Below are 103,756 nucleotides of genomic sequence, written 5' to 3'. Positions count from 1 at the left end.
CACATCCCACATAGCCAACACCTTTGTTCTCTACTGACTCAGGACAACTCTGCACAGACACACACTCATTCTAACTGTATTCTTTTCACCCAACACACAACGTCTCTATACCATTCTTCAAGGTGATTTTCCCCACTACATCTGTGAAAGCTGGCTCGTAGCAGTTAGCATGACAGCAGATGAATCATGCATAGATCACGTTCAGATTGTTAAAACTGGTAATCATATGCCCTCCTTGGAACTGTGATTTGAATGATTATAGTTAATGAGTTCATAAGGGTGACATAGCTTTTCTTTGCCTTGGTGATAGCTTAAGTAGTTGCTGTATCACCTGGGAAATGAACTTCAACACTCTCCTTATCTGGGCAATCCACAGGTGATCTGTGTGGGTTACCTCAATATGCCATATATCACCTACTGGTTTTATAGCCACGTCCAAAATTAAGCCTTGTTGGAAAAAAAACATTATACAAAATAATCTGATGGTAGTGGGTCTTCAGCCAGTAGACTGTTCCGTTTGAAATGAAGCTCTTAGACCAAGTTCAATCAGGAAGACTCTGCTCTTCATCATTATTTAAAACCATCATTCACCAATTATCTCTCTATCCATCTCCTGATCTCTCCCTCTTCACCCTCTCACTCTCCCACTTTCTCTCTCTTATTCCCTTGCTCTCCCAGTCACCCGAGTCTCTCCTGATTGAAATGGTTTAAAAGTCTTGCAGATGGATGTGCAGCAATAGCTGCTTCTCTAACACCATTGTTCATGTCTTTCTCTCTTGTCATTGTGTTAACACACACCTGAACGTTTCAGAGCAGCAAACTGTCAAAACGTCTCTTTATTGAGGTCTGTACACCTGCTGATCATCAGTTCATCAAGGACTGATGATCAGCAGCACCTGCTGCAGCTCAACTAATTAAATCATATGGAAGCAGTAAAAGGGGACACAGCATTTAAAATGTTTAAAACATTTTTGACATTACCTAAAATAAATAATAGCACAATGAAAAATGTGTTGTTCATCTGAGGTTGTATTTCAACATCAACAACCTGTCATGTTTGTTCTCTGTAATGTTTGATTCTTCTTCTCCTCTACCCGGCCGACTGTCAGCAGGAAGGTTCTCCTTATGAGTCAGGTCCTGCTCAAGGTTTCTAACTGTTAAAAGAGAGTTTTTCTTGCCACTATTGCTCTTAAGAGGGTTCAGGCTCTGGGTCTCTGTGAAGCAATTTGAGCCCATTTCTGACTGTAAAATGTGCTATATAAATAAAACCAAATTGAAATTGAATTGAATTGAATTTGCCTAATACGTGATCAGATGGTTTTTACATACCTATTGTTAACAATCCCTCACTACCAATAAGATACAAATACTTCATAATAATATATAATGAGATAGCCCTGTAAATGATTAAATGATGAATAATAAATGTTCCCAGAAGGACAATGCTTCCTTGCTACCATCAGCCCATCAGCAACTGTTTTTTGTACATCACTGTGCTCAGGTCCTAAACAAACCAGATAAGAAATAAAAGAAGGCCATAAAACATACAGCAGCATACAGTCAGATTATAACAAGAATTAAAACATACACTGTTTTTTATTTTCATTTTTATGTACTTGTCTTTTATTTATTTTTCCTGATTGAAATGTATTTTAAGGTCATAATTTGTCATTCATCACATTACATGGCATGATGCACCAGGTCTATTACACCCATTTACAGGAGGAATACACGGAAGCATACACAAGGGTTTACAATGGGGAAACAGGAAGTTTAGCTCATTGCACTTACAACAGTGAATGGAACACTTTGTGGTCATTTTTGTCCTCTCGACCTTTTTAATTATTTTATTTTTCACCCTTTTCTTTTTTCTTTGGGTTATTTTGATTATTTGTACATGTCATTGGCCAATTTATCCACTCTTCATCTCCAAAATTTCATGGAAGCCTGAATATTTGAACTTTTTTGTCATTTTACAAACACAACATGTATAGAAACTCTACACAGACCAATGTTTTTTTTAGTTTTTTTTTTATATCCGAATACACCTTTTTTTTATGACTTTTTTAAACAGTCCTCACGAGCCAGCCACATACATACACAATGCAATTTGTTTGTTTGTTTATTAGTCAAATCAACAACTGCTCTTGTTCGTTTGTGATTTTTGTGGTTGTTTTTAACACAAAAAGCACAAGTTTGGGCAGGGAGTTATAGGCTTGCATACACTCCAGCTTGGTGTGCAAACGCCACTCTCATGCCGCTCGTGCATGTGTGTGTGTATGTATTGTATTGTAATTGTAATGTTATTATGTTTTACATGTTGTACATGATATGTTCTTAATGGCAGTTGTTGATGTTTGTTTGAGGCGGACTCCAGTTGGTTCTCATCTGGTATTTACAATGAAAAATAAAAAGATCCAAATACAGCCCGTGAGGTGGGAGGTCAAAGAGGTTTGGAAGGCCAAAGGGACTGGCGGGGGCAGGAAGGGTAGTTATGATGGGTGGGGGTAGGGAGTGGGGGGTGTCCAGGTCATGCACTTGTCATTTTTACTTTGATGATTCATTACAGGTGAAAACATGTAGTGTTTATGTACAAGTAAACACTCCCTAATGAATTTAAAGTGAAAGATGGATTTGGTAACTTTCCTGTCTTTGTTTTATTAATTTCATTTGTATCCATTCTTGTTTCTAGCTTTATATAGTCCTGCTATACATGGACTGTTTTCAACAAGAGCAGTGGTTCTTTACTCTTTACTCTGTACAAGCACACACACACACACAGTCTGGATTTCCCAAAGGCATTTTAAGCTTAAAAACAACATTGGTTCAGTAAAAAACTAATAAAAATCTGATGTAATAAATGCAATGAACATCCTTAACATACTTAACTTTAACAGCGTTTCAATGTCACAAAAAAAAAATCCAGATAGACAGACTGTGCCTTATTGCTGAGATGCATTGTGTTAGGTCCAAGACATTTCAAGCCTGGAGATACTACCTCTCTTGGTTTCATGTCTGTAAATCTGTTTGTATTGCAAAATAATAAACATAGGATGTTGGTTCCAAAGGGTCATACGAATTTCAGCTCTTAATATTGATATCTATTATTTTTTAGGGAAGCCTCTTGAATGGAATCGATTCTTGATTTATCTTTATTTATTTATTTATTGTCTACAGTTGTGCTTCAAACACTTTAGAAAAACCAGGCTGTGGCTTGTTAATTTTGCCCACTGGTGATTGATGTGGTCTGAATATTAGTACATTGCTTTCCTGGGTAATAGACAAAACACCATGCAGAGTATAGACAGAGACCACGACTGGCTAGAGGGCAGTAACAGGATGGCTTTCTTCAGTGAGTGTAGTATAAAAGCCCTTTCTGCTATGCATATTTTAGTGACCTTCAGTGGCTGTATCCACGCAGTGGCAAACAAATGTGATAGGAACACATTTTCACACAGTTCTTGTGGGAATACATCTGTGTCATAAAGTGGTTATAATCTGTACCTGCACAAATGAAGCTTGCTTGTTGTCTTTCTGCGTCACAATTCTGCATTTAGTGTGTGCTTTCCTGAGGCAAAAGTAATTGCAGATTATTTTATCGAACATTTTATATTTTTTACAAACTTCCAAAGACATACGACACACAATAGAGGAAATTGGTATTATTTTGGGCAACACTCATAGTTTTGTTACTACTTTGACACCTAATTTTAAGCTTTCATGGTGAAGTCACTGATCTGCTGGCAGTGGAGCATGAGCACAAAATTAATTTCATTTAATTATTAATTTGAATTAATTTAGCAGCCTCCAAAACATTTTGTGATGTATGTTTTAGAAGACAGATCCAGAGAAAATTATAGATGCATTTGAGTTTTTGAAATTTATTTTGTTTTTAAATATCATTGACACAATTTGGTATTTTTTGCCGAATTAATAATTTTTCTCATGATTGTACATTGATGGCAAGCATAAATAATTATATAATTATATAAACTATATCTCTATAAACATAAATTATTAATCCATAATGTATATTAATTTTAACTCTAGATCTCTTCTTTCTTTCTTTTTTTCTTAATCTTAATCTTTATTCTTAAGCTTTCTGTCACCTCTCAGTGTGATAAAATAAATTCATACATAGATGAGTCATCTGATAAATGTTTCACAAAAAATAAATATATATATATGTCTATATACTCTAAATTTGTTTACCCCTCCTCAGATTAGTTATTAGGAGTTATTTTCACATTCTGCATATTCCAATCTGATAACTAAATTAAACTGGTAAATGTGCAGAAAATAATGTTTCACAGAGCTCATAAATGTATATCTTTTTCTTTTTTATCCTGGCAGTGCACCTTTACCAACACAGATTCTTACACTAGTACATTTCATTTAGGAACGCCTTGAATAGTTTGTCACTAGACAGATTATGTATATTTTTATAGCTTTGTGTTAAACGTCAACATTCTTTCTGCATCTTTCTCCATGAAAACCAACTAATTCTTCACAAAGAGCTTTTCTTCAGCCCTGAGAGAGCACCTAACAACATAGGCGACCAATAGCTGCGTGGATACGTTCATGACAGCTAGGATATTTCACTTTTGTTTGTACAAAAGCCTTCTATATTAACCATAAAAATAACATTAAATGGTGCTATCAATATTGAGTGACATTTTTTTTGTTTAATTCTCATTAATAAACTTTTATGTTTATCTTTATACGTTTTCATTTCAAATAATTTGGTAATTTGGGAATTACTGATTTTCCAAAATGTCATGAACAAATCCTTACACATGGAAACTTTTCACAGGAGAAGGGACCCTGAACACACCAGGTTAACATGAGCAAATCCCGAACCTTCTTATCATACTAACCCACATATAGCTTTCTTTACACATAGATATTTCATAAACTGTTTGACCTAGAACAAAAAAAAATCAAACATGATATTGAAAAAACTTTGGTGTGACAGATAATGACTGTGACTTTTTCCCATTTGTGTTTTTTGTTTTCCTCTTTATAGTTTCCTTTTCAAACATGATTCATTGCATAGAACGACTGGAGATGAGAGGTCGCCTCTTCTGCCCACCGAATTGGTCGTGGTTGAACTCATGTTTGTTTTTTTGTTTTTTTTTTTCCTACATTGAATGATACATACATACAGAACCCCCACATACATACATACATACATACATACATACATACATACAAACATTAGGAACAGAACAATATAGAGGTGACTTTGAGGTTTTCTGTGCTGGGCAGCATGCGAAGGTTTCCCAGCGAGTGTTCACACAGACAATATACAGCAGTATAGTTGGTTGGTTGGTTGGTTGGTTTGCTGAAGGCCTTGCAAACTTTGGCCAGACAATGTTTAGAGTGCTGAACTGCAGATCCCACAATGGACTGCAGGAACAACAGCAGGGAGAACACTGACCTGAGAAGTTTCCATGACAACTGACAGTCTGAGAGAGGTTTTTTTGGGGGTTGGTTTACAGGTCTGGATGCCACCACAATATAAAATTTAAAAGTAAAAAAAAATGGTGAGTGACTTTGTGACACAGCCAAGTGTGTTTTTAGTTCCTCAGTCACATGAGCGCTTGTTTTTTTCTTTCTGACACCATTTCAAGTGTGCTTTCACGTGGGCTGTGTACATTTGACATGCTGATACACACTCATGTAAGGAGCTTGGCTGAGCTTTTTTTTCCCAATAAACATCCATCTTGTAGGGTCAGAAGAATGACATCAAAGTCAAGTCCAGTTCTGTCACAATGTGTGACTTGTCTGCTTTTCAGTGCCTCTCTGCTGCCCTGCAGTGCTTGCAGATCAGACTCCAGCTGGCTAATGTAAGCAGTGTATCGCTCCGATCACTGATCACATGGTTGAGCAGTGTCTTACTATTGTTTGGACCTAAAGATCTAAACAAGATCATTATGTGTCAGTGAACTTGTTTTTCTGATATATTAATACAGCAGTAGTCAAATATCTTAGTTCATTTTGTGGTTCGTGCAAGTCAGACTTGAGTGATACGTTAGTGGTAAGTTAGACAGACGGAGGCAACACACTTCTAACCCACCAACTTTTAACTGTGCTGTTTACTTTCTTACCTCTTACTCTATTGCTTTTATAATTATTGATATTAAATAAGAATCAGAAGAATTGACAGGGGCTTAGTGATAAAGTATAACAAAATAAATAAATAAAATAAATATAAATAACACATAATATAATTATTAAAAACAACATTAATTTAAAAATATAAATTAATCTCTCTGTGGCCGCTTTTCCACTGATATTACTACATAAAAAAAGGTTGTAATTGAAACAATGTGTATAGGATGTATTAAAAAAATTGCCACTTTTACTTCAAAATAAAACATTTAAAATGATTAAGGCGATATTGGTAACCTGCAACATAGAAACCAGGCAAACATTAACTAAAATAGAACAAATAAAAAAAAATGACAACCACTGACATAACATGAGAAATATCAGCGAGACAAATTTAGCAGAGCGATTGGAGATACATCACTGCAGGTAAATGTTGTCTTAATGGCTTTGTAATGGCTGAAAAACACCACAACTGTAATCACTCTGTGTTTCAATTAAATATTTCTCAAAAAAAACAACCAAAATAACAACTGTTAAAAACAAAAACAAAAGAAAACACAAAAGACTCCTCTTATTCTGACGGTTAGATCCCTGTGTGTTGCTTAACAGTAATCTCTCTTCTTTGTTTGTAATTACATTGTCTAACTAAGATGTGTTTTCCAGTGTCTTTATGGCCTCTCTCAAGTTATGATGAACAGTGTAAGGTCTTGGATATAAAGTTCCATGCATTCCAAATTCCTACATTTTTTTTTTAAATCCACTATACACTTTTAAAGACATGGCAAGTTGTGGATTTTTAAACGGGGATTAGAAAGAAATAAGAAACAGCATTCAAGAAACACAGAGAGGTGAGGAGAAGGGGAACAGTTCCAATCTGGAATGTAGATAGAAACAGAGCAAACTGTGGAAAGAAATGCATGCTAACACTCCTTCTGTGTCAGCTACATTGTTAGCATTGTCTTATTCATTCAATGTGACATTTCAATAACTCAAATCACATCTAGACTAATCTAAAAAGAGGTCTTTAGTACCAGAAAAAACATTTTTTAGGGTTTTATTACAGTTCCCTCATTCATTCCTTTCGTGGAGAGGAGATAAGAAAAGAGGAGAGAGGCACGTTTGCTGCTATAATCGCAGCAGATCCTGAAGACAGGACTGTGAAACCAAAGACTCCTCCTGAGTGCCACCACACCTAAAATAAAGCTACCGTTTCCTGTACACTGTTAGCAGGAAAAAGTAGCTCTTGTATAAATCATGGAGTTATCAGCATATGGGAGTATCTACTTCCTTCCTTTGAAAACTGAGGCATGAAGGACTACAGCGGCATACGGCCTCCGTTGGTTCAGCTTATCTTACAAAGCTGTGTAGATCCTTAGTAGAAGTAGAGCTGCCTCTACTAGCGTGAAGGAAGAACATCCAAATTATTGTTGGGGTCATTTTTCAGACATGCTGCAGGGTGTTTCTGGGGTTTTCCCAATAGCCAGATATCACGCTTTGGCTGGGGTGGTTGACTGAACAAGGAGTCCTTCTGAAGATGGCTGTTGGCTTTCCTATTGGAATGATCTAAAAAAAACAAAACAAATGTCAACATAATATACCTGTATGGTACAAAGAGTGGAGAGGGTGATCTCTTTCCGAGTCCCTTATCAGAAGCAGCTATGTTATTTTTATGGACTAATGCCAGGCCGAAACTCAGGGACCAATGTTTTCATAAAAAAACAAAGGTTTAGAAATGTCCCTCTGTGCCTACACTTACACTCATGATCAAAAATTAGTACCCCTATTTTCTGTTAATAAACAAATACACGTCATCTGATTGTGGTGGGAATAAAAACAATAAAACATTGAGGACATCAAGATACACTTTTTGGTCCAGAATAAAACCTTCTCCTTTTAACAGTTTTACATATAAAAAGCATCAATGTAGAGATAAAACAATGTAGAGATTGTTGTTCTTATTGGCCCTGGACCTGTTGTATATAATGCTGCATGTAGCATCTCACATGCATTTTTGTTACCATTATTTCTGATAGACTATCTGCAAAGTGTCCAAACTTTGTTGATGTTAAACAACAGCTTCCAGTATAAATACAATTGTGAAATTTCCCAGCCTGGGATGAATAAAGTATTTTCTATTCTATTCTATTCTATTCTATTCTATTGTAAAAGATTTAAGAGCATTAAGACAATACTCACGTGTAAGCTTGGCTCTCCTCTCTGTTTCCCTCTCTCTCTTCCTCTCTCCTCTCTCCCATCTTTTACATGGAACTTCAGGTTTTTCTGGTACAAGGCCCCTTGACTTCTTTTTTTTTAAATGTTTGTAGTCCTACAGATGCATGGTTATAAAACAATAAAAATTAAAAAACAGAATAAAAATGTCTATACACTACAATACATTTTAAACATTCTGTTTCTAACCATGTTATATATGATGTTCATTCAGAAGATGTTGTTTTGTATGTGTGTATTTTATAAATGCAAATAATTAAACCAATATATTTTCTCGCCAGCCTGTTTGACTGAAGCTTGCTGTGAAGAATAAATAAACTGTAGAAAAATACATGAATAGTCCAGTTTTATGTTTACAGGGTTTATTCTGTTTATTTTGTCTCACTTTGCTTACAACTTTCCAAACAAAAATGTTTTTAAAAAATGCACAACTTTGATCTGTGTACCTTAGAAGAAAGAGGTGAACTTCTTGCCAAAACCAGAGATAGCTGAAACAAAAGGGAAGAGAGTTATGTGTATGATCTAGATAAAGAAAATATGACTACAGCTACCACAGGGCCACAGACAAAATGTATCATATCGCAGCCCTGTCAACAAAAATGTGTTTTGTTGTACTGGTGCGAGCACACATCTGAGTGTCTTGTCTCGTGTGGTGCTTATTCTTTCTTCTATATTAAATTTTTGGCACATTTCTCTCACTAGACTCAACTGCTTACAGATGTATCCATTCATAAAAATAATTTTATATATGCACAGCAGGAATGTCCACATGTGTAAAGTCAACACATCATACAAGCTACTATGGCTTGTGTTAAGCCAAAGTCAGTGCCAAATGTCTGCTTGCTGGTTGTCCAGGATATTATTACACTGTGCCAGACACTAATCAATACAGACTACTGCTGCAGTATTTGTTAACTCATCCTCTGTACACTGGACACAGAGCAGAGGCTACAGCACGTACACACCAGTTTATTCCTTTTTATGCTGTGGAGATGTTCATCTTGTGGTTACATTTTTTGCAGTATGCAGTTGTCAGTTCTAATCAATTTATGCCTTTATATAGAACAAACAAGTAAGATCTAACTAAAAGCATCTCCTATTATCATGGTGATTATCAAACACTTACTTCTATTCTATGTGATTTAAGGCACACACACTGTTTATGTGCACAGACTGTTTTTTGTGTTTGTTGTACCTTCTCCCAGTTTGCCGGCCTGCTCAGCAGCTCCTCCAGGCAGGATCTTGGATAACATGCTGTCTCCCTCCATGCCAGGCTGACCTGCTGCGCTGCCAATGCCTCCGGGTCTAGGAGCGGCTTTGGAGCCTGGACAGAAAAACAGAGAGAGGGAGAGGAGGTGCTGCTGCTATTTATTTACATAATATTTATTTCTGTGATGACAGTGCAGTGTTGTTATTGTTGTTCGCTGATATATACACTACATTACCAAAAGTATTCGCTCACGCATCCAAATGATCAGAATCAGGTGTCCTAATCACTTGGTCTGGCCACAGGTGGACAAAATCAAGCACTTGGGCATGCAGACTGTTTTTACAAACATTTGTGAAAGAATGGGCTGTTCTCAGGAGCTCAGTGAATTCCAGCGTGGAACTGTCATAGGATGCCACCTGTGCAACAAATCCAGACATGAAATTTCCTTGCTCCTAAATATTCCACAGTTAACTGTCAGCTCTATCATAACAAAATGATAGAGTTTGGGAACAACAACAACTCAGCCACGAAGTGGTACGCCACGTAAACTGACGGAGAGTGGTCAGCGGATGCTGAAGCGCATAGTGCAAAGAGGTCTCCGACTTTCTTCACAGTCAAGTGAAGTTGCTACAGAGCTCCACTTCATGTGACCTTCAGATTAGGCCAAGTACAGTATGCAGGGAGCTTCATGGAATAGGTTTCCATGGCTGCGCAGCTGCATCCAAGCCACACATCACCAAGTGCAATGCAAAGCATCTGATGCAGTGGTCTAAAGCACGCTGCCACTGGACTCTAGAGCAGTGGAGATACGCTCTCTGGAGTGATGAAGCACGCTTTTCCATCTGGCAATCTGACGAGTCTGGGTTTGGAGGTTGCCAGGGGAACAATACATTTCGGACTGCATTGTGCCGACTATGAAATTTGGTGGAGGAGGAATTATGGTGTGGGTTGTTTTTCAGGAGTTGGGCTTGGCCCCTTAGTTCCAGTGAAAGGGACTTTGAAGGGACTTGTGGGACCAGTTTGGAGCAGGTCCCTTCCTCTTCCAACATGACTGTGCACAAGTGCACAAAGCAAGGTCCATAAAGACATGGATGACAGAGTCCTGACCTGAACCCAATAGAACACCTTTGGGATGAATTGGAGCGGAGACTGAATGCCAGGCCTTCTTGACCAACATCAGTGTGTGACCTCACCAATGCGCCTTTGGGCTTTATTCATTTGCTTGCTTGCAGTTTTGTCAATAGATTTCCTTAGATCCAGGCTTCCACTAGTTGTGTTCATCCTGACAAAATCTAGCAAAATGTGGTGCATTGAATACCCTGGTGTGTTACATGATAAGGCCATATAACACATGTATAATGCAAAATACAAATGAGCAGGTATGAACCTTTTACTGCCAAATTGTGAAGAACTATATTATAACTTATACCTACTCCACCACTCGCATTGGACCAACAACTTGTGGACTGATTTATGTGTAAAGGAATTTACAGTTAATGCTATCAATTAATAAATAAATAAATCACATACAGTAAGTGGTCTGTATTTATATCTACATCTCCTCCCTGCTCAAAGCCTTTGCACAACTTTTACCCTATTATGCACACAAGCACACATCAATTATGCAACCACTGAGGGGCAACCACCAGCAGACAACCTCTCCACCGCATGAGCCACAGCCGCCCTAATTAGCTTGATGTATGGAATAGTATGTCAGCATGCATGTAAGTGCAAGCAGCTGGGTGGAAACTGTGGTTCACAGAGCAGCCACAGCTGGCATTATTACCTAGAGTTATATGATTCATACATCTAGAACCTTTAACAGGCTGTCCAGCTAATTAGTATAAAAAATTCACTTTGTTGGTATGTTGTCCTAATAACTTAAACATCAAAGGGCTTGATGCTGGATGTGTGTGTATGTGTGCCAATTTGAGCTTTAGACCATTAAATTGTGGACATTTTTGTACAATGAGGACATTCTTCACACAATGACTGTCCTTACAAATATAGCTGTACAAGTATGTGTGTGTGTGTGATGGATATACAGTACCTATGCCTGTAAGTGGGGGCTGAGCAGCTTTTGAGGCCAAGATGGGAGCAGCTTTTGCTCCAATAGCTGTAGCTGGAGGTGTGTCGATCTTAGGCTAGAAAGAGAGAGAGCAAAGGGGGAGAAAACGCTCATCATTTAGAGTAGAAAATGGCAGACAAAAAGAGAACAAGACACCAGAACAAAAACATCAGTGAAAGGTGTATTTTGTTGTGATTTATAATGATGATTGTTAGCATTTTATATCAAGTGCCAAATATTTTTGTCATCAATTACTTTTACTGAGCTAAAGCTGTCTAGTGATGAGGAAGGTGAATCCAAAAATTCCCAGTGGCTGATTTGTGTTGATATCTGCTGTCATTTTAAAGGAATGTTTCAGAGAAAATACGCAAACCAAAATGTTTCTGATAACAATACCCATATTTTATCAATCTCTCTTCAAATAGTCCAACATATTCCAACAGTTCTGCTATTCTGCATTTGATTCCACCTGACATCAGTTTAGCTGCTGCTAAACACAGATGATGCATAGTGATGTATAATGTCACATTGCATTATTTACAGTGTTTTTAATTACACAATGGACCGCAAAAGTGAATGAGATTGCAGACTGAATGAGAAGTCACATTCAATTTCCTGTTCATTGCTTACTGCTACTGTATTTACAGTCCTGTTGGAGCTTTTAGAATAATTGGCTGCATAATTTAAAATGAAACATATAAATCATTTCACATTTCAGCTGATCAGTCTATGCACAATATAAAATTTAGCTAGCTGAACTGCAAATATGTTACACAAAAGTTGAGATTCAATAATTGAATGATTGTTCTAATTCTACTAGCATTATAATAATAATAATAATAATTATTATTATTATTATTATTATTATTATTATTATTATTATTATTATTATTAACTATGTAACTCGTATTTTTCTCGCTTCTGTTGCATAGTGTGCTTACTATGCTGGATGGTGTTGTTCCTGCTGGACCTGTCTGCCTGGCCTGGCCCATGGGTCCACCTGTTGGTCCCATCTGTCCTGGCTTTGCCTGGCCCTGCCCCATACCCATACCCATGCCCATGCCCATGCCCATGCCCTGTCCTGTAGCTGGGGGCTGCTGCTGAGGGCCAGTTGTTGCTGTGGTGCTCGGCTGCCCTGGCCTGGCAGCTGATGTCTGGGCTTGTTGCTGGAGCTGGGTCCTCTGTCCTGGAGCCCCATCTGTCTGGGAACCTAGGACACCCTGTCGCCCTGACCCTGTAGGTCCACCAGCAGAACCCTGAGCACGGGTAGAGCTGCTGCCAGACCTGGAGGAGCCTGGGTTGGGAAAAGGAAAAGTGGCTGGAGTTGTCCTTATTCCAAAACTGACTTAATATTAAAGTGTATTAAACTTATTAAACTTAAGTGTAATAAGTTTAATATTGTATTAAACTTAACATTATTATTAAAATGTAATAAACTTAATACAATATATTAAATATTAATAATAATATATAATATATAATATATAAATAATAATAATATTAAAACTAATGTATTAAACTTAACATTATATAGAAATTCCTAGAGGTTTTTTTAATCCTTTATAACAAAATTAAATGATTATTTAAATTGTGGTGATTTAAATACATACTTAAATGAGATTCAATGTCAGATGTAAAAGTCTATTGTACATACCTGGTCCTTGACCCTGCATGTCCACTGGCCCCTGAGACTTGCTGCGTGAAGACCTGTGTGGGTCCCCCTGTCTGGAGGAGCGCTGGCTGTGATGGTGTCCAGATGGGTCCCTGGAGTAGTCTGAAGAGTGGTACCCTCCAGATCGGGATTCTCCACGCCTTCCTGTAGATGAAGATCGTCCTGAAGGGTCATGGCGTACAGCTGAATCTTTTGGGTGCCCCTTTGATGACCTGGAGGACCTCTGCTCATCTGAATGACGTGACGTAGATGAGTGGCGGGTAGTACTGCCATGATGTCTGTGGTCACGGGAAGATGAGTGTCGACCTCCATGGCTGTACTCATCCTGGTGCCACAGGTCCTCCTCTGGAGGCTCATCATAGTCATGGTAGGTGTGTTTGACACCATGCCTGCTCCTCCCAGATGAGTGGCCGTAGTGCCGAGAACTGGAACGTGGCTTCTCAAACCAGTCAGTTTCTTCTTGGCCCAGATGGTAGGCTTGGGAAACCGAGAGCAGATCACAGTCAATCTCCAAGTCTTTTGGAGACAGCAGCATGCAGGCTGAAAGAAGGAAGAGGATGGGAGAAGACCAACCGCATGCAAAATAAAAGCAGGTGGGGGAAGACAAAAAAAGAAAGGCAAGAAATGAAAATAAGTTTACATTCATGCAGAATTTACTACACATATCAACTTCACACAATACCAGATAATACACGGCAAAACTGTCTTGAACGGCAGCTGTGTGATTAATTTTTAAAAGTAACTATAAACAACTGATTTCCTTGAATCTTATGCTTCTTTATTTTTGTTTTAAGTTTTATATATTAAATAGCACTTACGCAATAAGTTTTAATACATAGACAGTTTTGCAGTGTAGACAAATATTTCATAAATTAAAACATGTAAACAAAACACCAATGCCAAAGACACTCTTGGAAAAAAAAAACACCCCATTCGTGTCGTGCATAGACCTTTCAAGTGAATAAGAGTGTAGTGTGACGAAAATGACCACGCTGAAGAACCATGCGACTGAACAGACAACTGGACGTACAGGCAGAGGAACGGACAGGCAGGCAGGCAGACAGACAGCAGTTCACTGATAAGAGAGCTCCATGTGACTCTCAGGTAGAATAAACATCAGCATGCAACGACTATCTCTGTCTCTCTTTCTCTTTCTCTTTGGTAAGCATAGCCTCTAGTTGGGTGGGGGACATTTAGATAAACGGTGGGGGCAGTATTAGGTAGTGAGACTGTGTGGGAATTCAGGTCCCACAATTACCTTCGCTGTCTGACACAGCGCAATGATAATCGTCTATAAAGTATGTATCATCCGATTTGTAGACATGCGTCCGGGGAAGGTCCCTTATGTGGTCTTGAACGTCTGGCAACGAGTGGCTGGAACCGTACTGGCCATAATAATAATATCTACTGCTGCGATTGTCATACAGGTCGGGACCTAAGCTGGATGACCTCTTAGAAACCATGAACCTCCCCAAGGGGCTGAGTGGGCTTTCCTCTTCCGAATACTGCCGGGTTGGGTGGCGCCCCCTGCTGTGGCCAGATCGATAGGAGCGCTCGTCCCTCTCATAGGATCGGCTGCGATACCCATGGTAGTCTCTGGCTGATATCTTGTCCATGCCATAGCCAGTGGAACGGGATCGGCCAGTGGAGATGTAGTAAATCCAATCGTCCTCCTCCACCGCATTACCACTGTATTGACTACCATGAGCTGCGCTCTCGTACGCACTCCTTTTAAAGCCATAATCCTCGATCAGCTGGCGCCCCCGAATGTGGGAGGTGGGGTAAGACCCACCTGTCACTGAGGAATAGGAGCCCAGATCTGCCTCCACATCCCGAGCCTCCTCGATGGGAGAAAACTTGGAAATTTTTTGCTCCAGATTCACCAGTTTCCTGTGCTTGCTTCGCTTGGAAGACATGACAGCAGGAGCCAGAAGGCTTCTGGAGGATGACAAAGGTTTCTGTACCCCAGAGCGGATGCTGCCATGTTTGTAGTCGTAGTCATAGTAATAGGGGGATCCCCCACCTATGCTAGCACTCACGCTGTTGCTGCCCCCTAGTGGTCCGTGCCTGTAGCTGCTCTTACCCCTGCCATGGTGGTCGTACAGCTCTTCCTGCATCGCTGCTTCCTCCTCGGGTGCCCTGCCATAAGGGGAGCTGCCAGTTCCCCCACGCGTCGTGCTGCCAGTGGTGCTGCTATGGCTGTGGATGTCGCCCGGGTAACGCCCGCTGCCGCCATGATGAATCATGTCCCCTGTCGTCGTGCCCAGCCCGTCTTTTGCCGTCAGCTCGCTTACATCATCAATCATCATATAGTTCCTTGGAGTGTTTTGTTCTAAGCCTGGAGCCCCATACACCCCCTCTGCTGTGCTGTAGGTGGAGGGAGTATCTACAGAGTGGCCATAGGAAACTGTGGATGTGTATTGTCCATAAGAACTGGCTGTGGTGGCAGTGTAGCCATAAGTATTAGCAGTGGTTGTTGTGTAATGGTTATAGGAAACAGCTGAGCTTGATGTGTACTGGCCATAAGTGCTGGGAGGCACTGTAAAGTACCCACCGTAGCTGCTGGACACTGGTGCTGAGCCATAGGGCCCATAGGAGCTTGCCATGGTTGTTGATCCAGTGTACTGACCATAGGAAGGGGCTGCACTGGAATAAGTAGCATCCTGGGCCGTTGTAGTAACCACAACTGTGGGGTTGCTGATCGTTTCATAGTTGGTGGGCATCTTGTGCTCCAAATCGCTAAGTGAAGTCTGTCTAGGTCTTCCTCGATGAACTGTCAGGATATCAGCTTGCGGCTGCCCAGGGTATGGAGTGGTTTGGCTGGGGTAGGACGACACAGCACTGGGATAGGCTGAGCTGTGAGTTGGGTATGGGGGTGGACCAGGTGGTGCAGGCGCAAAACCTGTATGCCCTGGCGGGGGCTGAGGTGCAGCGGGTATCCCCAGGTCTGTCTGGGGGTATGGGGGCTGAGTCTGAGGGTAGGTGTGGGAAGGATAAGAGCCTTGAGACTGATAGGAAGGTCCAGGAGGAGGGGCATGACTCTGAAGAGGTGTGGGCTGTGGTAATGCCTGTGACTGTGACACTGTTGGGTATGGAGGCTGGTTAAATGTTGTAGACTGGTATGGCACACTTGATTGTTGGGAAGGTGCCATTGGTTGACTTTGGGGGTACTGACAGGAGAGAAAGGATGAGGTGGGTGGATACTGGGCCGCTGTGTTGATGTCACTGGTAAACTGGCTGAGAGGGGCAGTGCTTGGTCTGGTTGTTAGTAGCCCATTGGTCTCATGAGATGAAGCTGCAGCTGCTAAACGTAGATTATTTAACTCACTATCAGACATATAGTCCCTAGTGTCACCCATACACCTCAGGTAGGCAATGTCTCTTCTCTCCCTCTCCTTGACTAGTGTCTCTTTGCGTTGATGTATCCCCAGCTCTAGGTATCTCAGCTTTGCATCGATCTCTTTCTCTTCTTCCTCCAGTTCAGCTTGCTGCTTTCTCAGTTTCGTTGATTCTTGCTCCACAGCCTTCAGCTCATAGGTAAGATCTTTGAGGAGGCTTGCTTTAGCAGCCAAGCCGGACCTGGAGCTGGGCTTGAGGCTGGGCACGGAAGGCAGGTAGACCTGTTGGAGGGCGGGCGTCATCATGGGCAGATGAGCTGTTGTTGTAGACTCCTCTGGAGGAGGGCTGGGCAGGGTTCGCTTGACCTTGCGTAGCAGTGAGCTCTGCTGTAGAGCTGCCAGCTGGGGGAGAGAGAGAGAGAGGAAGGGAAGGATGGAAGAATTGGAACATATAGGGAGGCCATGGAAGAACAAAAGAACAGACGAGTGTGGAGAGCAGATTTGGATAGGAGATGTAAAGGGTAGGCAGAAGACAAAATAGGAGGGCACGTGATGAATATACAAAATATGAAAAAAGAACAGAGAAGAAAGGGATAAAGAAGATTCAGAACAAGTATGTTGAAAGAGAATAAAACAGGGACAAAAGCATAGAGTTGAAGGGTATGGTTGTCAGAGGTACAGTGTGAGGTGAAAGATGAAGTGGAATGAGGACAATCATGCAAAATGTATGAATTGGACAGGAGGAAGAAAAACTCAAAAGAAAGGAAAATAGTAAAGGAACAGCATAAACAAGGAAACAATGCAACAACAGGGACATACAAAAGACATACAGACGAAGAGACAAGGACAACAGGAAACAAGAGCGGAGTTTGTATTAGAAGACATACAAACATTAAATTAGAGACAACTGTGATGCAGTATTCTGGTTATTACAAAAATAATGCAAATTGCTTTCAAGAAACTTTTTTCATGGTTATAGCACTGGTCTACCTAAAGCTATAATAAACTACAAAAAAACAAAGTATGTTTTGTTTTTTAAAAACTGAACCAACACACCCTCAGCTTCATTGATCTAGACATTGCAGAAAGGATGCCCAGACTTTAATCTATGAGGCAATCAAGCCTATGTTCTTTTTAAAGTCAGAAAAGGATTTGGCAAGTTGAAGAGGAAGCTGAGAGAACTCTGAATCCAGTGCTCCATGCTCCATTGTCACTCACTTTGTTGTGTTTACCTCTTTTGGAACTGCTTGGCCCACCTTTATTGATTTCCTTGTATTTACTGTATAGTCCGGTGCTTCCCCTTGTCAACTGTCACTTGTTTACTTGTCTCTATAATATTCGACACTCTCATCACTTTTTCGCCTTCAGTTTCCTAGTTTAGATTTGTATTTATTCTATTTTATTTGATTTTTTGCAAGTTTCTAATTTTTGTCTAATATCGAATACTTCAGCTTCATTCAAACTTTGAATTTAAATTAAGCCTTTTGCACTGAATAGTTGAAATGTTTTGCATTGAGGGCCCTCCTATTATTTCCAGTCATGACATTCATAATGTTTTCTGTCCCCAAGCTCATCCTCCCAAATTTCAATAGATGCATTTTCTAAACATACACACTTTTTGGTAGAAAGCATCATTATTGCTGGGGATTTTAATTGTCATATTGACCTAACAAGCTTTAGGTTGTTGGTTTTTGTGAAGGGCTGGGGCCTGTAGATGTCTGCAAGGTGTTACACCCTTTAGACATAAATGTTGAAAATATTGCTGACCATGGAGCAGGATATTCAATTAAGTTTGATTGATTGTTTGGATGTAATTTAGATGTTTGTTAGAAAACACTGTCACCCTCATTCTCACTGTTCTCTCAGATGTCACTGAGTCTGCTATTTTTTAGGATATGCCCCATACTCTGCTCAAAGCTTTTGTGTAACAAATGCTTGTGTGACTTTATCCAAAGGACACTGGCTGTTGTAGACTGACTGCACCATTTGTCACTGCCCTACTATAAGTTGTTGTGCACCAGTTTTGCAGTATTGTCAGTGGTTTGTGACTGTAGTGATGCATGAAAAAAAGTTTGATTTTTTTATGCCCTAATGAGAGATTGTTTATTTAATGCATACTACCATATCTGTAGAACAATATATCTATACATTTGTGTATCTGTATATAAATGGAGTGGTGTCTGTTACTTCTTAAAGGAAATAATCTGAGCACTTGTTTGTGTTCTTATTATGTGCTCGTTAAGTTTATGTGGATGACTGTACCCTTAAACAATCCACATTAATTCTAATTCTTGTGTGACTTTACCTGGCTCTGGAGTGCTTGTTGTTGATACAGGGACAGCCTAGCTTTGGTGTGTTCATCTGTGGTGGGGCTGAGGGGCTTGGGATCTGACATAGACCTTTGGGTGCTCTTGATTGGGCGGGGCACAGAGGGGTGTCGCTGGGGAGACTCGGCTGTGTAGGACTTCTGCTGAGGTGTGACATGGGCTTTGTTCAGCCTCTCACTTGACAGAGAAGTCTCTAGCAGACGGTGAGGGGACACTGGGGACACAGGAGAGTAGAGAACTTGTGGAGATTTTGGAGCTGTCTGCTGCTGCCGGATGAGGCTGGAGATAGATTCGTTGTGGAGGTGGTTGTGAGGCTGATAGTTGATGTCAAGTGGGTCAGGGCGCCGGCGATCAAACTTGGCTGCATTTGCTGCAATGTGCTGCTGCTGGCCTAGAAGGTCAGAACCGGATTGATGTGTTCCGGTACTGGTAGAGGAAGAATATGGACTGACTGTGGTTGGTACACTCAGCTGGGGAGCTACAGCAATATGTGAATGGGCTTCTGAGTCAGTCTGACATGCTAGAGATTGACCCTTTTGGGTTCTCTCTGGTCCAGAGATGTAGTGCAAAATCTCTACTTTGTTAGGGTCTGGTACTGTTACATGGATTGCTGGGGAGACTCTTCCTAGATGCTCCATTTCTGTCTGGCAGGACATATCACTGATGGTCTGGATAGCGATGCTTGAGGAAAGCATCTTGTGTGTGTCAGTTTTGGTGTCTGCTGCAGATGTGGCAGTGCCGCTGCTAGCTGCACTGGACTCAGAATGTCGTGAAAAACGTGAACGTCTTCGGCGGACTGGGTGCTCTGTCTCAGCCTTGTCCTCATCATCATCTGTCTGGACAGAGCAGTCAACACTGCGACCACGCCTCCTGGTGCGATGACGCATCATGTACCTGGTGATGGAGAGTTAAGTTGTTCTTAGTCTGATTTCCAATGACTTATTCCTTTCTTTCTATTCTTTTTTCATTTTTTGGACATTTATGAAAACTGTGTAACTGTTTTTGGTAGCTTCTACAAATTTAACTCTGAAAACAAACTGTATACATCAAAATGGAGGTATTTTGTTTTCTATTTAATAAAGTAGATAAATACAGAATGGGTGTCCCGGATTACTTGCTTAGAGAAGAGGTGCAACAACCTACATCAGTTAATGAAAGAATCATCTATAGCATAACTGAACTGAAAACTAGATGATCAAGATTACCATTGCCACGAACCAGACATACACACATACAAACACACACATGTTTTGTTACCTCTCCCCTCCGTCTTCATCATCAGTCTGCACGCAGCTATCAACAATCCTGCGAGAAGACCCATAGAACACCACACCATCTCCATCTAAACCATCCCTGCTCAATCTGCTCATGGAGCTGTGTTTCCTCATGTTGGTCCTGGCCTCCATTTGATCCTCTTGGGTCCTCAGACACATTTCTGATGAGGAGTTGGGGAGGGAACGGGAGCCTATATGAGCGTCTGTGTAGGGGTGTAGAGGCTGCCCATTCATGTCCAGCTGTAGAAACAAAAATAGTTTTAAGAATGTTGGTCCTTGAAGTTCAACACAATCTAACAAAAGGTCAACTTTCACTGACACCAAAGCATCGTCTTTGTTGCATTTTTGCAAGATTGGTAGGATGACAAACTGCCCACTTGGCAGTTAAACCTGATTTCTTCTACCCTAAAAAGAATTCCAGTTCCCAATGCACTGAATCATCCTCACAGCATTATACTGCCACCACGGTCTGAATGTGGAAACCATGTGCTTTGTGTTATACATCTCTGTATATCTCTGCATGTTTTTGGCTTATTAAACATTGAATCTGAGGGACCAGTAGTTGAGGTGAACTGAACTTCAGCATGACTCTGACCTTTTGTCTGTTTGTTTTCTCTCCCTGGTGTATCTAAATCATGGCAACTGAACCATCGTACTGGACGTAAAAACATGAATCCAGGACAAGAAAAGAAAAAATTACTCAGTCTGAATTTGATGTTCTGGATGCAGATGACGATGGACTCATTGACAGTTTTCCAAGTGATAAGAGACAGAAAAAACTCTGTCTCTTCATTGGTGAAACATAGCTAAGGGTAAGATTTTGACATAGCTTAAACCAAACAAGGATTTTGATGTAGCTTAAAAACAAAGATAAGACCTAATACTATAACGCCATGATCCATGATCCGACATGAGCGGCGAAAGCATTCAGACGCCTTGCTCCCTTTGACTTGACTTTGGAAAGCATGCCAGGGTGTGTCCGGGGTGCTTCCGGCACCAGCCAAGTTAATGGGAGAGTGAGGCGTCCAAGCGCTTTCCTCGCTGTAGTGGGAGCTAATTTGTTGTCAGTGTCTGTGACCAAATAGTTCTAGTTTTATCTGACCAAATGAGACACTTCTAGTTTGTGTAATCCGTCTCTATGTTGTCTCTAGCATACTTGTCTGGCTTGGAGTTCAGAGTTCAGAGTTCCTTTTGGTGCAGGACTCTACTCTGTCTTCTCTGACACTTCAGTTCCAGATTTGTCTAAATCCTTCGCTAGTGTCTCTGCTGTTGTTCTTGGCTGTTGAGACTCATCTCTCACTAGTTTCTTTCAAGAACCTTAAAAATGTGTGTCTCTCTGCCAGTCTTGTTCTGTTTGACTCTATTTGAACTGTTTGATAAAACCTATCACAGTGGTTCTTGAAACTTGGAAGCTCTTTGATAAACTTGTAACTCCTTCTCCTGCCAAAGTGTTATTGCATATTTACAGTGATTTGTACTATGGGTAAACTAATAGTTGTGATTTAAAAAATAAGGTAGAAAGATTGTAAACCAAAAATGTGCAAGTCACTTCCATGCCATGCCATAGTTAGAAGATATCCCAAAACCCCTGCCTTCTACCCCCCCCCCCCCCCCCACACCTCACCTGTGTGCCCTGAGCTGTCTTCTGTCTCTTTTGCTCTTCAAGCTGCTGTTGAAGCTGCTGCTGTAAAGACTGGATCTGGTCCAGCTGGGACTTCTGCTGGGCTAACTGCTCCCGCTGAAGAACTAGTTGATTCTCACGTTCTTGTTGCTGCTGCTGTAGAACCTAAAAATATATATATATATATATATATATATATATATATATATATATATATATATATATATAAGAGGGAAGAAGGACAAAAAACACACAATATACAAAAACACAAAGAAGAATTAGAGAGAAGATAAAATAGAGGATGGAAAATTGAGGAACTATTGACAATAAAGAGAAAAGGGATAGAAAGGAACAAGGTTGTTGACTTTAATAGGCAGAGCAACAGCCAGTCTACTATCAACAACAGACATCCAATGACATGCAATGGAGTAGGTACACCAATGAATGACTGTTGGATTTGCTACAAAAACATCCAGATAAATCGAGGGTGTTATCAGCAATTCTGCAAATATTTCTGAACAAGGCAAACAAAAAGTCATCACATAAAATCCACACAGTTACAATAACTATAATAGTGTTTGTAACAAATGAAACCAGCTGTGAAGAGGCTGGATTGCAGAATTTGACAGAGAAAATTGTGGTGGAGTGACTGGGTATGGCTGGCTAGGATAGCTGGTCTTTGCGCAGTCTTTGTAGTGTGAAAGTAAAAGCTGGGGCAACTAAGACCCAATTCAGACTGAGGAAAGTTAACCCAGCTAGAGTGGGATCAAAACAAATCCGGATTAGGCCGGATACGTTCAAACCTATTTTCAAATTCGGCTATTGCACACACACTGCTCAATCCGGTTTTATCCGGTGTCTTCCAAACCGCTAGGCGTCACATCGTAAAATCCAGACCCATTTCAGACCACATTAAGACTGGCTGCAGACATGCATCTGTTTCTTTCGTTTCCTTTGCTCGTTTTTTTTTGTTTGTTTGTTTTCTCTCCAAAACACAGTATATTTTGTAGCCATGTTAAAAAATAAACTCCAGGCAAAGCTTTCATAGTTCAATGTAGTTCGTACTATGAATTATTAGTTACACACAGCTTTTGTACACAACCCAGATACTGTGAACCTGGAAATATGATGTCGCTAGCCGGATTTGCTAATTGCATTTGCATTCAGACCTTAGCCAGATTTTTTCAAATCCGGCTGGATCCACCTCTTGGAGGTGGATCTGAAATCAATCCAGCCCCTAACCCTAACTGTATTTGCGCTGTTCAGATTGAGAAAAAAAAACAATTGATTACACAAGTCTAAGTCTAAGGAGAATTTTGTTCCAGGTTTTGGGATACATACTGAAGACTCCTCATTCATTGATTCTGTTCATTTAACAATGTCACGATGGAAGGATATTTTTTTTCTGCCCTTGTATTATTTGCTTACAATTACTTACTATAGATTATAGAGTTTTACCATGACTGAATCCTATATAAATCCCAAGAGAAAAAAATGAGACGATCTAAAATCAGACAATTTGACAACAATCCCATACATTCACGCACATGCATATTACATGCATATTCATGCATGTATCATATTTATGATTATGATGTTCAAAACATAGCATGCAATCTATAGACATGCATTTTTGATTTTTGAATACAATAAATACATTTTTTGAACCAATAAATCATTACATGAGACTGCATTTTCTAGATATTTAATGTTAAAAAAAAAAAAAAAAAAAAAATCAGTTTGGTACACAAATCTGATAGGAAGGAAGAACTGATAGGATGCATTAAAATGCATGCATATATTTTTTAAAAATTAGTTTTTGGATTATTTGGGAGAAATAATGCACATTACAACACAACACAAAAGCAATTTAAATAAATAATGGATAAACCAATATCAAGTGCAAAAACTATAACCACAAAACCTGAAACAAAGCTGTAAAATATCAGCTCCTTTTTCCTCCATCTACCTGTTCCTTGATGTTCTGCAGCTCCTGTAACTCCCTCTGTACAAGCATTTGCTCCTTCTCCCTGTGATGCTTCAGCTCCATCCTTTCCCGTTCCAGCTCTTCTTGCAGGCGCAGTTGCCGGAGTTTCTCCAGTTCTACACGCTCCCTCTCCATCTGTAAGAGCTGCTCCTGTTGTCGATGCAGCCTCTCTGCTTCAGTTTCGCCTTCCCTGTGCATGGCACCAGCTGGAGGGAAGGGTGGAAGACCACCTTGTATGGGTAAGCCACTGGAGGGGACAGATGGGCCTACTGGAGGTTGGGTGTAGTCCTGGGTGTATGAAGTACCTGAGGGTGGGTAGGCATGGGCTGCAGGGGGAGGCTGCTGTGGCATTTGTTTCTCTTGTTGTTGGCTGTGCAGGTGTGCCTGGGACAGGTTTATTGGCTGATGTTGTGGCTCAGTTGGAATGACAACAGCTCCTACTGAGGAGACTTCTACTGATGAGGACGTTACTGTAGCACCCTTCCCAAGGTATACTGGTTCATCTTGAACTGTTGAGCTAGTTGTTGATAAGGAAACAGAGACTACTGTTGCTGAGGTTGTTGCAGAAGCAAAAGTAGTAGTAGTGGTTGATGTTGTTTGGAGAATGCCTGGAGCTGGGTAACAGACTGGTGGTTGTCCAGATAAGGGCATTCTAGGGTTCAGTGGTAGTCTGGTAAGACTGGATAGGGGCACTGGTGTCATGTTGGCAGAGGGGTAAGGTCTGTAGACTCCTCTTAGTATTGGGCGGAGAACAGAGGCGGGCTGGGTTGTAATAGGAAGTGTAGAAGCAATTGGGGTTTGAATAGTCGAATAGATCATTCCGTCAGAGGACCTAATAGCAGCAGGGTACATAGCCCTCAGACTGGCCTGCCTGGCATTAATAAGGTTAGTAAGCGCTTGACTGTGAGAAATTGGTTTCCCATCTAGTCCAAAGAGTAGGTTTTGTCTCATGCCAAGTCTGGATGCCGCAGGACTGACTCCTCTCCCCAAGCTGCCAAACTGCATCAGGTCTGGGTTGCTTCCATATCGATCCATAGAATTGAGTGCTGCACACATGCGGCTGATTTCCCTAGCAGTTGTAGCACTGTACTGAGCTAAGTTAGCTTCTTGGAAGCCAGCAATGTCACGAGCAGAATAGCCATAATCTGAACTGATGTTTGACAAGGAATTATATTTTCTCATACACAGTGCTTGGGCAGCAATGTCTCCTCCATGACGTAAATCTGTATAGGAACCATACTGCAACCCTGCATAGCTCCCATAGCTCTTTTTTATATCACTTAGATCTGTGGGAAGTTCACCTGAGGCTTGGAGGTGTGGATCTTGTTTTGAGTGGAAGGACTGTAACCCAAAATCAGCAAGGTTTGTATCAGACATTGAAGGCTGGAGCCTACCAGGAAAAGGTAATGTGTAGCTACTGCGTACATCCATTGGATATTCATAGTATCGTCCAGGTTGTCTTTTTTGGTCAGTTTCATAGGAGGGAGGTGGAGCAGATGGAGGCCTTGTACCTTCTTTCTCTGGACCACCAACACAGGTTCCTCCAAATGGAAGTCTGTAAACAACATCACAGCAAGCCGTCTGGTTCTCAGGTTTGATCTGGCCTCCTGTTAGATCCACAGCATCTTGTCCTTCTTCTACCTTCACTAGCTGAGTCACTGCCCTGCCTGGCTCTGGCCCACCATCCATCTGCACTACCATACTATGAGGTGTTTGAACTGCTGACACCACACCAGGAGGACTAGGTTTACCTTTCACTTCAATGGGGCCAGTGCCATACAGCTCAGGGTTAATGACAGGAGAAACAACACTGACCACAGCTGAGGCACTGCTAGTCTGGTTGACCAGCAAGTCTTTTTTCAGTAAAGGCGCGATTTGGCCCGTTAGGTTATACCTGGCCAAGGCAGATGCTTGTTGCTGGTGCTGCATCTGATGGTGCTGCTGTAACTGTTGTTCAAGGAGCTCCTGTTGTTTCTGCAGCTTTTCCTGCTGTTTTTGTAGCTCTCTCTGTTGGACACTGAGGTCTTCTAGTTTAGCATCAATTTTAGGTATTGATGGGTCAAGTGGAGGCGATATTGGTGGTTTGTTTTGGGATAGGCACACTGCCGAACCCATGCCCTGACCTAGATCTACTCGATTTTGATGCGGATCACCATACACCATTGGCTGTTTTGGCTGGTTCATGAACATTGAAGCAGCCACAGTGACACTCACTGTGGTTGGTGTAGTGATCCCCTGGGTGTTCAAGTTCATAACCAGTGGCTGTATTGTTGAATGTCTGCCACTTTCTGATCCAGTATGATATTTCCTACTTTCTGTGGCAAAGGAGGTGAGATCCATTCCCTCATCAGTCATGATAATAGGAGGTTGTTTGGCGAGTGTTCTGAGGTCCACAACACTTCCACCTTGAATTATATGGCCTTGCTCTACCCTTGAAGTGCCTGGGACTGTAGATATTCTACAGAGGGAGATATTATCCATTGACATAGACCCTCTGGTGTATGTGCTAACTGTAGTGACCATACTTGTCCCCACGTTTACCTTCTCCACTCTTTGTGTTCGATAAAAACTACGTGTAGGAGAGTGTTGGTAAGGTGGTGTGTCTGGAGGGCTGCCACATGGAGAGTAACTTTCAAATGTTGATTGTCGGCTAAATCGTGTAGGTGAAGACAAGGGGGAAGTAGCAGTGTTGACTGTCATAGGCCGAGCTTGACTTGAAGGTGGGGAATATGGGGCATCTTGAGAAGACTGCTGTCTATATAGTCGTGGAGAAGCTGGATGATGTGACGTTTGAGTTCCCTGAGCCATCACTGGAGAGATAGCCCCAGTGCCAGCTGACTCCATTCGCAATGCTGAACTGAAAGTCTGTGTAGAGAACTCAGCTGTCGCCCTTCTTGAGGGAGAGCGAATGGGACTTTGCGGTGGAGGTGATGGAGAAAGAGGAGGACTGGTGCTTCTGTAATAGGTGGTATATTTGGGAGAACGTGGCTCAGTAATTCTTTCAGTAGAAGATGTTGAGCCATCTCGAACTTGGACCCCCCTTGTCTCCCCCACCCTCCTGGTGATCACTTCTCTTTGACTGTATGCCTGGGTAATCTCTGCAATCTTGCTGCATACACTGGAAACTGTAGCTGAGGATGAGGCACTACTTCCTGTTTGTTGGCGACATATATCAGACTGAGTGGATGACACAGTATGGCTTGAACCAGTCTGAGAAATAGTTACTGCATCTCTGGCATAAACCCCATACGCTGCAATAGTGGTGGCGGCCACTGTTGGGGTGATTCCATTCTTCCCTGCTTGACTTTTGATCCTGTCCTTGTGTCCGTCCTTTGCATAGAAGTGCTGGGTTACTCGGACATCAGGTACCCGTCCTCCAGTCTCAGCAAAGGAGACAGGAGCTGAGATCTGGGTGGGGCTGGTTCCTGGAGTCAAGAGGGCATTGCTTTGCTCCAACAGCTTAGCAAAGGCTGAGCCTGTGTCTAAGAATTGTTTGTCTGGGTAAGTGCTCTCAATCTCAATCTCTACTTGCTCATCTGTGGCCTGCTGCATTTTGGTGATGTTTTGAGATGTTTGTCGGATCTCCTCATAAATATCAGTTTCTGTCTCTGCAGCCTCATTATCATATCCTGCTTGATCTTGTTCATATTCATATTCATCATCATAACCTTGTCCATTTATGTCTTCCTCATAGTATTGCCCATGTCTTCCATGTGGCTGTTGCTGCTGCTGTATTTTCTGAAGCATTTCAGCTTTCCGCATCATCTCCTCATAGACCTCCTCAGCACTCTTTAGTGGTTTGGAAGTGGAAGATGGTGCTGTGGTAGTTGTAGTTGATGATTTCTCTACTGGTGAGTAGAGAGACATAAAAGTGGGCAGGTTGTACTCACTGCCTGATTTGTAAAGTTTAGACTCATATCCCTCAGCCTCTGAATCCAGACTTTGAGGGGAATATTCTGAAGCAGAGGAACGATGGAGCTCTTCCATTTCTGCTGCTTGTCTGAGCTCTTCAGTTGGAGAAGCATCTTCGATTGGTGAGAGATTGCTGGGTGGTGTTTTGGACCTTTCTCTTCGTCTTTGAGCCCTCAGCTCCTCCTTATCTCTTTTGGTCTTCCGTGCAGTGCTTCTTATTCTCTGTTGCTCCACCTCTCTCATCTTCTCTTGTTCTCTAAGAAGTTCTTCTTCTTCTCTCAGTTCATCTTCTTCTGAAGAGTCTTCTATGGTGGGGAGGAGAGGGCCATGGGAGCGATGGCGTGCTTTCCTCTGCTGTTTGGCCTCTTCCAGTCTTTGCCTTCTGCTAGGACTACTATCACTGTCTTCTTCCATTGATGAGATAGAAGTAGGAGACTGTCCTGAGCCATATGAGGATGAAGTGGGCGGCAGAGTGGAGGAGTAGTCACCCCTGGAACGCTCTTCAGGAGATCCTGTCAGGCTCTCCATCTCTAGCTCTGGCTCCCGATCAAGGCTCAAGTCATTTTCATTACTCAGCTCTATGTCTCGACTGTAGCTGTTTGTATTATTGAGCTCAATGGTTTTAAAGCGCCTCAGGCCTCCTTGTGATGCCATCACATCTTCTTCACCCTCTTCCACTGAGCCTTTGTAGACATCAGTAGAGCTTTTGGTTTCCTCCTCAAAACTGCTGGAGTGGTGCTGTAGACGTCTCTTCTCTTTCCCTGAGTCAGAGATGATGTGCTTATGATGGCTTTTCTTGGGTTTCTGATAGCCATATCCTTCATCTTCCTCATCTTCATCTTCCTCCATCTCTTCTTCCTCATTGTCTTCATCAGCACTCATCTCCATTATTTGTCTCCTCATGAACTCTTCATCCGTCATCTCTGTGGGTTCTACCTCTTTTTCAGCCTTTTTCTTCTCCCTTTCCTCCTTTATCTCTTTTCGTTTCCCCTCCCTGTCTCCGCCATTTTCTTCTTCCTCCATTATATCCTCTAGTTCCTCATCAGAGTCATATGCATCTGGTGGGATTGACAGAGAACGTGGACGCTGCTTCCCTCTGTTATCCAGGTCTCTTTCCCTATGCTTCCTTCCCCTTCTGTCTGCTTTATCTTCAGAGTGGCTCTTCTCCAGCAATGGCCTCATGGAGCTTTCAAGCTTAGTTATTTCAGATGGGCTTGGTGGCGAACCCCGTGCACTAATTCCTCTCTCACTCAGCTTCATCTCCTCTTCTAGGATTAGGCCTGTAATTTCACTGTGGGAGCTGGAAATGCCATCAGACGAGTAGCCAGTGTCACTGAGGCTCTGTGGGCTGCGTGACAAGTCATGGGTGCTGTTGTTTTTTGTATCCTAAAGAGATAAGAAAGGAATAAAAATACATTAGATTTATGGGAGGGGGCACATTCAAATTAAGCAAGTCTGATTTTGTAAAAACATATTGACATGCAAAATATTTTGGCTGAATAACATTAATATTCTGATTTTTGATGTATAGTAATTAAGTTTATAAAATAAAATAAAATAAAATGAAATAAAATAACACAGGCAAATACATCTGGAAAACCAAAATCTAATAATAATCCCATTCCATGAAACCAGAATATATTATACTCTGTACAAATTAAAAAATATTTAAATGTACCTTTAAATAATAAAATTTGTAATATGTGTCAGTTTAAAAGAGATGAACGACACTGATGTTGTGAACAGTAGGCTGGTTGAGGGAAAAAGAGTGAGTTTAAATAACAGAGAGGTGCAAGACAACCAAATTGGGCAAACAAAAACAAAATGAGCAGTTGAGGCTTACACAAATCCTGAGGGTAGTACTATAAAGCCTAATAGTTTTGTAAGGTTGTTTTGGTTTTTGCACTCAGCACTCAGTTAGGTGGTTGTCTTCAGTCTAGCCAGATCACCATTGTATCTGTGTTAAAAACAGCTTAAGCCAAAGCTGCTGTTGTTCCAACAATAAGCACTGCCTCTTCACCTCCTTGGAAAATGCACAACTGCATTTTTGAACACTCACCTGAACCTCAGTGTCCAAGCTAAGATAGGGTTCTGTTCAGAGGAATAGTGTGAGTAGTGATGTCAGTTATCTTTGTAAGATTGTTGAGCTAGCCGACATAAAGAAAGCTGCCTGGGTTTGACTTGCTTTGTAGTGCAACCCTCAGGAAGGCAATCAATATGTACAACAAACAACCTGAGGCAGAAAAAATGAATGAAGAGGGTGAGAAAAGGAATGGTACCATGAACAAGGATCACATGCTGGCATACAGGGAAGCTAGCCTGCACTGAAATGAGGAAAAGCTGGATTATAAATACCCTATGAGTATTCGCTAATCACAAACACAATAAAATGTAAGATTATTGCTACTGGCCCGTATCGCTTTTTCGGAAGTGTACTCCACACCTTGTTTCGTGGGCTTCACAGTATCATCTAAAAATAATTTTGTAAATGTAATAACATTCATTATGTATATTAAAATATATAGAGCGGAAGGAAGGCCTAGAGATTTACAAGTGTTCCTCCCCTGTTTGTTTATTTGTATAAAGCAAGGCCTAGTCATACATTACAGGGTCGATCCAGTATGACAAGTAAAAACACACTCTCGCTCCAAAACACACTATAAGCTCTCCCTGGTCAGTCATTATACTGTGTATTGATAGACCACACAAACCCATGTAAAACCTACAGCCTAGCAGAAGAAAAAATGATACTCCGTGAGGGGATACAGCTGGGACCACTGAAAACCTTTTGCAGTGTGGAGTGGAGATTGCGATAACAATCCAACAAAGAGCAGTCTGTCCACATACGAACACACAGGAAGGAGAGAGTGCCTGACAAAATGTCATCAAAAATCAACCTTGACTGAACACTTGTAGAGGGAGTCGTGGTGAAACAGGAGGCATCCCAGATAAAGATGGTGGTGCATAAGTGAGGAGGGTGGCACTTCCTTTATAGAATATGACCTAAAACTGGAAAAGCAGGATCTGCTCCACATGAAGGAAATGAAATGGCCTCTCACACAGCCAGCATGACAAGTGCTCTGCAGACACGGTAAACCCCTTAGATTGCACCCTGTGCTATGCTGTGCTGTAAACAATGCAGTATAGCCATATGTGCAACATAGCATGGCAGTGTGCAGAGTGATACTTTTAGCTGTAACAGAGAGGATGCAAAGTCGCAGAGCTGCCATTACTCTGAATTCTGAACAGTACAGCTGCACTGACTGACAGAAACTTCAGAGGAATCTGATCCAGAAGCTCATAAGGGGCTTTAGTCAGCATGCATAAAGCCAGTGCAAAATCCCATTGAGGAGTGTGATAATGGCCTAGACTTTTCAAAACACATTCTGTCAGGGGATGACTAAACACTCACCTGCCACCAAGAGGGCTAAAAGCTGCTCCTCCTGCACTCGGTCCAAAAACCGAGGGATTCAAGAAACCAGAGAAACATCTCGGAAATTGCAAATGTGTCCACAGCCTAGCAGACGAGTGTCCCCTGCACTTAGTAACAACCAGAAAGCACACCATGCAGACCCGGTCATGGCAAGCACATCCACTTCCGCTTTTCCAAAACTAGTTGCAAACCTGAAGGGCTAGTTCAAGGTGGACTCTTATTGGACCTGTTTTAATATTAGTGGGTGTGAAGAGCAATCTCTATTAAAAATGAGACCGAGAATGCTGCAGTTTCTGCAGCTCTTGGAATGATGACTCAGACACTAATCCAGGGAATATAGGATTGTTTCCACAATCCGGCTGCACAGCCGGAGAGCTGAGATGACTAGGCTGCTCTGACTCAAAGGGCCAAGCAGAAGTCTTGAGAGAGGGCATTATTCATGGATTTGCTGGGGAAAATGGTGCATCTGCATCAAGATGTCACCATATTGGAGATGGAGGCAAGGTAGAAATGCATAGTGACCTTAGGCTCATCATTACAAGCATCCGAAAAAAATTAGAAACAATGTGAAACAGAACATGTGCTGCTTTGATGACATGAGGATGAGCTGCCTATTCATCAAAGGGTTTTAGACACAGACATACAGTTTTATTAGAAAAGCTCATACATCCATACATCAATAAATTCTTAATTCTTGTTTTGTGTATTCTGACATGCCCTGGGTGGGGGGATTATAGCTGGAACAGGCCACTAGGCAGTGCTTTTGCAGCTTCAGTGGCTGACAGGGAGTTTGTTTATGGCGATGATCCCACTAGTGACCAAAACTGCTCTGCCACAGCTTTCTGTCTGTGATCCACAGAACAAAAACTCAAATCAAACCATTGTAAAATATATGCAACAACTACGTATGAAGACAAGAATTTCCACGTCCTCACCTACAAGTCACTTTCTAGTCTTTTCTTCTTTTAATTGTTTTAATATCTATACTAAGGAAGGCCAAATGTATAGCCTTATAGAGAGGTATCCGAGTTGTCCAGCCTGCTGTTAGATCCATGCATCCTATCAGAGTGTGGTGCTTTCCTGGAAGGCTGCAGAAGGAGAACCAGAACCAGCAACAACTTCTGGTCAAACTCAAGGTGATTATAAAGAGCTGATTTTAAGTTTCTCACATGGACAGTTTACTCTACTTGTGTCTGTTTTAATAGCCTATTTTCTATCAGAAGAGTTGATGCCAGACACTTTAGCATTCTAAATATCACTTTTCTTCTAAAAGCCTTTAACTAATTACCTAATTACTAGAAGTACTTTATCACCAGTGTGATGATGAGTATATGATGTTTTGAATCATTCTTTATTGTCTTCTGTAGTACACAAACTTCAGTTCTAAGACCTCTCATTTTCTCATAGTTTGACAAAGTATGACACTGGTGTACAGACTAATTAAAAAAGTGGACTTACGTCATACTGCCGGGACTTCTTAATTTCCTTGATGGGTGTGATTTGGTCCCCTTTCTTCTGGGAGGGTTTGGTCTCTTTGGCAGTTCTGGTGTCAGACTCTGTCTTGAGCTTCTCCTCTGTTGGTTTTGGCTGTTTCTGATTCTCTATGGTTGGTGCTGGAACTGTAGCCGGTAGTGCGGTCTTGGTGTCAGAAGGTTGTTGTTTAGCAGCCGTAGGTGCAGGCGGTCCGCTGCTGCTGGTTCCTGACAGTGGTTTCTGTGTTTGTGGCCTTGTCCCCTGCTGAGTGCTGGGTTTGTGGAAAGGACTTTGCTCATTGGCTCCTGTTTGGTGATGAGGTGAACCAGTGGGCTGGTGTTTAGGAGATGGATGAGCAACAGGAAGTGGAATATCATCGAGACCACCTCCAGACATCAGCCGCTGGGTTTGGCAGTTGAGACATAACCACTCCTTTTTCTGAAAGAGAGACAGGACAAAAATGGTAACTTCACTTTAATAGATGTCATAGTAGTCCATTGAAAGTTTCCCATTATCTCTGAAGGGTTTTTGGCATAACAATTTAAATGGTATATATAACCATATAAATATGGAATTTGTACGATATAAAGTTATATGAAATCATATTTTTTCATGTTTTGTCAAAGTTCAGCTTCCATGAGCAACCATATTGTAACACCTTGTACAGATACACATCAGAAAATCCTTGTGTCGTCCATCTTGCCTGTCTATCAGTGACAGAAGCAGTCACTCTGTTTGTCCACCCACAAACCCACTAACACAGCAATGTCATCACGAGAAAGTGGAACATCGTGGTATTGTACAATCTTTTTTTAGCAACAAGTAATATCACATGGCTTTTATTGTATGCAACTCAAGAAAAAACGCCAATGCCCAGACATCAGGGACCTCCATGGTAGATTTGATGACTGGCTTGAAAAGAGCAGAGTTGTTGTTAAATTAGTGCATAAATAATGGACCAACAACTCCATAACCACCCTCGATTACTTCTCTGCCTGTGTCTCTGTCTCTGTGCTGTTTGGGCCTGAGGATTACTCATGTAATGAATAATTGACAGTGCTTTATCTTCAACTATTATTTGCCATATTTTTTACCTGCTTTTTTCTATCCACTTATCAAGTCCTCAGTGTTTGTCACACCTCTCATCTAGCCACCTACTCTTCCTCCGCTCCTCTGGCTCATTCTGTCCCCTCCATTACGAGCCTCCTTTATCTGCTTCATCTCCCTGTTTTTCTAAATCATTCATTAGCGGGCTTCCTCTGAGGCTACAAGACAGACTGTATACATGTCTGTGTAGACTGTTTACAGACAACAAAATATAATACCATAAATCTCTTGTGCAGTTTATCACTTATGAAGGTTACATCTGTGTCTTGTTGTTAGGAGGCTATTCCAGTGACATCACTCATATGGAACTATTTTTAGACTGAAAAGTGAACTCATTCCTTCCTTTTCCCAGAGACTACATTAAAGCCTTCAGATAACATCACGGTGTGTGTGTGTGTGTGTGCCTGCTTGTATAGTTGTCTATTAGAGAACCTGTGGCTTAGAGCATGAAGATGAGGACATTTTGGCTAGTCCTTACTTTTTTAGGCCCTCAAAAGACTATTTGAGGTTTAAGACTTGGGTTATGTTATGATTAGGATGAGGGTTAGGGAGAGGGACTTACTTGTTACAGCTTAGGTTAGGAGGCAAAGGACTGCATTGTATCAATAAAAGTCCTCACAAAGATGGCTGTACAAGGTTGTGTGTGTGTATTGTCCTGCAGAGTACCCCAGCGGTGCCCACTTAACCTACATAGCACAAACAATCTGGCCCTTTCTGCTCCTGTCAATAACACACACTAAAATGCTCCATCAGGCCTAATTGTACTTGCATAGCAGGCTTTCTTTCATTGGCTCCTTTCATTCTGCAGCATATTATTCATTCAGACTCTCTCCTTTATTCTCTTTATTACTAAGTGTCTGTCCTTTTAAAATCTGTTGAACAGGATTGGATTTATTTTTAGTCTACCTTGCAGCTCTCTTTGTATTTCTGTTGCATTGTATGTTACTCATTGCTCTTTTTCTGTTTGTTTCCTGCTTTTTCCCCCTAGCTTACTCTCATTTGTACCATCTGTATTATCACAGTTTATCTCTTTCATTACTGTACTGTACTCAGTTCAACTGTAGCAAACTCTGCTGTTGCATCACTTGCCTAAAAACTGATTAGTATCAGTTTATAGTCTTTACATGCTAGTGCTATGACTCCATTTGTATGTTTATGTCATTTAGAAACGTTAGCTAATAAGGTCTATAAAACCTTCTTGCTCATAATATGGTGTGGACAACCTAAAGAAGGTGCCCTGTAGGCAGAAATGAATGTAGGACACTGTTAATGCCAGCAACAGTTTTACAGTTTCACTCTCAGCTTATACACCAGCAATACAAAGAGGAGAAAATAGCAGAGCAGTGAAATTGGGTCATCATTAACTACAGAGATATTTCACTTGTAAAGACATGACATGCAGTAGCTGAGACATCATCCAATGTAGCAATCCAAATTAATATTTCAGTGTTTTAATGACCAAATGTGAACATATATTTCTGCACTATTTTCACACACTTGCACCTGCAGCTATTTTGTTTCCCATTTCACTAGCTTGACTTCTGACTTCCCTTTCCTCTCAGCTCTTATGCTCCATCTCTTGTCTGCCTTTCACACTCCATCTCTTCCTTTCCTCCTCTGACAGAATGAAGGCTATATTTACCCACAATTCTATTGTTCTGCTCCCACACCCACTACTCTCACACTGTTGCTTTGGACAGACGATTAACCCAATTGCCTGCCAGTAGCTAGCCTGCCCAGCCATTCTAATTCTTTTTCTACACTATACAAAGTCTGGTCTCTGTGGATTTGAGTTGGGTTTCCAGGGGGCTGTACCAATGGATTCAGAATAAACTGCCATTTGGAAATAAAACAACAAATCTCAGAAATAAAGCATGTGAAGTAGCCAGAGAGACAACCAGACTATATGCATAAAAGACATCCAAAATGGTGTGCAGTGGAGAGGGTATATCTGGGTTTTGCTAGAAAACTTGAAAATCGTGGAACTAGTCAGTACTTCAGGTTTTCTGTCTCTGTTTCCTGATGTGTCACATTTACAGTCACAAACAGGCTGTAAAAGCTGTCTGATCATGGGGGCCTAAGCCTATCCTAGCTGTCAATGGGCAAGAGGTGAAAACAGACTGGACAGGTCACGTATGTATCACAGGGATGCACCAGAAAACAGGATTTATAGTGCAGCTGGATTGTGCTGAGTGGTCTTCTACCTGAATCTATTTATTATTTAAGGAAATGTTCTTATAGCTGCAACTGTGATTTATCTATTTTTTTCCTGTGATTAGATTATGTACCTGTTTTGTTTTCTGCTGAAAAATATTATAAGACAAAGACACCATTGGTAATTTGTGGCAGAAGAAACGGATGAAATTGGAGTGGCATATGGCAGGGTGAAAAAAGTAAAGTGCAAAACCAGAATATGGAGGAGGCTTGATTTCAGGAAAAGGAGTTCAGCGATGCAAAAAAAGAAGACATCAGAGAGGGAGCAGAGACGCAGGCAAATGTCAGAGTGAAAGGGGTAAGCAGTGGGAAGAGGATAAGGGTATTAGAAAAAGAGATGAGAGGGGGATGGAGGGTTGGAGAAGAAAGAGGAGAGGAGGAAAGGAGAAAAGAGAGGCAGATTCCAATAATAGAGAGAATTAGTTCTGCCTCAAGAAAATGGCAGTTCTGGTTAAGAAATGTAGTCTTTGCTGCTTGTGTGTGTCTGCTGTTCTAACTTCTCCAAACAGAACTGCATAGATGACATTTAGACAAAAACACAAGCTTTGCCTTATAAAAGATGAGAGAGCACACAGAGAGCTGACAGGGTCAAACACAACTGCTCCTGCTGTAGACATAAACTGTGCAGTACCTGTCACATCATAACAACAACAAGCCAGCCAGTCATCAAATGGCCCTGAGTCAGAAACTGTAGAGCTTATAATAGTCATATTCAAAAGTTAGTACTTAAAACCATCCGTGGTGGGTCTTAGTGTTATACAAATAGTATTAGGCAAATACAACCTCAGATCAACAACATCATTGTGTGATACTGCGTTCCCTCTTACTGCTTTTATGGAATGTAATAGTGTGAGCCACAGCAGGTGCTGCTGATCATCAGTCCTTGATGAATTGATCATCTGCTGGACAGACTAGTCTACAGACCTCACTGAGCATGCTCGGTGTTAATGTGACAGCACAATTAGAAGACTGAACCAGTTCAGTTTGTTTGAAGGGTTACCAGGAGAAAGACTCCAGATTCCAAAAAACACATGGAAGCAGGACTGAGGTTCACTAAACTGCATCTGAACAAAGAACAACACTTGTGGAACAATGTCCTATGGACACATTCAATTCAATTCAATTCAATTCAGTTTTATTTATATAGCGCATATTACAATCAGACATTGTCTCAAAGCGCTTCACAGGAACCCCCCTAAGAGCACTGTGGCAAGGAAAAACTCCCTTTAAGAGGAAGAAACCTTGAGCAGGACCCGTCAACTTAAGGGGGAACCAGTCCTGCTGCTAGTCAGAGAGGATGAGGGAGAGAGAGAGAGAGAGAGAGAGAGAGGATGAAGGAGAAAGAGAGAGAGAGAGAGAGAGAGAGAGGAGCAAACATGATACAAACATGATACAGTACAGAGCAAACATGACAGCAAGATGAAACAGTGATATATTGTAATGATATCTATATATATCGTCGGTCCATAAGTAGGAATAGTAATTTGATAGTAAAGATGAGCAGCATGAGACCAAAGTGGACTTGTTTGGTCTTAATGATCACCACCATGTCTGCTGAAAACCAAACAGCATTTCAGCAGAAATATCTGTCCCACAGTTAACTCTTTGTTCGAACTGGGTCATTAAATTAAATTAAGATTTAATTAACCTTTATTAGTCCCACAATGGGAAAATTGCTTAAGGCAGCCCAGCAAAGAGCACCATACACCAGTGAGTACACTGGAGCCATACCACTGAGCCATACAACAGAAAAATGATCCAAATCACAGCAAGTCTAGTAGTCAAAGTCCAGACCTCAACCCAGTGGAAATACTCTGCTGGGACCTGTCTGTGCATAAGAGAATGTCCAAAGACCTCAACAAACTGAATCAATGTTGTGAAGAAGAGCAAAAGGGCTAATTTGTTTTCCTTGTTATCTTCATCTTTGCTAAATAAATAATGGCACAAGTAAATACTGTTCATCTGATCATCTGAAGCTGTATCTGCCTAATATCAAGAACCAAAAACTTAACATTCATTTAAAAAAAGAAAAAGCTTTCCCAGCTATTCAGACAGTCACTACTGACAGCTATGACAATGTCCAATTCTCCATCAACACCAACAATTAAGAAAAAAAAAGCTTGGTTTGCTGATGCTACAGCTGGATGATTTAAACTTTTAAAGGCTCACTCTAGGCTGCCACTAAGTGATGCAAAAGTGCTGAGAGAGCAGTTCAAACCCCATTTTAGCCGTTGAGAAGCGGCAGACTCTAAGAATCACTCCAACCCACCCTGTTATAACCAAAAGGCACAGGGACACCTCCTTTTGCATTTGAAGTCCACCTGCTTCCCAGCAGTAATACAGTATGAACACACACTCGCTGACAGGAACACTGTGTAAAGGTCATTGTTTTCCGTCCTTCGCTGCTGACTCACTGTTGTCTGTGAGTGTGTGTTTGTTTTGACCCTGCCATACAGTGTGGTGAGTCAGCTTCTAAAAATCACATACCCTTTTTTTCTTGTGTACCTAGAAAAAAGAAAAAAGCTAAACACTACAGTCAGTCTACACTGTCTGGCTCACAGGCACTTCAGAAGGACCTTGTTCTCACTGGTTTGAGTTGGAGAGGGAGGATGAGATTTAGGCTAGCTGACTGTTATATACAGCAGCTCACAGCAGTTTACAAGAAATCTATTTGCACACACAACAAATGCATGTTTTTATATAAATTATAGACTCTATATTAGGACAGATCAACCTGTCTCTGGAAACAGGATATGTACCGCAGGCTTTTAAAACTGCTGTGATCATTCTTATACTTAAAAAACCTTCACTGGACCTGGACATCTTAGGAAACTACAGACCGATCTCCAACCTCACCTTTATTTCTAAAATACTTGAAGGAGCGGTTGTAAGTCAGCTAAATGACCACCTGCATAGGATCAGTCTGTTTGATGCGTTCCAGTCTGGATTCAGAGCCCATCACAGCACAGAAACAGCACTGCTTAAAGTTACTAATGACCTCCTCATGGCATCACACCGTGGACTCGTCTCTGTACTCGTTCTACTGGATCTCAGTGCTGCCTTCGAGTAGATCATCGTATCCTGCTCCACAGATTAGAACATGAGATTAGGATTACAGGAACAGCACTGCGCTGGTTTAACTCATATTTATCTGACAGATTTCACTTTGTTCATGCTAACGATGTTTCCTCCTCATGTACAAGGGTTAATCACGGTGTTCCACAGGGTTCTGTGCTCAGACCGATCTTGTTCACCCTCTACATGCTCCCTCTAGGAAACATCATCCAGAAGCACGGCATAAACTTTCATTGTTATGCTGATGATACCCAGCTGTATTTATCCATGAAGCCTGAAGAAACGGAGCCGCTAGTCAGAATCAGAATCGAGTTTATTGCCATGTAAGTGAGGAAACACATTACTAGGAATATGCCTTAGTGTTTAGTGCAAGAATGCACTAAAAGCACCGACCGTTCAAAGCGCCCTTTTGGCTCTCTAAAGGACATAAGGGACTGGATGACCTCCAACTTTTTACTATTAAACTCGGACAAGACTGAGGTCATTGTTTTTGGACCTAAACGTCTCAGAACTAGATTATCAGATAATACTTTCTCTCTGGATTGGACATTACTTTGTCCTCCAGTACAACTGTGAGGAACCTCAGAGTTATCTTTGATCAAGACATGTCGTTTGTCTCTCATATTAAACAGGTCTCTAAGACCGCTTTCTTTCACCTGCGTAATATTGCTAAGATCAGGAGCATCCTCTCAGAGTGATGCTGAAAAGCTCATCCATGCTTTTGTCACTTCTTGATTTGGACTTGATTGTACCATATGTTCCTAATAGGACACTCAGATCTCTGGGTGCAGGTTTACTTGTAGTTCCTAGGATTCATAAAAGTAGAATGGGAAGACGAGCCTTTAGCTATCAGGCACCGCTACTACGGAACCAGTTACCAATCTGGGTCCAAGAGGCAGACACTGCCTCCACCTTTAAGACTAGACTTAAAACTTTTCTGTTTAGAAAGGTGTATAGTTAGCCTTAAACATAGTGTGTAGGGCTGATAGGTATAGCTGTCGGGGGGCACAAACATGATCTACTGAGCAGTTTTCACCCTCTGACCTCTCCTCAACTCTCCTTAGTCTGGCTCATACTGGTAATACCATCTCATAATCTGTGTTTACTGTCTTCCTTGTAGTTTTGTGCCTCGCTCTCTCTCTCTCTCTTTGCAGGTCTCAAGACCTGCATGCTGACCTGCAGTCCGGCCCCTGATCTCTCCTGTGCTCATCGACTTCACTAGCCTCTGCTGCTCATCTTTGTTTTAATTGCTATCAAATTACTATTACTACTTATGGACTGACGATATATATAGATATCCATTATAATATTATCACTGTTTCATTTACTTGCTTGTCATGTTTGCTCTGTACTGTATCATTTTTGCTGCATGTTTGCTCTCTCTCTCTCTCTCTCTCTCTCTTTCTCTCTCTCTCCTTCATCCTCTCTGTCCTGTCTCCCTCTTCTTCTCCTCCTCTACCCGGCCGACTAGCAGCAGGACTGGTTCCTCCTTAAGTAGACGGATCCTGCTCAAGGTTTCTTCCTCTTAAAGGGAGTTTTTCCTTGCCACAGTGCTCTTAGGGGGGTTCAGGCTCTGGGTCTCATGCTCTGGGTTTCTGTGAAGCGCTTTGAGACAATTTCTGATTGTAAAATGTGCTATATAAAAAAGAAGAGAAAAAAAATTTGTTGCTGGCAATGCGTTTAGATCTTGCAGTCTTGCCATAACCACATGTTGTGATTACACTATGAAACATGATTAGGTTATCTTTAGGCAAAAAGCAATCCTAATATTGCTTCAAAGACAAATTATCATCTAAAAAAAACACATAAAAGTAATGCATATTGCAGACGATAATTACAGCTGTGAGCACAGTACACAAATTACAACTAATGTGACATCAAACTGCAGAGAAATCTGCAAAATTTTAATTTAAAAACAGTCTTTTATTCCTTTCTAAAACGATTTTATGTCATGGTGTATAAATAATGTAAGATTCGAGACATTCTGTGTGCAGTAACTACAGATTTGAAGCTATTTATGGGTTTTACCTTTTAAACTATTTTTAAATTGTTGCCCTGACCTCAGTTCTGTGCCATTCTGCATTATGAGACCACACCGCACTGTTCTTACAAAGCTGGCATTGCAGCAGAAAAACGATGCATGTTGATGAAAACAATACACTCAGACACCAGTTGACACACACTATTCCCATCCCTCTAATCCAATCAGATTTCTGTGTAAGGGCATACTCACAGAGTACAGTGGAAATATCCACCTGCTTTGAGAGACAGATGCTCTAGATGAATCTGAGTGTTGCTGCTGATTCTATGAAATGTTTCGGAACAGTCAGCACCATGAGGTCGTCACCTAGTGTGGTTTTAAAAAACGGTGTGTTTTGTCCACAGTCTGTGGAATTTCTTGCCTCCTTTATGTGTTTGACAACAGTTGTGTTACACGGAGGTATGGCCGATGCACAGTTACAGTAAATTTTGAATGTGTCCTCAAGTGAAGTAACCAAAACCATTAGATGCTCTGATGAAACTGGCTCTCCTGAGTAGCTCTCCTCTCCAGGAGTGGAAGACCAAGAGTTACCTCTGCTGCAGAGGATTAGTTCATCAGAGTCAGCGGCCTAAAAAACTGCACATGAACATCACTTCAGATCAGAGCCCACAATAATGCTTTACATAGGTCAATTTGCAAACACATGCAACATCAAGAAACAAGGAATGGACATTAGAAGCAAGGAAGGATCGAATACAGAGTGTTTCTCAAAGACGTTTGATAAGAAACAGTCAGATGAAAAAGTGTATTATACAAAGACGGTAAAAGTGTTTCGGTTTCCTTTTGCTTTCATCTAAAGATCTAAAGGAACGAGAAGCTGCTGCACAGATCAATAACTAATAACAATTAATTAGGTTAATAGTGTAATCAATAAAGAGAATATTGACTCCTAAAGGACCAGAGGAGGTCAGCATATGCTGACCTGAAAATTGTACAACAAAAAGATTTTACCAGTCGTCATAATGCTGGATGAGGATTTTTACTCATATCTCATTGCATGTTTTTCTACCAAGAAACTAGTCTAGGATGTGTTTAGCCCGGTGTAATACAAATGCTGGAGGTTTCAATGCCTCGACTAACAGATAACATAAAACTTCAGTCCCGCTCCTTTGTAGAAAGTAATAATCAGCTGACATGCTTTAAAATGAAACTGTGGGTGTGTGTGTGTTCTGACAAAATAAATTTTTCTCTTCTTACACTGAGGAGTCAAACATATGTCACAAGTTTTCCCTCACTTTCCGTTTCGGTTTTCTCCGATTTACTGTCACTATCACTCCTGCAGATGATGTTTACATGTATGCTTAATTCCCTTTACCTTATTCCGATATATTAATAAAGATGAAAAGTAAAAGAGAAAAAGTCCAAGAGCTTTTAGAGCTGTTAGCTGTCAGTGTGAAAAAACAAGTGTGTTACTAAATATTGTGTTTGTTTATGATCATTAAAATGATTTTATGATAAATTAAGTCAAATTTAGTCATATATGTACAATAAAGTAATTTTCAAGAAAAAAATAACACTGTAGAGTGCAAGAGCACCCCATCATTTGTGATAAATGAAACAATTAAAAATCACAACCACATTAAGAACGTGATAGCATCTATGCAGCAGCATGAAAATGGCTGAGATCAGCACCACGGACAGAGGCAGTCTCCAAGTGCAATTACCATAACTCACCAGCAGAGAGACAGGCAGATACTGTTGAGCTGTGAGCTGTGTAAGAGCTACTAAAAAAATTAACTATGCAGTCTAATGTGCTGCTAGTAATAAAGAAAAAGATGGCAGAATTTATAAGATAGAAAAGCAGAGAGAGATGCAAAGGCAAAACGAGCAGCACATATAAACATGGGCCCAAATACATACTAAATCTTTCCCTATTGGTTCTTCTTCTACCATTTCCCTCGTGTTCCCTTCCCCCTCTGCATCATTGTACAGTACAACCCTAACCTATTTGCTCGTTCCCACCTTACTCTCCCTTAGCCATCCATCACTCCCTCTAGCTCTTTTCCCTTCTCGCTTCTCGCTCACCCTCCCATGGTGTTTGTGAGAAACTGTATTTCTCAGATTTGTCACTATGAATGCAATAACAGAATGTGTATGTGCATCTGTGCATGTGTGTGGGGGGCAGCTCTGAGTCATTATAAGGACACTGCGTGCATATGTATGTTTCCACTTCACCATTAATCACCATGTCTCCCACTGAGCAGAGCAGATGAACAACATGACAGAACCAAATCAACAACCCACCTCTGAATTACACAAGGGCGGATATTACCTATTTATGCACATGTAAATGTTTATGCATGTATTTCATATACTTATCTTTAAAGTTCATGTAATATGTCTGATTATGACATATTACATATATATATATATATATATATATATATATATATATATATATATATATATATATATATATATATATATATATATTTATCATGTGAGCACACATATTATAAATTTACACAAGGTTTAGCACAATCAGTTCTTGTGGTAGTAATGTGCACCAACACCCACCAGGTGGCACAAAGGAGCAGTCCATAGCAGCAGTGGCTGGTGTTCAACTCCAGAAAGATTAAATGGTCTCTAAACCATCAACTGCATCAACATGCGAAAGACAATAAGAAGTGCATTTTATTTGCCAATAGATAGTTTTAAATGTACACATTAAGATTTATAATGCCGTCCAGTTGGTGTTCTATATTGACTCTATATTGATTGTATACATTGTATTGACAGTGTACAGTACAATTTAGTATGGTGATGATAAGCCAAGCTAGCAACGGAAAAAAAAAAGAAAAAACCATCCAGATGATTACATCTCAATGTGTACTCCCTTGTGCTACAGTTCAAGTACTGACCTGGTTATGTTTTTAAATCATAAGCATACAGACCTATAACTTAGAAAGGTGTAAAATTGCTACTGATGTTAAGATGAAGCCCCGTTTTAGCCTGTCCCCCCACATAATAGTTGCCCTGTGTGTGTGTGTGTCTGTGTATTGTCAGAAACATACTACTGTTCTCTTTTAAAGTGACTACTTTAATGTTATACACATACTACTACAGTTTCTACATTTACTATCCTCTCTGCTACATTTACTATCAGATGGTCATGGTAAGAAATAGAGAAAATGATTTATGTCACTAATGACCTCTAATATTTGTGTGTGGTGGTGGTTGGTGGTTATGGTTCCATCCTTGATAATGTGGTCTTGGTCAAGGATAGGTCCAGTCTCTACTTAACATAATGTCCTCTGTGTTTATCAACTGTGTGTTACTACAGACTCTTTCTCCAGCTTCTAATGTTAATTACATAAACAAGCCATCAAACCACTGCAGAAAAAAATGTCTATGTATGTACATGTGCACAGACTTGACATTGCAGGGTGCTAAATAAGTCAGAGTGAGCAAATGAATGGAAAGATGATGAGTAGAAAAGAGTGATGAAAAATAGAAAGAACGAGAGAAATACAAAAGCAAAGAGAAGAATTGTTGATTTATACTCAAAACAGGGCGATGAACATAAAAGTTGCCAGTTTAAATTCAAAAAGAGACTGAGAGGAGATAAAAGGAACAGTTGGAGAGGAGGTGGCTGGACAGAGGCTGGAAATGTAGGGAAAGGAAAAAATGAGAACAGAGAATGGTGAGTTGTTGTATTATTAATTGTAGTGAGATGTCCTAAAGTGCAGGAGCATCCAGTAGGAGTTTTTTGCAGCTGGTGCTCTTATCCTCTATTTCTGTTCTGACTTTCTAAATACAGACATATGACTCACTTCATCCTTACTTCTATCTCCTGACTCTAACTATGCAGTGTTTGTCTGCAACTTCTTCTAGTGCATAGCAGCAGTGAATGGTGTGAAATCAGAAAGGGCAATACTGACACTTTGATTCAATGATTCCTGTACCAACTGCACAGCAGTTCTACTTGAATTAAAATTCACTCAGCATATTTTGACCAGTACTTTTGACCAATACTACTCTGCAGAAAAATAGAATTGTGCCTCCTTTCACTATAAACTGTGGGAATTACTTTACTTTAAGTTATTATTAAAATTAGGAAGCCAAGAAGTGTAGAAATACACTGAGAAATATTAAATTACCTTAATATTAATTAAGTTAACATCATTTAGCTACACCAATTATGGCTATTGGGTAAAGATTTTAAAATTCTATTAAAATATTTTTACCAGCATGTTTTACCAGGTAATAGTTGTAAGCATTTGTATTTTAATTATGGATTATATAATAATAATATATAACATTATATAATATGTATTATGTGGGCCATGTGACAGTGTTGTTTAATACACAGTATTGCATTCATGCATGAAACAAAAATAACACACAGTCAGTCAGATGGACACCATGAGCAGGTGCTAGTGAATGAGTGAATGAGGCCATTCTTTGCTGCAGTCTGTCACTCAGGTTTTAACAACTGTCACTACTGATGTCACAGAAATTATTTCGGTTACTGTACACCTGGATGTGCATGTATCAGGCAACTTGCATCATCACATATGAAGCTATACACTACTGACTGATAGAAACTGATATGCAACTTGGTCTATTCAGGAAACTTCTACATTTCATACAGATACTACTATACTTTCTTACTTTTACTGCCATACACACACTACTATACCCTCTTACACTTACTACCATACTCTCATACACACACTGCTGTACTGTCTTTACTGTCATACTCATATACATATTACTAGACTACTCTCATACACATACACTCCCACAGTTACTATCATGCTTTCTTTTACATACTACTATACTCTCTAACATTTTCTATCATACTCTCATACACATACTACTGTACTCCCTTACATTAACCACCATACTGTCATACACACACTTCTATACTCCCTCACATTTATTGTCATGTTTTCTTATACTGTATTAAATATACTACCCTATTGTAAAACATTTACTATTAGATAGTAAGAGTGCAGTAGTAAGAGAGTATCATAGTGAAAATGATTTATGTCTATAATGACCTCTCATATTTGTGTGTGTGTGTTGTGTCTGTCTTCCCTCTGGACTGGAGGCTGAATATGATCCCACTCTTTATGTCCAGTTTCCTTTTCTCTTCATTTCTCTTTCCATCTGTATGTTGTCATTTTTATTCCTCCCTGTTTCTCTGCATGAGCTTTGCTGTGAGTTCTTCCTCAACATTTCCAACAGTGTCTTTATTGCCACTCCTTTTAATATTGATGAATTCTTTTTCATCTTTGCTGTGTATGGTGTCTGTCCATCTTTTTTCTCGTCTTGTTTGAAGAGCTACATTAGGAGTAGTGAACAATGCTGTATCATCATTATATATATATTTTCTTTTACTTGGCAAATCTTACTTTTCAGTGCTTCATGCCACTTGTTTAGAGCCAGGCAATAACCCACATTGCACATCAGATAGTAAGTCCTGATATGTGAGACAGTATTACGATGATTTATCACGGTCCAAATAACATTTCGACCCTTTCTCTCTCCTTGCTGTGTGTTTGTGTGCCTGTGTGTTTATCACATCTTTTACAGTAGTAGTAGAGGTAGTTATATATAACCTTGTATAATATCTTAAGGTCTATACAACACCGTAAGCAACTGCACTCCCAGGACCCTGAAGGCATCATGCTGCCTCCAAGTAAATACAGCATGAGTCATTCTGAATATGCCTGACTGAGTGACTGAGTTACACGCATCCTTGATTCTTTTCTTTCATCTGTTTCTTCCATCAGTTATTCTCTATCCTTTTATATGCACATCTCCCTTCATGAACTTACAAACCCACTTTGTTCCTTATACCGTTCATCTGTTTCTGTCTGTGTATCTATTTTAATACTTTAACGCTGATTTCTCTTTGTACCTTTTCTAAATATTCCTTTCCTTTTCTACTGCTTTCTATTGTGCTTTCAGCTCAGAGACATTTAGACTGATAAAAGAGCCTCAGCCTTACACCTTTTCATTGTGTCATGAAGAAGAAAATCTTTTATTTTTTCTCTCTCTTTGCGCTACCCTTTTTCAGCCCTCTACTCTTTAATGCTTTCTCCCCATCATCTGTTTCTATTTATATCTGATCATTTTTATAACTCTTTTTCATAATTCTGCACATGGGTGTGTGTTCTCCTACCTCTACCAGATGTGGTGCCGGGTTGAAGCCACATAGGTTGCACACTTGGCTCTGACACTGCGTACAGGTGTTGTAGTTGGGTGGATCAGAGCTGCCAATATTCAGCTCCGTTTTACAAAGAGGACAGTTCACTTTGGGCTTCACAGGTTCTGGAGCCACCACAGGCGCTGACACGGGTTCCTGTTTCTGCTGTATTTTCTGCAGATGAGCAGGTAATTGTTGATGGTGGTCATGCGGTTGCTGTCCCTGCGGTCCTTTCTGATGATGAGTGGGTGTCTGCTGTTGTGGCAGTTCTTGTTGATGGGGAATGCTCTGCTGCTGTTTCTTTTGGATTGGTCCGTGTGGTCCACCAATTAGGCCTCCGATTTGACTCTGTGGATGAGGACCACCCATTTGACTTGTCACTTGCGGTCCCCCCATCTGGCTTGGTGGATAAGGTCCTCCAATTTGGCTTGGCATTGAAGGACCTCCCATTTGGCTAGGAGCGTGAGGGCCCCCCATGCTGAATGGTTTGCTGCCAGGGGCCCCTTGTTGTTGCTGCCTGTTGTCTGGAGTTGCATTACTGAAGACAACCTTGCCTCGTGCAGGGCTTGGCTGGGTGGAGGCAGTGGGAAGAGGGTCAACATTGATCAGGGTACTAGCCTGATTGAGCAGCGAAGCCCCAAACCCAAACAGTTTGGTCAGGCCATCTTGGGCAGGAAGAGGGTTCTGACCCTGAGGTCTGTGGGCTGGAGAGGATCCAGCACTTCTAGTCTGGTCATGGGGCCTTGTCGTAGGCTGGTGCATTGGAGACCCACGTCCCAAATTAGGCTGGGAGGGTGCCTTTGTCAAACCAGGAAGGGGCACAGCACCAGGGTGGGGAATGCGAGGACCTCCTGGCTGCATGGGGCCTCCTGTATGACTTCTTGTATCCACTGGAGCTCCTGGACCTCTCTGGGAGTAAGGGTCAGACCTCATGCCCTGGTGAGGGGGTCCTGTCTGAGACTGTGGGCCACCTGGGCTTGGTTGTCTCTGTAAACCTGGTGTGGCATGAGGCTGAGTCTGAGACCCTGGCTGCGATGGATGGTATTGGGCAGACTGTGGTTGAGACGGTTGATACTGCTGGACCTGGGAATAAGGCTGTGACTGGGAGTAAGGTTGAGGTTGGCCATAGGACTGAAACTGAGGCTGCTGCTGCTGCTGCTGGGTGGGCTGACTCTGTGCCAAAGGTTTGGCCTGTGCTGCTGCTGTTGGCTGTGTTGGCTGAGGTGTAGGCTGCTGAGGCTGGACAATGGGTTTGGCTTGGTGGGAAGGAGAGTGAATCTGTTGTTGGCTCTTAGAGCGAGGTGTGGTCATATCAATACCGAGAGCTCTTTGCATCTGACAGTTCAGACACAACCACTCCTGGACCTGCAGACATGAAACAGAAAGGTATGATGTTAAACTTTCACAATCCTGTTTTCAAGGAAGAAAAAGTAAATAAGATGATAAGGCATGGCAATTGTTGTGTCAGTGAAGTTGAAGAAGTTCAAAGAAGTTTGGGTACTGATTGTTATTGTTCCACAGAATGTCCAAGGTGTAAACAGAATAGTCCATTAGGCAAAGGTCAGCAAAACCCTTGAGCCCCATTACACCTAATTCATGAATTTATCATGTCATCCTATCCATCACAAACCTTTAATTCTATATGACAGTGACTAGTATCTCAATAATCCCGTAGTATCCATTGCAAACTGCAATGGACTATTCCATTAATATGTCTATGATGATTCAGGTGTAAACAGTGCTGGAGACCCAGTGCCTGCTACTGAAAACAACAACAACAATGGTAAAGAGCAGCAAGAGGCTGCTGCATGTGTGTCCTTCTATCAATAAGAAGCTAATGCTACCTGGTTACAATGCAGCCAACCCAGGCTGCTTAGGTGATGCTGCTGCTACATCATGTGAAGCAACCTAACAGGACCCTCAACTTTCACTGAAAAGAGCAGTGACAAGCTGCTGCTAGTGCTAACAGCAGTGTCAACAAGCAAAAATGTTAATGAAAGAGCTGGCAAAAACCGTCTCCACCTTTAAGACCAGACTTAAAACCTTTTTGTTTAGTAAAGCATACAGTTAGCCTTAATAAACATAGTTTGTTAGACTGTTTGATTTTATAGATTTCTCTGGTGTATATTCAATTCAAATCAAACTTTATTTATATAGCACATTTCATACAGTATACTGTAACACAAAGTGCTTTACAAAAATAAAATAAGACCCCTAGACAAACACCCAGAATATATACCAAGCACACACACCTGCACCCATACACACTTCTACTTAAATCAAAAAGCAAAATAAAAACAAGATAAAAGGATATGGACCAAGAAAACACCATCATTACTTGTAAGGTTTGCAATGTGAGGAGACACTGAGGAAATGGAAATATACACCAGAGAAATCCATAAAATCAAACAGTCTAACAAACAATAAAACAATATAACTTAAAATGAGCTAAACGTGCTAACAGACCTATGCATACAATAAATAAATAAATAAATAAAAGCTTTCATAAAATCTAATGAGTTAAAACCACATAATAAAATAATAAAAACATAGATAGGCTAGATCTAAGAATGTATATATGTATGTATGTATGTTAAGTAAAGAAAAAAAACTAGAATTCTTGCCTTGCTCTTGTGGGCTTTAGGTTTTTGTAAAGCACCTTGAAACATTGGTGATTGTAAAATGCACTATATCAACTTAATCTGAATTGAATTGAATTGTCACTTGACATTTAGGATAAAATGGTGATGTCCAAAACATCATAGACCACTGTGACAGTTTCTGTTCTGCAATGCATAATATGAGCCGTGGTGGTGTACTATCATTTCACTCACATTTGTCTTTGTTTTTATTTGGCCCTTCTTGTACTACTTTTTTGTGTTTCCGTAAGCCCCTATGCCTATGTTCACCTTAGGCTCTTAAATTACTGAATCCACCACTGAGAATAGTGCTAATCAACCAGACAACTGGTTAAACCAACTGTATTGGTAGCAGTGCTCAGTTATTGCCAAGCTAAAACTGCATCCAAACATGAACATATGGTAAAACAATGCACACATACATATAAGAGACAAATATGGGCAAATAACATGACGATGCTACATCTTTCAAGATCTGAAACTAAAAATAACACCATCCCTCCTCCATCTCTACTTCTATCCTCCTCCCTCTGTCTGTTCTTCCATCCAGATGAGAGCTGATACTCCCTTGTATCCAGGCCTGACTTAGCTCTAATTCCTCTATGCAAAAATAAGCAGCTCTTTCAAATGCACCACCCTGCTCTTTTCCTCCTGCCAGAGCAAAATCTCTGCAAAATTCATGCATTTCTTTCATTCTGTCTTCCTATGATGCAATACACATCTACGTTATATTTGTATGTACTAGCTTGACACAATTACCCCATGTTCTCATAACCAGCCTGAAATCTTCATCTTTAACTAGAATTCCTACAACCACTGCTTTATTTCTTTCTCTCAACAACCCTTTTGTTTTGTTTTTTGTATTTTGTGTCCGATAAACTACATGTACAGCTAAAGAACGAGTCTCCCATATTCTTCTGTTGATGGTGAAGATGGTGAGTAGAAGATTGAGTGAAGTCGATGGGCAGAAAGACTAGGGGGGGGGGGCATCTGATTTTAATTAATCCCTGCTCACCCCTCTGCTTTATAAACTATATCACAAGAGACACTTGAAGGAATGAGGATACAGCAAGGGATAGAGGGATGGGAAAAAGGGATGGAGAGATGGAGAGAGCAAACTGAAGAGGGAAAGGAGTCAGCAGTTTTTTAAATCCAGGCAGCTCTTCAGCTCTTACTGTGTCAAGCTTAATCAACAGCACAGCAGCACAGAATATACACTTCTGCTTCACTGTGGTAGAGACCAGTGAATCCTCAATGCAGGTTATTGTTTTTGCAGAGGTAAAATAATTCAATTCTTCAATTCAATACTTCAATTATACAAACATTATTCTATAATTTACTGCCAACCTCTCAGTAAAATTAGGTGTATGTTTGACCTGACCTCCAGTCTCCAAAAAGTACAATAACTTAAAAACAAGTAGCGGAACACATTAGCCTGTGAATGGAGTTAAAAGATCTTAGTTCCTACTGTTGTTCTACCAAAAACTAATGTTTGTGCACCCAATACAGAGTTCTTATGTAGTCATGAACTGGGACAAGGTAATTCTGTTTGCAGACTCATCACACTGTAATAACACATTACCCTGCAGACAGACAACATCTAACATTCTTCACATCATCATCATCATCTGGCGCTCCACAGGCCTTCAGGCTAAATGAAGATTCCACAGCTGTGCCAGAAACTGATCGACCTGTCACAAAACAGCCCTGACAGGCATCTCAAACGCAACTTCAAGTTGCTACTCTGTGCATGGTTCACATTTATGTCTGTCAGTTTGCATATGTATGTCAGTCAGCCCAGAAAGTGTCAGGAATGACTGCAGATGTAGTTGCAAATGTATTTTCTAAAAGCAGCAAAATGAGCTCTGACAAAAGTGCTGATTCTAGCAGGAACTGACTGGGAATCATCCATCCATTTCTTAACCTGTTTTGTCCTGTACTACAGGGTCAAGGGGGCTACCCCAGCTGTCAATGGGCAAGAGGTGAAGTATGCCACACAGGTCACCAGTCTGTCACAGGTAATACAGCCAATTAGCCAAACATGCAGGACGTGAACACTCCACACACAGTGACCCCAGCCAGATTATGACTGTAATACAGAACTGTGCATGGGTGAAAATGTAAATGTGAAATATGAGAAAAGATTTTCTTTTTTTCCTATAAAGTTATTGAAATTACTACAGTATTGCAACAGCATTTCATGAAAAATCATGAGCTTCACAGGCAGAGTATTATAATCTGTCAGTCCAGGATTTCCTGGCATAGTTTGACTTGGATGTGGACCATCATGGAGTACATCACAGCATAAACATTGATGTCTTCTGGCCAGGGCCCTTATTAAGCATGTGAGGTGTGAGGCAGATTGGACAGTATATTATATCTTACTGTATCCCTATCGTTGTTGCAGTCTGTCCTCACCAGCAAACGATAATACAAGGTGGATGTTTTAGTCCTTGAAAATGTAACATGAGCGTATTTTTTTGGCGTGTTTCTATGTGATTATCCATGGAGGCCAGACCTGTGGTCATAGCCACAAATGATGACAGCAGAGGGACTGGTTTTACTTCTAAAATGTGTTTAATGTTATGAATTTATCTGTGTTTTATCATAACCTTACCAAGTTAGAAGATCATAAAATGCTTAATTGTGCTTCTTTGGACATAAGCATAGCAGAGGTTTAATTACTTGATTTAGTATGTTTTATTTTAATTATTTTGAACTGGTGACACTAAAAACCTCATGAAGCACTGAGACAATTGCATCAAAGGATGTCAGAAGTCTCCAAAAGATAGGCCTGTATGGCAACCTGTTTGAAAGTCTGATCGAGTCATATCACTTCAGACAACCATACATTGGTTTACTCATCTTCTCATGCAGACAGCAACTTAGTAGTCATTTGAAAGGCTTCTGACCAGTCTCCCCCTCTCTGCTCTTACCTTCTCCCCCTTTGTCTAATTATCCTCTTGCTTTTAGTGTTTGATGGAAGTGGACAATATATGGGCAATAATATGGCCATGTGTTTGACCTGACCCAATCATTTTTTTTCTGGTAGCTGAATGACTCATCCCAAACAAATAATAATAATAATAATAATTTTCAAGTTTCTATAGCAACACGGACAACATACATTATACAGGCTTAATTTCTCTGATTGGTGGTCTATGTCTATCCAAATGTGTCCAGGGGTGGTTTATTCATCCCTGCCTTAGAAATCCAACTTAAATCAACAGAGAACAGACTGATTTTTGTATAGAATACAAATTAGGATGGCTGGCCAGCTGGACAACTGCTGGTTTAGTGCTGCAGGTGCGGGTTCTGTTCTTCCAGTACCAACATAAGTTCTGTTTAGTAGATATACTGTAAGAATAGAGGCCATTACTTAATGACAAGCCGGTATGTCTTACTTTGTCAACATCTAATTCATAACGCTTTAAGGTACAATGCAGAAAGTTGAAAGTAGTTCATAAACAGTAAATTGAATGTGGCTCATCACTGTTTCATTTTCAGCCCTGCTCTGTCTGTCAGTATCCAGGTCTCTTTGGGAGTATCGGCACAAGGCATTAATAATTCACAGCATTTCATTAGCATTATAAATTCCTGCAAACTACTGGGCTTGCAGCTGTTCTCAGACATGTATGTGTGCAGGTCAGGTTTATGGTCTATGTGCAGACATAAGTGTGCCTGAATGCTTGCATAACTGTTTTTAAAACTGTGCCTGTATGTTTGTCTACTAATGCAGATTCAGTGTGTCCAGGTGTGTGTATGTGTGTGAGTGAGTGCTGACTGGATGACTTCCTCTGCTCCACTGGTGAATCCATGTAAAGACACTGTATGTCAAATCTTTAACATCTGGTGCACACCGCACAGAACACAAAAGCAGAGAGAGAGAGAGAGAGAGAGAGAGAGAGATAAGGTTAGAGAGAAACGCCAGGAGATAAGAGGTGGGAAAAGAGGGAGGAAGGTGATAAGGTGAGACGACAGCCTATATTAAAGGTAAGGTGGGAAGATAGTGAAAGCAGACTGCACTGAGACTTCCCCATTGCTTGTATCTGTTCAGAACAGTCCATGTGTGCACATAGATATCCACTACAGCATTAGGAAAGAGCGAAAATACAAATATCATCCATCTCCCAACAAATTAAAAAATGGCCTGCAACTTTTCCCCTCAGCTACAGAGACAAAGGTCCAACAGGACAATTCATAAAGAGTCATTACATTAGCAAAGGCTCACAAGAAAATTCCATTTGGAGAACTTAAAGTCAAACTGTTCATTATATTTATATTTATCTTCACCAATTCAACACTTTCAACAATTTTATCTCCCCATAATAAAGAATAGCAGCGAGAGCTATCAGGTGTTGCGTGACCAAAATTTAAAGACTAACCAAGATGTCTTTAGCAACAATGGGCAAGAACTTTCCAGCAAAAAATCCATTTACCTGCATTTGTATGAGCTCTAAAGTTTCTCAGAGGTCAGATAATTATAAAAAATAAAAACAAAAAATAAAACAACATTAACACTGTAATTTCAAGGCACTCAACTGTTTCAATAATATGTCAAACCTCAATAAACGAAGGTAAACAACATGCAAGCTATGAGTGAGCTCTGATGAGACTAAAGACATGTAGGCCGGCGGTATTACTCACTTATTTATTGTGGCTCATGCTGTTGCCATCACAATAACTCCCAGTAGACTTATTCTCCTTATTGTCCCAACACCACAGAGCTTCACCCATGGGAACATATACCATTGCCTGTCATCTCAGCATGCACACACTGCAGCATGTACAGTTATGTTCTAAGGTTAATGCCTCTTCTTTTAATTCTATTTTGTACAATATGAGTAATTTTCTTACTGTGCTATTATTTATTTAGCAGAAATGAAGCCAAAACAAAAAAACATGTTCAACGCTAAGGCTCCCCTTCCTGCTTCCATAGGATTTAATATGTTGAGCTGCAGCAGGTGCTGCTGATCATCAGTCCTTGACGAATTGAGCATCAGCAGGTGTACAGACCTCTATAAAAGGGTTATAGCAGTTTGAGCATTCAGGTGACAGTAAAAATCTATGGACAAAGCTTCCATGATGTCAGCTGTTTTTTTTTTATCATATCCCAGCACCAGACAGGACAGCACCCCAAAATAGATAAATAATTAACTGTGCGTCTTTGTTAAAATGTATTTATAAATGATTTTCTTGAGCTCATTTTTTGGCAGCCCTCATCAACAGTCTTACATCCATTTATTCTGCTTGTATTGTTATAGTATTTTAGCCAATGAGGCCAAATAGCATCTTCCCTCTCTGAGATAATCATGGCCTTGATGTATAACTTTCTATGATTGATTGATCTCAATAGCTGAGACCATCATTGTCAGAGGTAAGCCATCTACTTTTGAACTCAATCCACATTTCTGTCACCAGGAACACAAAAGAACACAAATGTTTGCAGCAAAGTCTTGATCACGCACAGTCCAAATATTTGCAATTTTACTTTTTTTTGCATATTTTTCAGGAAGCATGTGAAACCTGACCTAAATTACAGGCAACACACACAATGGAGATTTATTCATTAACAGTTTTTGTTGGTAATATTACTTAATATTAATATTACTTTCCTATCTGTACCACTCTTCATCCTCTTAAACTTCTCTCTATCTCATACTTCATCTACACACTACACTAAACCATTGACCTTCTGATACATTATTCCTCAATATATATATTCCAGAATTGTCTTTTAGGTAGGTCTCTGGTCTGCTTCTCTTCTACAATCATCAGCGTGTCCATGTTTGGAAGGACCTATCTTTCCAAGCAAGCATTGTTGACTTTCAGAGAGAGCAAATGCCTCAGCTCTGTCCTCCAGTAGGGGCCGACACAGCAATGACCATCCATCCCCAGCTGTTGAGCTGTGATAATTTAATGATTTAATGACTGCAAAATTTGGCAGCTAGCATTATCTCAGTAAATTACCCAGTTAAACATTGCCATCGTCATTTCCTGCATGACTTGCTGTGTTCAGTCTAAGCACAACATTAACCCTACTGAAAATTCATGCAGTATGCACGCACATAGTGTGTACAGTGCACCACATGTACGTGTATAATGGAAGTATGAGGCACAGAATATGAGAACTGCTGTTATACCCCAAAAATTAAATCATAAAACAATAACTGAAAATGTATAAGACCAAGCCCAACAGATATCGCCACATGCTCAATATTAAATATGTAGCATCATGTTTCTACCTGCAGCCATGTTGCTATAGACCCTGAATTGCACTGAATTGCCCACCCTGTTTTACTGAGCCTCAGCCCACATAAGAAAGCTGCCCTTGTTTCTCTTCATCATGAAAAAATCAGGAACCCCAGTTATATTGGCACTTATTATTCATTGTCAATGAATATGTAAGATGGAGTTCCTTGAGAACACAGAAGCTGAGCCAAAATATGTAACATAGCATTTATTGAAAGTCAAAGGAGTGCTGAGCTGAAAACAACTGCATTTCAGTTTTGGAGGTAAAAATATCTTATAAATAAAACATTTTTAGCAAATACCCAAAGACCAAGACCAAGTATTGGGAGTATGTCAGAGAGAGAAACTTGAAGCTTTTAAAGCCGAGGCTCTTTGAGGAAAGCTAAGCCTGCACTCCTAAAGGAATGCATTCATTTCAAAATGAATGCATTAGGTATAATAACAACAAAACATTCTGATGACCTCCTAAAGTCAAATTGGCAGAAATGTATAGATAAACTCAAACAGAATATTAACTTCTGGAGAACCCGCCCTATCTCTTTGGTTGGCAGGATGCAATTACAAATGGTTGTGCTATTCCAATTTCTTTCTCATTTCCAAGGTATCCCTTTCTACATATCTCTTAATATCTTTAACAGATTTGACCAACTAGGCCGAGGGGCAGTCTTATATTTTTACCAAGCATTGTTGAAACACATATCTAGGGACACTACTCCACACAGACAACCATGGGTGAGTGAGTTAAACATGGTGAATATAGATAAGTGTTCCGTCAGTGTTAGACACAATCTATTACAGTTCTAAAGACATTACATCGTCTTTATTACTGGAGAACGAAGATACACAAGTTTGATCCATCAATATCACCATTATGTTTCGGTGCAAGATTTCAGAGGGAACACTAGCACATACATTTTGGTCTTGTTCAAATTTTTCTGTGCTTCTCCAAAGCTTTAAATAAGAGTTTTAACCCAGACCCACTGAGTGCGGTCTTAGGTGGAACAGCGTCTTTGCCTACAGAGACCTACATTTGGGATGAGACAGCCTTGTTGCCTTTAAGCCTTTAAAGGATGCCTGAATTACAACACAGCTCAACCAATAGAAGAAAACTGTCAGTTCCTCAGTAATAAGCTGACATCTGCTACTACCGTATATCTAGCTGAGATCTGGTTGTTTAAATTATAATCATTATCCTCCATCAGAGGATAAATATATATCTTGTGATTTAGGTCACATTGGTCATGTCTGTCATAGTTTATGATCAACCAGCTCTATTTCTGCAGGGTGAAAGTGCTGTTACGGTGATAAATGTAGTATGTCATTAGCGAGAAATGTAAGATGTAATTACCACGTGTCATTAGCTTTGTTATTATCATCAGAAGCAATGCTTTGGATCATTGTCCTGTTCTACGGCCCAGTGTGGGCCAAGCTTTAACTGTTGGACAGATGTCCTCACATTTGTCTGTAGAACACTCTGGTGTCTAAATCTTGGCACTGCAAAATTAATAAACTTGTTCAGTCTTCTTTTATTCGTGCTGTCACATTAACATTGAGCATGCTCAGTGAGGTCTGTAGGCTCTGACATGTAGCTCTCTCACCCCAAGCAGCACAAAAAGTCTCTGGTACACCGCTTGCAATTTAAATGAAATTAATTTTGTTTCATCTTTGCTAAATGTGTTGTTACACAAAACATAACAAAAAGAAGGGTAATGACTTATGATAATAACATAAAAATACAACCTGAATGTTATTCTCATAACATCTGGCAGTTAGGGTGACAACAACTTTCTTTTAATATGAAGAAACCCTGAGAGCCTCTGACATTCAACTACAAATCAACCAATAATTAATAATGACACTTGGCTTGTGTACCTCTGAGGTCCTGCGTCTGCCACTGCCCACCTGTTCATTTCACAGGGCTTCCGCTTCATCCTGGCATCCTGCAGCCATTGAGGAAAAAAGCCAATTCATGAAGTCCTGTCTTTGCCTGAGATCCTCAGACCACATGAAATGACTAAACTTGAATTTGACTTGTGCTATGAATCAACACAGACTGTACAGACAGAGTATTAGTATCCTGTCTCTCCACAAACTACACACTGCTGCTACTTCTTTCTACCTCCTACACACTTTCAGCTGCTGAACTGAGTGGATCATGTAGTATTTGAAGTTAATAATAGACAACAAATCTGCCCTTCAACATCTAAAAATACTGACATTTCCTTACCAATGTCTCTCACCGGCTAGACGGTCAAACTAAGTCTCCATCTGCCTTAGTTAAATCTGCCATTCACAATCTAACCTGGAGGTAATTTGGAAAAAGAAGCTCTTCAACCATTCGAATTCAGCATAATCTTTTCTGTGCAGTCACCTATTGTCTAAAGTACAAGAAAACTGAAGTATCAGTACATTACAATTCACTTCTTTTACTCTAAAACGTACCTTTTTTTGTCTTGTGTGGGCGCAATTGAATTGAATTTAACACCTGGAATCTTTCAAATGTATTTGTGTCCTAACACTGACATTTTTATAATGTATTATAAAGCAGTAGATAGATAGATAGATAGATAGATAGATAGATAGATAGATAGATAGATAGATAGATAGATAGATAGATAGATAGATAGATAGATAGATCGTCTGCAAATATATTTATTCCATGTATTATACCATGAACCAGCAAGTGAGTTTTTCCCCCATGGCTTGAATAACTCACATCAATGAGTTGCAAATACATGTTGTGTGGGTGTTTCAGTATCCCTCATCCATATTCATTGGGGCTCCAACATTCAGGGTTTATCCTTTTACGGTGCAAAACTCACACGCACACCTTACATCACACCGAAAACATCAAATGAACAGGTTAATGTGATTCATTTCAAGATTTTACTTATCCATTTTAGAAAGAAAAATACTACCTGTAATTTTGTGCTGAGAGTTCTCTCTCCCTCCCCCACTACACTTACTGGTAGTTGATAGTAAATGTCTGTTATCATATTTTTTAATGAGCATTTACAGTATAAAACATGATCTAGAGATAAACGAGCCAATTAAAGAAAAAAAATTAAAGTATAGCACCTTTCTTAAATAGCTCGTAAACTTCGGCTTCCTTCAACATAATGTGCTTTTACTGACTCAATTAAGGGATAATTAATGAATTAATCAGTGTAGGAACAATTACGTGTAATGCAATGTAATTATATAATGTCATTATTATATACATATATAATGACTGGACCAGAATGGTATATTTAATCATCCCAAGTTTGACAATATTTTATATATTAATTATACTGTATATTAAGGCATATAATAGGCTGCCCTTATTAAATACCATGACCAGGAGAATGCCTGTGCATGTAGGATAAATGTACTTTTCCAAAGATCTCCATTGCCTACCATCCATCTGTCCATCTCACCACACAAGGTAAAGATAACGCAAACTTTCAAGAAAACTCTACAAGTCAGAATCAGCATCGAGTTTATTGCCATGTAAGTGAAGAATCACATTACTAGGAATTTGCCTTGGTGTTTAGTGCATGAGTGCACCAAAAGCACCAGGGCGACCGTGTTAGGCGCCCTCTTGATGCCAGATGCCTTGCTTTAACCTTCTGAATGAAAATAGCCTGGATGACTCAGAATCTGCATCAACTTGTTGAAACAGACTTACCTCAGTGAGGTGGGGGTTGGGGTTGAATCCACACTGGTTGCAGACAGTGGCCTTACACTGGGTGCAAGTGTTGTAATTGGGTACAGCCGGTGGGTTGGACAGCTCTGTGGTGGTACACACAGGGCACAGTTTGCTGCTTGGCATGGGTGCGATCTGTGGCACAGAGTAAGGTGAGGTGGGTGTCACACCGCGGTCAGGAGAGATGGAGGGAGACCGGCCTGTCCTGGTGCTGCCTAAACCACTAAAGTCAACTTGGAGGTTTCGACGGGAGGCATGCTGACCTGGACTTTGGCCCCCATGGCCTCCCATGCCAGATCCAGCTGAATCCCTCCCATGGCCAGTCCCTTGGCCCTGACCCATACCAGGCTTTTGGCTAGACTGCATATGTTGAGGGGAAGTTGTACTCTCATGACTGGCCAGGCGATAAGGCTCACCTGCTCTTGATCCTATTCCTCCACCAGAACCCATGCCTGCTCCTGTTCCTCCCCTACCCATTCCTCCCCCCATTCCTCCTCCTCCGATACCTCCCATCCCTGTTCCCATTCCACCCATTCCTCCTCCTCCCATTCCACCCATTCCTCCTCCCATTCCCCCTCCTCCCATTCCACCCATTCCTCCTCCCATTCCACCCATCCCTCCTCCTCCCATTCCACCCATCCCTCCTCCTCCCATTCCACCCATCCCTGCTCCTCCCATACCTCCTCCTCCCATCCCTCCTCCTCCCATCCCTCCTCCTCCCATTCCACCCATCCCTCCTCCTCCCATCCCTCCTCCTCCCATTCCACCTATCCCTCCTCCCGTACTTCCCATTCCTCCACCTCCTATTCCTCCCATTCCTCCCATTCCTCTCATTCCTCCAATTTCCCCTCCATGGCCTCCATGTTGCATGCCAGGCTTGGGACTACCCATCGGACCCCTGAAAGAGAGAACATAACAAAGAAAAAATCTTTAATATTTGGATGATATTCTTACAATCACAGATAATTTCTCTGAAATAACATTAACATATTTTCTATCTTGTAATGAATTGACAGAAACACTAACATGTGAAAGTTGGTTGTCTTACCCTCACCACAACGAATGAAGACACAATGAATACTAGAGCTTTGGTGTAAAAAAAAAAAGATAATGTGAGCTGGAAATACAAAAATATGCTAATAACTAGCTTAGTATGTTAAACTACAGCTGATAATACAATGCTGACACTGTTGGCATTTAGAATACAGGTGTTATCTGAAACATTGTTCCCTAGAGAACATTCACTTTATCAGCTCATCCTCACCATGAAAAGTGTGTATATTTCTCCAGTCGCATATCTGTGTGATGTATCCAAAAAACGGCCACCACAGGAATGGTTTTCACATAAACACTTAGCGTATTTTTAATGTTTAACCCTGGCCTAACTCTAAGCATGAGTTTGGCCTCCTGCTAAATCCACCACTGATATTATTGCAAACCTTCAAAAAGCTAACAGACAAACCGCTGATAGTGAAGTGATAGAAAGAGATGTATAGAAGAGGCAAAAACATAAACAGCATAATTACAATTAAAAACGAGATCATGTTCACATTCTGCTACTTTTACCTGAAACACACTATTCTTCCTGACATCTATTATTTATTCTTTGACATAAACAGGCAACCTTTGCATGCTAGCAGTTAAATAATTAAAAATCTTTCTTTAAAGAACACTTACACTCTCAAAATGACACTACAAAAGGTACACTTCTAAATACTCTGTTTATATCTATCTATATGTTTGATTCCAGGACAGTAATCATTTCTCATCATTTACGTCTAGCATGTCTGATCTAAATGCTAGAATAATAATATACCCTTGGTGCATTGCTTTGGAGATAAAGCCTGTCATATCCAATCATAGGTGTTCATCAGTACATGACAATCACAACTGCACAAGTGGGACTGAGTTTTAATTTAGTTTTGATTATACAGCCAAAGAGTAAACCAGGGGGACAACAAAAGTGATACTTTTTCATTTTCGAATGATACCATCGCTAACTGTTGGGACTAAGGCTGACCCAGGTAATAGGAAACATCTTTGTGTGCACATTCACCTCTGTGTTGCACTGGAGATATTTATCACTGTGCACCCAGCTGTAAAAGATCTAATACACACGTCTGCACACTGTCTTCACCCGCTCCTAATATCTCTCACTGTAAACCTCCATTTGCTATCTAATACAGTTTGTCTGCCAATCATATGTAAGTGACTCTACAGGATAGATGAAAAATGAGGGGATGGAAAAGAGAAATGAGGGGAATATGTCCAGGTTTGGTTAAAAATAATTTTGAACATAGCTGATCTAGACAGCTTTTTTAAAATAAAAAACAGAATTCAAAAATAGACTGAAAACAAAACAACTGTTTAAAAAGATGCTAACTGAGTCATGGATTCTGAGAAAAAGATGCAGTGAGGGTGGGGTTAGAATGAAGAGGAACAGTGGAAAGGACAAAAACCAAAGGTGAAGAGGAAGGATGGAAACCAAAGACAGATGGAAACAAATATGCTATAAAAAGCAATCCTGTCAACAGACATTAACAAGATAAGGTATTAATTAGCAGGATGTTTTGGTTTTAGAATTGGTCTGTTAGTCTAAAAGTGCGAAAACGGTAACAGGAAGAGCATCTGCCCTTTTACCTCTTGATGCCCAAAGTGCAAAGGCAAATTTTATTTTATTGTATATCATTATTGTGTGTGACAGTCAGTCTGTGTGGTCCAAAATAATAGTAAATGGAATGATATAATAATAACTTCTACATTGGTCGGTCACATGATCCACGTCATGCCCTGTCTGCCCTGACGTGCCCTGTAGCTAGGCGCTGCTAAGCTGCTAGAGATGGTCGGCCACTGCTGGTGGCGACACCAAGGGAGTAAACTTCTGGTCCGGTGAGCAGGTTCTGCAGTGCCGGTATGTTTGTGCACGGTGTAGTTTTTCAGGATGACTGATGAAGTGAAGTGACCCATGAGCGTCCAGTGTGTCATCAGAAAACAGAAAATAGAACTTCTTGTTACCAGGTGAGGTCTGAGATTTAGCTGCAAGCACACGTTTCATGAACATGTAGAGGACGTTATGGCATATAGCTAAGGCAAGCCAGAAGTGAGAGACAGGGAGCGGGTTTCCTTCTATGATATTTGTTTTTCAGTCACTTTCTTTGAACTTCTTGTGATCAATACAATATAAATAAGGAATATTATTGAATCTCTTAGTAATAGTTGTTGAGTTAACCCTTTACTTCTGTAGGAAAAATAGGTGTTGAAATCTACCAGAATGCAGGAAATGGCTTCTACTTCATTTAAAATTTTCTGGGGGAGGACCTCCTGACCCCCCATAGGTGTCCCCCAATATATTTACAGCTTCTTATTTCAACTTAAAACATCCTCTTCATATGTCCTAAATGAATGTACACCTTGAATTATGGCTTTGTGGATATAGGCTGTACCTCCACCCCTCCATTATCCCCTCTATGAATTTGTATTGCTACGATTCAACCAGTTATATTGTAAGGTGTGTTTCTGTATGATGTGTTAAATTCATGCTTCATGTGCCCGTTTTTCACTTTGAGCACCTGCCCCCACATCCAGGTGCTGTGTATGGTCATGTTCACATACAGATATACTCATATACTCAATCAACCTTTATGCAACTACTTGCCCGCTGTGTGAATGCAACCATTGTTTTTTTGTTCTTATGCATTTACGTACATAGGAATTGTGTTTACTTCATGTTTGTGTGTGTGTATATGTCATGTGACTTTTCACAAATGCTCGCAGTTCTTCTGTGTGTGAAATCTGCTTCGAGCAGACACATTTTTCCACATGAACGGTATGATCAAATGAAACTAATTATATGCAAACACACACACATATAAGCACACACACACCTGTCTACTGTAAGAAAAGTGCCTTCAGGGTGTAGAAATGCCATCAGCATCAGTGCACAATGGCCTGTTCGTTATTAACCATAGAAACGGACACGGCTGCAATATATGCATTGTGGATGTAATCACATAGACTAGGCCTAATTATATACCTTTGGGACACTCTCTCTCTCTCTCTGTTTCTCTCGCTCTACACACACACGTACACACACACACAGGAGCATGCTGGTGGAACAGAAGGCATCATACTGAGTAATTCATTGGGCAGAATGAGTGACCAGGATTAGATGGATTACTATTGTTGCTAAATGGATACAATGATAAGTTTTTTGGCATTTCGCCTCTGTACACCAAAACCCATGATCTTTCTGCTGTAAATAATTGTAAGGTAGCATTGAGCTACTTCACATGCACACATTTCAAGTGGTTCATATATAATTGCACAAATGTCTGAAATGCAGCTACATGTTGTGTGTCCTGTTCCCTCATTACTACTTGTATTTAGTGTCCACTGGAGGAAGGTGCAGACAAAGGCATTAATCAGACAGGTTAAGACCATGATACAACAAAATCCTTCAATCAACAATACACGTATCATCAGAGAAATGGCGACAGAGGATCAAAAAAGGTGTTCGAGATGTTTCAGGGATTTACTGAAATCTGCTTTCAGTCTTCCATCAAAATTCAGTCAGCCCATCCTCGCCAGGGAAACGTGACATGAGGATGATACTTTAGCCCTTAAGAAATGAACGTGTGTATTTTTCTTTCCACAATGTATTTTTAGGGGTGGTGACGGTGCATGGTAAATGTAAAGCACAGAAAAGACGGGTTGTCCCTGTACAATGTGTTTAGTGTTATGAATTCATGTACTTTTAAAACAAATCATGATCTTTACCCAAAGTCTTACCCATGGTTTTATTTGCCTAACCTAAACCATGAGAAAACAAAGCTGTAGGCAATACAAGCATATGTTCTCGTAGCATAAACATAAGTATGTGTCATGCCTGGGGGATGTATTATAGACCAAGGATGGCATTTTTTCATGACAACATTTTATATTGAGTATATATATTTAACACTATTAGTATATATTATATTCAATACTATTAGCCTGGACAAACACATAGAATAACAAAACACAAATACAATCTTTTTTGGTCCATCAAGCTTCTACTTACGGTGCCTTTCCTGTTTAAAGGATCATTTCAACACTTAATGATTATATTTTTTGGAGAGACATACTGTATATGATTATTCCTTGAACAATTGCTAAATCATCAGTGTCATTGATATAAGAATGGCTGCATGACTGCTCTCCTTTCATCTCAGGCCAAAAACTAATTAACTTTTTTTGATTTTGTGACGCACTTTTAGTTTATTTAAACACAGCTTCTCACAGGAGCAGCAGTGTCAGGCTGTTTCACACTGCGGGTGTAATAAAAGGTTTCATTTGTGCTGCTCAGTCTCAATAAAGGGGAAGATATAAATAGAGAGCACTTTAGTCATTTCTACTTCCTGGTACAGATTTCTGCAAATAAAAACAAACGTCACATTCAATCTACTATTACCACTGTGACATGTACAGTTATCCAGCCTTAAGTATGTTTTGTTTTTATTGCCTCTACTTGTTTTTTCTTGCTTGTTGTCATACAGTCCACCACATTCATAACTGTGCTAAAATCTGATATAGCAACATGAGTAACAGCTGACTCCGCATGATACAAGGACAACAGTCAAAGAGGAGAGCACAAGATCCACTGTATTAAACACTTAATGACCAACATCTCAGTGCTGCACAGGCTGACTCCGCAAGTCTTATTTTAGTGTTTATTTTAGATTCTTATTAACCTGCTTTTCCTCCTGTACTATATGATCATAGTGTCAATGGGTAAGAGGTGGGGTACTTGACAGGTTACAAGTCTATTGCAGGGCTGGCACACAGAGAGACAAACAACCAGTTACACTCACACCTACAGCCAATGTGGAGTTCCCATAAAAACCCTAATGTGGAAGTCTTTTGTATAAGGAAGCTGGGGTACCCAGAAAAAACCCAAGCAGAAAAGCTCCAGGAACAAGTGATCACACTAATGGCGAGTGCCACTGTTCAAAATGTATCCTTACTCTGCATTTGGTTTTGTCTTTGTGAAGATGTGAGCTGAATGTAAACCATTTTATGAAAACTATGTGTCTATATTACTCTCATCACTCTCAAGGTGATATTTAATGTGCTCTATCCTGATTGTTCTGCTGTGGCCTTTGCTTCTGGACTCATAATACATGATTTGAAATATGCTTTTGAATTCTGTTCACCTCCTTTTTCACCATTGGACATCAGTCTCAAACAGGTTCCATAATTCCTGCCATATTATTATTTTGTACACTCAAAGTAATCTTCATACCATTCTGACCACATATTGAACAAATAATCAGTGTTGCATAGATGTTGGTAGTGGTTTATAAAAAGACTCTGGAGAGGTGTCATTTTCTCTCACTGTTTACTTTCGCTTTGTCCTGCTCTGTTAGATCGCTCTCATTCAGTGTGGGTCAGTCTCTAATAAGCACTCACATCGCTCAGTGAGGCGACCTTTTACTGCTTCTGTTAATTAAGTATGAAAGCTGCTACCACACGTTAACCACCACCAGATCAGCCAATGCAGGAGCAGACACACAGAATACAACAGCTAATTAAAGTAAAGTATTACTTTTAAATATTCAGTTACTTCAGGTGCAAATTAAAATTCCTTAAATTTCCCACATTTTAACTCAAACCTTTAGAGACCAGACTCAAACAACTCAGCACATCAGAAACTCTAAAAAAAAAACCATGTCGCTGTGTAAGACTAAGTGTAGAACAAAATCCGACAATTCATGTAACTCAATTTCACACAAGTTACATGAATTTAGAGATGAAAAAAGATGTCACACATACTTGTGTCTGTATATGCCTAAAAAGTGAAAATTGGTCTCAAGTGTGCAATGTGTAAATGAAATATTACAACAGCCACCACTGTTCACACTCTCTTTTTCTATCTCCCCCATACATACACATCAAATCAGACTCCCTCTCTCTCTATTGCTTACAGTCTGCAGAGATTCTTTGGAGTCTAGGTCACGGTATATATAGGTAACATTACTGTTTACACAACAGGTAAAAAGCAGCTTGTGGCACCTTGTTATTTTCCAACAGCATATTTAATACATTACTTCTTGTCTTGTCTTGTCATATCTAAATCCCGAAATTGAAACCTACATACCTACAAAACAAAAAAGCTAGTCTTTGGTTCCGGTTCCAGTGAGAGTTTGCCATATAAAACATGGGTTTGTCCAATACAAATGAACTTTTTGAGTAACTTATTGCTGCAACACATTCTCACAAAAAAGGCCTTATTTAGTGATAATACAATGCCCCAGATACAACACATGGTTACATTTATGCTAAATGAACCTCTGATTATATTATCTGATATTGCCCAAAGTCATCCAATCATATAACCAATGCAGCCACACAACTAGGAGGCAGGTTGGGGATGGGGAAGGGGTGTAGGCCTTTACTCAGGAGTCCACGGTTTGAGTCCCGCTGACATCATTTTGTTTGCACTTGCTGCAAGTTTTTTCATCCATGCTAAAGTTTCATTTTCACTCACAGTTAAGTAGGCATCAAACAGGTTACGGTTAGGGTAGGGGCTTAAGTAAAGAACACGGTTTGTCTTAAAACACAAAAATAATGGCATTTAAGACATTTTATAAGAAAATGCTAGAACGGTGAAGGTGAACCAGAACATTCACCTAAAAACATTTAGGTTACAAACATGATCTAATTTACAGTGAAAGTTACACAGTCTTTAGTGACATACCACAGCCTACTTAGTGTGTCCTCTAATACTACACAGGAAGTGATATCTAATAATAGTCCAGGCTTGAAAACAATTTCAAAGCCCTTGACCATGGTGCTCCACAAATTGCACCAAGGTGTGAGGGTCCAGTCCTCGCTACTTCGCAGCTTTAATCTGTTCATTCTGATGGTTGTTCCTGATCTCTGGCTGGAGAAAACTATTTATCTTCCTTTTATCAGACCCATCACACCAACCTCCTCCTTGGTTCCCTTTGGGTTTCACAGCTAGCTTCACTTGATCTATTTCCACCAGCTGCTTTCCCTTATTTTCTCTTTCCTCCCTTCCATTAGGGAATATGTACAGTAATGCTACAATCCTGTTTTTCCAGGGTTTTTTTAAGGCAGGTTTTTTTAAACAGCAGGAGAAAGCAAAAAGTGAAGGAAATGAGAGAAGCAAAGCAAGTGTGCAGAGTGGACAAGGAGCAAGAGAGAGAGTGATAGAAAGCAGTGAGGCAGAGTAATGCAGAGGAGGGGAGTGTGAGAGAGTGAGATGGGGGGGGGGGCAAACACTGCACGTGATTCAGTCTGTTCACATGGCCTTGTATTACACCACTATAAATACTTGATATGAGGTGCAGCATGCTACAAACCCCCTCACCTTTGATTCCAAATAAATGTGGGCAGAAGGTTTGAAAGCGGGAGTGCAGAAATCAGCAGAAGCACACAACAAACAACAAAGAAGACTACATTATAGTAAATCCTCTAAAGCAGAATAATATACTAATAATGCATCAAAGTGTGTTTAGCTCTGTTGTCTGTGCTGTGCTTCAGTGTGCTGGAAGCACACTGAAGCTGTCATCTGCCTGCTGAATTGCTGTGTTATATAATAACCAATAGGCCTGCGCTTCTCTGCTCCATAGAAGCATGAATCAAACCCAAGATTTGTCCTACATAGAACCTGCACTCCCACTCTAGTGTGTACATGCCAGCTGTAGCCCTACTTCTGCGTTATTTTCAGATAATGTAAATGTGAAGCGCTTTTTGTCTAATAAGTCTGCTGAAGAGGTTATGGATGAAATTAGATTCTAGGCAAAAAATAATATCAGCATTTTATATTGATGAAGATTCTCAGTCATTCAGGTCATTTTCATTCAGAAGGCTGTATTAAGGCAACTGGACTTTTTCTTGAAAACGTTTCATTGCTCCTACAAGATGTTTCATCGGTCCTTTAGCATTTGATAATACAGCATGGCATGTTATAAGTTGGTGTTGTGTTGTGTTGAGTTGTGCTATGTTGTAATATGCTTTGTTGTGTGATGTCTGTGCTAGGTTATGTTATAGACATTGACAGTAAAAAATTTGGTTTGAGTGATGACACCTTTAGGTTTCTGAAGCGCTCTTTTGGGTCCCTTTAGGAGGTTTCTGCAGCATCACAGTCTGCCTAAACTCCGATGTGGACAAAGATGTGGAGCAGTGGAGCTGAAGTGGGGGGCAGTCGTGGAACCTGGAAGCAACTGCCTGTCACTCAAAGCGGTCACGCTTATATTTATCTATGGTATTAAGTCCTAATATAAATAAAATTCGTAAGTTAAAAAAATCCCATAGGTTGATAATAAAATCAATAGAGATCAGAATTGATAAGAACCAGTATAATCTTGTGCTGTTTATCCTGTAATTTGTTGTGTTATGTTATTTAATGCTACCTTATCTTACTTTACAACATGGTGGTCTATAATTATTCTTACACTTTTGTGTTATTGCTGCTGATGTTACAGCATGGTATTGTATTATATGTATTTAATATTACTACATCCAGCAGTATCCAGTGAGAACAACATTGAACATTGAAATAAATATATATCATAAACATTGTCATTTTTTATTTTAAAGGGGCTATAGCCTATTACAGTTGTAAATGCAACTTTATAAATAAAGTCTTTTACATAATTCTAGTTATAATGCAGGGCATGTGAAAAAAAATCACACCCACATTTCGAATTACAGTATCAAGGCCTGTCTGACATGTCTGAAATGCTGATGATTGCATTTGATAGGTTCTGGTTTGACATGGCATGGCACGGCATAGATAAGCAACATCTGTCTGTCAGATGTTTTACGTCAGTAACGGGAAACCGTAGCGGTAGATGGCTACCAGGTTACACATTATGAAATGCACGCCTACATACAGACCAGCCCTCACATACGAATACACACACACACACACACGGTGCAAACACATGCATTCAGATCGCTCGCCCCTGCGGAAATAAGAGAATGAAGGCGCTCAAAGCATCCAGCTGCATCTCAAGATAAAACACGAAACGTGCCAATGCCACGTTTTATACGTGACGTGCTACAAACAATAATGTCTTCAATGAAAAGCAGGGAGGATCTGTGTATGTGTGTGCACGCGCGTGCGTACGTGTGTGTGTTTTTTCCGCAGCTTCCGAAGACATGTTCTATTCAACACACTACGGCAGAATACCCGACCGGAGGGAGGAGGAGGAGGAGGAGAGGGAAATACGGCACATGACACCACCAAATAAAACCATTTCAACCCGAGACTGAAGCGACAGTCTCAGCGGTGACAACCATAGCATAGCAAAAATGCCATATTGGTTGTAAGTCACCTTAAAATGCAAAGTCAAATCTAGTCTGAGAAAGCAAAGCATGTTAGAATGAGCCGATGCAGTTAGCGTTTCAGCACCGCGGACAGCTCCCCGCTTCCTCTGCTGGTAACGCACCATCTTTTGGTGAAATCTGAACTGAACAAGCTCCCAGAGCACATCTGTTCAGCTGCTTCCATCAAGCGTCCTGGTGTACTGTTACACATAACCCGCCCCATTCTACTGGAATCATCTCCACCACCGCTGCTCCTACCTCGTCATTCCCATCCCGGGGCCTCCGACTCCCATTCCTCCACCGGCAGCGGCTCCATTGATCGGTTTCATGTGCTGTCCTGTCCCTGGTCCGGATGCGGGACCACCGGGCATCCCCGTTCCCATCATCCCGGCGGCTCCCGGCTCCCCGCTCTCCATACTCGCTTCGTTCCCCATCTCGGCCTCGGCTCGGGAGACGGAACGGAGACGGAGGCAGGAACTGGGTCAAACCGGCGGTGTCGCTTTTTATGTTTCTATGTTATTTCTTTTATATGCAATCAAAAACAAAGAATTTAAAAAGGGAGGGGAGAGAACACTGAGAGAGCCAACTCAGTGATGCTCCTCCATCACCGCCATCATCATCCTCATCCTCGTCAGATTCAGCAGTATAGGCTGCCTCCTCCTGACGTTTCCGCGGGAGCGTGCGGCACGGCAGCGACGACGGCCAAGGGAAATAAAAAGCGCTAGAGGCGAGAGAATGGCAGATTAGATTAGATTACATCAAAGTTAAATGAGTCGCTTGGGGAAACGGAGTTTTCAGCACCACGAGTAGGATACAATGAGCAATACAGACATAAATTAGAAAAATTAGAAAAGCAGACCTGATACAAGGGAAACTCAGGGGGCTCCATTCAGAATCCTCTGGAGAATGTTATTAACTTTAATACAGTCACTGATTTCATTTTTTAACTGAACTTTGTATTTAATTTGAATTGTATTCAAATTATGTATGTAGCCTATGTTTAGCGTCAATGTGTAGTTGATTCAAATTTAGTCAAAAAGTAAATGTTTATAGGCAAAATATGGCGGAAGCATCCCAAAGGTCAGTTTGCATTTGACCAAAACATAGACTGCTCTATTTATTACTATTCATAAAACGAAGTGCGAAACACGGGCATGCGCTTTCTGCTAGCTGATGCTCAGAAGAGTAAAGGAAGAGAGGGAGGGACGGAGCTACAGTATGCGTGCGCGTTCACGTGACACATTTTCACTCCAAGAAGAGCATGAGGAGACACACGAACGCGCAGAGGCGTCAGAACTGCACTTGGGCATTACGTGTCCACTCATCACACGTCTGTTGTTACTCTGTGATGTTTTCTTACATCAGTGTTTCACAAACTTTCTGTTGGATCCACGTTTTTTACAAACCACTACTCAAAACAAGGCAGGATAAATTATGATGTCTGCATCATCAACAATACAGTTTTATTCATATTTTAAGGAGGTTTCACCCTGTAGCCTATGTTCTGGCCCTCTTGCTGCACTCTCTGCTGACGGTCCTCCCCACACTGCAAACTAGAAACTACAAACTAGAAAAATTTAGCAATTGTATTTGTAAAAAGGGCTTAAGAGGTGTCATTACAAATTCATGGATAAAATAAGACAAGATAATATAAGATAATAAATGGGGAAAGTCTTAAGAAGGGTCCATTGAGGTAAAAAATACAATTTTTACTTTAAATCATGCCATATTTTAATTTAATTTTAAATGCAACAAAACATAAAGGTCTATCTTTACTGAACTCACTAAATAATTTCAAACTCAGCATTATGTTAGAATTAAAGGCTATTTAGATACCATATCTAAAATATGGTATCATTTTTTGGCATTGCTTCCTTCTTGATTTCTGCATCATTTTGAAGATAAAGTCATGCAGTCTGTTTGTTCTGACCCTACTGAAGAAGAAGAAGAGTACATTTTTTTATTTAAAATGAATACTAGAGGCTACCCTCGTTTTCATAGGTGTTCATAATCCGCCATGTAATTGTAGATCATAAATATGGTGTGGTTGATACAGTGGCTTCAAAGTGGTTATGGAATATATACAGTCATTGGTTATAAATGTTTAGATAATATGACAGTGGTTGAAAACATCAACAGACGTTTTAATCAGAAATGTCTTTAATGTAGGACAATGTTTTTTGTTTACAGCGAAATCAATTTATAGTAATAACAGTAATATGTATTATTATTTTATTGTTGTCACTATCATATTTCACATTTTATGGCCTAATTTAGTGGAAGTCAACTATCATTTGTTGAAGACAAAACCAGATAGTTATTTTAGAGAGGGTTAGGAATGCTGGTTAAACTATGATGGGTGTGAGCCCCCTCTGCACAGCCTATAGGTACAGCCCCACTCATTTAACCTCAACCACAAGCAGGCACAGTGTGTCCCAACACTGTGTGCATGTACTGTTTTTGTACAATGCACAGCTATTCCACTTGGAAGATGCAAGAAAAGATGCAAGGCATCTTCCAAGTGGAATACAACCTTTACTAATAGACCTTATAAGACTATGAAAAAGTTGGGTCATCTATCAAGAAATATATTATTTATAAGACATTTTTAAAGGTATCTTTTTTTCTTGCTATAAGAAAGCGTTGAATTAATGAAATGTTTGTCAATACAGAACCCTCCTTGATGTGAGACCATGCATCCAAACCTACTGACATTCAGGCTTAGAAGCTATTGTCTGCTGAGGTAGAAGGCAATTTAGAAACTGGCTTTGGTAGAAGATTTGTCATTTCCACAGTATCAAACTCTAATGGCAGGAGTCCAGCAGTCTATTTTTTAATCTGCTATCAGGGAGCCGCTGATGAATTGTTAAACCAAACATCCAGTTTAACAGCCAGTGTACAGTCATGGCTGCTCAGGAAATCTACAACACTGCAATCGATCACTTTGACAGTCTGACTCATTGACGCTACTGGGAGCAGATACTTAAGGAGATTAAAGTGAGCAACATGCCAGTGCTCCACTTCAATCTGAGTATCAGGCCAAGGCGGGGAAACCATATCAGTCAGCTGCAAATGATGATGTGCGGAGTAAACCTTAGAGCAGCTCCTTCAGCTCCTGCTTCAGAGGTATCAACAGAGAGGAATGCATTTAACCCCTTCCTAGGTGTCTCAGAACCATTCCCCCACACACATGTGACATTAAAGACACCAATGCTTTGTGTGAATTTGCAACCCTGCTTGTAAAAGTGTGTAAAAAGATTGATGTATTTGAATTCAATTTTATTGTATAGCTTCTAAATATTGTCTCTAGGCAACCAGAGCCTCACCCTGTACTGTTGTACTTTCAACAAAGAAACCTTGAGCAGGAACATCTCCATATAAGAGGATTCTTCTGCTGACGGCTGGCCAGGTAAAGGACAACTTTATCATGTGAGTTAAAGAACATATCCTGAGCAAAAAGGACCCACTGTTGTTGCAGAGGACAGAATAATGCAAGAGTAACAATATTGTCAGCTAGTCTGTTCCTCAGTGTTGTTTCTGGATGGATGGATGGATGGATGGGACTTAATTACCAAAACTAGCAAATTGGACTTCACATTTGACCAGAATGGATGACATCAAAATATCTTTGTTAACACTGTAGCTATGCAATGTTTTAGAAGTCTACAAATCACCTCCAAGGGGTGAGAAAGAAAATTACTCCTTTAGCCACAATCTAGAAGCAGGTTTAGGTGAGGTCTCAGGACTGGTGCGAACAAATTGTGGCAGGCTTTGACCAAGTTCAGTGGGTCAGTGATGTCAATAGAAAAGTACATTTTAACTTAAATACATAATGCGAACAAGATAGGTGAATTCAATTGCTGTTACCTTTTACACAAGCACGCATGCTGGGAAATTAGTTTTCTCTTTCATCTTTCTATCTTTAAACAATTAAAATGTTAATTTATGATGACAAAGACATAAGTACTATTTTTTCCAAAGTCAGATGTGATTTATCATTTATTTAGCACAGAGCTTCCCCTTATATACAAAAACCTGAGTGTAACAGAGAGACCAGTCATCAAATCTGGCTTTCATGTTTTTCAAACTATTTATACTTTACAAAAGAGTGTATCGCCCTTTTCATCTTCTAAATGCAGAGCTAATTACTGTAATGTGTGTGATGGGAAAGATTTGGTCCTTGTCAGCATTCTGTTTGGACAGCATCCCAGTGTTCAGCAGAGCCGACAGAAAAGAGTTTGTGACAGTTGAAGGAGAAGTTGTAATTGAGGTATTGCGTTATAACGCTACAGTCAGATTCAAGAGTTAGTATCCTCTCTTTTAAGTCTTAGGTGTGTGTGCGTGTGTGTAGTGGGTCTTTAAGCATCTATACCTTGAAGTCATGGTTTCCAGCATGACCTCATCAGTCTGTCACATCATTGTGAAGGAATTTTGGTCCAACATTGTTCATTGAGGTTTTTGGACATTCACTTATGTACAGACCTGTTAAGGTCCCAGCAGAGTATTTCAACTGGTTGAGGTCTGGACTTTGACTAGACCATTCCAAACCTTGATTTTTTTATTTTTCAGTCATTCTGATGTCGATATGCTGCTGTAAGTCATTGTATTGTATCGTATGACCCAATTTCTACCTAGCTTTAAGCCAAAACATCTGTTTTATAGAGGTCTGCACACCTGCTGATCATCAATTCATCGAGGACTGATGATCAGCAGCACTTAATTAAATCCAATGGAAGCAGGAAGAGGGAACACCGGATTAAACATGTTTTTTTTCGCCTCATTTTTGAAAGAGCATATATGTTGTTAATCTGTCGTGTCATTTAATTTTCTCTTAAAGCTGTACATTAGGGTACAAAGGGCTCTGACTATTACTCCCATATTGCCCACATAGCACAAATAGCCCCTCTGTTTTTTATCAATAGAAATTGTGGGACATTAGTATCAGAGAGCACAACACTGAACAATATGTGTATGAGTATACTTACCACTTTCCCTTTGTGAAGTGACTACATAAGATGCTTTAGAACTGAATATGGCTAGGGTAGGTGTGTGGCTCCATCTAGTGTAACCACCACAAGAGACCCCACGATGGACACAACAGGACAGCACATTTGTGTTGGAAATTGACTAATATCAGGGACATTTTCCAATTTGGAATTAATAAAGTATCTCATAGCTCACTGTAGTTTTTTATGTTTAATAATGTTTTTGTGTGTCAGTTTACTTGTGCTCTTACTTGAGGACTTCCTGTTTTGTGTTTGTATTTTAATGAATGGATGAGGATAGAATTTTGGTTTGAATAATTTATTATTCATACTTTTTTATGTATTAATCCTGAGGGAAGTTTTTGGGATGTTTGTACTTTGCCCTATTCCGAATGTCTAGTGAAAATCATTAAACCCATTATTGGGGTTCCCATAATGCATCACAAAAACTAGTGTACTCTAGTGACATTGACCTTGTTTTTGTAGAATTAGCTGCAACAACTGACCCAGATTCCCCACAGTCATTCATAGGAAGATTGGAATACCACTGTTAGTGCTATATATCAGTTTAATCATTGTTAGTAACGAGGTGATGTCTACTAACCAAGTAGCTGTTACAACAGGCCTAGGGGAAACCTAGCCATAACATAAAGTGGCTCTCCCCTCCTGTTCCGACTCCCGAGGTAAATATGAAAAATACCAACGACGAATGAAATATTTACAAATTTATTCACAACCGAACCGACCAACAGAAAACTTCAGGGTGAGCATTGCCAAAATAACAAACAAAACAACTAGGGTTCTCAGCTCCTGTCTTTTCTGAACAAAATAAAATATATTCAAACAAAAATACCGGCGACTTCCCTGACTTCACCAAACAAAAACAGGAGAAAATGAATAAATATATATATATATTATTATTAGTATTATTATTATATATTTTGCTTGGGTTTTCCTCTTGTCTTCTCTTTAACATGTCTAGCATGAGAAAGAGTAGCATTTAACGTGGGTGCCCTGGTCAAGATGTTTTTTTTATTTGGCTTCTCACTAAAAACTGGAACCAATATTGGCAGATGCTAGTAATGACAGATGTGGGAATGTTCACCTTTCACTCTTTTCTCTCACACTCCAAAACAGGATAAGATATAATAAGAGATAATATGCACAGCTAACATGGAAAAGATTTCAAATAACATGAATAATACCTTTGCAACGTATGTGGATTGACACATTAAGAGTCTCTCTCAGATAGTTGTACACCTTTAGACCATGTAGGTGTAGAGTGATGGCGAACTGTCTTTGGTCTTTCGTGTACTCATGGCTCTGTTTAGTTTAATGAGTTTCTTCAGCCTGAGATCCTCCAGAAGACCACTCACAGTGTTCTTTGCCCTCCTCTCTCTGTCCTTCGCATTCCTCTTCTCCCTTTCCAGACTCTCCACCCTAGCCAAGGCTTCCCTGAGTCTGGCCCTCAAATCATCATTGGATGAAGGCAGAGCATAGGAGTGGTCCTAGTACAAACAAGGATGTAAAAATATTATACATCGTTACATTAATAACTGTATGTGTTAAAAGAATATGATTTAGGGGCCCCTCTTCCTTTTAAAAATATCAGTACCACTAACAGAAACAGATTTGGTGGAATCTGGGAGAGGGGGCCAAGTTTAATTTGTCAAGCTTTAATTACTGCCAACAATAAATAATAATAACTATTCTGATAGTTTTTATTTGTGAACAAATGGAGTTCAAAGACAATGACTAAAATTATAGCATCAGATTGTAGCTATGGTAACACAACAAACCTCTGATCACACCAAACTATAAATATTATTCTTTGCACTTTTAAAAAAGTAAGCTTCTTTAACTCCTACACTCACAGTTTAAATCAAATTTAATGTAACATCTCTTTACACAAAATCTAACTTAATAGTCTCTCATTCTCAATAAACAATTTCTAAAACCTCTGTTCTATGGTATCTATCTATCTATCTATCTATCTATCTATCTATCTATCTATCTATCTATCTATCTATCTATGTGAGTCTGTACCAGTGTGAGTGGAGGTGTTGTAAGGAGGTGGGGGTGATCAGAGGTTTGAATATACCCAGGCCAGGCTCATAATGGCCACAGCTGTTTAAGACAGCTATCACTTATTACTCACAACTTTAGGCACAGACACAGGCTCAGCTTCTTGGACAAGCTGGGAGCGGTCCGGTGACAGGGTCTCCTGTGCCTTCTTGGAGGTCTGTGTTGTCCTGGTAGACACAGGCTAAAGCCAAGGATATAAAATAGAAATTAAAATCATTCCTTCTCATTCAAAAGGAAAAACACTTTTTCAGTATGGTGTGGCACTGGACGTTAGCGTCCTAACAGCATAGTTAACACCTACCTTGAGATGAGCTGGGAAATTGAAGACTGAAGGAACAGTTCCAGTTCTGAGCCTGACTGTCTGCCCTGTCCTGTCAAAATCTTCTGGTCTGAAATGCTCACTGCAGAGCATGGAGGACGAGCCAGCAGAAAACCCTTCCCTTCTGACAGCTGCTTCCCATCGCTTTCTCAGATTTCTATCTTTTGGAAACCTACATAGTATGACAAAGGTTTATCACAACAATCAGAGTTTTTACTTCGGTCCAATTTAGTGTGAAAGATTTAACAGAATTAACGGTGTTGGCCGCAAATTACTTTATAGTAGAAAATACAATCATTAATACATTTCCATTCTTACCTGTGAAAGGTTATGCCAATGGATCTTGTTTGTGATATAAAACGGTAAGTACAGTTCCACGCAGAACATGAGTGAGGCATCGCTCCTCACTTCACTTCTTGCCACATGCAAGATGGCGGCGGCAGTGTCGCGAGATTCACCGCTCTTTGGTTACGCCTTCCTGCAGCACTCTTCCGGTCATGAGACCTTCTATTTTGATGCATGACGGGAATAGTATTTCTGATTTGCTCGTTTTCTTATTATTTGCGACGACAGTATGTCGTGAGAAAACTACAACTCCCAGAAACACTGCCGTTCAACTGACTCGTTACCTCATTTCCACTCCGAACAAGACACTTCTGTCAGATTTATTACGTTCGCTGCAGGTTCTGTTTGAAGGAAATGCAAAGGACTATTTAATCATACGAGAAGCTTATTTTAGCAACGCTTCAAACACACGGAGGAATTAGAATGGTATATACTGGAAATTGACGAGTGGCAGCCTTCTTGCTAATTAACTAGTTTCTGGCTAACAGAAGATGGGAGCTAGTTCTTTAGCTTGCTCCAACCCCTGGAATACCTACACTAACACTGGTTAAATTTATGTTAAAAAGTCACCCCGCTAGCACCCGACGTTCAGCTACAGACCTGTCAGTTAGCGCGTTTATGTTCTGAGAAACTTCAGCAATGGAGGAAGTTGACAAAATTCTGATTCACGCTCTCAAGCAAGTTGGCACGTAAGTATATAAAAAATCATTTTATCTATGTAAAGTAGTGCGCAGAGAATGAATAAGTTACTGGACCGACATGTTAGCTAGCTAATGTGAACTTTTGAGGCTTGCTGTCGGTCATTGTAGGGAACAGCGTCAGCAGAAGTCATATGATCATTTAATTGAGGCACAGTTTGAATAGAAGTTTGAGCTAGGAGCCTAATATGTTATGTTTTGTCCACAGAGAGGTGAGCGAAGATATCGACAGCGTCAAGCAGTTCACCAGCGAGCTGATAGTTGAGGCAGTGGTCAGATGTATACGGGTGATCGAGCCAGGCCTGGGGAGCTCGCTGCCCACCTCTCTCCCTCCAGGCATGTCGGCTCGCTTCAGGGTGGGCATGAGCCTGGCACAAGCCTGTCAGGTAAGACAACTCATGGACACTGTAACTGATCCTGTAACTTATCTATCATCATTTATGTGCCCGAGGAGGAATGGCAGTCCAAAGGACACCAAAACACTATTCCCGTTTTAATTTGCTAGAATTAACAACATATTTAGTTTTTATCTTTTGGAATAAACTCATTTAAAATTCACTAACATCAAGTCATTGTTTTGTCTTTTTTATATGTATATAAATGTATATGTATTTCTTAACATAAAAACTGACTGTAAAATTCTATATATGTCAACTTTGTGTTTGCAGGATATTGGCTATAAAGGAGAAATTGGCTACCAGACTTTTCTGTACAGCAATGAGCCAGAGATCCGCTCCCTGCTTATGTTCCTGGTGGAGAGGCTGCCAAGAGCGAGTGCCGAGGCCTCAGACCAGCCAACAGGTACAGACGATCTACATGTACAGGAAACATAGAAAAATGTTTTCTGTGTATGTGTTTCCCTTGTCCATTTTGGTGTTTGCATTTAATATAAAAAAACAAAATTGATTTTATATACAATAAATAAAAACACATTGAATGCAGGCAAAATGCAAAAATGTTGTTTAAAATATACATATGAACCATTGTGTCAACTTATAAAGGTATTATCTGGGCATGATTATATTAAAAGCACAATGTCCTGCTGTTCAGAGGGATGTTAGTCTAAAAAATGCAGATAATCTCATTTCATTCACTCATCTTAAAATCATTTCAAAAATGTTCTTGATAACCCATTATATTTGGTGCGGGTTCTGCCTGAAGCTGAATGATTTCACATGGAATGACCCATATATCCGTCTGGTAATAATGTGATTAACATCTTTGGGAATGTTTTTTTCATTTGTTTACCGTATATTTAACCTATTTAACACTGGAAGTCTTGTATCTAAATTAGCATTTTTTTCAGATATGTTTGATAGATTTTAATTTATCTGAGAAAGGCTAAAGTATTAGGACCTGTCCACCTTCTGATTTTGTGTCTCAATTTCCCTGTGACTGTACAGCAGCAACAAGTCATGTGATAACTGCTACATAATCAAGAATCACTATTGTCATAATGCAAGGCACAACGACATTTTGTTCAGCAGCTCTTGGATTAAGGCACACAGTAAGACACAGTGTGAAAAGTGCACACTATATTTAAATACATATAAAAATAGAATAAAAAGAATCGAGAGTAACAGTGCAAACCAAAACTTAAATGTGACATAATAAATATATGAAAGATTCAGCAATCTGTGACCTAACTGTAATTTAACTTGCCTTTCAATGTGCTTGTTAATAGCTGCTGAACTGCAGATGGTTGGTTTGTGATAAACAGAGAGAGAGAGAGACAGTTCCTCCTGCTGTAGACACAGCACACAGGATTGTTTTGCTAATTGCCAAATTTTGTTTCAAATTCAATTTAGAGTTCAGCCAAGCTGGATACTCAATTTATTATTATTGCAGCTGAGGTTATTAATGCTGATGTTGACAAGACTAAGCTGTTTTGTTATTATGCACCATGTATCTGACTCACCCAAAGCTGCCTTCTCTTCCTATAGGGAAATCAGCAGTCCTTCAGAGGCACATTGCTGCTGCCATCAAAACCCAGCTGGCTGTGCCCTGGCTCCCTCCAAACTGCAGACTGCCACTGCACTGTGAAATGCAGGTATACTCTTAAATGTTGCACCCTGGGCTCTGATCTCTGTAAATTGCCTAAAAACCCCAAGATTAACAACAGTGTTTCCGTTTCCATTAGTCAAGATGGTGACGGGAGGGAGGGGGGGTTGCTGGTGTTTAACCAGGGAGATGGTGAAGTAGGCTGGCTTCTTTGAACAAAGTACCCTGATATTTTTGATTCCATTACTGTATACTAAAGAAAACTATAGAAAACCATGTACAACTGCAAAGCAGAAAGCCAAAATAAGAAACTAAACGATTTGCATTTCGATGGCCAAAGCGACAAACCTCCTCTGTGCAGTATTTTAGGAAACAATACATTGTTGGTTTGTGTTAATACATATTAGTGATATAGTCAATATATATTATATATTGGTATAGTGAGAACACATGTTTTCACGGCTCCTTGAATAAATAAATGAGTGTAATGCTTATGGAGATAAATTAAGCATGGTTTAACCATTTTTCCTATTTTCACAGGATACATGGGCAAAGTTACTAAAAAGCTATAACCCACATGTTTAGCCCACAGTAAAATATTTTATTGAACAGGCAGCACATTTGAGAGCTCTGGAGATTTGGATTTGGAGTTAAAAAAAAGTTTAAAGGAAAGTTTAAATGAATTCTGCAGCTGCACATATTTCTGTCAGCAATTACACTAATAAAGACAATAAAAGCCAGCGTATCGTGTAAATTGTTTCTTGTGAAAAAAATCTATATTATCTGTTTCATGAAAATTATAGCTGATATTTCAGAATCGTGTTTGTGTATGTGTGTGTTGTTTGTAGCCAAACAAAAGAATGTAATTACTAATGGATTATGTTTTTGAAATGTTTTTTCTGTATAGAGTGTAGGATCATTGCACAGCTTCCACACCCAGCACCTCAGCCTGCCACACTGCAGTAAAGGCAAGAAACAGCTGAAAGGTAGGCATCCTAGCACACACTGCATCAGCTTAGCCCATCTCTTAGCTTGAGGTCCCACCAGGCGCATTTTGCTGCACTCTGGTCCTGCCACATTTTTTGCTCCATCCTTACAGTAAGTTTAGATTTAGGAGGCATAGTGTTACTGAGCACTGCCTCTCTTGTATATACAGTGTGCACTCCAGCCACTACAAACGTTTGAATGTGCTAACAAGAGCCTGCAGGAAGTGAGGGAGGAAAAGGATCGTTCTTCCTTTTACATTGGTTTCCTTCTCTACCACTCTCCATGCACACATATACTGGATTTGAATGCAGCCCAGGATTGACATGGTTTGGCTTCGAGAGAGTGACACAATGAACTCGGCGTGAATCTTTTGCAGAGCAGTGGCACGTCTGCTGGGACCACACTGGGTGCAGCACAGCAACTGCATTTCACAAAACACACCCAGTGGGACCCAGGGGTTGCAGAGGGTAAACATGAGCTAGCAGATTGTGCAGATGGTTAAACGAGACTAATAATCAACTGTTTGACTATTTAAAGCAAAAAGTTTGTGTCTTCTTGCTGCTCATTACTGCTCAAACCACTTAATATAACTTCACAGATGACATATTCTAAACGCAAAAATAATATGTATATGTGTGTTGTGTGTTTTTCAGAGGTGAGGGACTACCAGCGAGACATTCTTCCTCCTGTGACCAGCCAGCTTTCCCATCAAGCCTCTGTGGTGGCATCCATACTGGAGCAGCACACGGCTGAACTGAGTGCTGCTCAGGAGTGGGAGCATGAGTGGAACAGTCAGGGGCTGCTGTCTCGCCTCACACCACAGGTAAATTGTCACACTAAACACAGTCATATCTGATTCATCTCATGTGGTAAAGGTATAATATCAGCATAATCAGCAAGAAGCATATTGATTTCAAGTGAAAACTGTCACCGCTAATGATCATAATTATTACAGGAGTACCGTTCCAAGAAACTGACCAGGCTGCGCAAACGCATCGAGGAACAGCTCCGCTCTGCTGCACAGACCTCCCCTGAAAGTGCCTTTGGTGTTCCTACGTCCACCTCGGACCTCTCTGAGCTGCTTCAGACCTTCCGAGGCTCCGCCCCCTCTGACCACATCCTGACCAAGGGCACCCACTTCACCCACACACAGAAGTTTACCTTCACACAGGTGAGAAACACCACCCAGATTAACCCGCTGTCTCTATAGTACATTAAAATGCTGAGTGCGTATGTCCCAGGAAACCGCAGCTGCCCCAAGTGCCATCCCCATTGGACGCCAGTCGGAAGGTGATGTCCAGCTTCAACAGCAGGAGGAGCTGGCTTCACTCCAGCAGCAGATCCAGCAGCTCTGCACTAACATTGATCAAATTGCAGCAGATATGAAGCACATGACTGTCACTAATGCACAGGTAACAAACACCTAGAATAGTAGCTGTAGCTGTCTCAGTCTCCTATTGTGTCCTCACATGATGTGTTTTGATGTAGGTGCTGGACGAGTTGAAGCAGCAAGAGCTGGGTAACTCTGAAAACACAGAGAAGTTACAAGTGAAGAAGAAAACAATTGACCTGTTGCCAGATGCAGACAACAACCTGTTGAAGCTTCAGGTAGGAGGGCTGAGTAAACTCTGATGGTGCCAGCAGTTCCAGCAGGGCACTCACAGTCAGTGGATGCCTGTGTCTTCCTCCAGGCTGTGGTGGAGGCCAGCGCCAAGCGGGTGGTGAACCTGGCGTCTCAGTGGGAGAAACACCGAGCTCCACTCATTGAAGAGCACCGCAGACTCAAAGAGATCTGCAGCAGCCAAGATGTAAGCGGTCCAACGTTTGTTGCACAGAGTTCCTCTAAAATAAAATTTTAGTAATTTCCTGGTCTCTGGGCTGTTTGGCTGCAAGTTTGTTGCTTGTGTTGACTAAATTGTACAAAGGCTCACTTTTCTATTTTGTAAACAGAATTGGGGGTCTGAAAATGAAAAATCTATTAGAACTCTGCACTAACACATCTTCTAATGGTGTTAATTTGTCTTTGTTCCACAGCTGGAGTCTTCCAGAAAGTTGTCTGAAATAAAGTCTCTGCATGAGAAAATCCACATGTCTACAGAGGAGGCCAAGAAGAAGGAAGAAATATACAAGCAACTGGTAACTTAGACACAAGAGTATGGAGTTTTAGAAGTGATGATCTCGACCAGTAATTACATTTGTTGGGGCTAATAATGAAACGCTTTTCGTTTATTTTCCTCTTAAGAGCCTTCACCATCCCTACAAGTAGCTTCTTTGTAATAATGATGGCTGAAACATTACATTATCACTTACTAGTGAATTACATATTTTCTTCTGTTCTTTTAATGTTCCCTGTTTTCTTCCTGTGTAGGTGACTGAGTTAGAAAACCTGCCTCATGACGCGTCTCGGTCAGCATACACTCAGAGGATTCTAGAGATCGTCGGCAACATCAAGAAACAAAAGGAGGAAATTACAAAGGTATTTCTGAGATGCAAATTATCAGTTGATTCATAGAGCAAACAAGAGCATGGCTGGTTTGAATAGATATGATTCAAGATTATGATTCCCCCACAGTGTACTGACCCAGCCTGTAAGAAATATTTTAAAGGGAATTGTATTTCAGGTCATAATCAGTGGATTTAAACATGTGTATCTGCTGTAACTTCCTCATCAACACTGTTCCTTGCAGGTTTTGTCAGATACTAAGGAGGTACAGAAAGAAATCAACAACCTCACAGGAAAGCTGGATAGGACCTTTGCTGTGACTGATGAACTGGTCTTTAAGGTACAAAGGCTTTTCCATATTTTTATGGTTTGACTGTAACTTGGTAATGAAAAATTCTCATTCATTCATGTTTTGTCATTTAACATGTTGCCTAACTAACCAAATAAGCCCATATATGGGGCTATATTTTGTAATATTGTTTTCTTCTTTAATCTGTAGGACGCCAAAAAAGACGAATCCGTCCGCAAATCCTATAAGTACCTGGCTGCTTTGCATGAAGTACGTCACTGTTTCTGTATCTTTTATTTCCTTTCCTGTCGTAGAAAGTCTTACATGTCCTCTTTGTCCCCTTTGTAGAACTGTAATCAGCTGATCCAAACCATCGAGGACACTGGTACCATCCTTAGAGAGATTAGAGATCTAGAGGAGCAGGTGGGCTGTACAGTTTAACTGATTTAATCTGCACTGTCACACAGAATCAAATGAGAAGATGTAATAGTCCAGTGACAAGTACATGAAGAGCTGCAGGATCTAACTAGCCTAACTTAGCATAACGAGTGTGAGCCTGCTTTCTTTGCCTCGAAGCTAACATTGGTGTCTGTCCATTGTCCACAGATCGAGACAGAGAACTCGAACAAAACTGTGGCTAACCTGGAAAGAATTCTGGATGACTACAAGGCTATTCGACAGGAAAACTCTGCACTTGCTGCCAAAATCAGAGAAGGTTGAAGGAGGCCTTTGTCTGGAAGATGGGCAAACCCAAGTGGGAGTAAAACGCGCCTGTTGGGACACTGAGGACACTGCTGTTTAACATAATGCTTTTCATAAGAGGAGTTTTGTACCGAACTAACCTGGTATTTTGATGCACACCATGGACGAAGACATTTCCAAGCTGAAATCTGTGGTGCGGCTTCAAGGGTCCACGTTTCACTATTGTTTCCAAATGAAACCGAACACCTGGTAGCAGAGGGTGCTGTCAAACCTTTTTTGCTTGTTCATGTTGATGTATGAAATGTTTTCATATAATATTGAGTAAAATCAAAGCTTTGATTTTAAATCTTTAATACATAAATTATTCCTCCATTTTCATTCAGTACCAATTTTGTTGTCATGATTATACAGTATTTGAACTTAAACTGTTGAGTGAATTGCACTTGAATGTAGTCCATTTATAATGTCCAGCTCCATCAGCAAAGTATTGTTGTATATAAGGTACTAGCTTAAATAAAGATGCCTTACTTTGATAGTGGGATCCTGAGAAATAGTTCTGATCATTTATACATGACAGCTTTGCCAAGTTATGCATTAGACACTTTTTGTACCACTCTAGGCCAAGCGATGATCATAGTAGGCAAATACAACCATGGTCAAACGTTTTTCACTGTTTTATAATTTAACAAACAACAAAACTGTCGAAAGAGAAAAAGTGTCTTTAATACCAAGGCCTCACTGCTTCTATAGGATTTCGTTGTGTCGGCTGCTGATCCTTCCTTTCATCCTTGATGAACTAATCAGCGGGTGTGCAGACCTTGTATTGCCTAATACTAAGACCTACTACAATCTGATGCTTGTTCTTGTTTTTACATGCACACAATAAGTTAAATAGTGGGTATAAACAGACAGTATAGAAAGTCTTATTGATTCATCTGATCAGTGGATCCAAAAATACTAAGCATCATCAGGGAATTACCTCTTTTTACAATGCAATTATGAATCAATTATTATTTTGGTGCTCATTAAGTCTGTGAACTGTGACATTGACATGTTGGGCTTTGGTTTAGAAGCATATGAACAGGAGATTATCTTTAACCAGCTATTTTAACAAGCTAAAGTGTGACTTCATTTCAAGCATTTATCAGTGAAAAAAGATTTTGTGGATCCAGCTACATATCTATTAAAGCCTATAAAAGAAATTTTGCATATTTATCTGGCAGCTTCAATTAAATACCTTATGGAAGGCTGGTAAAAAGTGTACAGTTACTTATAGTTACCTTAAATAAACAATTTTGTACAATCACACTGTTGCTTTAAATCAGCACATAAATCCACATTTCCACAAGAACATTATTTATTATAGTGAAATACAGAAATAAGGAAACACATTGAGCTGATGTTAGACATCCTACTCCTCCCCAGCTGTGGGCAGAATGATTTTGTTTGTGTCGTAGTAGTTCTCCCCTATAAGAGGCAGATCCTCGCTCTCTCTCTCCACTATCAGGCGCTCCGCCTCCCTTCTGGCCCACTGCCGCATGCTGAAAAACCCACACAGAGCAGAATATTCAGGCTGAGTGAACCACAGGATCTATCTCTACCTGAGATGCATCATTAAGTTATGTTTCAACACAGCAAAATGCTAAAGGACATTAAAGCTCTGTGGAGCTGGGCACTAAAAGGTTTGTATAGAGGACATGGGGCCCATTTCACAAAGGAGGTTCAACAAATTCTGAGATGGAAAACTCGCGAGTTAAAATTTCCAGAGCGGCTGATCCGAGTCATGTAAGCACACATAAGTAAAGTGGCTGCAGCAGCGAGGACACAGTTGTTGTAGGACAATATTTTGCTTGAGGCAATGTGTCTTTTAGTTTGGTATTTAATTACTTTCATCACACGTGGATTTGTTTTGACTTAAAACTTCTTCCTATAAGTGCAATCACAAAAGAAAGAAAAACAGATTTGGATGCAATTTAAGCAGCATCGCTGCACCCGGTTTGTGATTGTACGGGCGGAGGGAGATATGACGGGCAGCAGTAAGAAGAACGGAGGTGGATTGTAGTGTATGTGATGAAGGGTGAGGCGTGTCAAGGAGCGTCTCTGTAGCCTGAACGTGGAACTGCTTTCTGTCGGGCTACGGGCTTATTATTTGCCAAGAGAGTTTACATCTGTAATTCTGGTCAATGTCTACGTCCCTCCATCAGCTGATGCTGAGGCCGCCGCTGACGTCATCAGCACCACCATCTCCTGTCTGCAAACGCAGCAGCCTTCATGGTTATCACTGGGGATTTTAATCATGGTAACCTGGACAGAGCACTGGCTGACTCCACTCAGTATGGAGACTGGTCCACAAGGGAGAAAAAGACCCCCCCCCCTTTGACAGGTCAGACCACAACTTAGTCCTGCTCACACCAAGGTATGTTACTCTTGTCCAGCAGCAGCCTGTGTCCACAAGGAGTGTGAGGAGGTGGACACAGGAGGCTGAGGCGGCCCTGTAGGACTGCTTTAAGTGCACAGCTGCCAGCCTCACAAGGAGGACATCAATGGTATGGCAGAGGACACCGTCATGCCCACCTGGACAACCTGTTTCCCTAACAACAAGCTGTGGATCACCTGCGGCCTGGAGACAAAGAGGACCCTGAAGAGGGTGCAGCACCAAGTGTGGGACAAGCTGAGGGAGTAAAGACTCCTACAGGAGGAAGCTGGAAGCCAAACTCCAGCAAAACAACATAAGGGAGGTGTGGTCTGGAATGAAGAAGATCACAGGACGCGGGGCGAGAGGCAGACTGTCTGATGGCAACAGGGAGAGAGCTAACGAGCTTAGCAGCTATTTCAAGTGGTGGAGGCATGGTGAGAATCACATTCTTTGACTTCTCTAGTGCCTTCAACACCATCCAGCCTCCATTACTGGGTTGAAAGCTGTGGCTGATGGGTGCTGGTGGGTCCACTGTCTTCTTGGGGGTGCGGCATTGCAGCCAGTGACGCCAACAGACTGAACAAACATCAGGAAGGCTGGCTCTGTCATTGGCTTCAGACAGGAGACATTTGAAGCAGATATCTTCATCTCAAATTGCACTTTTGTTTCTTACTTATATTTTATATTCCTATCACTGTTTAGAGACCCTTAGAAATAGATTTTTAGTATGCTAAGTGCCTGTATATTGCTGATGTAATAGCGAAATTTACCAGCTTGGATTCTATTCTAATTATCATTCAATGGCTATTTCACTGTACAGCAGCATTGGCCCAAACATGGTTCTGTTTTCAACCACATAAAGGGGAGGAGACAAACACAAACTCACTTTTTATGAAATGAAGGTATACTAAGTTACAACGGTAACAAACGAGTATGAATTACCGCACTTCCTGAAATCTGTTTAACTTGATATAAACTGTAACATACAGTTTCCCGTATTTAAGGCTAAACACTAAACCCACTTTGTGAAACGGGGCCCTACACAGCTGATGATAATCCACTATGTGTTCACCATGAGTGTCACCTTTAACATACACAGAGGAATATGTTTTTGAATCTCTACAAGTCCAGACGCCTTGCTTCAATCTTCTCTACGTATTATTATGACCTGGATGACTGAGAATCTTCATCAACATGTTTTTGAATAGTTATGCCCATACAAAGAGACAGTCTTGTCTTATACATTAGCTCCACACTGAACTAATAAAGAATGTTTACTGTGGCTTATAAGATCTTCAGGTCCCATACCATCAGTCAAAGAATTAAGAACTCACCCATAGTCTGGTAAATAGTGGATAAATGTTCCTCCAATAACAACAGCCACTGAGATGCCAAGGAAAAAGCCCACTTTCATGTTCCATTCATCCTCCACCGGATCACTGGAGAAACCGTGATAATCTGGATTCTGACAGAACACAGGGATATTATGTGATACAGTGCCTTGCGAAAGTATTTGGCCCCCTTGAACTTTGTGACCTTTTGCCACATTTCAGGCTTCAAACATAAAGATATAAAACTGTAAGTTTTTGTGAAGAATCAACAACAAGTGGGACACAATCATGAAGTGGAACAAAATTTATTGGATATTTCAAACTTTTTTAACAAATAAAAAACAGAAAAGTTGGGCGTGCAAAATTATTCAGCCCCCTTAAGTTAATACTTTGTAGCGCCACCTTTTGCTGCGATTACAGCTGTAAGTCGCTTTGGGTATGTCTCTATCAGTCTTGCACATCGAGAAACTGGAATTTTTGCCCATTCCTCCTTGCAAAACAGCTCGAGCTCAGTGAGGTTGGATGGAGAGCGTTTGTGAACAGCAGTTTTCAGATCTTTCCACAGATTCTCGATTGGATTCAGGTCTGGACTTTGACTTGGCCATTCTAACACCTGGATATGTTTATTTGTGAACCATTCCATTGTAGATTTTGCTTTATGTTTTGGATCATTGTCTTGTTGGAAGACAAATCTCCGTCCCAGTCTCAGGTCTTTTGCAGACTCCATCAGGTTTTCTTCCAGAATGGTCCTGTATTTGGCTCCATCCATCTTCCCATCAATTTTAACCATCTTCCCTGTCCCTGCTGAAGAAAAGCAGGCCCAAACCATGATGCTGCCACCGCCATGTTTGACAGTGGGGATGGTGTGTTGAGGGTGATGAGCTGTGTTGCTTTTACGCCAAACATAACGTTTTGCATTGTTGCCAAAAAGTTCGATTTTGGTTTCATCTGACCAGAGCACCTTTTTCCACATATTTGGTGTGTCTCCCAGGTGGCTTGTGGCAAACTTTAAACAACACTTTTTATGGATATCTTTAAGAAATGGCTTTCTTCTTGCCACTCTTCCATAAAGGCCAGATTTGTGCAGTACACGACTGATTGTTGTCCTATGGACAGAGTCTCCCACCTCAGCTGTAGATCTCTGCAGTTCATCCAGAGTGATCATGGGCCTCTTGGCTGCATCTCTGATCAGTCTTCTCCTTGTATGAGCTGAAAGTTTAGTGGGACGGCCAGGTCTTGGTAGATTTGCAGTGGTCTGATACTCCTTCCATTTCAATATTATCGCTTGCACAGTGCTCCTTGGGATGTTTAAAGCTTGGGAAATCTTTTTGTATCCAAATCCAGCTTTAAACTTCTCCACAACAGTATCTCGGACCTGCCTGGTGTGTTCCTTGTTCTTCATGACGCTCTCTGTGCTTTAAACGGACCTCTGAGACTATCACAGTGCAGGTGCATTTATAAGGAGACTTGATTACACACAGGTGGATTCCATTTATCATCATTAGTCATTTAGGTCAACATTGGATCATTCAGAGATCCTCACTGAACTTCTGGAGAGAGTTTGCTGCACTGAAAGTAAAGGGGCTGAATAATTTTGCACGCCCAACTTTTCTGTTTTTTATTTGTTAAAAAAGTTTGAAATATCCAATAAATTTCGTTCCACTTCATGATTGTGTCCCACTTGTTGTTGATTCTTCACAAAAAATTACAGTTTTATATCTTTATGTTTGAAGCCTGAAATGTGGCAAAAGGTCACAAAGTTCAAGGGGGCCAAATACTTTCGCAAGGCACTGTAAATGCTTTCAGCCAAAACAGGAAGAGCTGAGACAAGCAGCAACATTTAGATTTCAACTGACTAAAGCAACATCCAGGGTCTGGACAAATTATTAGTGTAGTTATTGTGTTGCAAATATTTACTAAGATTACTGTTGATCAGCACCCAACCAGGTGAGGATCATAACCCTTGCAATACTGAGTCAATATAGTCTGGTTTGGGCACCGTTAAGGTACCAAGCATCTGATCACTGGCATCACCAGATGTTGGTTGCAGCTGGAAGAGATGTTGTAAGCAGTGTGTTAGAAAGCCCAGCAAGTGGCCAGGGGTCCATGTTAGAGGCCAGCTCTGCAGTGCTCCAATGTCTGATCCCTGGACAATAAATTGGATTCCTGCAGACTTTAATACCTAATAAGTCACTGTTAATAACTGATAGCTTGTGTCTGCATGTACAGATAATTTAAATTTTATAATAAAGCTGCACCAGCTGCATGAAGACTGCAGGAACGTTAGATTGAAAGAAAACTCTGGCTAGAACCAAAGAACTAAACCTTTGCACCTGTAAATGTTTTGTCACTCTAATCATAAGTCAAACCGTATACTACAAAACTGTAAAAGAGCAGGTTTGATTATTGCATAAAACTAAATTACATTTAAACTACATTAATCTGGGCCAGCCTCCGAGGCTAGCTGATGCAGCTCGGCGCCCACTAATGTAAGCTAGCCTCTGAAGCTAGCTGACGCTGCTCGCTACGGTTTGTTTTTAAGAGCTTTAAAACAATATATTGACTCCCAGTTAGGTAACTAACTGTTAGCAAAAGATTAAGCTCAACAGCAAACTTTAACGAAGACTACCGTCTCCATGTTGGTCAACAACTCACCTTGACAAATGGGCTGACCTCGGCGTGTCCAGAAGCCTCCGCGGAAGGGTGCAGCTCGGTCACAGCGGTCGAACCGGTGGCACTGCTCGGTTTTGACTGCGAGACGAACCGAGCATGTTGATTTGAGAGTAACCGGGGCAAAGCTGGCCCGAACCGTAACATTCGGGTCAACATTTTGCCTGCTCGTGAAGGATACTGTTGACCCGGAACAGGAAGCAGCTGCTTTCGCCGTTTTCTTCTTCGTCTGTTTTATCATTGGAAACCAGTTTTTAGGCGCATTACCGCCACGTACTGGATGAGGAACATGCATGCAGAAAAGTTCATTATCATGTATTATCATGTGATTAAACCATAACAATATATTTTACTACTACTTCCCCTGACCAGCAATTTATTAGCATGTTTGCAAAATATTTAGTTTCACCAAATGCTACATTAAACAGGCAGATTTAACATTTGCATTACAAATGTACATTTTTTTACATTTAGATTTATTAGCATGTAGTCAGTGAATGCTGTTAATTTACTTTAGCTCAGGTTTCAATATAATCATCCCACAACAGCTGATACACCAACAGAACCAGCTGGGTGTGAATACCTCTCTGCAACTGACTGCTGGACTTTTTCATTGAGAGACCACAGGCAGTCATGTAGCTGGCCATGTAGGCAGAGAAAAACAAATCTCCTTAAATGCGGAGAATACTAAGGGGATTAATGTAATTTAGCTGTGTTCATTGTTTGAATCTGGTAGCCTTTCTGTGTGGAGTTTGACATTCTACCCATGGGGGTAACTTAAGGTTCAGCTTCTTGCCCAAGGACATATCGGCATGCTGGGATTGACCTGCCAACCTCACGGTTAGTGAGCCAGCCACCAGCTGCCCTGTGACTGGTTGGTTGGCTTTGTTGCCTTATTGACAGCAAGAGTAAGAAATTACAATAGAAATAGGGCTATTTTACATCAGGATTACCTGTACTTTAATCACTTTACCAGCCTGTATGATATCACAATGCAGACAGATGTTGGGAGTAGAAATGAAATAATAAATCAAGGCTTCTAATTTTAACATATGAGGCACTTCTCTGCCAAAAGTTGGTCAATATTTTTCTGTAAAGTGACATCACATCATATTCTATTATAGTATTATAATGCCTGTCATACATTTTGTAAATACCAGTGGTATAGGACTAAAGATTACAGTATACCTTGAATGGTAAAGATACAGATTATACAGTCAGGTATCTTAACAACAGTAAATATATAAAGCAATTTAAAAAGACTGTAATACCTGTAAATTAGCTCACCTACTCAGTGGAATACATAAAACACAAGTAATCAATGGTCTTTGGGAAACAGCATCAACCAGAGTAACAAAAGCATTAATCATTTTGTAACTATTGTTGGTTTGAATGTATGAGTCCAAGACACATGTTTTAGTGGTATTTACACAATGTGGACCAACATCATACTGACAGTCTACAGTACTGCAGCCAATTTAAAAGAAACTGTCTAAATTCAGGGGATGCATCCTTAAAGGGCTTTATGTGAAGGTCAGTAAAGCTGTTTTGAAGGCTCCTTCGAAAGATCCGTGTCTCTGGTTAGAAAAGAGCCATCCCCAGCCAGTTTTATATTTACCAAGACAGTACATAGCTTTGGTGGCTGAAGAGTATACTTTCAAATAGAAAGGCCTGTTCTCATGGACAATGCTTTGAAAAAAAAAAGTATGATGGTAAATACATGGTAACTCTGTGTTAACTTTGTTTGATAATGCATCCCCTTTTTCAGAAATCTGAGGTAAAATGAGGTGTAATCTGTATATTGTAATTTTGGTGACATACAGTGTGACAAATAAGCTGTGCACTTATAAATGAAACCAAAAAGGACATTTATCTTTACGATATCATGCAATGCATGATGTCACATTGTAATGGGGGTAAGACTTCCCCCTAGGTATCCACTCTAGCTGTTATTAAGGTTGCTAGGTAAACATGCAACATTTCATTATGCTGGTGCAAGGACTTGGAAATCTAGAAACTGTCTTGGAATGCTCCGTTTGACCAACAACAGCCTCATCTTCACACATGAAGGATGTCAACCCTGAACTGAGGAATTGTCAGTGTAGATGAAATAGATGAAAGAACTATGATTAGTACCTCCGTCCTGTTTTTACTGTGGAAACCTGTGATATATAGCAGAACATCAGGGACTTCATTTCATGAATAGGTGAAAACATAAAGAACCATCTGTTCCTCACACCTCACGAAATTAATACATTAGAGCTGAGGCACAGTCAAAATTGTACAAAAAAACAAAAAATACACTGGTCTTTGTAGAATCAAATAAATACTGATTGCACTGCCCCAAAATCTGATTTAGTAAGTGTGATTTTTTTTAAAGGAGCAATTTGTCTGTTATGTAAAGATTTGCTACATAAATATTCTTTTAAAGCGTTAAAGTTAAAGATTTAGAGTCTGTAGCACCGTTCACTAGAATGGGGTAGCTATCACTTTTCTTAAATAGATACTGAAGCTACTTTCATCATAAAGTGCTGTACAGCAATTGGTCATGTCTTTACAAATTCTGAAAAAGTTATGTACAAATCTAGTCTAACCATACTCCACCAATGACTTCTGTATCAATTCCAGCAGGAGCGGGTGGATGGTGCTTTTACCTCCACCACATAGTCTTCTGCAGGAAGATGTCCAGTTTACTCTCCAGGGAGCAGACACTGGAGAGGGAGGGTGAACAGGGGAGCTGTCACCAGTATCAGCTATCAAGTGTACAGTCCTTGGCTTGGTTGCTAACATGCTAACTTCATTAAATATATTTCCAGAACACAAAGGAAACAGTTAATCATTAGGTTACAGCTTCACAATCTGTTGATAATATTAATTAATTTATTTAAACGATCGTACAAATTGCTCCTTTAAAAACCTCTCAGCATCCCCGATATCTACACTGCACTGCAATAAATCATTTTGCAACATTGAAACAGCAAAAAGTATCAAGCTCAAGGCAACAATATGCAAGGCTGGAAACAAAGACATGGATTCATTTAGGCTCATCAGCATAAAACATACATGGTATGAATGGATATCCATAAGAAGTGAAATGCATGGGCTGCTGCAACATCATTATTATTATTGTTTGCCCCAATTCCAGATGCAAAGCACTTTGAATGAGTACAATGTTAAGACTTGTTTTCAGCAAAGGAAACTGCATGTCTTAATGGACATAATGTAAGAAACAAACAAATATAAATAAACAAGCAACAAAGGCTAAATGCATCAAGTGACCAAGTGTGGGTTGAAATGAAGCACTATCTGACCATCAAATGCCCCAATCATGCATCAGCAGCCTAGAAGGATACACCCCACTTCAAAGACAAAAATATAATGATGAGTACAGACAAGGAATATATATATATATATATTCCTTGTCTGTACTCAAGGTACAAAGAATGAGAAGACCACTGCTCCAGCTCTGCTAAGAAGGCTGTCCAACTGAAGAGATATACACCTTCAACAGTCTACTGAGGGGTTCACTGTAGATGGTAAGCATGGCAGGATCAGGATGTTGGCAAAAGGGAAACGTGATCTGTAGGGGAGGGGATGGTGGTTGCAAGATTATAGGTTGAGTTTGGAGAGGACGACTGAGGCGAAGCTAAAGGACTGTAAATGGGCCTGGAAGAGACGGTTGAGGAAGGGGAATGCTGAGCAGCCATAGCGGTTGTTGGGGAGTCCGAGCTAACCTCATCCCCTTCTTCAGAGTCCCACACTTCGCTCTGCAAGTAGTCTGCGAATAAAGCCTTGGCTCGCTGCAGCACCCTGCTCAGGTTGTGGCGTCGCACAAGGCGATCAAAGTGCATGGCTATCTCATTGTAATCCAAGCTGTTCTTGATAATGTGTTCTCGGTGTTCCAGCAGGATGGACAGGCAAAGAAACAGCATGAAGGGATTGCCTTTGCCAAACTCTTGAGGAGGCGGCAGCGAACACGGTTTGATGCTGGTGGTGTCACTGTTCAATGAAGTAGGTGTGTGTGATGCGGTGTGCGGAGATTTGGTGCCAGGTGAAGGAAGATTGTTAGAGGGTGACCTGCTGCCAGACTGTGGGGGGCCTCTTCCAAAAGACAGAATGGGGGAGGACAGCAAGGATCTATTTTGAGTGTGAGAGGGAGATGTCACAGATGTTTTCACAGAGGTTGTAGGTGAGCTGATGCCAGGACTGCTGACCTCCTGGGCAGAAGACGCCAATATGTTTGGCACAGTCTTAGTTAAGGCCTCACTGCACTTGGCTGTAGATGTAGAGTTTGGAGGGGAGTCTGGAGAAGCACCTGGCCAGCTGGAGTTTGAAGCTGAAGACGTGTGTGATGCAGAGGAGCCAGTTTTCCAGATAGGGAAGAGAGGAGGGGATGACACTGGAGATAAACCATTGTCACAGTTTTTAATAAGAGGTGTTCTCTCCTCTGGGTCGTCCTCACTGTCAACAGTAGATTGGCGACTTGGGATGCTTGTTACTGGCTCTGGACCTTGTGGCTGTACAGTGTCCTCCATATCAAAGCTATCTTCATTTCGGGCAGTGTAGTATTTAAATTCTCCAAAACTAGTTTGCCTTTCAAGAAGAGGACCCTGTAAATCCACCTTTTCCATGTACTCTTGTGAAGTATTACATCCAGTCCCCTTTCCAGTGCCTCCGTTTTGCTGCCCATGTTCTTTTGTGACACCATTCTTACCGACACCTGGCTCCTCTCTCGAAGGCCTCAGCATATGTCGTCTGCGCTGCTTCTCTTTTTGCTTCTTATCATCTTCTAGGTGGTTCTGAACAGTCTCGTCTTTGTCTCTGCAGGACGTTGGTTCATCACTTTCCAATGGAGGACCCAGAAGCTCCACTTCGGTTTCAGGAGGATCAGGAGGCAGGGAGCTCCAAGTAACCTCCAGCATCCTAAGAGCATCATCAAAAGCAAACTCTCGCTTTAGCTCCAGAAGAAGCCATCGGTAACAGAAGAACAGGTCATCGGCTCCTCGGGACACAAGGTATGAGTAGAATTCAGGATCTGAGTACTGCAGAAGCAGCTTTAGATGCTGGAACTTAATAGACATGAGCTGCCCATCCTGTTTAAAGTTTCCCTCCAAACGTTTCATAATGCCACAAAAACATATGAAGGCATGCGCCTCGTTGTCCATCACTGCAAGTATCGGAGAGGCAATATCACTCATGCCTTGACAGTACGAAATCTGAAAAACAGCACAAATGCAGAGGTTAGTATACTGTTCATGGGGGTAATCCATGTACATATGCTGTGTCTATTAATTCAAGATAAGACCAAGAGTTCAAAAGTTAGTCCCCCCTTTTTATTCTATGTCTTTTTGTGTAGACGGATAAAAAAGTCATTTGATCATAGAGGGTTTTAGTACTAGGCAGTTTGACAGTTTGCTGCTCTGGAACATTCAGGTGTGTGTTAACAGAGAGAAAGACATAAACTATTGTGTTAGAGAAGCAGCTGTTGGAGTTCAGTGTTCTACAGTGAGAAAGATTATTCACAAGAGAAAAAACATTCAAGTCAGCTGTCAGTCTTCACAGGAGTGGACGTCCCAGCAAGTTCAGCCCAAGATCAGAGAAATACAAAAACACCCAGGAGCTACATGTCAGAGTCCACAGAACTCACTAAGCATGCTCATTCTGTCTTTACGCATCTTTTCTAAAATGTGGAGATTGCAGCAGCTTTTCTACCCTGCAGGCAGTTAACATAAGTCCATCTTTACAGCAGCAAGTATGATTTTATTAAATGTAGCTCCGTGCTTTTTAAAACCAATCACCGTGATTCTGAAGGAAAATTAAAAGAATTCCCAGGTAAAATCTTTTTCAGTGAAACAGTATGGATTTTATTTCTATAGTACAATTATTAGAGCTGGTACAGTCAGAAAGAAAGTGATCTTTGCTGTTATTAGCAGCTTTGTCACAGGAGTTCTGCAATTCTGCCAGTCCTAATGTAAGGGAATTGAAATCCCTGTATTTAAAGACAAACTTAGGTATAGGCCAACTGACTGAACATCTCTACACACCTGTGGATGTGTGATGGCAAATGTGGTGAGAAGGTCTGTGAGGGCAGTCAGATGTGGACTGTCTTCTGAGCCTGCATAGTAGGGATGAGCCCGGTCTGTCCGTAGGACATCTTTGAGAACATTCCCACGAATAAATTCAAGGTCCTCCTGGCTGACCCGGGCAGTCCACTCTCTCTTCAGCTGGTCATACTCCCTGGTCTTCCTCTTCATATAGTCCATTCTTTCCTGTCCACTCAGTCCATCAGGATAGACATTAAGAAGGTAACGCCAAACCACCTAACACAGCAAGAGACAGCTGTTAGAAAATGCAACCTAATATGTAAACATATCCGGTCCGATCAATGTCATTGCACAAACAGTCGAGAATTTACTGTGATTTCTGCCTCTGTAGGATGTTCTTAACCGTAAAATACTAAGCCAACAGTCACCACTAGGATCATGTAATATATGATCACTGAGAAGAAATTTAGTATTATAGCTCAACCTATGAACATACATACACAATAAAAGCTGAAAAATTAAGTACTGTTACTTTTGCACCACATCAATCTCAGAACAGCAACATAAATTTCAATATAATTTTCTCAACTTGCCAGGTGACCAGGTGTACAGTAAAGCATACAATTATTATTTTGCAGAACAACACTGAAAATATGCGACAAATAAGGGAGGGAGAGGGTAGTGACTGCAATTCACCACCACAGGTACCGATTTTTTTCCGTTTACAGCCTTTAACTAGCTCGTATTTTTTTTGTTGGTAAATAATAGAAACAGCACACTGGTGCTACACCTTGCGCAGCGAAGGCTCCACACCACCATGGTAGATTCGAAGTCTGAGCTCCTCGGGCCGCGTCAACTGGCCCTGTCCATTCAGATAACTGTGAAACTCTGCATCACTTAGAGGGGGCTTGAAAGGCTTTATTTCCTCCCCATAGGACCAACTGAAGGCCTGCTGGACTCTGGACAATGTTCGGCCAACCTAAAAAACCAGAGAAATAGTCACATTAGCAAAGATCCTGACTCACAAAGCATAAGGAAGGATACAGGGAGGATAAGGGAGGTGAAAGTACCTGGGTCAGCAGTGACTGAGTGAAGGGAAGAGCTGCAGAAGCTAAAGACTTTGTTCTTTCTGTGAAAAGCTGCTCTGAGCCAATCACATCTTTGGGGCTTATAATGTCCCAGTCCTCCATAACAGGGCCTGCAGTTAAACAAAAGACACCACGTACTGTCATCAGCTGCATCACACTTTATATTTTCTCTGATTTTGATTTGACACTTTTCTTTTAGGTTGTCCGGTATTAAGATGAAATGACATGCTTACTGTCCTCTGAAGGTTTTATGTCCATTTTGAGCTGCAGGTACGGTTTGGCTGCACTGACAAATGCAACATCCAAATCCCAGTCAGACAGCAGGGACAGATACATTTCAACACCACTCCGATCACGAGACAGGTAGCTGATGTTGAAGTTCCGCTTCCTGATTTGACATACCACGAAAAAGTGAGAATAAAAGTTGACCTACGTATTGCTTCAGACATTGAACCAGTTAAACCAGCGTAATCATTCTCACCCATTTAAATCAAAGGCTCTGATAAGTATGTGCTGCAGGACTTCCAGGGATGTTATCTGAGGATCAACAGCAAAAGAGCGAAACTCTACAGGAAGAACTCCATCACATTTCTGTAAAAGGATCAAATCAGTCTCATGTATATTAACACAGATTTAAAAAAGTCATCCACATATATAGTGCTCATTATACTGACATCAGTCTGTGATCAAACAGTGAATTACCATTGAAACGTGTTTATTATAACGTAAGGGCTTCAGTACACTACAACATGCAGGTGCTCTGACGTCACCAAGTGTTAATACACGCGCACGCACTTTGTTTGGAAGGTGACGTCAACCTATCAGTGCTTTTGACAGAGATGTGAAAACGTAGCAATGTATGTCGTGACATATAACTGTTAGTGGGCCTTTAGTACATATCTGACAATCTAAAAAAACGCTAACGCTCTATTTAACGTTTTCAGCTACTGACAATAACAACAAACAACGCTGTCGATAAACAAAATAAACACAACTATCCGCGACGGAGACTCACTCCCTGTAAACAACCTGATCTACAGTCAGGATGTCGACGTGTAACGTTAGCAGAGGAATGTGTGATTGAGCTTGACGTTAAAAACAGACTGTCGGCCTCTCAGGACAACAGGCTGCAGGCTACAGCAGCCTGCGGGCGGTTGTTTTCTTACCTACCTTTACTTTGACACGAACCACCCCCCTCTCCTCCTCGCTTGCCATGATAAAGAGTCCGTTTTGGAACAGGATGGTTCTTGCTAGCTTTGTTTTCCTTCTCACAGCGACATGGTGACCACCACAGACCGTGTTCGAAATGGCAAACTACCTACACCTACAGCACGGACCCCGGCAAAAGCTCTGCGCCGCAGATTTCACATTTTCTAATATAACGAAAGCATCCATCATGTCGTTGTGTTGATTTGGACTAACTCGGTGTTGAACACGAACAGCCGGTGACTGCAGGGGTGGAGTATAAAAACCTGCCGTCAAGTCGGACACATCCTACTTCCCGTAGCGCGAGCGAGCGCCCAACAAAGAGGGATCTCGCGATCCTTCTGCCCAGCTGCAGGCAGAGCTCGCGCATGCGGAAAGCACCACGAGAACATTTGAGGTGTTCTATCAAACAGTTTTGTAGGATCTGGAATTTTATTGTCAATAAAATAGCAGTGTTCTCGCACCTGTATTTATTTGAACATGGTACAGACACTATATCAGTTGTTTTTAAAACTGCACATTTTAAGTTTGTTACGAACCAGACATTTGAAAAAAGTCTTAATTTAATATAATAATATGAAGATTACTTAGCCTGGCCAGCCATCCTATTTCTTTTTCTGCGAAATTAGGATGACTCAAATAATATGGTGATAGGCAGGAGGAATAATATACAAAAGGAGGGAATGCAGACATGTAGATGTAAGTATGACCCACTCCTAATTCTGTTTTGTGTGTAAGAGTATAATAAAAAAAAGCATCTGGTTATAGAGGTCTTAGTAACCTGCATGGATGCTACACAGTATTAAGTCCAAATTCATAATACTCCATCTTTGTACTGTGTGCAGCTGGACCCCAATTGGAGCCCAAGACACCACTGTTCCGAATCCCTGGTTTGACTTCATTCATTAAAAGGCAATAAGTTAAAGCTAGAACACGCCCTTAGAGAGCAGTATTATTTCTGCAGCAGTCACCAGTGCGTTCTCTGCCACTGATGTCACTCTGCTTATGGTCCCTTCTGTTCTATAGTTCTTGCCAACATTATGTGCTCTCTTTTTAATGCCCCTCCTAAAACGGATCATAGTCTGGAATGGTATCAAAGTTCACTTGTTTTTATTATATTTAAATATATATATATATATATATATATATATATATATATATATATGTGTGTGTGTGTGTGTGTGTGTGTGTGTGTGTCCAGGCCATCAACACCTACGCCCTGCCGGTTATCAGATACCCCGCTGGCATAATAAACTGGCCAAAAGAGGCCATAGAAGCCACTGATGTGAAGACAAGGAAGCTCTTCACCATGCATGAAGGACTTCACCCCAAGTCCAGCATCCTGAGGCTGTACACTAAGAGGAAGGAAGGAGGCCGGGGACTGGTGAGCATCAGAGCTGCCAGCCAAAATGAAACAGCAAAAATCCACGAGTACATCAGGAAGATGGCCCCAAGCGATGGAATACTTACCTCAGGCAACAGAAGCCTGATGCAGAGGAAGAGGAGCAAGAACCATCATGGCAGGACAAGTCCCTCCACAGAATGTACCACCGACAGATACAGGAAGTGGCTGACATTGAGAAGTCCTACCAGTGGCTGGAAAAAGCTGGACTGAAAGACAGCACAGAGGCACTTATCATGGCAGCACAGGAACAGGCCCTGAGCACAAGATCGATAGAGGCTGGGGTCTACCACACCAGACAGGACCCCAGGTGCAGACTGTGCAAAGACGCCCCTGAGACAATCCAGCACATAACAGCAAGGTGTATGCTAGCAGGCAGGGCGTACATGGAACAGGATAACCAAGTGGCAGGCATAGTGTACAGGAACATCTGTGCCAAGTATGGCCTGGAGGTCCCAAGGTCAAGATGGGACACACCTCCAAAGGTGATGTAGCGTAGTGGTAGATGTAGCAATCCCGAGTGATGGCAACATACAGAAGAAGGAACATGAGAAACTGGAGAAATACCAAGGGCTTAAAGAAGAGCTAGAAAAGATGTGGAAGGTGAAGGTAACGGTGGTCCCTGTGGTGATAGGAACCCTCGGGGCTGTGACCCCCAAACTCAGAGAGTGGCTCCAACACATCCCAGGAACAACGTCAGAACTCTCAGTCCAGACGAGCGCAGTGCTAGGAACAGCTAAGATACTGCGAAGAACCCTCAAACTCCCAGGCCTCTGGTAGAGGACCGGAGATACTCCTGAATCTTGTCATTATGTCTCGGCAAGTCTTGTTTTTATGCCTCTCCTTAAGTTGTCCCTTGTTCCTCCTCTACCACCCTGGAGTTCTAGAATCTTGGTAATGCTGAATGTTTATCTTCCAATTCAGGCCTCATGCTGAGACACAAGCAGGCAGATACATTTGTTTTGGGTTTTGTCTCACACACCCTGAATCTGCAGCCAGAAAATAAAACCTTTCTGAACATACTCAAACCAAAACAAACACTAAACAGTGAGTAAAATGTCAGCTGTCTTTATTAGTTTGAAGTGTTTTTGGTTGTTTTGAAGGTGGCCCCTTATTGTTTTTGATCTCCAGCTGAGCGATCCTCACCTGCAGCACAGCAACAAGCAGAAGAACAACACATTTTTGGTCTTTTCATAGAAATCAACATCACTTTTTCTTTGAATTCATCAATAATTAGTTGTTTTTACTGACATCTTTCTGCTTCAGTTCTTCCTTCAGACCTCTGATCTCGTCCTGCTGTTGGTAAAATGACTGCAGCAGCTAAAAATAATGACAAACAATTATTTTTGAGCAGCAGTACATCCACCGTGGAATAGATAGATATAATAGCTTCTTGCCAAGTGTAATGGGAAACGGGTGAAAACAAAATGTATCCTTGAATGCATCAGGAGTCTTATACCAGAAAAATCTAAACTGAAAATTTTAAATCTCGCAATTTAACATATATCATCGATATCATTGAATATTTTACAGCAGAGTGCCTGAGAAATAAACAGTGATTAACAGGAAACAGAAATCAGCTTTAACTCAAATATCAATAAACATGAACACAAATATAACAGACACTGTTTTTTACAAGCTAGATGATGATGATGATGATGATGATGATGATAATGATGATGGTGGTGGCGGTGGTGGTGCTGGTGGGTGAATTATTCAATTATTCAAGTCAATATATACTGTGCAGTGCTTTGGGATTAAATATGATCTGATCATTGATCACTGCTGTAACACAGCAGTCAACAGTCATACCTGGCAGTTTAAAATACATTAAACATCAATTCATGTCCTGTTAGAGAACAACTGAGGGACTGAAAGACAACATGGAACCCTATAAGTGAACAGCATGACTATAGTATGAGGAATATGAAAATACTTGTACTGACTTACATCCTCTGCTGCCCCCTACTGGTCCAAGGAGAACTCTACCAGAGAGACTTCAGGGAGGATTTTCATTTTACTTTTTTGTCTGAAGTCTAATGGAGACTTACTGCAAAAACAGGAAAAGTCTAGGTTTTGTCTTATTCTCTTGACCACAAACATACAGCTACCACAGAACACCATTAGAACAGCTGCTCCTATTAGTCCATAATGGAATCGTGCTGCTCCTCCTGTGACTAGTTGTGGACTCAGGGCCGGTCTGTCAGTGTGTCTGATCAGCAGCTACAGGACAAAAATGTTGAGAGTGTATTTGAGACTTGTTGATGTTTTAAATAACCATGTGGACTGTTTGAATCGAACCTGATGCCGACTGTCTGTACAGAATATTATATGTTACAGTTAGAAGAACAGAAATCAGACAGCAGCTTTAGTGATGATGAGTCAACAGTTTGCTGAACCCTCTCCAGAGTCTGTCTTCACATCACACACATACAGACCAGAATTTTCAGTCCTGAGTCTGGACAGCTGAAGTCTGATTTGTCCTTCTCTGAGTGTGACTCTTCCTGAAAACTGTTTATCTACAAGCTCCACACCAGCAGAGAAACAATACAGACCCAGTTCTTTTCTAGTGGTTACAT

The 103,756-nt window shown here is 40.7% G+C and overlaps 5 protein-coding genes across 6 annotated transcripts; 1 reads left to right on the top strand and 4 right to left on the bottom strand.

Moving 5' to 3' along the window:
• Window positions 1–7,540: 7,540 nt before the first annotated feature.
• On the bottom strand, window positions 7,541–60,647 carry bsna (bassoon presynaptic cytomatrix protein a). The gene is made up of 16 exons (XM_028410190.1): window positions 60,617–60,647; window positions 59,814–60,283; window positions 47,229–48,617; window positions 32,644–33,096; window positions 23,823–29,138; window positions 21,857–22,018; window positions 20,216–20,472; window positions 18,937–19,852; window positions 14,552–17,033; window positions 13,276–13,770; window positions 12,563–12,915; window positions 11,604–11,697; window positions 9,539–9,667; window positions 8,790–8,831; window positions 8,311–8,440; window positions 7,541–7,677 (listed from the first exon to the last, which is right to left on the bottom strand). The coding sequence occupies exons 1-14, from the start codon at window positions 60,645–60,647 to the stop codon at window positions 8,791–8,793; spliced, it is 12,588 nt and encodes a 4,195-aa protein (XP_028265991.1). The 3' UTR covers window positions 7,541–7,677; window positions 8,311–8,440; window position 8,790.
• A 15,214-nt stretch (window positions 60,648–75,861) lies between these two features.
• Window positions 75,862–78,014, bottom strand: LOC114438757 (THAP domain-containing protein 2-like). The gene is made up of 4 exons (XM_028410289.1): window positions 77,874–78,014; window positions 77,538–77,727; window positions 77,310–77,417; window positions 75,862–76,659 (listed from the first exon to the last, which is right to left on the bottom strand). Exons 1-4 carry the CDS (start codon window positions 77,951–77,953, stop codon window positions 76,414–76,416), a joined length of 624 nt encoding a protein of 207 aa, XP_028266090.1. The 5' UTR covers window positions 77,954–78,014; the 3' UTR covers window positions 75,862–76,413.
• Window positions 78,015–78,176: 162 nt separating this feature from the next.
• Window positions 78,177–85,553, top strand: ccdc22 (CCC complex scaffolding subunit CCDC22). The gene is made up of 16 exons (XM_028410199.1): window positions 78,177–78,589; window positions 78,807–78,984; window positions 79,267–79,399; window positions 80,542–80,648; window positions 81,507–81,585; window positions 82,240–82,409; window positions 82,542–82,757; window positions 82,828–82,998; window positions 83,075–83,194; window positions 83,278–83,394; window positions 83,621–83,722; window positions 83,955–84,062; window positions 84,274–84,369; window positions 84,529–84,588; window positions 84,667–84,741; window positions 84,925–85,553. The coding sequence occupies exons 1-16, from the start codon at window positions 78,540–78,542 to the stop codon at window positions 85,036–85,038; spliced, it is 1,896 nt and encodes a 631-aa protein (XP_028266000.1). The 5' UTR covers window positions 78,177–78,539; the 3' UTR covers window positions 85,039–85,553.
• Window positions 85,554–86,355: 802 nt separating this feature from the next.
• On the bottom strand, window positions 86,356–91,663 carry ndufb11 (NADH:ubiquinone oxidoreductase subunit B11). Its single transcript, XM_028410200.1, has 3 exons — window positions 91,423–91,663; window positions 88,771–88,901; window positions 86,356–86,561 (listed from the first exon to the last, which is right to left on the bottom strand). Exons 1-3 carry the CDS (start codon window positions 91,594–91,596, stop codon window positions 86,432–86,434), a joined length of 435 nt encoding a protein of 144 aa, XP_028266001.1. The 5' UTR covers window positions 91,597–91,663; the 3' UTR covers window positions 86,356–86,431.
• A 157-nt stretch (window positions 91,664–91,820) lies between these two features.
• On the bottom strand, window positions 91,821–100,078 carry tbc1d25 (TBC1 domain family, member 25). 2 transcript variants are annotated; one of them, XR_003671002.1, is made up of 8 exons: window positions 99,740–100,078; window positions 99,051–99,160; window positions 98,803–98,957; window positions 98,552–98,679; window positions 98,272–98,460; window positions 97,482–97,757; window positions 94,879–96,653; window positions 91,821–94,829 (listed from the first exon to the last, which is right to left on the bottom strand). XR_003671002.1 is itself a non-coding variant. In XM_028410513.1 (7 exons), the coding sequence occupies exons 1-7, from the start codon at window positions 99,782–99,784 to the stop codon at window positions 94,989–94,991; spliced, it is 2,568 nt and encodes an 855-aa protein (XP_028266314.1). In that variant the 5' UTR covers window positions 99,785–100,078; the 3' UTR covers window positions 91,821–94,988. The 2 variants fall into 2 exon arrangements, 1 of the variants encoding a protein (XP_028266314.1); XM_028410513.1 differs by having other exon boundaries at window positions 91,821–96,653.
• Window positions 100,079–103,756: the final 3,678 nt, after the last annotated feature.

The sequence above is a fragment of the Parambassis ranga genome, chromosome 7 (genome assembly GCF_900634625.1).
Source record: "Parambassis ranga chromosome 7, fParRan2.1, whole genome shotgun sequence".
Lineage (NCBI taxonomy): Eukaryota > Metazoa > Chordata > Actinopteri > Ambassidae > Parambassis > Parambassis ranga.
Note: the sequence above shows the minus strand (reverse complement) of the source record. Positions and strands in the feature narration are given on the sequence as shown.

What these genes read in the sequence shown, in the direction of transcription:
- bsna (XM_028410190.1), bottom strand. Translation starts at nt 60,647, where the DNA reads ATGGGAGGAATAGGAGGTGGAGGAATGGGAA. An exon ending in AGGAGGTGGAGGAATGGGAA is followed by an intron (nt 60,284 to 60,616) that starts GTACGGGAGGAG and finishes GAACAGGAGCAG; the next exon opens with GCATGGGTTCTGGTGGAGGA. An exon ending in CGCTGTGTCAGACAGCGAAG is followed by an intron (nt 13,771 to 14,551) that starts GTAATTGTGGGA and finishes CGGTTTCCCAAG; the next exon opens with CCTACCATCTGGGCCAAGAA.
- LOC114438757 (XM_028410289.1), bottom strand. Translation starts at nt 77,953, where the DNA reads ATGCCTCACTCATGTTCTGCGTGGAACTGTACTTACCGTTTTATATCA. An exon ending in ATTGGCATAACCTTTCACAG is followed by an intron (nt 77,728 to 77,873) that starts GTAAGAATGGAA and finishes CATACTATGTAG; the next exon opens with GTTTCCAAAAGATAGAAATC. An exon ending in CTGTGTCTGTGCCTAAAGTT is followed by an intron (nt 76,660 to 77,309) that starts GTGAGTAATAAG and finishes TGTTTGTACTAG; the next exon opens with GACCACTCCTATGCTCTGCC.
- ccdc22 (XM_028410199.1), top strand. Translation starts at nt 78,540, where the DNA reads ATGGAGGAAGTTGACAAAATTCTGATTCACGCTCTCAAGCAAGTTGGC. An exon ending in TGTCTCGCCTCACACCACAG is followed by an intron (nt 82,410 to 82,541) that starts GTAAATTGTCAC and finishes TAATTATTACAG; the next exon opens with GAGTACCGTTCCAAGAAACT. An exon ending in AGATCTGCAGCAGCCAAGAT is followed by an intron (nt 83,395 to 83,620) that starts GTAAGCGGTCCA and finishes TTTGTTCCACAG; the next exon opens with CTGGAGTCTTCCAGAAAGTT.
- ndufb11 (XM_028410200.1), bottom strand. Translation starts at nt 91,596, where the DNA reads ATGTTGACCCGAATGTTACGGTTCGGGCCAGCTTTGCCCCGGTTACTC. An exon ending in AGGTCAGCCCATTTGTCAAG is followed by an intron (nt 88,902 to 91,422) that starts GTGAGTTGTTGA and finishes GTGTTCTGTCAG; the next exon opens with AATCCAGATTATCACGGTTT. An exon ending in CACTATTTACCAGACTATGG is followed by an intron (nt 86,562 to 88,770) that starts GTGAGTTCTTAA and finishes TGGGTTTTTCAG; the next exon opens with CATGCGGCAGTGGGCCAGAA.
- tbc1d25 (XM_028410513.1), bottom strand. Translation starts at nt 99,784, where the DNA reads ATGGCAAGCGAGGAGGAGAGGGGGGTGGTTCGTGTCAAAGTAAAG. An exon ending in CATAAAACCTTCAGAGGACA is followed by an intron (nt 98,680 to 98,802) that starts GTAAGCATGTCA and finishes GTTTAACTGCAG; the next exon opens with GCCCTGTTATGGAGGACTGG. An exon ending in CTCAGTCACTGCTGACCCAG is followed by an intron (nt 98,461 to 98,551) that starts GTACTTTCACCT and finishes CTGGTTTTTTAG; the next exon opens with GTTGGCCGAACATTGTCCAG.